Raw genomic sequence first — 129,613 nt, forward strand, 5'->3', positions numbered from 1 at the left:
GGAGGGGGAATACTCACCCCAAAGCGTGGCGTCGGCCGACTCGGACAAGAAGAGCTCCAGTAAGAGGAAGAGAGATGTCACAGGTGAGTCAGGGCTTCTTCGTCTTCAGAGTTGCTGCTGCTGCTTTGTAGGAAAAAAAAAAAAAAAGAAGAGCATCCAAAAACTCATCACAGGAGGCTTAGAAAAAGGAAGACACATATTAATAAAATGCACTTTTGGGAGCGTTAAAATCAAGAGTTGGACATTCCTCCTCTTTCCTACTGTACACTGGTGTATAGTGGTGGTGGAAATGTAGAGAAAAGATGGGGAGGAAACATGGAAACGGTCCAAAAGGAGTCAGCTCAACTCTTGATCTGGCAGCGTTTCCTAATTTACTTGGATCAGAAATGAAATCATCTGTTTCAACAATAGACCAGGGTTAAAAAACACAAAAAAAACAGAACGCCATACGGACATTGTTGCTCCTAAACACTAAAAGTCAAGGTTAAGCATTTTCTTCCGCGCCCCTATATCGCAGCTGGCATTGAGAAGAATTCCCCGTATTTCCATCTCAGGGCTGCACTCTCTCTCACCACGTCACTGTGCGAAAGGTGAGTAGGTGACGAGACTCTTGTGTTCGTCGACACACACTTTAAGTAGCAGTTGCATCCTCTTATTGTTCGGGGGGCCTTTCAAAAGGCTCAAGTGATTAACGAGGCATCTGAACGTTTCATTGCGCTCCTGTATCCGTTGGAAATAGACCATTGTTTTATAACAGCTACAGCCACGAGATGCTGGTAAAAAAAAAAAAAAAAATGACATCAGGGGTTATGAGGGGAAAAGCGTTAAAAGGCGTCGTCACAGGTGCTCCAGGCTGAATTTATTATTATTATTTAATAATTTATAAGTCTCAACAGTCAGTTGTTGAAATAAATGAAATCATAATCCCAGTGTAGCGGATGATAAAAGTGCAGCACAGTAAATTTAATAACTTTTAACCATAGAAAACAATAAAGATTGCGTAAAACTAGTTTTTCTGGTGTGTTGCTGCAAAACAATGAGCTGCATGTCCTTACCTATCCTCATGTATAATAAAACTAGTGTTTTTAGCGCTGTATGCACAATGCAATCAATGCCTCCTCTCACATTTCACACTTAAAACAGGAAAGAAAGAAGTAAGTGATATCTGTGACAGTCTGATTGTTCACAGGCTTCAACATATCAACATCAAGGGGGGAAAAAAATCATCAGAAGGCTATATAATCTAAATCCAAAGGTGTGAAAGTTGAAATGCACCATCCAACACCTCCTCTGAGCTGCACAGATGACGGTTCGTCCAATCAGATGTCAGATAAGAGACATTTTGCATCTATTCAGACAGAAAGACTGAAAACTTTTGCAAAAAACGCAATAAATTTGTAGCTTAGAGCAACAAAATCGCCTCTGGTAAAACTCTTATTTGGATAAATGTTAAATTAGATTTAATTATATGAAAATTAAAACTTAGTATTCACTAATAAATGTTGAGTTTAATCCAAAATTCAGATATTCTCTTGTCCAAACTTAACGAAGCACATGAGATAAGACAGAGAGAATATCTCCACGGCCAACAGACAGGATCCTAATTGAAGACGATGGTGGGGGGAGTGCAGACCCCCACCTTCACCCCCACCACCCCCCCCCCCTCCCTCGCCTCCTTACCTTATTGTAACCTCCACTCACTACACTGAAAACATGCCAGACCACGTCTGGTAAAATCACTTGCCTGTGAGCCCACTTTTTACATTCTTATCCATTGACATTTTCCTGTCGTTAAGCCGTAACACAATCTCCCACTGAGTGCATGCAACATGTCTGACCACTACATCAGCTCTTGGGTTTTTCAGAAAAAGAGCCATTCAGACTCGAGCTGGTAGAAAAAAGCATATATTAGGAAAATGTCCTGCAGGCATTTACATTACAGACGGAGCTGCTGCTACACACTCTGCTGCTGCTGCTGCTGCTGCTGCTGCTGCTATCTGTGTGTGCAGCGCTGCACTCACTCTGCTATCTGATATTGCCTTCAATCCAAAGTTTGGCCGGTAAATTTATGTCATACAGTTCAATATGTAACAGAGACGTTCATATAAACATTCAGCTATAAGCACTCTATCAAAAAAACATAATTAGCTTCAGTGTTATTATTACTATTTTATATTATCAGTTTTTATTACGTATGAATACTCTGATGAACTGACATGAAACATTAAAAACATTATAAAACTAAATATTAACACTTAAGTTTTCATGTCCCACTCATCTGTTAATAAACTTTATAAACAGTTATAACACATTGTGAACAAATATAAACACATTTTGATTTAAAGGCCAATGTATTTTTTAACCAATTATAACAAATCTGCTTAATCCTTACATTGTTATAAAGCATTTATTTACATTTTACACATGGTGGATTTAAAAGGATTTATAAATAAAGACGATATATTAAATTTAACTTGTTAAAATGTGTTCGTAAATATTCTGGTATCTGCTCAGACACGGGACAAAGTGTTACAGTCAGTTATAAACCGTTCATTAAGTGATTACTGTTTACAGACGGTAAATACAGGGTTTTAATAGTATCACTAATAAAACTTCCTAATTCATTGTGAAATCCCAGCTCCCACTTTTACACACATTATGTGATCAATCAAACGTGTAATTTTCGCCTGGGGTTTTCGCTCTAAAACAATCGTGACTTTACAGCAGCTTTTAATTCCGACCTGATTAAGATGAACGACCTTTAGCTACACCAAAAAAACAAAAAAAAAGGCACCAAATGCTGTTTGTCTGTGGGAGCCTGCTGGGTGCAGAAGCCTTCTCCCTGCAAGTTTACGGCCTCTGGCTGTGCAGGATATTTATTGGGGGCCTGTTTAGTGAGAGTGCATGTGTGTATGTGTGTATGTGTGTGTGTTTATGTGTGTGTGTGTGCCCCTGCCAGGTGTTCAGCCCTAAACTCAAACTGCCTGGCACGGCTCCAGACCCAGACCTGTTGGAGGGCTCAGGGCGGCGTGTGGCGAGTCACATTTAAACCGCAGCGACAGGGTTTTTCACTGCGGCGTGACACACGTTTAAAAAGCAGATACACATATACACACACACATACACATACACATATATACACACACACATACACATCATGTCCTGGTCTGCCCAGTCAGTCACATCTGGACCAGGTACCGCAGCAGCAGTCCATTTCACATTCTGGCTCGCTGCTCTGGCAAGCACCAAGAAAAACTTCTCACTTTGACAAATTAGAACCATTTTCTTGAGATTACATCAGCTGCTGGTGTCGCTACCAATGCACAATTATTAGAAAAAAAACAAAAAAAACTCCCTTAAATACACAGGGTTTTTCTTTTCTTTTTTTTTTTTTACTGAAACCCCGGTAAGTGAGGTTTAAAATCTCACCTCAGGCAGACAGAGGAATCTATAAGGAATCTATAAATCTCAACACATCACTTGGTTTTTTATGAAGTATTGACCCTGCTGCCACCTTCATAGAGATATCTCACGCTTTTTTTCTTTTCTGATGTATATGCTGTCATGCAGAGATGAGTTAATGTGAATCTCCCCTGAGTGCTCCAGTGGGAAATCGCTCTCACACTCATACACACTTACACACTTACACACTTAGACACACACACTTACACCCACGTAGCGCTCAGACCTGGACACATCCGCACCTTTGTTCTTTTGTTAGAGGCTTTAACGATGTTCCGCTGCATTCCTCCCCTAACTCAGTCCCTCTGTGGCTGGTTTGGTGGCCCCTGCCCTTCACCGGCACGTCCTCACACACACAGACACACACACACACACACACACACACACACACATATTTACAAATGCACCAATTTCTTAATATATTTTCATTTGCATAAACACAACACAAATTAAAAGCAAAATCCAGGCTAGAATAAAACAAACATAATGCACATATGTGCGTCCGTGATACAGGTGAACTGGGCTCGTAAGCTCAGGTCCGGGTGGTCTGTTTTTAAAGTGCTGGTTTTGGTGTTTACTATATGAGGGGCCTCCCACTAAAGAGTCTTTGAGGTTGCAGTTTGTTGGTTGGAAACGTCCTTAAGGTCCCTTTAATAGTCAGCTAGAGGCCGCTCACAAAATTACTAGACAGCTAATTCAGATCAGATCAGCTGTGATGAATCAAATGAAAATAGAGGTGTGAATGTGTGTGTGCCCACGTGTGAAGGAAGAATAAGATGCATTAGTTAACTTTTAGGTTTTAGTTTTGCATAAAGAAATGTGTGAAAAAGCAAAAGGAATACGCAAGAATATCTAACCGTCTGTGAAATAAAGTGTGTTTTCTTTGGAGGGAAGTATACGTAGACGGATCTCTCCGCTCACATACACGCATACGCATTTCCTCTCTTCCAGATATCCAGGAGTCCAGTTTTAAGGTGGACTCCAGCTGCAAGGCCCGGAAAGAGCGCACGGCGTTCACCAAGGAGCAGCTGAGAGAGCTGGAGGCCGAGTTCACCCACCACAACTACCTGACCAGGCTGCGCCGCTACGAGATCGCCGTCAACCTGGACCTCACAGAGAGACAGGTACGGGGAGTTTTCGATGCATTTTAAGACCAGAATCCACAAAATCTAGTGAAAAAAGTTTATGTTAAATAAACTGGAATATTTACGGGACAAACTGATCTCAGAATCAATCAGATACCGATATTGTTAGCAGCAAAACCCCTAATAAAACTTTTACCATCAACTTAAAGGAGCACCCGAATAAGAAAATAAAGCAGAATAAAATAAAACAAACCCTCAATAAAAGTATTCGATGGCGTGCGTTAGTTGGAAATGACTCTACAGCCACTATACGTATAATAATATGGCATAAACAGAGTTGCATGTAAATTACAATGAAGCATATTTTCCAGAATAGTTTTCATCCTGTGGTTGCAGCTGAATGACAAGCAGCTTTAATGAGTGGGCGGCAGCTCCAGACCTGATGAAATCGGGCGAACATGTGTCGATGCTGCTGGATAAAGCCCCAGTCTGTCTGTCAGGCCCAGTGTCCCAGCTCCTCCTAATGAGGCCATGGTGCCACAGTGACCACACATACTGCCGTCTGCTGCTGCTGCTGCTGCTGCTGCTGCTAAATCTATTTCACAGACCCCTGAAACACACATACACACACACTTGAACAGAGAGGCCGACACACACACACACACACACACACACACACATACACAGCCAGGTTCCATCTTCACTCACAGCTCCCACTGCAACTTGCCGATGGTTTTCCAACTCATCCTACGCGCTCTGGCCGTTTGCCGGCCTTTCAATCAGTCACGATGAGCAGAGCAACCCGGAGACGGAGAGGCTGCAGTATGTGGGAACTGATTCATCTGTGGAAGAAGAAGGGGGGGGAGGGGGGAGAGAGAGAGGAGGGGGGGGTTGCTCAGTGTGATGTACAGAGGTCACCCAACACCTCCCTGACCCTAAAGATCCAGCTGAAACTGTACACAGGTTAGACGGCCACAGGGAGCTGCTTCACTCACCTCTCGGAGCGAATCTGGAGACTTCTCGCACAGTTTTTTGTGTTAGTCAGTTCTTATATGGAAAAGAGTCTTTGTTTTATCGTCTTGAAGCATAAAGCTGGTGATATTTTATGCTTTTTTTTATTTTTTGCTTTTTTTCCCGACAACAAATTTCATAGAAGATCAAAATTTACATCCTAGGATCAATCTTTATTCCTCTGAGCCACAGAGCTCCACTAAAAAACACACACACACCAGCGAGAGCGACACAATAAACACACAATACCGTCCTGTCCTGCTGCTGTAAACACACACACACACACACACTGCAGACAGGGCACCACATGTGTATCAGTCAGCTGCTGAAAATAGTCCCCCCCCCAACCCCCCTCCTCCTCCTCTGCAACAGATGCACAGCTTCCATCAGTTTGAGTAATGACAGATAACAACGACAGTGCACGGCCTTGTACGGAATAAAAACTGAGCCTTTGGAAATAAATAAATAAACAAATAAAGTCGTATCCCCAGTAGGAATATGTGGCTTTGGCTCTGGGAACCAAAGAACCAAAGAATGTTGTCAAACCATAAATGACTATTGAATTGTCACCAAAATGAAATAAAATAATAAAAACTTGGTTTTTCAGTGGAGATTTAAAGCAGCTGATTTTCTGCACCTTCTCCCTTTTCATTTTCCTGCTTCTCAGGTCGTGTGTGTTTCTGTTTCTACACTTTAAGTATGATATTCTCATCTCCGTGCACTGACACCGATGTGCGCGATCCTCGTTGTGAGTAAACTCACATCCTGCGTAGGCTGACATCCTGATAGCCGACTCTCCTGAACCTGGCGTCCATGTGATACTCTCTCTCTCTCGCACAGCGCTGCACCAGCACCGGTCCTGAGCCAGACGCTGACAATTCATGCAACGTGCGAGTCCGACCGAACCGAGCCAGTTTATTTAGAGCGCTGCGAGATCTGTGGGGGATTATTTGTCTGTTTTTCTGCTGACTGTGTTGCAAAAGCAGAGAGTACAGTTACTGATCCTGTTACAGCTTCAAATCTGTGTTTTTGCTCTCACTGGTCAAAGTTTTTATGCAGACTAATATATAAGCTTTATTTCAGACACAAGTCCAAGTCGTACACTATAAATAGTTAAAATTGTTCAAAAAAAGATAGGAAAATACAAAAATACAAGAAAAGTGTGCATTTTATAAAATATACAGGCACCAATGCCACCTTAGCCTAGAAGTGAATCTGTAGCAACTTTTCAAGGGGCTGACTAAGGCTTCAATTATTAACTAACTGTAACTGTTAGTACTTTACTGTAGTAAAGCAGGAATTAATCGTCATAATTTATCTATTAAGATGATTATTTTTCTTAATAAATTGTTCAATGTGTGGGGTTTTTAATTTAGGAAACTACTGGAAAAACCACACTTAATATTCTTTCCATGCTTATTTTGACCAACAGTCCAAAACCTAAAGATGTTCAGTTTACTATCGTAGGAAGATCAACAAGTTTTCTTATCAAAGAAGCAGTGTATTTTTTATTGATCCCTACTTAATTTTAGTAATAGATTACTAAAGTAGTTGCAGATTAGTTTCACATCACCAAAGTTAAATTACTTGTAAAGTGGGAAATGTCTAAAGCCAATTTAGCTCAAATTATCTCCATATATGCTGATGACACCCTCATATGACAGATGAATGTAATCTCATGTTAAAGTGATGGTAATCTGACTGTATCATGTGTTAGTATGTGTTAATATAATCTCTATATGGCTATATGGATCTATAGGCTATATAGGCTATAAAGATATCTCTATAATCTCCTGTGTCTCTGTGTCTCAGGTCAAAGTCTGGTTCCAGAACCGGAGGATGAAGTGGAAGAGGGTGAAGGGAGGACAGTCGGCTTCCCCGAACGACCTGGAAAATGACGACATAGACTCGGCTGCCTCGCCCAGCTCTGAATGAACAAGCGAGGGCAGCGGCGTTGGCGTTGGCAGCGGCGGTGGCGGGACACTATGAAAAAGGAGATGCTGATCACCTGACAGTATAGGTCAGAGAGAGACTGGGGTCAACTGGACACTGATGCAGCACAATGCAACGTCTGCTCACTTCTCTGGAAAGCTGCAAGAATCCAACAGTCTGACTTTTTTTTGTTGTTTTTTATTATTATAACTCCCAGGATGAAATCACTGAGCATCTCCATTGTTGTTCTCTGTTGTAAATAGTCGATTGTTGTCCATAATGAACTGCATTTTGATACTTTGACACTATTGATAAGTACTAGATACTGTGTTCAGAGGCCACGTCTTGTTGCGCTCGTTGTAGGTCACTGACACAGTCCGACAGTGGCTTCAAGGTCAGTGACGACGAAGCAGTCCGTGATGTGATTGTGTTTGAGAGCATCTCCTTTGGTTCCAATATTGTAATCACGGCCTTTGACGCTTGACTACAACCACCTGGGAAAACTCAGACTGCACAAGTGTTGCCAAGCCATAAGTGCCTCCGAATCAGATGTTTTCTGTTTTGTTTTTTTTGTGTTGTTTCATTTTGTTAGTTTCTTCTCCTAGAATATAGTATTTTCTGTCAAGCATTTTTTACTATTCTTTTTTTTTTTTATACATTTTGAATATTATTGATAAAACACAGATGTTGCCTGTTTCTGCAAATAGAATAAATCATCTGCTGCAAAATGGGGAAAATATCATGATAATTTCTTCCACCCGTAACAGCCGCGTTGTGATTGGACGACGGTGGTTGATCTTGCTTCCTTGGCTGACGGTTTTGTCGTGTGTTGACTCATTGGGTCAGATATTATCTGACTGCACTTGCTAAGACTTGAAAGCGAAATAGTTTGCTTCCATTTGCTCTCAATGTTGGCCGCCCACATCAAACGTAATCAATCATGCGTGCGTGGTTTTGAACTGGCAATGTCTCTTCAAACATGCAACGCATTTTAGCCTAGTTCCAGAGATATGCCACCCATATGAGGGTTTTTTTTCACTAAGTGAGTCAAACGTGCCTGGTGCTCTACTCAATCATAGTTGGAAAAACTGCAAAAAAAAAAATCATGAGAGTTGTCACCATTTCCCTCAGTCCTACAGAGCATTTTAGCGTCTTCCGGCTAACAGCTTTAATTTTGTGACCTGCAGCTTTAATGTTTCAGTTCAATTTCACCACTCACTGCTTTTGCAGAATAAAACCCACTGTACCCATACTCCACCTGCCCAAGAAGCTGGTTAACGTGTGGTTCCTTTAGCATTTAGCTGCTAAAGGAACCAAACATTTCCCTCAGGAGTTGGTGAAGACCCCAAACAGAGTCAGAGGTGCAAACAGGAAACACTCACAATGTCAACGTTGTGTTCACGGCTTGTTTCGTCATCCCCCCGAGGGGCTAACTTCTGCTCGCATGTGCAACAGCAAGTTCTTGTGATGAGTGAAGGTGACACCGATTATGTCACATGAACCGTGACGTCAGATTGAATAATGAAGTGAAACAAAATGATCGTTATAGGTTTAAATCAGTCTGATGTTTATACCTGTTCATGCTCCTCCCGGGCAATGAAACAGTTTCACAGTTCAGTGAACACTCTAGGCGCGACAAATCTTATCAAGAGGAATTGTGGGTGTTCTTTGAGAGCTATACGAGCTTTACTGAAAAGCCTCTCCAATGATGGCATAATTATCTTCATTAATATCTCATATGCGGATCAGATTTCCCTGCAGGTCAGATGGGAATCAGCTCTCATCACCCACCGCCCACCTAGATCCTGTCTATAATCCTGATGGCGAGTGGTCTCCTGTAGACCCAGCACTGATCAGTCTGATTAGTCTGACATGACCTGACAAGCACTACTAACACAGCTCTGAGGAGCGTGTGTGTGCATGTGTGTGTGCGTGTGTTTGAATAGGAATTGTGCACACCATCACTGTCATTCCAGGCAGCTCACAAAGGGCCATTAACTTGACAAGGTGGAGTTGGGCTCCAAAAAAGCTAAAGTATTTGGCCCCCGCACACTATTTTCAACGGAAGCATCTGGATGGGGCCAATTTGATCTCAACCTGAGTGGAACCTAGACAAACCCACGCACGGGGCCCCCAGGACCAGAGGAAAAAAAAAAAGACAGACAGAAAAAAATCTTGCTGGCTGACCACTTGCGTATGATGGAAAAGGGAAATAATAGGTGGGTATGGGTGAAAAGACGGCTTCTCAAGTACAGGATGTTGTTGTAGCAGGTAGCCAGTCATCCAATTTCCTGCTTCCCAAAGAAAACAAGAGCTCGGAGCATAGGAGTCCCCAGACTTACAATGGTGGGCCTATGCTCAGACTCCGGCCAACCAAACAAAGCCTTCAGAGGTTACTGCCCTTTCTGCTGGTCTGCTGGGACTCTGGAGCTGGTGGGAGGGTGGGATGCTTGTTCCACACACACACAGACACACTCAAATGCGCACATGCAGACACACACACACACAGAGTTGGGGTCAAGTGTTACTGTACGTCTGACCCCTCTGGGCCCCCGCTGCAGCTGCTGGGGGTGGAACGACTCCAAGTCGATCCTGTGCCCGTTTTCCCCCTCGCTCAGCCTCTATTAGGGTCTATTATTGTATTAGTGGTAATAGTAGTCAAAATAAACCATGTCCAATTGTAATGATAGTATTAATATCAGCAGTGTAAACTAATGAAACTGGAATGTTGTTCTTTCACCATAGAGGTTCATTTTAAAGGCACAGGGGTGGCCAAATTTATGGATTAGATTTAATTTGGTGGTATTGTGATTGTGGGATGTGGGATGTGGCCAAAACACCAGAAAATGTAGGTTTCCCCCTCCACTTATCTGTAGGAAAGCAGCTCATCATCAGGGGAGTTCGAACATATTTTCTTACCTTGCCAACAGCCTTGTACACCTTGTTCTGTTTTTATTCGTTTAGTCTAAATTGGCTCGTGGTGGAGGTACAAGTTCAGGCAACACATTTCTAAGAATATCCTCTCTCCATTGCTTAGTCCCATTTGACAGTTGCGCTGAATTTAATGCCACTAAAAATAATGATGGACGCGGTCCCGGTAATATCTCCTCTGCTCTGATTATAAAAGCAGATTCAGCTGCAGAAAACATTCTTGAAATAACTCCTCGTCTTTGAATACAACCTTCTCTGTGGGCAAAGAGCAATAAGAAAACATTCGTCAGAGTTCGAAGCAGCCGGTGACTTCACCCGCAAGCCTTCGACAGGAATATTCTTTAAACAGGCTTTCAGCACGCGGAGGAGCGCACTGCCACTAAAAGCAAAAAAGATTTTTTACCAGAGAATTCAGCCAAACGCTCTCAAGTCGACCACGTCACCGGCTGCTAAGCTAAAAATGTTGCATCTGTGGATAAATGCAACCTGCGGTTACATGAGCAGCTGCACTGCACCGTTTCCATTTTCAAACATTTCCAGTGATGAATCATTCAGATGGATGGAAGGGTGTTATTGAAAACTGTGGAGAGCCCACAGTGAACTTCAATACATTGGATACAGTGGGTGATACCCCGCTCTATACGCAGGTAATGTATATATTAAAGCTCCATACAGTATAAAGGTAGATGTTTGTGTTAAAGCTCCATACAGTATAAAGGTAGATGTCCATGTGTAGTGTGATTATAAAGCAGCTCTAGGTTCTATATTAATACTGTGAAAGTATCAAAGCCTCAGTCCACAGAGAAATGCACACAGCCTGTATTCAGAAACTGAGCCTTAAAACCAGCCGTCAGGACTTCCTGTCACTTTGTGATGTCACAACAGAGCAGTCACCCAAAGCTCCGCCCCCTCACCACCTGGATGCACCATCCAACAAATTGTAGGATTTGGTTTCTCTGAGTGTTTTATTCTGTAATCTGCTGTTTTGTGTTTTTTATTGGATCAATCAGAAAACAATCAGCCAATCACAAGAGAGGCTCAGAGCCTCCTGTCTTTTGATTGGCTGACACCGACCAGTTGTTACTAGAGCTACAAAGAGGAGATGTAAAACACAGAGAACTTTAAAACTTCTGGATATAGATCAAGTTTTTAAATAAAAATACATGTGATCTTTAATCTGGTAGTGAGTTTTAAACACAATAAATAAATAATTAAATACATTGTTGCACTTTGAACCAATGTTTTTGCATTTGTATGCATTTGTATGCATGTAAATAGTGTGTTTTTGGTACTGTTCATATTTTAGAATAGTAATTATGAAATATATTTTCTAAACTCTGGCTTTAGTTGTCCTCAACATGCTCCACTTGATCTTTCAGCGTCTGCAGTCGTGCACCCTCACCTGCTCCACACAGGAAGACGTTTATTTTGAAAAGCTCCAGCTCTCCAGCAGCTTCTTGGCGGGAAAGGATCTTGATGGATCGCCGGAGGTGTGAAGGTCATCTCTACAAGAGGCGACCGTAGAAATTAAAGCATGTCCTTCTCCTACTGGGCTCCTCTGCCCTGCTCTAACCCGCTCTCTGCTCTCCACCAGCTCCATCTGCACAGAGAGGAGAGCAGCAGCAGCAGCAGCAGCAACTCGCCGCTCACATCAAAGCCTCCCTGACAGGCCTGATAGGGAAGGAGCCCGCTGCGAAGAAGGTGAGATTGTGAGACCTAAGACAACATCATAATGGGCTAATATCGCAGGGTGTGTGGCTGAGCGAGGAAGGGAGAGGGATGTGTGTGTGTGTGGGAATATTCTGTGGTGACTTCTAAAAATGAATCATGACATATTTAATAATAATAAGATTAAATCCTGGACGTTGTTGAGTTGGTGAGTGACAGACCCAAACAAGGCGACCTTGGGAACGCGCCGCAGAGAAGTCAGACAGACGTCTTTAGACTCTGCCTCTTGTTCATTTTCATCTTTTCAAAACCTGACAGCGAGACTCTGTCCCGGACATGTCTGTCTCACCTTGCTGAAAGGCTGCAGAAGAACCGCAGCTCGCTGGCTTTTGTCAAATGAAATGGACCCAGGAGAAAGTTAATGTAACAAGACTGTTCTCCTTTTCTTCCTGTGTCCCTCAGCTCGCGGCCCCTCCTCTCTCCGATCCTTCATCCTCCACTTCGATGCAAAGCGAAGACGCCGGCCGGGAGCTCACGTCCTCTCTTTCTTTTCATCCTCATTGTTGTTTTTAGCCCACCTGCAAATCTATTTCTCTGTTTAGGACGTCTGTTTTCAGCCTCTCACACACATGCAAGACAGAAACCGCCAAACAGCGAGTAAAGAAGGGGAAGGAGGGAGGAAGGAGGAAAAAAAAGAAAAAAAAGAAGCAACATCCTCCGCACATCCTCCCAAGACGGCCGTTGTGTTGAAGGAGGCGTGCGTTTGCATGTGTGTGTCATGTCAGGCCGAGCATGTTTGCATGTGTGTGAGCTTGCGTGTCAGCTCCGCGTATACCTGTGAGTAAGCCGAGCGGCGTGGCGAGCAGGCCCGCAGTCGGACACATCACTCGGCGATGGACACTCATGCAGCCTCCGCCTCTGCTCATCCTCCCCCATCACCACCACCCCCAAAGCCTCCCGTCTCCGGTGATTAGCGGCTCCTGCAGGAGTTATAAATCTTCAATTTCCATTGCACAATCAGTCAAGACGGGCCAAAGTTGAGGAGCTGCACAACATTAAATTATCTGAGACTTCCTGCAAAGCGCTCCTTTGGATGTTGCGTCTCAAGCGAAGTGGATACCAGAGCCTCGGGCCATGGGACCCCGGGTCTACGGCTCCCTCTGGTTGGTACTTGTGACCCGCTGCGTCCCGCCTGATGTGGAGCCAGGAAACCCAGCAGCAGTTTGACTCTGCAAATCATCACACAGAGGAGCACTCAATCACACTGTTTGGAGAGCAAAGTGAACATAGAGAAGGCCTTGTTCACCAGAAAGCACACGGCGAGTGCACACAGCATGAAAGAGGAGAAAGGAGAGAGGAGAGCGACTCTTCACCGTCTGGATCAGTGATATCAACAAAACCAATGAAAAACAATCACACCCCAGATTAGTTTCTGACCCGACTCAAACCATTAAAGAAAGATAAACTCAACAACAACTGGTTTCACACCCAGTCGTCCACCAATACCATCTGAACGCGAAACACAGTATTCAGACGTAAGAGGACACAAATTTAGCGTGGGCGGTGTGAGCTGAAAAAAAAAGAGAGAGAGAAAAAAAAGAAAGAAAGAAAGACACGTCCACATGAGATCAAATTGTTTTATCTAAAGTAAAAAAGCAGAGACTGGAGGAAGTGGACAGACTGGGAGCTGCCGAGTTCTCACAGAAACACACTCAAACACAGTCGGTGCAAATGCTGCATGCTAACAACGGCTAACGACGGCTAACGTCTGAACAGTGACCTGGTTAGAAGCCAATCTGACCATTTATTTGCACCGTACTTTATCATGAAGCATTATAACAGCTATATAGCCACTGTTGAACGTATGTATTTAAATGTTCAGTGCCTTATAAGCCCATGTGGGCTGGGCACAAAAGAAAATGTGCATGACACTTCAATAAAACAATCAATCAATCAAAAATAACAGTAGGGTATCACCAGTTCACTGTTTAGAGTCTAATAATGGTCACTATACATTTGGACAGCTCTACAAAATGGTAACCATAATACAAAGTGTCTAGTGCAGGGAGTTGTGGGAGATGTCAGACACAGCCAAATATTTTCTGGCTTCAGAGCGGAAGCTGTCTAGCTGGAGCGGCGGCCATGTTGGACGGAGTTGTTCCTCTCCAGCTGAGTTTGGTCCGACAGCACGAGAAGTCGGAGGCGCCAGGATGGCCTCGCATCCCAGAGCTCGTTCCTGCATGGGGCAAATAAACAAAAGAGAGCAACAACAGCATTAAAACAGGTAACGTGAGGAATTAGCATGATGACAGCGTGATGCTGCCTTTTCCATCACTATACCGGCGGGGGGAGAAGCAGCAGCCCATTAGTAGGAGGAGGAGGAGGAGGAGGGGAAAACATGAGTGCAGGTTGTTTTTTTAATGGGTTTGAACGAATGCCTGATGATGAGGTCATTGATGAGTCTCTTTTAGGATATACTGTCTCACTGACACACTCACATTACAGCCATTAGCTAGGTGCAACCGCGTCCAGGGGTTTTAAAGCCAGAGTTTGTCCTCTGCCAGTCATCGTCATTATTAAAGAGCTTTCAGCGGGGTACTTATCCTGCTGCAGGAGGAGGTGTCCGTCCATTTGAAATGTTCTCAGAATCAGTAGCATGTGGTGCTGCTGCCGATGGTGTTGGTGTGTATGTACTGGATGAGGGATTCAGGTTTCCCAGGACAAACCAGGTTCCCAGAATTTGGACTGTGTGTGGAGCAGGCCTCCCTTTTTTTTTTTTTTTTCCTTTTTTTTTGTGTGCGGGTTAAGTTTCAGAACATTTTAGACCTGCTGTCTGCATCAACGTGACAAAGAAGGATCATAAACCTGATCTCCAATTTGGTCTTATTTATGTCACTGCGATGCAACAAAGTCCATACCCGAGTGTTTATGTCAGGAAAAGTCACAGAATAACACTAAAACTTTATAAAGTGCATACCAGCTCCATAAAGGATACAGGCCCATAGAAAAACATATCAATCAAACACATCAACAAGCTTCTCGTTCGCTCTGTACAACAGTGGACTTTGTCTTCGTGGTAAACCAATCCTGCTCCAGAACTTCTAACCCTCTGCTGCAACCAGCGACTCTCTCCATCACACACAGAAGCTCATTCAGCCATTGTGACCAGGTCTCCATTCATCCATCCCCTGTCCAAACAGCCCCCGGCCCGGGGAAAACGTCGTCGGGGAAGAAGAAAAAAAAAAAAAACGGTCCAGCAGGCAATGGCATCGGGCAGCAGAGGAGCCATCCATCAACGCGAGGGCTCCCAGAGTGCACCGCGGATCAGACTGCTGTCATAAAGGTGTCATGGCAGCCAGACGGACAACAAAGGCAGCCATGTCTCTGCACCGTGAGGATCCAGGGTGAGTCTGGTTTCTGGAGTCTGGTTTCACAGAAAAGCATCTTAAGATTAAGACCAGCAGCAAATCCATATGTACGAATCCAGCAAGGCTCTTTTTTTTAAGGTGCTGTATATCACACAATCTCGCTTTAACACATAAAATATAAGAGTAAGAAAACTTTAAAGGTGCACCAGTCAGTAATTTTAGATATAGGACAGATCAAATGAAGCATCCGACTCTGCACTTCCCCTTTTAGCCTCTTTCAGTTCATTGTTTTGGTTCAGTTTGACAAACAGTGTAAGCTACCTGCACCAAACAGAGACCACGCTGGCAGCTAGCTGGTAAAGAAAAGTCGAAGAGACAAAAAAAAAAGAAAAGAAAAGAGGACAAAATATTGCATTTAGATTTGTTGGATGGAAATAAATTCAGCTTCTGTTTGGACTCTTTGCTCAGAATAACACAAAAATAAGACAGTGTGGTGTTTTCTGCCCAAAAAGATTAGACTAGATTATAATTACTATTGATTTATTTATGTTTTGAATTATCTGACCATAACAATAACCATAACCAGTCAGCCAATGGATGCCCCATTAAATGCAGCTTTATTGCCTCTTGTCTGAAGTAGTCATGAGAAAATATAAATACTGTTATCATGGTCTTAAAAACGGCAAAAAATCCTGTAAAATTTAGTCTGCAAATTTACTATGAAAAGGTGATCCCAATATCCCACTATGATGGGATACCGTTGTGTAAACGTGCACGCAGATCAACCAATAATAGGCCAATATTATCTACTAGTGTTGTATTATTGGGATGACATATGTGATTTTTACACATTGTCCACATATTACGTCATGTAAAGGATCTGATTTCTCCAAAGCCTTTTGGGTGAGCATGAAAGAGAAGAAGTTTAACACTCACAGCCTGATCAATAAATAGCAGGTTTACTGAGCATCAGCCGCACGTTTACTGCCCCCTGTAAATTCCAGGGATTTGGGTTTCCATACAAAGTTTTAGACGCAAGATGGCAGAGGTTTTCAAGTACAGGTGTTGTCATAAAAAAAAAACGATGACCGAGATCCAATAATGTGGAGCCAGAATGAGGTAAGGGCAGAGTCACGGTTTGTGTTCGAACAAGGTGTCACTCTGCTCCCGGGTTTCCATGTATAGTAAACACACTTCAGTCATGGGAACGAGTGGGAAAGAAAAAAGGAAACAGTTTCACACAAGATTACTTCCTAATGTACGACACTAAATTGACATTGCGGCCTGTTAAGTAAGTGACGGCGCAGTGAAATTTTAAAGAAGGTAAATAAAAGCTTCGGCGGGTATAAAGTCACAGGAAACATCTGTTAGGTTGACCACAGGTTTGTGCTAAATTCATTTTCAAATAGTGTAAAATTTCCCAGCCATCTGGTGGTTCTCAAGAAGGAGGAGGAGGACGACGGAGGAGATTAAAAAAAATCTACACAAATATTTGCAAATAGTATTTCATCCAGTCGTGCAGATGATTTCAATAAATGCAGATGCAGCCACACAATGAGCCCAGCCCCGTTTGAAAATACACAGACTCCCCAGCTCTGTCCTGTCTGTGTTTTAATGATCTGTGGGGGGACGGCGAGCCAACAGTGTGACTGCGTTCACCTGTGCCAGCGCAGCAGCAGCAGCAGCAGCAGCAGTCTGGCTTCCTGGCCCGGCTCCAAACCAGCTCTGAGCAGAACCAGAAGTGGGCTCAGCCATCGACGTGAACCACGACTCTTTTAAAGGGATAGTTCACCCAAAATTGAAATTTCACTCATTATCTACTCACCCTCATGTCGACTATAAGGGCTGGGAGAAGTTTCGGTTGCAAATGGATACCAACTGTCTTCGTAACAAAAAAGACACACCAAAAAACATCCAAATACCTCCATGCTGCCCGTATGTAATGTCCGTCTTGTATTGAAGCCCCGAAATGCGAAATTGTCCCGAAAAAAAATTAAATAAGTCTATATTTCAAGCTTGTTTGTAGCGGAAGCTCCTCTTCCTGGTTCGTCAAATTTGGACGAACTGGGAAGAGGACGGACCTTGGTTCGTCCAAATTTGACGAACCGAGAAGATGAGCTTCCGCTACAAACAAGCTTGAAATATAGACTTATTTAATTTTTTTCGGGACAATTTCGCATTTCGGGGCTTCAATACAAAACGGACATTATATACGGGCAGCATGGAGGTATTTGGATGTTTTTCAATTTTGGGTGAACTATCCCTTTAAATCTCCTCATCTGCTTCACTCCACCACTTACCCATCTATCCATCTATCTATCTATCTATCTACCCCGCCGCTGCCCATCTTTCCACCCACCTCCTCCGCACTCCAACTCCAACTCCCACCGGCCCTTAAGTCTGGGCTGTGTGAGTCTGTAGCGTGACAGTGCATTTATGTGTTTGTCTGCCTCGAGTGTGTGTACATGCATGGATATATGTCTGTGGTGTATGTGCGTCTGCTCTGCATCTCTACTGTGTGTATGTGTGTGTGTGTGTGTGTGTGTGTGCAGAGTGCAGTGTCTAGGAGCCTGGCGTTTGTTATTCTCTCTGCAGTCACACTGTCTTTCATCAGGGTCCGTCTTGCAGCCCACAGACTCTCAGTATACAGTTTCATAGTCTTGGGCCCCTGTCTGCTGCAGCACGTGGGTGGATGATTTCTAACACATGGGAACCTTGGGAGCCCACGCAACGCTGGAACAATAGAGGACCTGTCAGTATCAGGGCACTGGGAAGAGGACGAGACGGCAGGCGGTGATGATGTCAGAATCATTCACACCCTCCCACACTTCATCCGCCCTTCTTGGCTCGGTCGCACGGACGCATGCACGCATACAGAAGCTTCCACAAGTGCAAAAAAAAAAAGGTGAAAAATAATTAACTCTCTATGCAATGCTGCACACAAATCTCCCTTGGCTCATCATGCTGTGTGCATATATATACAGTACACACACACACACAAACTGGACACATGCATCCCATCTTATATCCCAACTGGAACAGAACATGGGTCTTATATTCTTAACCCCATGCACGTTAAGCCACATTCTTGGCCACATGGCTTCGGAGAGGGCAGCGTCGTCAGTCAGCGAGTCCACCACTGTGGTCCGGACTGAAATATCTCAGTCAGCATCTATTGGACGGATGGGCACAGACAGTTTGGTTTAGATATTCATGGTTCACTTCAGTCTGCAGCCACTCCACGAGCCTTTTGAGTGAAACGTCTCTTACACACTGATAAAAATGATTTCCACCACTATAAAGAATAAGACACAAGTTGTTACGAAGCCAGAAATTCGCTTTTTAAATCCTATTTTCTGGATTGTCTGGAGTCTGCCACAATGATTTGTGCATATGTCTGTATACAGGCCCTAAAAAGTGTAAGCGCTCATACAGTATGTGTGTGGGTATGTGTGTGCACCCTGTGTGTACAAAATCCCACTTAAACCCCTGAGGATTAGGCCTCTCAGAGCAGCCGTTCTCCAGCTGCAGACCTCTCGCACGCCCAGTGGATAGCAATCTGACTTCCCGTGACACCTTCGCCTCCCTGAAAGTGAGAACCAGCGCTGCAGCCAGCGCCATATGGGCAGTAGACTAGTCTGCATGTTAGCAAGCTGGCAGAATGGGCTGCTTTATATTGCGTATGGTTTTATCCTGCAGATCTTTTATTAAGTCTTTCTGGGCTGCATGTGTTTATGTGCAGAAAATGAGATTTTTTTTTATGCTGGACTAAAAGGCAAGACGATAGCCAGGGTCTATACACCTCTCTTGATACATATTTCTACTTCTTCCTCCACCTCGAATTGAACAGAAACCAAAAAAAGGACCGACATTGGCTCAGCTCCTCTTTATTGTCTGGACGCAGATTCAGAAGCAACAGCAGGATCTGTCCGAGGCTCGTCTGCCAGTGTCGGAAAAATAACAGGCAACACAATCTGGTAGAAAGGGGAATGGGAAGAAGAAGTAGGGGAAGCTGGGCAAGCCCGGGGTAATGAGTGGAGCTGCTGACTGGTTGGAGATTTTTTGGAGTCAGGGAAGAGGGAAAACAGGGCAGTTCCCAACGGTCGGCAGAAGTCCGGCGAGGCCACAGCACACGCCAAGCAGCGAGAGTGAAGAAAGCAATCCATCACTGGAGGTCCACGGGAGGAGGAGGGGGGAGGACGGGTGAGGGAGAGATGAGGTGGGGGGACTCAACACCGAGCCAAAGCATAACAATATGTGTGTGTGGCCATTGTTAGCGGGCCAGGGTCATTGTGTGTTGCTCGTAGCCTCCACACCCTCTGAATTCAGTGAGAGTCAATACCTTCAGACACTCCCAAGAGGGGGGCAACGACCGGCGACCTGTGGGAATGTACAGCAGAGGAATCTTTCCATGCACACACACACACATACACACAAATATGCCAAGCAACGGGAAAGCTCTATTTAAAGTCCAAGGGAAAATAATGCTGCGGCAGTGTTTGGCCGCTTCCGCTCTCAACTCAAAGTGAGAAATATGTGATTTATTTTATTTCTAATGTGAGTTGTTCTTTGCTTTCCAGATAATAATAATACATTTATTTGTATAGCACCTTTTACAGAAAGTGCTGCTTCTATCACCACTGGTGCTCTGTATTCTATAATTGATCAGTTTCCTTTATCTCTCTAAACAGATATCAGAACAGACATGCCCTCTGTGGGGAACCATCACACTATGTATTCTGTATTCTTTCTTTTTTTTCTCTTTTCTTTCTTGGATATGTGTGCCATTGTTACTACTGTAGTGTATGTATTGTGTGTGTATGTATTGCAATTACAAAGCAGCTGTTACGACGCCACTTGCCCAAGACAAATTTCCCTTCTGGTACAAATAAAGTTAATTTGATTTGATTTGATTTTGATGTAAATTCTGGAGTTCCTCAGGGCACTATCCTGGGCCCCTTAACGGTTCGTTTATAGTAGTTTTTCCACCTATTTCCCAGTATTTTGTCAAATATTCTGTTGACTTATATGTTCTTTTCATTTTTATTATACTATCTTATTGATTTCAGATGCTTTTCTTGTATGTTTTGTATTGAGCATATTTCATTTTCTAACTTTAAAGAAAAGCCGACTTTCTCTCATTTTTAAAGAGATCCTTAATACACAAAGATAATGTGGATTTACTAATCAATAAGCTGTAATATATCAGTATAAACCAGGTAAAGCTGCAGTAGTTCAGAAGCTGTGGTCAGGTCATGTGGGACTTGTCCTGGTAACTGACAGGTTGTTATGCCGGTCAGCGGGTTATCTGGGTTTAACCTAAACAACCGTGGGATCAGTTCAGCGTTTGTTTGAGTGTTTACTCTGGGGTTTGCCCCCCCAAACCCCCAACCCCACCCCACCCCCCTCTCCCCACTGACAGCAACACGAGCCATTGCCGCAGACCATCTGTGGACACGGGTCAGTGTTGACCTACCGCTCTCCAAACACCAGGCAGCTTCATCCAGAGGGAATCAGTCGGGGGCCAGAACAAACACAAATACAGTCAACAAGGAAATATGGGAATATGGTGCCTGTCTGTACGGTTTAGACATGAGCACCAGATCACACTGTGTGTAAAAATGACATAGCGATTTTTTATTTGATGAAAAAGTGAGCTACACTGCAAAAACTCAAATATCTTACCAAGAATATTTGTCTCATTTCTAGTCAAAACAAATCTCATTCTACTTAAAATAAGACTCATCTTGTGCTACTTGTGTTGTGTAACTACCACTGGCGAACCAAAGAAAGCACCAGTGGTAATAAAGGATGAACCCCCCCACCCGACCCCACCACCACCACCACCACCACCACCACTACCCCTCCCTCATTCAATAGTTGGATATTTACCTGAGACTAATCCGTTCATTTTTATATCATCGGAGCTGTGTGAGTACACTGCAAAAACTCAAAATCTTTCCAAGAATATCTGTCTTATTTCTTGTCAAAATGTCTCATTTCTAGTCTAAACTAATCTCTTTCCACTTAAAATAAGACTCATCACCTAAAAATGAACTTGTTTTTAGATCATTTTCACTTGTTTCAAACAAATTTTCACTTGAAATAAGTAGAAAAATCTGCCAGTGAAAGCAGGTTTTTTTGTGCTTGTAATAAGAAAAACTTGCTCCACTATCAGATTTTTCTACTTATTTCAAGTGAAAATATGCTTGAAAGAAGTAAAAAAGTGTCTAAAAACAAGCTACTTTTTAGGTGATGAGTCTTATTTTAAGTGGAAAGAGATTTTGACTAGAAATGAGACATTTTGACAAGAAATAAGACAAATATTCTTGGAAAGATTTTGAGTTTTTGCAGTGTACACTTTCTGAGAAATCTTGAGGATTTAAATTACACAAACTTCATCCTAAAAATGGTTTGAATAAGTTCAATTGAGATGCTTTGCACCAGATTATAGCATTTGCATGCAAGATACAGAACACACACTACAAATAAAGTCATATTTCATAGATTTACACCACCAACTTGCGTATAAAAATCACCTATGGAGTTGAGTTGATGCTGTTTTCAATCAGTCTAATCCTCCAGAGAGCAACCTGTCACTTTCAGGCAGTTTTAAAGTTGCATCTCTGGCTCCATCTGTACATTTAAAATAGCCTATTAAAAAAAAAGAAAACTCTTTAAAAGAATGACTCAGCCCTAAACTCGACTTGGTGTCAATACACATCACAGTGAGTGATCTCAAAGGGTCAGTAACTGAGTGTTCAGACTGAAAACAGCACTGTATTAAAAAAGAGGAAGGGGGCTGGTTTGGGTGGGGGAGCGATGTTTAATGTGCTGGTGAGACGATGAAACACGATCCGGGAAGTCGAGCAGTTTATAATTCTCTGAAGCAGTGTGGAAACTTATCACGGCAGCAATCAATTATCATTCGTCGCACTGATTGCCAGGTTAACGGTAATATGGCGTCTGTATTACAGTGTGATTGGAGAATGCAGCACGTTGCCAGATGATGAAGCACAGCGGCTAAAAGTTGAGCCAGGTTCAGGTTAACTGTGGGGTTACTTGGCGTTTAACCACAAGTCCAATTCAAACAAATGTATATTTTAACCCTGAGCGCTGCAGTCTCATTCTGGTCTGGAGGAAGTCATTGCTTCTGTTTCAGTGTGTTTCCACTTTCCATCTAGATCGGAAATCAGAGTTCAGAGCAGGGAATGACATTAAATATGAGTCGACCGTGCTTCAGTTATGAGTTTCTAACAAGGCGGAAAAGCAGCCATTTTGTTAGTTATTGTTGTTGTTAGCACTGTTAGCTGATAAAACACGCTACGTAATAGTTTTTGTGTCGCTACGACTCATTTAATGTCACTAAAACAAACCTAAACAGCTTTTTATTCACTGTTGATGCACAGAGCGGCCATCTTGGATTGTGAACTTTCCTGCAGTTCTTTCAAATTTCTGACTTCTGAACTCAGAAAATCCAATTTCAGAGTTACAATTAAACGCACCATAGGTAGAGGCCTGCTCTTAGCCTCCTGATCCACTTTTTTTTTTAGGATCTGCAGCTTTGTAGAAAATCTGCCGGGGAACTGGAAAAGGAAATGTATATGAGGAAGTCTTCCAGAGAATTATGTCGATTTTGTAGCTTTGGCTTGGAATTAATCTCTTTAGGTCTCAACACTTCCTACTGTCAGACTGCCCGATTATTATGGCCATTTAACACCACATCAAAAAAGCGGGTGGGCACAGAGAGAGAGAGAGACGGCGGCGAATACACGCACAAGTATCTGAGGGCACCAGCTGGTGTGAAACCAACAGCCTGTATCCTTTTCCTTAATCCTGTCCCACAGAGGACAGGAACTCTCACAGAGACCGTCGGCCACCCTCGCCTTTCAGCAAAACACCTGGTGGAGCCAGAAATGCCACCTCCCTCTTCTGCTTCTACATCATCATCATCCACCATCATCATCATCATCCACCAGGTTTCATAATAACCCGGACTCGTCGGTCTTCATCACTCCATCCTCCTCCACACTGCAAAAACTCAAAATCTTTCCAAGAATATTTGTCTTATTTCTTGTCAAAATGTCTCATTTATAGTCAAAACTAATCTCTTTCCACTTAAAATAAGACTCATTGACTAAAAATGAACTTGTTTTTAGATCATTTTCACTTGTTTCAAACTAATTTTCACTTGAAATAAGGTGAAAAGTCTGCCAGTGAAAGCAGGTTTTTTGTGCTTTAAGAAAGAAAAACTTGCTCCACTATCAATTTTTTCTACTTATTTCAAGTAAAAAAATGCTTGAAAGAAGTAAAAAGTGTCTAAAAACAAGCTGCTTTTTATGTGATGAGTCTTATTTTAAGTATAATGAGATTGTTTTGAGTAGAAATAAGAGTTTGAGTTTTTGCAGTGCATCATCCAGTTTCCACCGCTGCTACTCGCCGCAGGTCTGTGCACACAAACATTTGTAGACAGGAAAGCTACTCTTACAGCGATTACACCGGAGCTCGCCTCCGTCTGAGGGGGAAGTCTCAGCATCCACCAAGTGTCGGCCGCCTTTGGCTGTAAACCAATTCCTGCCGGGCTATCACTTTTCAGCCCCCCAGTCCCTGAGTTATTACAGCGCGGCTGTTCACAGCAGTGCCGGCCCAGCGTGGTCTGGTCTGGTCTGGTCCGGCCTGGCACTGAGCTCAGCCACCTTCACCCCCCTTCCCCCACCCCCCAGCTTCTTCTTCCCTCATCTCCAACCAAACAGGGCTTCCGCTGCTGCAGGTGTCAGAAACTTTGTTGTCCTCCTTCTGTCAGTCCTTCTCTCCTTTGACGAGAGCTTTCATTCCTCCTCCTCCTCCCTCCCTCCCACGCTCCTTCTCTCACTCTCTCCTTCTTCTTTCCCAGTTAGAGCTGAGCTCACACACTCAGTCCAGATTGTTCTCATTTAGTCTAGGACTCGCTATCTCAGAGCACTGCTCGCTGTCTGTCACACACACACACACACACACACACACACACACACACACACACACACACACACACACACACACACACACACACCTTTCTTCATCAATCCTTCTCTTGGTTTTACAGGTCTGAGCAGCTGGTTCAGCCTCTAAACCTCTGGGGATCTGGGATAGTTAAAAAGATAAAGTCTGACCAAGGTGACAGAGGGAAAAGTTCAAGGCTCAACATCTTGAACACCTTGGTTGCTCTAACGGTGTGTGTGTGTGTGTGTGTCTTATGTGTGTTAAAATGAGTGGTAAAAGTGTTGTAGTTAAGTGAGACCTCCTCTGTCCTTACTGACCTGTGTACACACCAATTATATTTTCATTTTCACATTAAAACTGTCTCTATTTACAGCATAACGCCTTAAAAACGTACGAACCTGAGCGATAACATACAATCAACAGGAGGCAGATTGTGTCTCTGTAGTTCATTAGTAGTTAGAATAAATCCTGTGAATCAACAGCAGCAGCAAAAACAGTTGTGAAGTTAAAACAGAGAATGTAACTTCTCAACAGCTGCAGCAAAGACAGTACAGACAGCAGTGATTCATCATCCTGGTTATTTTCACCACATAAGACAAAGTTTTCATGTTTTCACAATAACTCAGCCCCAGACTTGGTTGAGTTGTTGCACCAGTTTTACCAGAAATCTTCATTTTCAGTGCTTGAAAACACCAAAGTTGTGCAAAAAGATGCGTTTTAAAACATAAATGAAGCAGTTTGAACAAACTTTTCATACAGCTCACAATAAAACTTCTTCTTTACCCTTGTTTGAATCTGCATTTGAGCAGAAAACAACAACACCCACACTCCCTCCTTCATCTCAAAGAGACGACAGTATAGAAAAACACAACCAGGTGAAGCACAGTGTAAACACATGCACAATCAAATATGCACAAGAAAGAACACATGTTTTCTTGTACGTTGTAACACAAACAGTGTAATTCACTGTTTCCCCGGCCGATGTGGAGGATAAATGGTAAATGAACTGCACTTTCCTGCTCTTAGTAGTTGCCACATTCACCAATTCACTCACACACACACACACATGCATGTTCAGTGATGGAGCAGCCGTCAAGGCCAATTTGTGTTGAGGATAAAATGATGGTTGCCCTCGACTCCCCAGAGTTACAAGTGCTGTAAATCTGTAAATCGCTACCGACGCCTCCGCCGGTGCAGCCCAGTGCATTTGAAACACTTTAAACCAGTGACCCTCTGCTCAGTTTACTGTTTCAGTGCAGCTAAACTCATGGCTTCAGTTTCATTCCCATGCATTCACACTTGTTCAGAATAAAAAACAGTTGATAAACGCTACCTGCTGCACGTCGTTGATTATAAATAAACCTGCACAGACAGTTTGAAGAGAGGACTCTCTCCACTCCTCTGTGGACAAGTTTACGTCATTGATTTTCCACTTCTGTCTGATTCATCCTCACTGGACACACAGGTCTGCACACAGCTCTGTTTGCAGGTGAGAAAAATAAAAAGCTGACTGTGCACAGAGAGAGAGAGAAAGAGAAAGATGCATTCACAGTTTCAGCAGTTGATGATCCCACAGAGCGCAGTTCAGTTGCAGCATTGACGTTCAGAGCCAGAGCAGGGGTGGTGGCTGTGTTGCACATTTAATGTTAGTTATATAACATTAACACTGTTGCAGAAAAGAATCATTTAAAAATAATATAATGGTTTTTTTTTGAAGAAAAAGAGCATGGACTTCATTCCACAGCGGTGTCGTTTGCAGGATGCACCGTGTTTCAGAGACAGGTCGATAAAATATCTAAAAACTGTCAAATAATTTTTTATGTGTGTGCAGTTTCCTCTTTTTATTTCCTAAACACCAGCTGTGCCACTGCAAACAGCCATAAAGTCACTTAAGCTCTGTGTAATTTCCCTCGGACGCAGATCGACAGAAAGTGAGAAAGTGAGAAGCCGTCCAACACGGTAGCACCAGCTCGCCCTCAGCTGTCCCGCTGGGTGGGAGGCCATGTTGTTTGTGTTGTGTAACTACCACTGGTGAACCAAAGAAAGCACCAGTGGTAATAAAGGATGAACCCCCCCACCCCACCCCACCCCACCACCACCACTACCCCTCCCTCATTCAATAGTTGGATATTTACCTGAGACTAATCCGTTCATTTTTATATCATCGGAGCTGTGTGAGTACACTGCAAAAACTCAAAATCTTTCCAAGAATATCTGTCTTATTTCTTGTCAAAATGTCTCATTTCTAGTCTAAACTAATCTCTTTCCACTTAAAATAAGACTCATCACCTAAAAATGAACTTGTTTTTAGATCATTTTCACTTGTTTCAAACTAATTTTCACTTGAAATAAGTAGAAAAATCTGCCAGTGAAAGCAGGTTTTTTGTGCTTGTAATAAGGAAGAAAAACCTGCTCCACTATCAGATTTTTCTACCTATTTCAAGTGAAAATATCATTGAAAGAAGTAAGAAGTGTCTAAAAACAAGCTACTTTTTGATGTGATGAGTCTTATTTTAAGTACAATGAGATTTGTTTTGACTATAGAAATGACATTTTGACTAGAAATAAGACAAATATTCTTGGTAAGATATTTGAGTTTTTGCAGTGTATAGATGGAAGAAGACGTGTCTGCATAGGAGAAGGGGGCGGGAGGGGTGGGAGCTGGGGTGAGGAGGTGTGGGTGTGGGGGGGGAGCACCTCGTCTTGACCCTTTGAGAAAACCAGTCGACACTTTTGAGGAAACCTGATCAGCAACGAAAACAAGTATGAAGTCAGATCTTTATTTAAGGTAGTCAGCAGGAGCACAGATCTGTGATATCCAGAGTAGAGGAGACAAGAGGAGGGGGGAGGAGGGGGGGTGAAGGAGGTGTGGGAGGGAGGGAGGGAGGGGTGACCCCCCCCCCGCATCCCCTTCCCCAACCCCCTACCCCCTCCTCCCTCCTCCCTCCTCCATCCTTCTCTCTCTTCTGAGTTGTTTTCTGAATCCCTGCCAGGAAAGTTTAATGGCTGTGGAATTTGGACAGGAAAAAAGCGGCGCTGGAAGTTTCAGAGGAAGTGGGGATTTGTGCCTCACGAAGGCAGCACCTCTGTTTGTGTTCTCCCGGCCCGGCAAGAGAGAGAAAGAGAAAAAAGAGAGAGAGACAGACAGACAGACAGACAGAGGGAATGAAAGACAGAGGAAGAGCGTCAGAGAGCTTTTCCTATGAGCGGCCTCACAGGCAGACGGGCCGTGGTCATTTAACCTCACACATACATGACCATGCATGCAGAACAATGCACAGACACACTGCCAGACACTCACACACACACAGACCGAGACCGCTAAATATATACACATGAAAGTATTCAGGTGCACAAACATAATGCACAACCACACACACACACACACACACACACACACACATCCACTGTGTCTGCACCATCTCACACCATTTACATCTTTCTCCTGAGCTGCAACAAGATCTGCAGCTCAACACACACTCAGGTCGAACCTCGGCCCAGCTGCTTCTCACTGCCACCTCAGACAGTAGGAGACAGATGTTGCACTGGCAGATACTTCCAGTTTCAAAAGATATTCACGTTTACAAAGAGGAAGAGTCGAACATGATACTATTTTTGAAAATGAGATTCCCTGTTTTTTTTCAGGGACGGATGGTTGAAGTGTAAAAGATTCATTTCCCACAAATAACAGGTTTAAGCTGTGTCCATGTAATGCTTATCTCTGGGATGTTGAAACTTCCACATCTTGAGATTCCTGCCTCCATCCAAACACAAAAACAATGAAAATCACACAGTTTAGACTTGTGAACACATTTCATTTTCATAAACATGTGTTTGTTATTTGCAAATAGAGTGATTGTTTTAACTTGGAAAAGATGAATAAACTAAGTTTTGGACAGTTGTTTCTGATGCCATGTGCGTGTTTACACCTCTGGAAAGAATCACATGGACTTTGAAAATCAATCAACAATAGTTGTTTCATAAAGTTTGGAGACGATTCATAGATCATATCAATAACAATGTTTGATCTTATTTGTTGACCTGAAGTGGACTGACCGCTCTCTGTGGAGTATTAGTCATATAATCTACAAATCTTGATTATTTTTTTAACATTCAGACTCAATTAGACTTTACTGAAAACAGGTTTTGTCGTGTTGAAACTCAATAAACATATAAGTAACATATAAAGCTCTGGGAAAAAAATAAGAGACCACTTTCACAAATGTTTCTTAAAAGCATCTCTACATGTATGACAGTCATTCTTTTCTTTTCTTTTTTAAACACCAACACAAACACAACTCATTCTACTTAATGAGACACTGATGAGGTCATCACCTGAACCACATCTTATTTTATATAAAAACCACTGCTGGGATTAAACATTGACATTATCCCACAAAAACTGATTTATAAACTCTTCCTGAGTTAAAATATTCTTGCTGTGTTGTTTAGGAATAAATATGAACATGTTTTCTGTGCATTGTTATTATTCAAGGTCTGAAAAGACTTGATATTTTTTGTTATTTAGACTAGTTTAGTCATTTTCAGCCAATAAAAGCTCTAAATTACAATATTTTTATTTCAAGTTTGGGAGAAATGTTGTCGGTAGTTGATAGAATAAAACAAAAATTTAATTTAATTTTACCTATAAATAGTAAAACCAGAGAAACGATTCTCTTAATTTTTTCCAGAGCTGTATATAAAAGAAGCACATAAACATAAATGTGGATTATTTCTCCTCTAAACCTCTGTGTCCTGCAGCTTTACTCTCAGTCTGTGTGATCTGTGCTTCTGTCTTCCCACAGACTCTCAGACCATGAGACTCTCACCCTTGTCACCACTTAATGGCTGCACATCTGCCCGGCTCCCCATCCCTCAGCCCACACCTCGCAGAGCCGAGCCCAGAGACAGATGGGTAGACATGGGGACAGACAGCTCAGGCGCCCCCCTGCCCCCCTGCCCCCCCCACCCCCCCTCAGCCAGCCACCCAACCTGCCACTCAGTCAGTCAGTCAGTCAGTCATGGAAGAAGGAGAAGGAGAAGGAGAAGAGGAAGGTGGTGATGCTGGAACCACTGTATCCATTACACACACACACATGCATGTATGAAAAAAAAAAACACTGGTGGGTTTCCTTGATCCCACAGCATGGCATCAGCTACACACACACACACACACACACACACGCTCACACATGTGCATCCATTACAGCCGTGAAGCAGCATGAGACCTGACGGAGGCTCATCCACCTCTCAGCACTCGGAGACGCCGCCGCCGCACAGAGACTTTTTCTTTTTTTTTTTATCAGTGGATAAACCGAAGTGAAGAAGGAGAGCCAGCGAGGAGCTTTAATGACCTCGATGAAAGGCGGCGAGGTGCCGATCCAGGAACAGTGAACGACGTTTAAAGGGCCGTTTCACCGATTTGCACACATGAACTTGCGTTTGGCCTTGAGGAAACAGTTGCACAATATCTTCTGAGTTATAAAGTCTAAAGGAATAACTAACTCCTCACGGTGTCACGACGAGGCCAGACACAGAAAGTTTCATCGTGGGAAATGCACGACTGAGAATCAAGATATCTTGGGCTCCGTATTGAAAACTCCTCTTTTAATGTGTCTCTGGCAAGAAAAAATCACTTTAAGATAATCCTTTAACAAATGTCTCCAGTCTGATTCTCTCAGTTCTGGCCCGTCGTCTCCTTTAGCAACAAAAACATGGTGCACGCCAGATAACAGCTAAAGAGGTCAGGGCTAAAGAGACGTGTAACAGACAAACACAGGCAGCTGAACTTATTAACAATGAGAAAATAAAGGTAAAACAAACAAAAAAAAAGTCAAACTTCCCGGTTCAGTTCTTTCTGCTCTGTTTTGCACGTTCACATCAGGAGTCGGAGAATCCTGAGAGCTGAGGAGGAAGTTAACTTTCAAATTAAGACTTTTCAGGACACTACGAACAAAAGGAGTAGGTATGACAAATTTCCTAGAATACAACGGCCGGATGCATCGGTCAGATGTCTGCACCAATGACCACAGACACTTAATCTCGTGTCCACATATCGCAAAGTAGAAGAAACCTCCGATACCAGTGCATTATGATAATAAAACCAATACAGTAAAGTGGTGGTGTCTCGTTTTGTACCTCGTCCAACAGCGTCTCACCTCCTGCTGTTTCTTCCACCTTCCATCTGTAGCTTCTATTTTACGTTATTGTTTATTTACATTATTGTTGCAGCTTCGACTTGCAACTAAAAATGACGAGACTCTGGACTTCAAATCCGACGTCTTTTAGTGGAGAAAAAAGAAAGCACACTGACGTCATGATGTCACATTCACCTTTTTACTCTGAGAGCATCATGGGTCCCTTTTTAATACTATTTAAAGGGATAGTTCAACATTTTGGCAAATTGGCCCATTGCCATAATAGTATAGTATAGTATAGTATAGTTTTAGGAGTAGATTCGTTACCTTTAATTGTTGGTGCAAGCTATTTTTAGAGCGGCGGAGCAGAGCCGTGAGCTGCTCAGAGCTACGCTACAGAGGCTAATGGGATTTCTTGGTTTCCCTCATCAAACTCATCAAATACACAATCCAACAACTCCAAAACGCTCTGGTGGACAAGTTGTGACTTGCACATTCACCACGCTATGAGATAATAACGGAGGGAAACCAAGAAATCCCATGGGCCAATTTGCCAAAATGTTGAACTATCCCTTTAAACTCAAGACATTCTACATGAAAATTAACTTCTGTTGTCATTATTTTAAATCAGATTTTCAAATGAAATGCCATGTCTTATTTTTTAACTAAATACTGTTATTTATCATTTACTGTCTTTATATTAATGTTAATTTGTATTAACTTATTAATGATGCTTACAGTTCCTTCAAAACAAGGTCTCAACAGTCAGAAAACTTTGCTTTGGTAATTTAGCATCACTATAAAAAAGAAACTAGAAACCAGTGAAATGAAGGAAGTGGAAACAGACAAGACGTGGTGTTAGCAATGCTAGCTGGTTAGCATACGTACTAAAAACTACATGACTCCAGCTTTGACCTGCAAAAACTTTCTCCACAGTCTTATTTTCTTTAATATTCTCTCATTTTTCTCTGCTCTCCAAGAATCCATGTGGAGATCTCTGAACCCCAGCCGGTGCCAGCGAGAAGATCAACCACTCTCTCTCTCGTGCTGCCTTCGCTGCCATCACTGAGTGAGTGAGTGATTGTTACCAACAGTCTGGGACGTGCACATGTTTGGATTTACCTCCAGTAAAGTGGTTTTTTAAGATAATCTGGATAAACTGTTGGCCTGTTTGCAGCCGCTCTGATTGTCTGGCTGCTCGGGTTTCGTGCCTTCGTCTGACGTCTCTGTTGTTGGCGTCCCAGTCAGATCTCAGCGGCAGAGTTCAGATAGAAATGTCGGGTTAAAGAGGAACTATGCAGGATTTTTAGCTTAACTATGCTACATTTTTACCTTAATTAAACAGATCTGCCTTCCACCTAGCGTCTCTTGGCTGAAAACCAACCTTGTAAGATCGGCACCGCGATACAAACGCGCCCGTAACCCGTAATCTCTTGTTTATGACAGATAAGACTACACAAATATACACATGGTGACATTGTATATGATAAATAACGTTATGTACCGCTCCACTGATTGCTTTCTCGCGGGCTTCGTTGTAAACAAATGCACATGGAGGAGAGGAGGGTTAGCAACACAGAGGAAAAGAGACCAGACTTTGCGTAGTTCCCCTTTAAAACTCAAATTATTCTCTTGTAGCAGAAAGTTTCACCTCTGCTCCGACTGTTTGCTCAAATCCACGTAGTTAAGCAAACGCTGCAAAACAAAGAGCAATGATGGAGTTACACTAATTACAGAATTAGCCGCTGTCAAAAGGTGCAATAAAGTGTTTTCCCTGCAATACTATCAAGCTGCAGCAGCTTTGTGGGGGTGCGGGGTGTTATGTCCAACACTTCCCAACACAAACACACCCCCAAAAGAGGAAATGCCGATCGACAAATGGCCCCAAAAGTGAAGCGACCGCTATATAATAGTCCCGTCACCTGTGAAGCCGTGGACGGTGGTGGTTAGGGGGCGTTAAAAGCTGTTAAACCCAGCTCAGGGGGCTGTTAGTGGAGAAAGCCCCCCTGCTGGGCCTGGAACATAACATCTGACACCGCAGCCTGACATGAGAAACAAACTTTTGGCACCGAGGCCGCGTCCTCTAAACAAACTGCCTGGGAGCTGGGCTGCGGACGCACAGTGGAAGGCGAAAATCTGGAGATAGAAGCCGTTCACAAGTCAGGAGACATTTGTCATGATTACAGATTATGTTTGACAGGTGGTATTCCTCGGCGTGGAAAGTATTTTGTGTTCTTGTGTTCCTATGTGGTTCTGGGAGCTGTTTTAAATTCCATATGCTGCTGGCAATTATGTTGTTTTCTACCCACAAGTAATGCCTTTGTCGTCTAGGTATCTGTTTTGATTAGCCGTCCTGTCAGAGCGCAGGGATCAACAGATCAATCCTGCAACAAGCTGCCAAAAAGAAAATCTGTGCAAGAATCTGGTATTACTCATGTTGGATATATCAGCAAATAAGCAGACAATATTCATCCCCCAAAAATTCATATGGTTTATATAAACCTCCAGAAGAATCCTGTGACATTTATGCAATATTTTTTAAAGAGAAAAGTGCTCGTTATTTATGGTTATTAGTCGCAATTACAAAAATCCTTTGGTCCAGATAGGAAATCTATTTATGATTGTATTAAATTCAAGATGAAAAAAAAGAAAAGAAAGCATCTTTATGTAACTTTTCTCTCACATATTGAAATAATGATTTCTCATATTTGCTCACACGAGGCAGCGCAGCTTCATTTTATCACCTCGCTCATTACAATCATCGCATTCATCATGTTTTTTAATGATGTAACATGTTCTCAGCAGGTTTCAGGAGCCACAATCCTTCCTCGACGCATGCACTCAAAAACAGAGCATGTAAGAAAGTCATAAATCTGCAGCCGCAGCGTGGAAACTGCAGTCTCTCATGAACTGTTTGACCATAAGGAGCCAATGTGTGTGTGTATATGTGTGCGTATGTGTGTGTGCGTATGTGCCACACATGTTTAAGTTAAGGAGAGTGAGTATTAAGAGAGGTTTTCAGGATGTTTTTCCTTTCACCCACCGACTCCCACATTGCTTTTTGTTGGCCTTCTTGCGTCTCGGTATATATCTCCACTTTCAGCAGCCGAGGCCGTTTGCACTGAGAAGTTGTGACAGATCTCGTGAGTTGCTACCTGCAGTAAGGTTGAAGGGGTGAAGAGGGTGAAGGGGGGGGTGTTCCCCGCGTCGTCGGCCCACCTCAGGCCCGGGACCGTGGTGGCAGCGGGGTGGAACCGCGGCCCGGGCCTGTTTACTCAGCTGTGGGGGCTCCCCAGGTCCAAGGGAAAGAGAGGATGTGTTCAGGGCCTCATTAATCATGGCTGCTTCGGAAGAGATAAACAGGCAAGGCCCAGCAGGGATGCTGCGAGCTCCTGGCGCTGAGGGGGGGAAGGGGGAGGAGGAGGAGGAGGGGGAGGAGGAGGAGGAGGAGGAGGAGGAGGAGTGGTGAGGTGGAAGGAAAGGAGGGGAGGGGGGTGTGGTGTGGTGGGGTAGGTGGAAGGCCAGGAGGAGGGTGAGGAGAGGAGACAGTGGACTTGCACACCAGGGGATACACCATAACACTTGCTCTTTGGTTCCACATCTGCACGGCTGCGCAGGCTTGTAAATCTACATTCCTCGTCTGGCCGGATGCAAACAGAGCGCCCGGCCCGATGCAAGTGCACGAACCCAAGGCCACTTCTGTGTTTTTTTTTTCCTAACAGAAACACTGTGGTTGTATTGTTTGGGGCCTGGTATACGAGTAGAAACTCCACGCACACGGATCAGAGCAGCAGATTTTTAAAAAAATGCTGATTCACCTCAAACTTATTTTTTATTCATTTATTTATTTGAAAGGGACAATACACATTAATGAACATCTGTATGAGTATACAAATGTAAATGTGTCTGAGGTAGCAAGCCTGCTAATTTACATCCGCAGTCCCTTAAAAAGGGACAGACAGAGGAAGAAGAGGTAGAGTTAAGAAAAAATAATAAATACACACAGAGTTAAACAGTGATTAACATCATATAAACATTCATACGTGTACATAAAGTGCATGTCAGCATGAGTTCTACAAAGTGCTGGGTATAAAGTGCCAGTTTTTAAAGTGCAAGTGCAATTTTAAATAGAGAAAGTGCATGAATAAATGGATGGATCCAGATGTGATGGCCCTCTCCTGTTGCTTAGAGTGGACCAAGACATTGGAGACTTAGCAGCAGGTATGTAAGTCCCATTCTCACACACACACACACAAACATACAAAGACAATGTCCACAGTGCAATATAGAAAAATAAGGCAAGTGCAGTGCATGCATACATACGTATATACTGTATGTAGGCGTGCACTGCACAATAATAACAATAACTTGACACCTCACTTGCAGATATGAAGCTCAATGTGTTTCGCAGACTCACAACACAACACAACACAACACAACACAACACAACACAACACAACACAACACACAACAACAGGCGAAGGAGATCATACTCAGACAGTGATCCTGCTGGAGGACATTGAACACAACCTGGACCGGTTCTCCAGCAGCTACACAGTAGGATCATAAAAACACATAAAGCTCATTCAGCAGCTTCAGATTTGGCCCCGGGATGGACCAAGGCCGAGTTGGGGAGGTGGGGTTGGGGTGAGGAGGGGGTTGGGGGGGCCGGAGCCAGATGACCTCAGAGGACTGATAGCTTCATATTTTATAAGCAGGTCAGAGAGGCGCCGAGCAGCGAGGGCCGTCCAGGGCTTTACACACTGGAAGTAAACTCCTCTAATGAACTCCGAGACGAAGCGGGAGCCAGCGCCGAGGTTCTGACAGCAGGTGTGACGTGATCGCATTTATTCACTCTTGTAAAAACTCTGTCAGCAGCAGGTTGAGTTATTATTATTATTATTAATATTATTCTGCTTCTATACCTGTGGAAAAGAGGTCTCGTCGTACCGACAGCTGCAACTTCTGAAAACCAGTGGACATACAAAGAAAAAACACCAGGATGATGCTCTATGTATGTCTCCTTATGGGCCTATACTTATATAAGACTGACAGGTGTGTTGTTGCACAGCTGGATTTGGATTTGTTTGTTCATTTTATCGTTGAATATCTGAATTGAGACTCTAGAGATTAAATCCTGTCAGCGAAGAGATAATTTCTGCAGTTTAATAAGTTGATGTGGGATTTCTGGGACTGATACTAACCCATATTTCTCCTGTTCATATAAAGACTTTTTTTTTGCAGTATATAGTTCAAAGACTTGATGTGACACATCTGTAATGGAAGTTCAACATTTTACTGATAAATAACTCTGATTATTCCAGATGTTGCCAGTGCAGCGCTGCAATAACCTCATGGAAAATATAAGTAAGGTGTCCAACAGTGATGTGTCGATCAGACTTATAGAAATAAGATTAAAACCACAAACACTAACATTATTTTTCTCTAGTTGATCAACCAATGACAGGAGATCCTTTCTACATTAAACCAGACGGTTTGTTAGTTGTTCTGCAAAGTTTGAAAGCTGTTTTCTGTTGTAAACTGTTTTCTTGTCTGTAACAACATCTATTGCACGTCTGTCCGTCCTGGGTGAGGGATCCATCCCTCCTCTGTTGCTCACCCTGAGGTTTCTCCGATTTTTCCCTGTTAAAAGGGTTTTCCATGGAGTTTTTCCTCTGTCGATGTGAGGGTCTAAGGACAGAGGATGTTGTTGTGATGCCATGTAAAGCCCTTTGAGACAAACTGTTTTAAAAACGGGCTATACAAATAAAATTGCCTTGCTTTGCCTTGCCTTGCCTTCAAAAAGCTGTTTTTTATCAACCAACACAGACTCTGACTCTGAGAGAGACTCAGATCGGATGATAAATCAATCAGGCCTTAATGATAAGTTTCATGAAATTACATGTTCTGATCACAGACTTTATTAGGATGCGACCAGATTTCTCACAGTGTGTAATATTTTCCCTGCATCTGACACCGGATCCACATTATAATCTCAACGCTGTGGGAGGTTCTGGTCGGATAAATGCAGTGGTGCAGCAGCAGCAGCAGCAGCAGCAGCAGGGTAACCACGGGGGCACAGAGCGGTGATTTAAGAGCAGGTATCATCTCTTTGGTCAGTTTATATCCTCCAATCACAGATGCAGTTGATCATCATCATCACATGTCTGCTTAGCAGCGACTTCTGCAGCGCCCTAGCATTAAAGTCTGATTTATTTATTAATGGGGAAATTCTGGGCTCCAACGCTCTCGACCACAAATATCGGGCTTTAGATTTGATAAAAATAGAGTTTTCCCTCCAGCGTTCCCGTGTTAACTCGACTCCTCTGGCCCGAGTCCCACCAGATCTTTCCTCGTCCATATCCCTTTTCCTTCTCCCTCTCCTCCTCGGCTTCTCATTAAAAGGAAAGAATACTTGAGAGATTTGCATTCAACTGTAAGAAAAAGACAGAGTGAAATAGTGTTTCTGTCAATCTGTCAGGCGGATGAGATGCGGGGTCACAGCAGCAGCAGCAGCAGCAGCAGAGCCCGGTTATTCTACACCCACAGACTCTGGAAAGAAAGAAAAGAAAAGAAAAGAAAAGAAAAGAAAAGAAAAGAAAGAAAGAAGAAGATGGAGCCCACCATTATTACCTGCACCTCCTCTCTCTCTCTCTGTTATACTTCCTTTCTCAGACCTGTGTGTGTCAGAGCAAGGCAAGAACTCACTCATCTCCTGCACCATATTTCATCAGGCGGAAGAAAAAAGAAAAAGAAAAGAATCGTCTGAGAGAGGAGGAAAGAGACGGACCAATCAGTTTGAGAGAGCTGACAAATGCAATAAGCCAAAGGTTTATTTCACTGCTCCCTCTAAATGGGTTTTAAGATATTGTATTACTCTGTTTATGTAAGTCTATTTCTTAATTATAGCATGTGTGTGTGTGTGGTGTGTGAGTGCATGCATGTGTGTCTGTGTGTGTTTATGTGCGTCTGTCTGCGCCCGTGTGCACGTGTCCTTGTGTTGAACACTAATTGGTCTTGATAGGCTCGGAAAAGTGACATCATTACCAGATTGTGTGGATTTCCCCCAGAGGTCAAACAAGTGGGCAAAGTAAAAAAAAAAAGAAAAAAAGAAAAAACATCTCGTCTTCCAAGATAACTGCATCGTCTGCTGAGTGTAACTGGTTCAGACACCACGCAGAGGCCTCAGGGCCGTGTTGATGCATTTCAGTTGTTTTAATCCTGAACTTCTGTGTGTATGTGTGTGTGTGTGATGTATTTTTTTCACAGGGATAACTTCCTTCAGTCTCATTCAAAACTGGAAGTGTTATCGAAAACATCTGAGGCAAGTGAAACCTCCAGCTCCTGTTTGATCTGCAGCTCTGAGCTCAATCCGAGGACGTCGACAATGAAATTATATGAAATTATAAAACGTATCAGATGAATGAGTGACTCTACAGGCGGAGGGGGATTATTATAAATAAAAAATAAGAGAGAGAATCCCAGTAATGACACCGTATAGATTTATTATCCAGCAGCACTAGGGGGGGGGGGGGGGGGGGACCTGCACACAAGAGGATCACGTTACTGCAGGTCTCAGATCTGTGCTCCGGCTTCCTGTGTGTCACACAGTTGTTTTAAAATCCTACTGTTGGTTTATAAAAGCGCTGAAAATACTCTGTCTGATCTGCTGCTGCACCGTTGAACCTGAGTCCAGTCCCCAGAGTCCGGAGGTTTAATGCTCCACAGCTCTGCAGCAAAGTCCCAGAAAACTTTCCCCTTCCCTTTGCTACTTATTCATTTTCTGTTTTAGCTCTTAAATTGATTTTTTCTTATCAGACTTGTCCTTAAATGGCCTGAAGACAGAAGAACAGCACTGATGACCAGACCAGAGATGAACACTGGTTCAAAATCTTGTGTGAGAGTTTTATAGAAACTAAAAAACATATGTTATTATATGAGAAATAAGGGCTTAAATTTGCATATGAAAAACAAACGTACAACTAAAATATAAAGATTTTTAAACTTATAAACTGATTTACATCATTACATCACATTATATTAGTCCAAATGATCGTATTTTAGTTGTGATTAATAACCGGTCAGTGACACAAAAGTAACACAGGGTCAAAACAAAAAAGTATTGTTCATTATATTAATTTATTCATCAGCTGTTGTCCCATTATTTCTTATTGTCCTATTTGTTAGTGTGGAGAGACATTTGACTGAATCTGCTCATTTTCTGTTTCAGATTTTTAAGTTAGAGATTTAAAAAAAGCTAGATTTTTCTTTATATTTCTTTATTTGTCATGCTGAGTTGATGAAAACCTTTTAAATGTGACAATAAGACTTTGTAGGGTTCACAGTCTCCTTCTCCCCTCTGAGCTACATGATCAGTGTCTTTAGAGCCGGTTAGAAAAATATAATATAGTTCACTGGCGCCACCTGGTGTTCAGCCATGATACTTCAACCAACTGGATATTCACTACAAAAATACATTTACTTGTATTTTACTTGAGTATTTATTAATTTGTAGCATTTTAAATGTACTTTTCAGTAAAATATGTCACTTTTTTTAAAGCACTTTATTTATAGACTATTTTTCAGAACACAAAACAACTCATCAACCTCGCCCACCCACTCCCCACAAGGCCAACAAAGAAAATATATAGTATATAAATGAATAAATAAACATATAAAATATAAAAAAGAAAAAAAGCAATGTATATATCTTCATATAGATGTAAACTCACATATATAGTATATGTACTAAAGGAAAAAAACATTCCCGCCTGCACAATCGTAGTTACATCGACGTGCTCATACCCATGCAAATACAACCATACATGTACACACATACATATATCCATACTTATACATATACAAACACATATATGTACCATTATAAGTGCATACACATTTTCATCCACCTGAGAAAAAAACTACAATATTTCACTTTTTACTCTTTTATTTTTTTAATTTTACACTTTTTTTTATCAGCTTTGTGCAACTTTCACTTGTTGTGTTTGTTTTGTGCTTCAGGGCGATTTTCTTCCACGGTGTCGTCCTGGTTTGACCCATGTGCTGCTCAGTCTGTCTCTGTTTACCTGTGTCTGTGTCTTCAACCCTTCCAAACTTCCACACTACACATGACACACACCCACACACACTCGCTGACCTCTACATCCTGTTGTTGGCTGCACAGTCACAGAAGTGCAAACACAACCACTCACCAGCATCATGCAGACACCTTTGTATCTGAGTCACTGCTCTGCTGCTGAGTGACAGCTCTGCTCTCCACCTATGAGAAAACGTAATGTGCTGTTTTCCTCTGAATCTGCAGAAAGTGCGGATGTTACTCTGCAGAAAACAAACATCGCTCATTTTAATCTCTGCTGTGACCTTATTGACCTCTGCTCCACATGCATGACAAATACTGCTTACAGTAAAGGACAATTCCAGGCAAATTCAACGCGAGGCTAGTATTTTCCTATCATTTTAGGTCTAAAAGAAGGAATCTGAAGGTTTTCAGTTTAATTGCTCCTGTTTTGCGGCAGCGATGAATGGGAGTGGATGGAAGTTCCGCTGCTTAGGCTGTTTACATCCCTCAAATCCGCAATTTTTTTCCACACACCGAGAAGTTTATTTACTTCAAGCAAGCCGACATGTTTGTAAAACTAGATCTAATTCAAAGTCTTGCGTGAGACCCAAGTTGATGCGCTCTGTGTGTTCACATGCAGTCGGAAGCTCCCGTTTGTGTCATAAACACAGGAATATCAACTCTTGACTTGCTTGAAGTAAACAACCTTTTCGGTGCATGTTTGAGTAGCCATCTGACGCTGTCTGTGGAAAAAAATTACAGCTTTGAGGGATGTAAACAGTCTAAGCAGCGGAACTTCCATCCGCTCCCATTCGTGGCGATGCGGGGACAGACACAACTACCGCAAAACAGGAGCAATTAAACTGAAAATCTTCAGATTCCTTCTTTTAGACCTATAAAATGTTAGGAAAATACAGCCCCGAGCTGAATTTGCTCCGTAATTGTCCTTTAAATATCCAACAGGCCTGTGGAGAGACCGTGCACCACCACACACGTCCTCATGGTGGCAGCTGCGACTACAACATGAACCAGTGTTTGTCTGAATGGGATTTCAGGCCCATAAAACTGGCCCATTTCCTTCCAAGGGATCATTACTGGAAACAGTCAGCAAACAATAACCACATTAAAAACATCACAGAGCCACTGAACAGATAGCATCCGTGTTAGCGCTCCTCGCTCATTAACGCTGGCACTGAATAAGACAAACTGGTCGTGTGGTTGTTGCCACCGTCCGACCTCCAAAATATTTACTCAAACCAAACACACACACACACACACACACACTGTGTTGCCTGGGGACGTCACCATAAACCTTATCATCCTGCCTCAGTTCATCACCTCTGCCATCTGCTCTCACTCACATTCTGCAGCACCACACACACACACAGACACAGACACACACACACACACTCTCAGGTAGTCGCACACACATGGTCAGAGATTGGATTCAGGTAAATCACACTGTTGTTTGTGTTTGTGTTGGGACCTGCAGCAGCAGAAGAAGAAGAAGAAACTCAGACAGATAAACAACATGAAAACAAGATTGCACATGTTCACAGGAAGTATTTTATGAAAGAGACATTTCCTCACAGACACAGAGGGAAAAACCGCAATGATTTTCGCGGCTTGTAAATAAAGGTTTGAAATGAAAAAGAAAAATTTTAGGCAAGGAAACTTTTATTTCTTGAAATAAAACTTCTTTAAATTTGCATATTCACTTGATCAGACCAATGCCACTCTAATATCCGTTAAGTATGGAGCTCCAGCCTTAGAAAAACATCCTCTTGTCACTGTGAGTAATAGGATCCAGTTCAGTTAAAGGAAACAAGACTTAACATGTTAATTAATGAGTTAGGTGACGACAAGAGGATTTGTTTTCTTGTTTTTTTTCTTACCTGCATGTGGACAGAGCCAGACTTGCTGTTTGTTTCCACCTGTTTCCAGTGTTTATTCGCGGCTAATGAAGTTAGACAGCTGCTGGATCAGACTTCTTGTCTTCACTCCAAAAAAAAGCACAACAGTGTCATATACTGTATAATCACCATTTACTGTAAGTTGATATGATCAACTTAGTAGTAGTTGCTTATTTGCACTGACCTACAATGGCTTATTAAGGCCAGTTTTGAGTTTTAAGTCCAAAATTTAGGAACAAAAACTAAAACTTTACGTAAATGGATTAATAATACGCAAATTAAAAATATTATTCAGTAGCAACGTTAATTTAAGCATCTATTTTATCTCTCCATCAAGTCCTGAGGCCAATTTATCATAAAGATTTATTTATAGGATTATATATTCCATTGCACCGACATTTATTTCAGATTAATTTACATCACACAGACCACAAACTAACGATTGATAAAGCTTGTTCCAATCTATAAAAAATACATCAGGTCTGAGTTGTCTGTTGCATATATATGGAGCTTTCTGAATCAAGTCAATCAATCGTTCTATCTTTATCACACAATCAATTCCCATGTGTAACTGGACTCCAAGCCCGGATCAATCGGCATGACTGTCAAAACAGGTCCTCCACAGATCTTAAATAACAAGTGTGCCTGAATGACCTATTTAGAGACGCTGATGGTGATTATGCAATGGTATGTGTAACAGAATAGCAGAGGGAAAATGTTTTCACTGAACCAGACCCACCCGTATCAGATGTGCTCCGTGTCATAATACGGCATTATCATCAGCTTGGGTTTTTTCTCTTTGCATGCAGTCGGGAGCTAGGTCACCGAGAAAGGTCACGTAACACCTATCTGTAAAAAAAAAAAAAAAGAAGCTATCTGACAGTTACAATGGGAAACAAGCTTCTGTGTGTTTGAGTGACATCTAGTTTCTTCGTCATCTTTCAAAGGGTTGGTGTCTGATGATGCTGTGGGAAGAAAAGTGAAGGTTTTTAAATCAATCCTGATGGGAACGTGTTCGTTTGAAGAAGGTTTTGTACCAATTGTACCAGCTCAGCACAATAAATGTCAAATGTCAGGCTTTATATGATGATATAAAGGCTTTTGGGTTCATCATCTGAAAACAATGAGTATGTGTAAGAAATTTTCCAACAATTCATTCAATAGTTTTTGAGATATTTCACTTAAAACCTCAAATTATCCACTTATTGTAGCACATTAAATGTCAAAGGATCATCAAAATTCATTGAGATTCATCATCTGGGGACAATAAATACCTGCACAACATTCCCCAACATTTAATCCAGTAGTTTTTGAGGTCTTTTACTTGAAACCACAAGTAATCAACTTATATCAGCACATTAAATGTCAAAGGATCATCATAGTTGTTTGGGTTCATCATCTGGGGACAATGAATATCTGCAGACAATTTCATGACAATTCACCCTTTTGAGATATGTCACCTAAAACCGCAAATTATCAATTTATTGTAGCACATTAAATGTCAAAAGATCATCGAAATTCATTGGGATTCATCATCTGGGGACAATAAATACCTGCACAAAATTTCCCATCATTTAACCAAGTAGTTTTTGAGATATTCCACTTAAAACCTCAACTGATCAACTCTTACTAGGACACGAATGGTCAAAGGATCACCAAAGTTATTTGGATTCATCATCTGGGGACAATGAATATCTGGACAAACATCAATCCAATAGTTTTTGAGATTTTTCACTTAAAACCTCAAGTGATAGTAGCCTTAAATGTCAAAGGAGTATTGGGATTTAACACCTGCAGAAAACTTCCCAATAATTCATCCAACAGTTTTTGAGATATTTCACTTAAAACCTCGAATTGTCAACTCATTTTGGCACATTAAATGTCAAACGATCATCAAAATTTGTTGGGATTCATCTGCACAAACAATTCATCCAATAGTTTTTGAGATTTTTTTTAACTTAGAACCTCAAGTGATCAATAGTAGCATCAAATGTCAAAGGATCATTGGGATTCATCATTTGGGGACAATGAATATCTGCACAAAATTTCATCCAGTAGTTGTTGGTTATAGTAGTTATAGTTATAGTTATAGTTATAGTTATAGTTAGTTATAGTATGGTTTTGGTTCTGGACTTGACCGACCAGTGTTGCTCAAATGGCTAAAACAAAAAAAAACAGAACATACCCAGGAAATGGTTCTGGTAAAAAATGAACTTTACTGTCAGCGAGACCTTTGCTTCACCTCTGTTTGCACCTCCCATGTGAAACTAACCTATACGACACATGATACACCTGCTCTCAGGTCGTGTATAATAAGTATATGACAGGAATGTGTGGGAAACATGTCGCAACCCAAGCTGTAAACAATACCTGAACCACAGCAGTTGGTTATCTGCCAAGAACAAAACTGGTTTGAAACGGAAACATTATTGATTATATATCTGTACTGTATATATACAGCATGACTTCCAAGCTGATGAGCTATCACATCCCTTCCCTTACTGTAAAGGTTCAGCTCATGAACATTGTTGTAGTCTACTTCGCTCCGTGTGAGATCCTCGTGCATTCCTTCCCCAGTGTTGCCAGTAAGGTGATTACTGGGTATCATTTCCTCTGGCTGTGGAAACCCATTTTCTGGGTCAGTGGACCCCACCAAAGGACTGATTGAGTCTTAAAAAGGGGGCTCCCTCAAGCATACGTTTGCTCTCCTTGTACCAGAGACAATGGCGCCCCAACAAAAGCAACAACGCCCTTGCAACATCACTGGGAAACCCTGCAACAACACCAGGAGGAGGAGGAAGATCACAGCTAATGGAGGCTGTAATTCACGGAGGTGGTGGGACAACTGTAAAACAATCACAGCTCCTCGTGGTAGCAGCATGTTAATGTCTGTAGCCTTCTACAAACGTGTCAAATCAATTTACTGTCAGTTTATCTCAGGTTCAGGTTCAGGTTAGACAGATAAAGTGCAGATTGACTGAGCTCCAGTGTGTTTTTTTGAATCAATCGAGGCCCCGAAGGTGTTTTGGTGTCTTGCTGATTTTGTTTGTGTCTTTTTAACTTTCATTTCCGTTTCATCTGCTCATCATTTGTCCTCAGAATCGCTCATGCGTGGGCATCAGTGATGGTGGAGGAGGAAGGAGGAGGAGGAAGGAGGAGGAGGAGGAGTGAGGGATCTGTTGCTCCCTGTGTAACGAGATTCCCGGCTAATCAGTGACTTTCCTGCGTTATCTCTGCCATCAGGACACTCGGGAGGCCGAGTAACCCAGGACGAGCTGATGTCATGCCGAGATGGGTAGAGGGGGGGAGGTGTGTGTGTGTGTGTGTGTGTGTGTGTGTGTGTGTGTGTGTGTGTGTGTGTGTGTGTGTGTGTGTGTGTATGCATGTGTGTAGAGGGAAGTGTTCACCACAGTTTATGTTTGTGAGCAAGCTCCTGATTTGAGCATGTCAACGACTGTGTGCGTGTGTGTTATGTCTGTATATGTGTGTGTTTGATTTCCTCATAGATCCACAGATGAGGTTAAGTCACATGAGGATGACTAACTGTGCCCATGGACCATATGATGTAAGACAGACTGGTGAAACGTGTGTGTGTGTGGTGCTGTTTGTTTGTGTGCACCAATGTGAATATTTCTGGGGTTTCTTTTTATGTGTGTTCTCACAAATATAAATGTGGTTGTGTATTATTGTGCATCAGTGTCTAGTTGACTTACAGTATGTGTACACCCCCTGTTTGTTTGTGTGTGTATCTGTGTATTGTGTGGGTTTTGTGTTTTTGAGGAAAAGACACAGAACAAGACAAAACCAAACACTGTTCACCACTGAGTTTCTGAGGATCAGTAGAGACGCAGCATTGTGATATTTATCTGGACGAAAACATTGATCTTTTTTCTTTTTCTTTTGTTTCACCATTTTGCTTGTCTTTACTTTACTTTATTTGTTTATTTGGATGGGACAGTGCACATTAATGGATAAAAACATGTAGGCTAAATGTGCCGGATTATAGCAAGGTGCTAATTCCCGTCCGGAGTCCCATAAACATAAAAACAGTTCAATAACAGTACACATAATAATGTAGACAACACTTTAAAAGACAAAAAGGCAACTATGACATCGTTGTCTCATGCAACGAGGACACACATTCCTGTTGGTGTTTTCACACTGTTTCATCGACCTGCAGGTGCAGATAAGACACTGAGGAAAATATGGCTGCACCCCGAAGAAGGAGAAAACAGAAGACACCTGCTAGCTAAAAAGAAAACACCAGTCTTGAAAAGTGGGAGGAAATGCATAAAATACACTTGTGTTGAACACGATACTTTGGTGATAAAAGAGATCTCTCTGCAAACACCAGGAGGTATAGCTTAGCTTAGCTTAGCTTGGTATAAAGGGGAAACTGCAGGCTATTAGCTATTAGCACCTCAGTGATGAACGTGTTGTATTTTGTCCAGTTCATCTGTGCACAGACACAAATGAAGAAGAAACTATTTGTATTGTGCAATTAAAGCAAAATCCATCAACTGTACAATCCAGGATAACCCTGTAATTTACAGACCGTTAATTATGTGATAATGTCAAGGAACAGCCAAGAAACAATTAATTGCGTAGTAGCTAATAGAAGATACAAGAAATAGCCTGGAAATAACGGTCAGTTTCATAGTAATGTCGTGTTTTTCATAAAGGCTACACATGCTTTTCATGCTTTGAATTTTTTTTTGGAAAGGGCAGAATTTTTCTCCACCAAGTCTTTGCAATTGATTGATATTTCTGGGCCATTTCTATGCAATCAATCATTATTTCTTGGCTATATTTCTTGACACCATGAAATTGACTGTTATTTCTAGGCAATTAATGGCCTGTAAATTAAAGGCTTACCCAATCCTGTAGCTACATCACAGTTCTGGATCCATAATAAAGATCTAACGTGGCCAAAGATCATTAGAAAAAGAGTAAAAAGAAAAACCATTAGCAGCCTCAGTTGTGTTCATCATCTTTCTGGAGCGACGTGAGCTGGATCCACTGTCAGAGAGAGACAGACAGGCAGCTCGATAAGACAGACAGGCAGCAGCATTTTCCTGATTGCCACATGAGGTGTCCCTTACACTGCCCCACTCTGCACTCAATGGAAAAATGATCTCACTCCTTCAAACACCGCTGACTTCATCCCCTGATGTTTCGGCGGCCGGCCGGAGCGAGGGCTGACATCAGCGCAGGCTTTACCTGAGCAGAGCAAATATAGCATGACACAAGGAGGGAGTGTTCGCTCAGCGCTGCCCGCAAGTTTTCTCAATGGAATATTGTTTTTATTATGTCATGCTGCATGGCGCTATAACCCCACCAACCCCCTCGCCCCCATCCCCAAAACATGAGCATGAGCAATAGGAAAACAAGGTGGCATAACATGTTACACACCAAGAGCTATAGGCGACTTTATTAAAGGATAATTGTGAAGTTTATTTCCACTCGAGGTCTTTTTCTCTCTTGACTTTCGGCCATCGCTTGTGTTGGTTATGATAACATTGCACTCACCAAAAGTAATTGCTAAGATCCGGGAACGGAGGGGAAACATTGAAGGAGAAAGACGTCCAATGGGGCAAAAACAGTGAGGCTGCAAGGAAGTAATAGAAGCCAGAGAGAAACCACTTTATTTGGAGGTAGAGCTGGAAGTGACTGCACAAACACACACACACACACCACTGCCTGGTAATAATGGATTAATGTGCAGCAAGCAAGCACACACAGCTACAGGAACAGGAAGCTGGTTTTGCAAAGAATGAGAGGCGTTTGTTTCCATTTTTCTCTTGCAAATAACTTGTATTTTAATCAGCTATTTTTTACTGTAACTCTGCAGAAAGAACCCGTTTGTGCAGACGACCACACTTCAGAGCTGCATGTTGTGCACAAAGTCCGATCCAGTTGGGAAAACGCACGACATTGATTTCCGAGCTGGACAAACTGTTTAACTGCTCCTAAAGTGTGTTGTGTGCGAAGACCCAGTAAATGTTTTTTTGTTTAGCTGAAGCGAGCACAGCTTATTCCCATGTCCACCCCCACGGACAGTGCAGCCCCCTCCATCCAGTCCACGAGGGCTCAAGGCCTGTCCCACAGTGAAGTCAAGTCAACAAGTGCTCCGGGCGCTTTTTTTTTATACATGATTCATAGCTTCATTGTCTCGTTGTGAAGTTTAAAAACAGGCGTCACGAGGAAAGTTAGAAGAAGTTATTTTGAGTTGACACACGCTCACACAGAGGGCGATCAAACAACGTCACGTTAAATTATCTCCGCTCGCAGTACGTGATCGTATCAAGGTAGCAGCCTCCACTAAAAAGCAAACCATGCAATTACCATAAATGTGGTGCTAATATCACTGAGAGGCATCCAGCATCTGTCAAAGGACGCCATTCATTAGCGGCCACATTGCAGAAACCCACTGGTATTTCCACCCCACACACACACACACCAAGGACACAGCTTATGGTAACGGCCCCTTGCTGCTGAACCATCAGTCCCACCCCACCACATACAGTCAGGACATCAAGGGGGCGACCGTGCACATTCCTGGCTGGGCGGAGGCCAGATGGCACCGGGATGGCACCGGGTGTCAGTCTCACATACTTCGCCCTCGGTTTGCTTCACTTCAAAGACAAAAGAGGAGCGCCGGGCATTTTGTACATGTGGGGCAGTAAGCTGCTTCTTACAGGTGCCAAAGGTCAGCTTTCATCTTTTGATTGGCTGTTATCATTGAAGAGGAGCTTCTGTATGATGATGATGATGAGGATGATGACAGATTCATAAGCTAAGTTATGGACACTTAGCATTATAATAATAACATCCAGCAAGTTTTAGGAGTTGGTTTACATTGTCTCTGAGTTAGAACGCGTTGATGGACAAATAATTAAAAAAATAAAGACATAATGAAGGAAACAGGAGACTTTACTTCAGCTCCATGGTGGCTGTTTTAACAGGGAGTTCTCTAAGATCGTATAAAATGTCTCATGGAGATCATGGATGTTTTCTAGATGTTCATGGTCCCCTGAAGATGACCTCCAAATGGTTGGCAATTTCATTTCAGGAGAAATGTGTCTAAGATTCTTCTTTGAATCATCTTTTTTTAATTTTTTATTTGGCATTAACATATCATTTAAAATAGTATGAACAATTATTATGATTGGGATGTGTGAACGGGAGGTATGAAACCCAAAAGGGCTTAATATGAAAACCTCACCCATGAAGAACATAATCAAAAACCAATTGTGTTACAAATAAAGACAAGAAAATAAGGAATAATTAAATGATAACAAAAAATAAGTAGAAAAAAGTAACAATCAACTGAGTGATTATACAGTGAATATAGGAAAGAAAAGAAAAACACACACATGAATGAATAATGTAATACAATAATGAAGAAAAAACCATTACAATAAATAATAGATATCTAACATCCTAATGCTACTTCCAGAGCCACAACCAGGTGAAGAAATTCCAGTTATTCTGTCGTTTTCTTGACTTTTAACAGGTGTATTTCTGGTAAAAACAAAGACCTTGGTTCCTAATGACTTTGCGGTTGACGTGTGTGGCTCAGAGTAAAACATCTGAACCTAAGTCATCCCTGGAGTTTGTGTCTCATAAAGGTAAAGGTAAAGGTACTTTATTTGTCACATATACAGCTAGTACAGTGAAATTCTTTCTCTGCATTTAACCCATCCCTGAGGAGCAGTGGGCAGCCGCGGTGCAGCGCCCGGGGACCAACTCCAGATTATGAGCCAGTGCCTTTGGTCAGGGGCACTGACTGGAGGATCAGGCTAGCTGGCATGTTTTTAGTGGTGGGGGAAACCGGAGCACCCGGAGGAAACCCACGCAGACACGGGGGGGGGACATGCAAACTCCACACAGAAAGGACCTGGGCGGCCGGGGATTCGAACCCAGGACCTTCTCATCATCTAAAAGCCTTGATTGTACATTATGTTTAGTTCTAATTTGAGCTTCTGCAGCATTATACAGTAACATTACAGTACACCACCTGCATTTTCATATTTACTTGCCAGGAATCAAAAACAAACCTCAAGCTTTTATTCATCCTAAATTTCAGTTTATTTAATAAAGAGCATCACGGCCTCAGAGCTACAGGCGTCTCCAAAAGTCAAATCAAAACAACATGTCTTCATATAGAAACCCCTCAGTCACAATGTTCTGTTTAAGTGAGTATTTCCATGACCGTCAAATCGTATTAAATCTAGCATCACCCATGGAGGGACATCTGCGGTCAAGCTGGGTGACCTTGTGCTATTAGGTCTCCTAGTACCGGATAAACCCAAACTAAACACAACCGCCCACTTGTTCAGGCCTCCAAACAGACTTTGTGTGTTGTTTTGGTGGAAAGATCTGGAGGCATTGTTTACACCACAGAGTTTACAAGGATTGCGAGTCATTACAAGCAGGAATCCAACAAATTTAGATGGGCTCCCTCGTGAAAACAGTGCGATACGACTGAGATTGCGAAACCATGAAAAACCCGGGCAGCAGAAAATGTGGAGCTGAGCTCAGAGAAGCTAAAATAACTTATTATCAACTTGGCTTTTCTTTGATATCCAACCACACACTGAGAGCCCCTTTATATCCAATCTATAATGGATATCTTTATCATCAGTATGCCAAACAGACCACGATCTACATGCCATGCCTTTGATACAACAGAGGCAGTTTTGATGAGGGGGGAGGAGGAGGCCGTGCCCCCGGGGGAGGCCAGCCCCACTGGTTTTCCCCCTCGCAGGGCAAGATAAACCAGCTGCATCACTATAAATGTCATAACATGGGTTTTTTTTTCTTTTTCTCTCTCCCAAATTAGCATGGAAATGAAGTGGAAAATGGGATATAAATGGAAATGTGGGTGAAGAGGGGGCTGGTGGCAACAATAGGAGGGTTTACACAAAACCAGTGCTATGTGGGCAGCAAGCGAGCGAGTGAGGAGAGAGAGAGAGCGAGACGAGAGACACATCAACAAGGCTCTTCTGTGTGTCCTTAAAGCCATCCTGCTTTTAGAACAAAACACTGTCTCCCACAACACTCTTTGGTCTGCAGCACGTCTCGACACAGGGGCCGGTTTTATGGTGCAACACACATGAATGTGAATACGTGCTTATTAGCATGTGTCAGAAGAACAACGCTGAATGAATAATATGAAGCTGTAACAAGTGTTTTAAACTCCAAAAAGATTAAAGAAGGACTTGATACACTGCAAAAACTCAAATATCTTACCAAGAATATTTGTCTTATTTCTAGTCAAAATGTCATTTCTAGTCAAATCAAATCTCATTATACTTAAAATAAGACTCATCACATTAAAAAGTAGCTTGTTTTTAGACACTTTTTACTCCTTTCAAGCATATTTTCACTTGAAATACGTAGAAAAATCTGATAGTGGAGCAAGTTTTTCTTCCTTATTACAAGCACAAAAAACTTGCTTTCACTGGCAGATTTTTCTACTTATTTCAAGTGGAAATGTGTTTGAAACAAGTGAAAATGATCTAAAAACAAGTACATTTTTAGGTGATGAGTCTTATTTTAAGTGGAAAGAGATTAGTTTTGACTAGAAATGAGACATTTTGACAAGAAATAAGACAGATATTCTTGGAAAGATTTTGAGTTTTTGCAGTGTACTCATTTAATTTTCAACAAATAAAAACCTTTCAACCCATAAAAAAAGATGTAAACAATGAATTTTATCACACTAACGAGAGTGAGTCTGCGTCACATCTTATTCTCCTAGACCAAAATCACACTGTTGCATTTCCCATATTTGCTTTGCAGTACAATGAACATGAGCTCTGCAGTTTATATATATTACCATAAACACTCACTACTGCACCAGTGACCTTATTCACAGCTGAGAAATGTCCAACAAAAGCAGCATTCACTTAAGATCTAGTGAAATTCACATTACTCAGCTGTTTTAGGGAATTTTGTTCAAAAATGTAACTGGTTTTCAATATTCCCGTATTTGGTGGGAAGTAACAAACATTTGTATAAATTAATCTATTCAGAAAGGCAGCCTTTTGTTTCGTTGTTTGATTCTTGTACAACTTTGATGATGATGATGAATAGCTACATGATGAACTGACATTTACAGTAAGAAGTGCAGTGAGTGCCTGCCCACATAAAGTAGCTTTTACTGGGATAAAGGACTAAACATGAGTAAACACACTGAGAGTTGAATCAAATATCAAGATAAAGGCTAAAAACAAAAGATGAAAAAACTATTTAATAACGTAAAAAAGTCAATTTTAACTATGCAGACATTTGTACCTTTCTGAAACCATCTAATAGGCTTTTTTGCAGTGTGTGTGTGTGTGTGTGTGTGTGTGTGTGTGTGTGAGGCAGCTTTGTGTTTTAACTGGCAGCTCAGCTGGGCCGGTGCAGCTGCATGGCAGCCACTTCTCTACAGGGCTGCCAGTCAAAAACACCCCTATAAATGCTATTGTGCTCACCTGATTGATCTTTCACAGGCCAGACAGGCCGACTTTGGAGGGGAACGGCGAGGAATGGTCGGTGCAAAAACAAGCGAGCCAGTGTCTGCGGCGGAGGAGGTTGGGCCGCAGGTGGCTAGGAGGCACGCTTGGGTTGGCGCACTAGCTCCCGTCAGATGCCAACAGTGACATTTCCTGACTATGGCTATACACAAGCAGGCAGGCATCCCAGCAACGGTGCAGTGTCCTGGGGGGAATGAAGAACAGGCCTCGGGGAGGAGAGCAGAGATGCATGGGAGTCAGTGCACATACATGGACGCATGCATTAAACATGAAACACACACACACACACTTTGTCTCTCTCTGTCATAAACACACTAATAAAGATCTCTTTCTGTTTCTCTTTCTTCTCTCACACACACACTGCAAAAACTCAAAATCTTTCCAAGAATTTTTGTCTTATTTCTTGTCAAAATGTCTAATTTCTAGTCAAAACTAATCTCTTTCCACTTAAAATAAGACTCATCACCTAAAAATTAACTTGTTTTTAGATAATTTTCCCTTGTTCCAAACAAATTTTCACTTGAAATAAGTAGAAAATTCTGCCAGTGAAAGCAAGTTTTTTGTGCTTGTTGTTCCACTATCAGATTTTTCTACGTATTTCAAGTGAAAATATGCTTGAAATGAGTAAAAAGTGTCTAAAGACAAGCTACTTTTAATATGATGAGTCTTATTTTAAGTATAATGAGATTTGTTTTGACTAGAAATGACATTTTGACTAGAAATAAGACAAATATTCTTGGTAAGATTTGAGATTTGAGTTTTTGCAGTGCACACACACACACACACACACACCTCCACTGAAGCTCATCTGTTGCAGAGAGGGGAGGAGGGGGGGGGCTCGGCTCAGCTCAGGCGAGTGAAGCCTGTCTGGGGTGCTGACTGAACATCACTGCCAGGAATTCCACAGGGGTGGGTGGTGCACGGGCGGGAAATCACTCGACGTGTCTCTCTCTCCGGTGTGGAGCCCGGCAGGCGGTGACAATCCTCCCTGCACCAGCCTCAATAAGGAGCACGAGGCCGGGAGGTGCAAATCAAACGCTTGGAACCGTCTCCATTCACGTCAACAGAGGTGACTCACAATCAACTGAACTTCCTCATGTGCAACCACAGTTGAAATTCAGTTCACAGTCAGTGAGAGCCGTTCGTTATGCTTTAAAGCCCCAGTATGTAACTTATTTGGCTTTTTATTAGCAAAAATCAAATATTGCTTTCATAAATACATATTTCACTGAAGTCGAATCACACCCGCATACAAATGAAAGCTTTCTTGTACCTTAGAATGAGTTGTTACAAGTCGTTACAAATACATAAGTGCAGCGGCGTAGCCATCATTTTAAAAGTGAGGGGGACAAATTGTTCAAAGGTCTATTGAGTGATTTATCATCCTCTCGCATTCAATTGCGCCTCTCCTTAGCAGCTAAAGAACCACACAAACAAACAGAACAGCACCAGGAAACCGACTTTAGCTCTTTAAAAATTATATACAAAATCAAAATCTAAACTAAAGTTGCCAAACTCTGGTTGAGTTGACATAGAATGACCCTGAAGTGCGGGGGACATGTCCCCCGTGTACCCCGCGTCCGCTACGCCCATGCATAAGCTGGCGATGCACCGAACCGAGGCGGCCATGTTGCATCGCCATTTTTTATGTTCAGTGGCAGCGTGACCGTAGGTAACCACGGAAACTCAGCGGAGCTGTCGGCTCGGGGAGAAAGTTTCCCAGGTAGCGCCTGTTAAAACTGTCACCACTGTGTAGTGTGAGGAAGGACGGAGGCACTGGTGTTGCATTCAGGTGCAGTCAGGCAGACGGCCGTCAGCAAACCAACTGGATGTCGACGAGAGAAAGACAGTAAAACTTCGGTCAGGTAAACAATACCACATCACCATGACAACATATTGTCACACCTGTATTGTTTGTTTACATAGACACTTGTTTATCCTGTTGCATGCAGCGTCTGTTGTCTGTCTGACGTCCGCCCGATTTCACGTGAATGCAACATCAAGAATACGTTCAGATATGCAACCGCACCGCTAGATGGGGGGAATTCCTACATATTAGACCTTTAAAGGGGAACTATGCAAGTCTGGTCACTTTTCTGCTGTTTTGCTAACCCTCCTCTCCGCCATTACATGTGCATTTGTTTTCAACAACACCGGCGAGAAATCAATCAATAGAGCTGCAGTACATAACGTTATATATCATATACAATGTTACAACGTGTATATGTAGTCTTATCTGTCATAAACAAGAGATAACAGTTTACGGGGCGCATTTGTGTTGTGTTGCAGAGACGAGAGCTGGGACACCGGGGCAGCGGCAGTGATCTTGCAAAGTTGTTTTTCAGCCAAGAGACGCTATGTGGAAGGCAGAGAGCCTCCATTCTTCCTCGTAACAAGTTACATGTCATTTATTAAACCATCACAATTACTCCAAAGCTGTTTAATTAAGGTAAAAATGTAGCGTAGTTAAGCGAAAAATCCTGCATAGTTACTCTTTAACACGTTAAAATCTGACCTCAGGAGGCCAGGGCATTGGAAACAAACAAAAACATAACTGGCTCCAGAGTTATTTTCAGGTACGCATTGTTTGCTGCGGAAATTAACTCCTGGATGTAAATCAAGCATCTTCGATTTAGCACAGGCAGGACACAGGGAAGCCCTGGTGGGCGTCGGTGCTGCTGGTGGTGGTGGGGGGGGTCCAGATTTGGCAGCGTGGCATAGTGAGGATGTGAGATGATTAAGGAACTTACGTGGAGCTGATATTATTTTTGGTCACTCTGGAAAAAAAAAAAAAGGGTTTGTCTCTTGGTGCAAACACGCAAGCAAGTTACAAGGGCATGTGAAACAATAACACAAATACACACCCCACAGACTGCCCCCTCACCCACCCCCACCCCAGTTTCACACAATGAGTGTTTGCATTGGGAATCATTTTCCAGTTGGCGTGGCACGTGAGAGAAGCTGCTCTTCCTCTGACGCTCGTTCCACAGTCCAAACAAACCAGGGGAGGAGAGTCAGGGTGGGGGTGGGGGGTGTTTTCACGGTGCTGTGACCTGACGCCCGGCGACTAATGTCGCACACATCACGTGACAGTTTCCGGTTTTTATTTGTGGAGAAAATTTAAGTACAAACTCTCCAGAGTGTTTAATTTTAGGGCGGGTACATGTGGTTGTTTTATATAAAGAATGGATCACATGATTGTTTTGCTCGTGACACAAGGTCACTCAGATAATTATCACCAGTGGCAGCCATGATTTCGTGTGTCGCTACTTCACTGACAGAAATTACATTTACATACAAGACACTACACCTCGTCTGTGGGCCTTGTTTTGTCTTTCAGCTCGTTGTTTTGGTCTCGTTTTCTATCAGTTTGATGCAGCTCACTGAACTTTCTATTGATCTAAAGCAGAGATAAAAATAAAAAATAAAAATAAACACCAAACACAGCCACGCGTTCATTGAGCAATTGCACCAGCAAAGAATGAACCAAGACAAACAAACAAACAACATAAGTTGGCACAAATGGACCGAACCCACATGGTTTGGTTTTGGTTTTGGCCTCGTTTGCATTTGGCATAGCGGATAAAATGCTTGTTATGGGAACGGCTGTGGCTGAGGTGAAGATGGTGCACGTCTATGAAAGCAGCAGAGAGTCGATTAGCATCAGAGACTAACACACACACACACACACACACACACACACACACACATTGTTTTCATAGACAAAAACTCGCTTCATCGGTCTCATAGAGAGCGGAACACAACTTCCCAAATCTACAGTGAAATAACTGAAACTATCAGTTTGTATGTGATTTAATCTTTGGTTTATATCTTATATTTTATCATTTGTTTCTTTTCATGTCAGCTTAAACATGGACGACGAGGTTAATGCTCAGAAAACAGTGGAAATTGAAGCATCTGCAACTCAAAGACGGATAAAGATCATGTGATATGATCGAAAGTAGACCATATGGTGAACTTGTTTTGTTGATTTCCTTATTATTTCCTGTGTATACAAACAGGAATGTGACTTACATTGTGTGAAGGTCACATCACAACATATGTTAATATACTTTTTTTTTTTTTAACAGTTAAAATTGTGTCAGCTTCGAGTTTAGTGGAAAAAAACACACACATAAGTGGGTTATAATTGGATTTTTTTTGCTTCCAGTAAGTAAATCCTGGTGTGATGTCCTTGGCGTTATCAGAGGAATCTTCATTTGTTTATCAGTCACCATCGGCCTTTATCAGGAGCGAGGGAGGAGAAGGAGAGAGGAGAGAGGAGAGAGGAGGAAGGCAAGGCTCCAGAGAGAGGAAGAGAGGAAAGACAGGGAAGTGTTGACGCCTCTGCCTCTGTCTCCTTCTGTCTCCTTCTGTCTTTTCTCTCTTTTCCATAATTTTCCTCCTTCACTCACTTTCATGCTTTACTTCCACAGTTCTATATCTTCCTTTGTTTCTCTCTTTCCTCTCCTCTCTTACTGTACATTTATCCTCCTCCATCTCACTCTTGTCTCTTCCATAACTGGAGCAGCTGAGCCGAGGCTATAATAACATTTCAGCCATCCATCAAGCACAGCCAGCTTTGATCAATAAGCACTTTGACTCCACTCCACTGAACTTAAAATGTCTCCCCTCTGTCTCTGTCAGTACTTATCTCTCTGCTGACAAAGCTATATTAGACACATGGGTGGATGACTATTACAATAGATTTCACAATGCATTTCACTGCTGTGTTGTGTGTGTGTGTGTGTGCCTGTGTATGTGTGCACTGTGAATGAAATACATGTTGAGGTGATCTATGGCTGCACTGTATGTTCTTTACTATTGCAATTCATCGTAAAGGATCTGAAGAAGTCGTAAATCCTGTGCAGCACCGCATCAGCACTCTAGTGGATGTAGGTGTATCAATACATGTAGGTATTTAACACAGGCTGGTTCTGCACCTACCCCACCCCCACCCCCTCCCTTCACCTCCCACACCTCTTTTCATTTAAAGATGTGAATTAAAAACACATGTGCTCCTTGAAAAACACGTGCCGCGTTTTTAAAAAAAGTCCACTTTTTCTTCCACGTTGGATTCTTGTGTGAGATCACATGTGACAGCGGCGAAGGACGTAAAAAGTTTTGACTCATGGCAGAAAAGTGATCAAGGAGCAGAAGGAGGAAGAGGAGGAGGAGGAGGAGGAGGGGAGCGGTTTCCTTCCACATGAGGAACTCTCTTTTATTGACTTGAAATCATATCAATATTTTTCACATGTGAGAAGTTAATTTCGCGTAAAGAGAGAGAGAGCAAGAGAGTGTGTGTGTGTGTGTGTGTGTGTGTGTGTGTGTGTGTCTGTGTGTGAGAGAGAGAGAGGGATGATTCACAAGCAAAAAAAAAAAAGCATTTTAAATGGAAAACAGTAAATTTCGCCCAAAAAAAGCTGATGACGTGTGTCCCGTGTCACATGTGGGTTAGCAACGTGCAAACAAAATGTGCCAACACTGTGTGGTAACAATGCGATAGTGTTGAGTCATGCATTAATATCTGGGACAAAATTAGGCAGCGGAAATGAAATACAGAGGGAATCTGACCATCAGCAGAAACTCCTGAGATTATTTTTCCTACAAAATAAAAAAAAAAGAGCTTTAAATAAGGACAGGTTTTCTTGTTGTTGACTGTATTTGAAGTTTTTTGGGGAACTGAATACTTCCTCTTTTTCACCTATTAGCTAAAACTAAACCAAAGATATCTACATTATTCAACTTAGATGTTTATTTAGATAAATAAACATTTAAACAGTTTGTAGCCTCTATCTGGTTTAACTTTGGGATAAATGCTAATGTGCTAAAGAGTGCAGAAAGCTCTATGTTTGCCACATGCACAGTGTAAGTTTTGCATGTTTTCATACTAAACAGCTGAAACTGATGCAGATTTGATGTAAAACACAAATCTGACCATGAGAACAACTTCTTTCCTGTTGAGTCCAGTGGTTTGGAGAGTGGAGGTCGACTTTTTCCCCTCTGATTGTTCCATTTCAATAATTTACAGATGACTGAAGAGATAAAACTAGTCTCTCTCTATGTTCACAGAGTGTGTAGCTATAGTCCACCGACCCCAGCTCCTCCCCTGAGACCCTATGGTGTCCCCCAGGCCACATGATGAGATACTGTATAATCTCTCCAGTGTGTCCGGGGTCTCCAGCCCCCAGGAAGGACACATCCTGATCAGATGCCTGAACCACCTCGACTGGTTCCTCTTAACTCTGACGGAGCATCATCTCGCTCCGGATGTTGGAGCTCCTTAAGCTCCATCTGAGGCTGCGCCCTGTGTCCATACTGAGTGAATATAGTGCCTTAAATTTAATGAAACAACTACTAAACAGTCATAATGATCTACTTTTGTAATATCCTCGAGCCAAGCGGCCGGCTGATGTATTATTTATAGCCTGTTGTGTACATCTAAATGTGCATCTAAATATCATTAAGCAGGAAATAACATGTGCAGCATCACCTGTTATGGAGATTGGATTAGATACGATGAGGAGAGAGGGAGAGGGAGGAAGAGGAGGCTCTGAAACTCCTGATTGTCTCTCTGTCTCTGAATCTCAATCATCAGGCCACAGAGACAAAACTCAGATCCCATCACAGCTTCGTTTCCTGTCTCGGCTCCTCGTGGCCGCACACAGACAGTTTCACTTCTGGCCTTTCACTGTGCTCTCTTGCTTGTTGTGTACAAAGTTTTGTGGAGAACTTTCTTTTTTTTTTTTTTGGCAAAGACTTAAAAACCACAAGAATGTGAGCGAGAATATTCCTGAGCAGATTTTTTTTTTTTGACGTCAGTTTTGATGTTGCAGGTCTCCTGCAGAGGCTGGGCCACTGTTTCCTGCCTGGCTCATGGGACCAGACATGAAGTGAGGTAAACAAAGTTTGAGGTTCTTTGAGTTTGTCCGGGCAGGAAAAGAAAAACATGTCAGGACTTTTCGTGCCAGGGCAGGTTTTTATGAATGGAAGTTTTTTTTTTCTTTCTCCCTCCCTCTCTCTCTCTCTCTCTCTTTCTTTTTTTCTTTCTTTTTTTTTGTAACTTTCTCTCTCTCTCTTTTTTGTGAATGAAAAACAACTGGAAAATCCTGTATAAAAGCCCCACAGTCTGCGAGGGAGATGATTGGCTGCTGCGGGGCAAGCTCCGCCCCACGGTTGCTATAGGAGCCCGACTACCGGACTTCTGATTGGTTCGCGGAGGGAACCGAGACTTCATTCATAAGTCAGTGTATTCATGCGGACAATGGTAAGAAATTCGAGCCCTTGAAAGAGGAAATCGACCAATCGGGAGGCTCCTCTGGCCCGAGCTAGAAAAGCAACTCTCCCTCTTCTCCCCCAAATCATGTCTGCTCGAGAAATGACAGCACAGCTGGCGCTCACAGCTAAACTCACTATACACTCCTGCAGAAACATCCAAACTCTGTCCGAGCTGCAACTGTCACTGATCTTTTTTTCTATTCTTCTTCCTCTTCTTCTTATTCTCTTTCTTTAAATCCAGTTAGAGTTCGGGTTTTGTTGCTGTGACTCGACTTAAAAAACGCAACATCTGTTTCCCCTCACAGTTTCAGAAGAGCTGGACTGTTTCCTAAAGAAAGTGGAGCCTGGCAGTGTGCATGGGCAGACGTGGCAAAAAGCCCGAGAAACAGAACAGGCCACTAAATAACACTCATTATTCATCGGCCTCGTGCGTTATGACATGATGTTGCTTTATTTTTTTATTTTTTTAAACACACGCACACAAATAAACCCAACGAGTCTGTGTTATTCTTTAAAGTGGGGGAAATATAAGGTGCAAAACTCGCTTCACCTGAAAGTTGTAGGTAAATGACGAGCTGTCTATCACACACTCACACATACACACACACACACACAAAGGAGATTTGTAAAGAGCTGAGCAGCCCGCTGGGTAATCACTTGCCATCACTTCCCCTCGGCATTTTTTGTGAATGGAGCTCATTATGCATGCAGCCTCCTCCACGCAGCTCCATTCACAAGCAGCGCTCCCTCCTCTCCGTGCATGCAGGCTGCCGTGGATCGCACTCACTTCAGCCTCAATGACCACAAACGGTTAACGGATGGATTATAAGATGGATGGATATTTGGACCAGCAAGTGCCTTACACTTTAGCAAATGTACGTATGGATGAACTGTTGTGTTACTACTTGATTTGTCATGAAAAATAAGATGTGCGAGTGCTTTTTTTTTTCTTTTTTAATGACTCTGCTACCGGGCTTTATCGCTCTCTCTGTGTGTTTCTCTCCGCCGTCTCGCGTCTAGCTGCCTGCACGAGTTTCTTCTTTTTTGCTAAAGCAGCTGTGTGTATCTATGTGAAAAGCGATTTCCTTAACAAACCAGCAACCAAAAAAACAAAAAAAACAACCTTTAATCTAAAGTGAAGTGAAGCAGAGCAAGTGCTGTTGTTTGATAATGTCCGTGCAGCGAGCGGCGCGTCACTCCGGTGCCAAATGGTCACTTTACTTTCCTCAGACACAAACAGCGCGTTTGTTTTTGCCACGATTTCTCCTCCACAACGGAGAAATGTGTTGTTTTTGTTGTTGTTAACGTGTTCACCTATATATGCTGTAGACTCCCAGTACAAATCCACGTTATTTGACCTGAATTAGACGTGTCCAAAAGTGGTTCACTCACTCACTCACTCGCATCACTTCAAGTTAGTTAGTCTGGTTAGGCTGATGTCTACTCTGCTCCTGGCCACAGTTTAAAACATGGTAGCAGTCCATTATTATCTGTGTTGGACACTATAATGTCCTGCCGGAGTCTTGTTTCTCACTTCTCCTCTTGTTAACATGTATGGGTTTTGCAGAAGTCGCAAGGAAATGGGCCCCTAAATAGACTGTTGATGGCAGCGAAAAGGAAATACATGGACACAGAATTACCCCCTCAGGAATCTGAAGGTAAAGTAAAGTGGAAGTTTCACAGATTGTGGCCTCTGACTGCTGTCTTTTACATGACGCATGGTTAGTTTATGAACCTGCAGGCAAAAAAAGTCAGTGTCTGTGTTTAAGCATGATGATGATGTTGTTGTTGGGGGGTTTAAGGAGACTCATATTAGACAGCAATAAGTCTTGTGAGCTGTCAGCTTGTCAGTCTGCAGTGTATTGATTGTGTTTCTCTGTCTCCTCAGACCTCTTCCAGGATTTAAGCCAACTCCAGGAGACATGGCTCACAGAAGGTGAGAAATGCCTGCAGGCTGAATTTTTTTTCCTTCTCTCTATCTTTCTGTTGCTGAATTAGTGTTTTTTTTATGTGATGATGTCCATCATTTATGACAGTAGTGATGGTGGTGGTGGTGGTGGTTGTTGCTGCGTTGGTGATCGGTGAACAACAGGAACCTGTTTGGTTTCCTGTCAAACCAACAAAGTTTCATTATTATTAATTTTTTTTTATTGACGTTGTTTGGCTGTTGCTTGTGTGTTGCTGTGTGTTGTTTGGGAAGCCCAAACTTTCTGATGCAACACACATGCTCATAAACCATACAACACTGCAAAAGGAAAAAAAAAAAAAGAAGAAAAAAAGAAGTGGGGGCCAGAGAGAACACAGACGGGACATTATTAGCTTTGAGCATGTCCTATTTTGGCCATGTTGGCATGCAGTGTGCTTGCCAGCCAGCGGCCAATGCAAACAAACAGGCTATTTGGCTTGTGTCACTCAAAGGCACATAGCGATGAAATGAGGCCCAGTCAGAGGCAATTGTCAGCTTGTAGACTTAATAAGTGCAATGATGACATGAGCCCTAATAGAGTAATTATACTGTATGTCTGGATTGGGGTGGTGGTGGCGTGCAGGGAGGGAGGGGATGGAGGGATGGAGGGATGGAGGGATGGAGGGATGGAGGGGGGGGTAAACAACACAAGCCGTGAGTCATTAATGTGGCTGTTTTTGGTGCTAACCTGCAGGCCAACAGTGGCAGGACAGTTGGGTCTAAAATGAGAATTGCACCAGGAGGTGTGAATTTTGTTGTGTCGGTTGCTTTGATGTGCTTTGATGTGGAGCTTTAAAGGGAAGCGCCACTCATTTTTGACATTTATATTCTAGCGTAAACCTCCTCACACCCCCCCACACACCATGAATCCTGTTTTAAAGCCTCCTTCTCCTCCACACACATTAAAAAATATAGCATTTTTGCTTATTGCTGCTTGACTTGATGTTGGATGTTTGACCTTCGCTGTGCAGAATGATGATGCACGTCCACAGCTACGAGGCTGCTCTCACATTTCATCTGCTGAATGAAGAAAGAAAGAAAGAACCGTTTGTCTGTGCTCACCTTAAATCTCAGTTTAAAGACGGCATGTAAAAGCAATTTTGTGACATCATGACTATTTTGGAGCCAGTTGTGGTCCAATATGCAACTTACACATACTGAGAGTGGACTTTAGAGCGAAGTAGGAGACGATCTGTGTCTTAAAGTTGAAGTTTTGAAATGAAAAACACAAGGGAAGAAGGAGTAGAGAGTCTCCAAGGCAGAGTGCTTTGTAAATGTGTTACATGAAGTGTATGGGTGGTGCTCTCTCTCTCTGATGCAGCAAATTTCATAATATTTCTAATAATTAGAGATTGCCCATGTCTCTGTGTTGAGTTGACTTTGAGTCATGCACCGTGGTGCACTACAGGTCAGGCTGAGAGGGGAAGTGAGGCGGATGCAATCGGTGACGCGGTCGCATCTGTCTCAAGAAGACCAGACAGAGACGTTTTAAACAAGAGGCCACAGCCACGACCTGTTTACGACAAACAGCAGCAGCTTCGCCCCCTCTCTCTCCCCTTTTCACATGCAGCGTCAAAAACCAGCAAGTTCACTTCACACCACTGTCTTCAACACAGACAAAGACTAAAAGAGCCAGAGCCAATAAAACTGTAACAATGGGTGTCAAGGAGCCTATTTGTATTCACAGATTTTAAAGTTTTAGTTCACCAAAGACAAAAAAAAAACAACAACTTCTCACTTACTTTTAGTTGAATCTTGTCTTTTCCAGAGTTTTGGGTTCATCCAAACAAGCCATGAGAGTTCAGAGAGACTGCAAAAGACAAACAAAAAAATTTGTCTTTTCTGGTTATTCTGACTCATCCACAGATTTCACTGAGTTTAGTTTTAACTGGAGCTATTTTCTACCAAAGAAATAGTCCCTGTGAACTCAGGGCACCCAGAGGAGCGGTGAGTACAAGGTGTGGGAGAGGTCGTTTTAAAATGTGATTTATCACAGTTCATTGTGTTGAGGTGGCAGCAGGAAGAGTGTCTGAAACCCTGGGCAAATAAAATCAAAACGTATTAAAAACATAGAGCTCAGAAAGAAGAAGGTTTGATGAGGCGGCTCCTTTGAAGAGAAACGTCCTGTAGCCACTGACTGTTACAAATTGGGTGGTATATACTCATTGTCGACTCACGGCAAAGTGGAAAAAAAAAAAAAAAGAAAAGAAGGAGGGATGGAAGAAAGATGGAAGTGTAACTTTATCAAAGTGTTACTTAACCCTAAGTACTGGCTTGTTTTCAGCTTCCCCAGCTAAGACCTCTCCTTTCCTGTTGCATTAATTAAAGACCTTATCATGACTGATTGCAGTTGTGAGGGATTCACCCAAGATTGTAAAAGCTGGTTAGCTGGAGGGAGTTTTTTCCCTTCTTCTTCTTCTGTGTGTGTGTGTGTGTGTGTGTGTGTGTGTGTGTGTGTGTGTGTGTGTGTGTGTTAAAGGAGAGCGGAAGCTAAAGGGAGACAGAGAGGGTGAAGAGCTGAATGGCAGGAGTTCAGGAGCTTGTCACATCTTGTCTCATTTTGGCCTTTAGGTTTATATGACTGAAAGCTGCTTTAGCTCCTCCCAGGATCTCCCACTGTGAGTGCAAGAAAAAAAAAAAAAAAAAGTCATTCAAGGTGCCTGGAAGCATCGGGGAGAACATGCGTCTGTGCTCGTATAAACACACTTTCCTTCTTGTGCTGACTTGCATCTCAAAGCCCCTGACGAGGTGTTCCTGGAAACAAATCAGATACACATGCACACACAGCGCTCGTGCACACACACACAGGAAAGCGCACAGACGCAAACAACACACACACATACACAATGGGAGGTTGTGGCGATGTTGTCTGACGGTCCACCATCATCTGTGTTTCTTTTCTTCTGCGTCTTCTTTCATTTTTTTTACGAGGTCCAGTGTGTTCCACTCTGGACATGTTGAAACCAGTGGAAGTGATTGATTGTCGGTTCTTCTGCACAACAACATATCGGCCTCCTGCTTTGTCTCATGCAGCAGTTTAATTTCTCTGCCTTCCCCCCCTCCAGGGCTTAAAGAGCGAAAAGTTAAAAGGCAGTAATGATATTATGCTATAGTAGGCCACAGGATGCAGCGTTATATAAGAAAATCAATGTCATTTATCTTGAACATGCTCCAAAAAACGCCGCCGCCGTCGTCCGGTTTCCTCTGCACAGGAAGGAGGAGTGTGACGACAAGAAAGTGGATTTGAATTTCTTATTTCCTCTTTTTTTTTTGTCCTCTGCGTCTGTTGCTCTCCCTCCCTGTGTCTCCGAGTTTTGGTTTCTGTCTTCTTGTGTGTCATTGTCTGGAAACCACAGCAGCAGGGGATGAAGTGAGACAGGAGAGGCCCAGGGAGGATGAAGGATGAAGGATGAAGGAAGGCTGGGTCATAGGGGGTGATTGACATCTACTTTGATATAGTATTCCTAACAAGAAGTTGTAGTTATGTACTGTATGTATTTCTTTAAAACAATGTTTGCAGTGGTGGACAGTAACGGAGTAAATTTACTTGAGTACTGTACTTAAGTACATATCCAGAGGATTTGTACTTTACTTGAGTCTTAGATTTCTTTGGTACTTATTACTCATACTTGAATACATTTCCAAGACAAATATTTTTACTTTTACTCGAGGTAATTTCTAGGAAGGCTGAAAAGTACTTGTTACTTTCAGGTCTGCTCTTCTTTTTTTTTTCTAAAATACTATTGAACACAAGCTGTGTTTGTCAAAGAAGGAAACCCTGACCCCTAAAAGCAGCACATCAGTGCAGGTGGTTTCAGAGAGTTCATTCTCAGAAACAAGAGTTAAAAGCTCCTTAAAGTCATTTAGAAAAATTTATAGTAATTCATTGATGTGAAAAATAAGAAATTTACTCTCACTTTACTCACTTCACTTAAAGTAAATTTAAAAGCATGTACTTTTGGATACTTAAGTACCTTTAAAAGCAAGTACTTTTTTACTCTTACTCGAGTAACATGTCGACTGAGCTACTTTTACTTGTAACAGAGTAAATTTTGACCAGTAGTATTTGTACTCTTACTTAAGTACTGGGGTCGAGTACTCTGTCCATCTCTGAATGTTTGTGGAGTTGCTAAAGCGAGGGAATGAAGCTGGAATACCCCTGCAATGTGGTGCCATTTTGTTTCGAAAGCCCATTACGGCCCCTGATTGCGTTCATGCTATTTAATGATAGCCATCAACTTTTCCCTTCCACTTAGCTTGCACCATGACGCAAGTGTGACTCCTGAAAACAATGGAAACACTTAAAAAAAAAAAACCTTAAAAACCTGTGGAGTTGGAGGAGAGCCAGGTTGAAAGGTTTGTTAGCTCTGATTTTAAACTCATAAACTCAAAAAAAAAAAAAAAAGGTAGCGCATGTTATATCAGCGAGCTCATTCCTCAGCGGGTGACGGTGACCTCCTCACCCCTGCTAGGGTGTTGGCAGTCAAATGATTTGGGCTTTTCTAACTTTATTTGTGTGACTCAGAGTCCAAAGCTCCAACGGGACAATTGTGAATGGGTTTGGATTCCTAAAAAAAAAAGAGGCATACAATAGTGTCTGTCTAGCTCTGCTGCACCTGGGCTTGGCATCACTGACTCTGCTTTTTCAGTTAGATCCTCGATGAGTTTCAGAATGAGAAAGAGACTGAAACTGTGCAATACCACAAGTGACTATTGAGCAAACCAAGAAATGTTGTATGTTCTTTAAATCAGGGCTCATGTCATCATTGCACATTTTACTTTCTATTATATTAAAGCTCCATACAGTATAAAGGTAGATGTTTGTATTAAAGCTCCAGTATAAAGGTAGATGTTTGTATTAAGGCTCCAGTATAAAGGTAGATGTTTGTATTAAAGCTCCATACAGTATAAAGGTAGATGTTTGTATTAAAGCTCCATACAGTATAAAGGTAGATGTTTGTGTTAAAGCTCCATACAGTATAAAGGTAGATGTTTGTGTTAAAGCTCCATACAGTATAAAGGTAGACGTCCATGTGTAGTGTGATTATAAAGCAGCTCTAGGTTCTATATAAATACTGTGAAAGTATCAAAGCCTCAGTCCATAGAGAAATGCACACAGCCTGTATTCAGAAACTGAGCCTTAAAACCAGCCGTCAGGACTTCCTGTCACTTTGTGATGTCACAACAACTAAGCAGTCTACCTGAACCCACCATCCAACACTTGCAGGATTTGCTTTTTCTGTGTTTTTTTTTACTTGAATTCTGCTCTATATTTATTTGATCACGTAGAAAACAGTCGGCCAATCAGAAGAGAGGCTCAGAGAAAACCACACTGATGTTTTTTTGGGGGGGTATTCTTATTCTTTTTATGGATCAACGTCTTAAATAAAACACGGGACAAGTGTAAAATATGGGGCTTTAACTCCAAGTGTGACGCAGGTTGATATATGACCAGTCCTGACGTCTGAACAGGAACCGCCGTGTTATCAAATCTTGGTTTGCTCCATAGAAAACACATTAATTCACAGCTGATAGGAGCCGTTTGACAAGAAGTGATTTAACCTCACAGTGCTTCAGTCTCTCACTCTGCCGCCACCGCTGCTGCTGCTTCTCCTCCTGCTTTTAGTCCAGCTTCCTGGTTCTCTATCTGCTTTCAGTTTGACTCAGAGCCGTGATCCCTCACCCATGCTGCAGATGAAATCCAGACTGCTTTTACACTGTTAGACAATCCAATCCCCCCCCCCCCTCCTCCTCCCGTACATCTCACAAAGGAGCTGCTAGTTCGTCACAGATTTCCTCACGTGTTTAAAGCTCTCTGACCGTTAGCGCGTCAATGTTTAATAAAGTTTGGATGGACACAAAGCTATAGCTGCAACTCATTCGTCTATATGACTAAGAAGAAACATTACAGCCACATGAAAAGCAGGAAAAAAGGCTGACAGGTCAACAACATGTGTGGGCTCCACGTTCTGGTGTATTGATCTATGGAGAAGCAAAGTGCCTGCAATGCATGCTGCTGACCAAAAAAAATGAAAAAATAAATGATGAAGTGAAGTGAAGGTCGCCTGGATGAGGCCGGGCCAGGCTCTGGCTCTGGCTCTGGGGCTCTGGCTCCGATTTCAAGGAGCAGAATAAAAAGAGTGTGGGAGGAAAGTGAAGACAGGGAAAGGTCAATTTTTTTTCTAAAATATAATAATAATAACAATAATTTCAAAATGTGTGACCTTGCTTTTTCTCATCTTCTCATTTCAGCTCAGGTTCCTGACAGCGATGAGCAATTTGTTCCTGATTTCCATTCTGAGAACTGTAAGTACTTTCTATGTGTCCTCTCTGTGACTGAATGTGAAAGTATGAGTGTCTCTTATCTGGTCCCATACTGATCGATGTAGTATTGGGAAGCAGAGGGCCGGCTGGAAGTATGCATGTCATGAGAAAAAAGTGGGAATGAAAGCGGCGGTGAAATTTTTTGGCTGTGAAACGCCGAGAGAGGCTTACGTGGGGATACTGTAACCCGCTGATGTTACAGTAATCTCCCTGGCAGACAGAGCTCTGCAGAAAACAGAAGGCCTAATGAGCCGGTCATGACGTGAATTTGGATGCCGGCGTTATGTGCTGCTGTCATCCATTTGCATGCCTTTGAAAAAGCTGAATGGGTACGGCCCTGCAGGAAACCAGTAAAAAAAAAAAAAAAAAAAAACAAGAAGGAGAAAATGATTCAGGGCCCAGGTACAAAGTTGGCCCCTTTGTGCACATCGGAAGGTGTAAAATGGAAAAGCAAATTCCTGGGCGGCACAACTGAGCTGAACTGTTTGAATGAGTTTCCCTTTTTTGTTTTTTGTGCGTCTTAACAATGGCGATTCAGGATCTGGGTGGGAGTTTGTGCGTCGGTCGCTCCACAAACAGCTTTTCTCCACTCGTCTTTAGCAGCAAGCGACACTGACGGACAGTGAGGGCGATGGGCGTGGATCCGGGTCGCACCTTTAAAGAGAGAATAACTCCAGAATTAATCTCCTCTACCAAAGTAAAAGTGACAGCGTTCAGGCCGAGTCAAAGCCACTTCCTGTCCCTGAAAACACCCCCATGTGTCCTTTGTGTGTAAACATCGTGTGCTTTAACCGGCTCCGAGTCACAGCCCCTCCGTGACACGGGGCCCTGTGCGACATTGTCACCGCGTGTCGGACCAACAATGCCGAGGAGGAAGCGCAGATGAACCCCGGGGCCACGCAGAGGTCATGTCTACTTAACCTCCCTCTGGCCCTGTCAGCCAATCAGCTGTCAGGGCTCTGCTAACGGTTGACCCGGGTATGATTTGCAAGGGGTCAGGGGGGCACTCGGTTTGACGGGCAGCTCACTTATACACGGCGTTGACAGACGGTGTCCCTGCCGGTCACAGTCAATAGACACACACACACACACACACACAGTCCAGTTGGAGCATCTCTATTCACATTTGACTGACGGGAAATTGAAGCTGACAAGCGACTCTATATATATATATATATATATTCTTCTTCCTTTGTGGTCTACTAAAGGCATAAAAGACTTATCATCTCCCATTATGAATGAGCCGAGAGGCATTCACACCGTCTGGATGTTCTTTTAAAAACAGGTGACTCACCTGTTTTGGAAACTCAAGCACATAAAAAAAAAAAAAAATCATAAAGCAAAGCTCTAATCCCAGGTGACCGTATATAATTGAGGCTTCCATTGAAAAACGGCGCCCTGGTAAAAAAAAACAAAAAAAACAAAACAAGAAAGAAAATTAAACATTGTTGTTTACTGAGTCAGGTTGTTACCTGCATGGGCGCGGTGTTGTTGACAGAGAACGGAGAGAAAGAGCGAGCCGGCGAAAAAGAGGAGACGTGAAAGCAAAGCAGTGGGACATGTAGGAATGTTAGATTAGGAGGAGGAGGAGGAGGAGGAGGAGGAGGAGGAGGAGGAGGCGGTGGGGTGAGAGGGTGAGGGGGTGAGGGGTGGTGGTGGAGGAGGAACGGGGGAGGAGGGGAGTGGGGGGGCAAAGTTGTGCAATACCTGCACATCTGGTAAATCTATCTCATCTGGTCCATTCTGTCTTATAGTTCACAGCTAACAAGCATGCTCTGTCTGCAGGCTGCCATTCAGGGAGGGTTACGCAAACATGCAACTTTTATGTACTTGCTGACCTGCCTGTGAGTGTGTGTGTGTGTGTGTGTGTGTGTGTATGAGTGTGTGTGTATTTAAAGGTAATTGAGCCATTGGTGATAACAGTGCACCACTTTTTTTTGTTTTACCCCCCACTCAACTGTTGTGATTGGTCTTGTCGGTCAGAAGAAGTCTTGTCTGGTTGTTGTGCGCTGCTGAGCTGACGGCACCTTCCTCCATTCCCTTTGTCTGTTTACCGCCTGTGCACTGCAAAAACTCCAAATCTTTCCAAGAATATCTGTCTTATTTCTTGTCAAAATGTCTAATTTCTAGTCAAAACTAATCTCTTTCCACTTAAAATAAGACTCATCACCTAAAAATGTACTTGTTTTTAGATAATTTTTACTTCTTTCAAGCATATTTTCACTTGAAATAAGTAGAAAAATCTGACAGTGGAGCAAGTTTTTCATTCTTATTACAAGCACAAAAAACTTGCTTTCACTGGCAGATTTTTCTATTTATTTCAATTGAAAAACAAGTGAGAATTATCTAAAAACAAGTTAATTTTTAGGTAATGAGTCTTATTTTAAGTGGAAAGAGATTAGTTTTAGTTTTTGCAGTGTAAAAGTAAAGTAAGTAAAAGCAACTTTTTTGTGCTTGTAATAAGGAAGAAAAACTTGCTCCACTATCATTTTTCTACTTATTTCAAGTGAAAATATCCTTGAAAGAAGTAAAAAGTGTTGAAAAACAAGCTACTTTTTATGTGATGAGTCTTACTTTAAGTATAATAAGATTTGTTTTGCCAAGAAATGACATTTTGACTAGAAATAAGACAAATACTCTTGGTAAGATATTTGAGTTTTTGCAGTGTGGTGCATGGAAGAAACACATGGAGGTGTCCGTCAAATTTATAACGCAGAGAGTTAATTAAAATCGTCTGAACGTGTCACTACTTTTGTGTGTCTGTGTGTGTGTGTGTGTGTGTGTGTGTGTGTGTGTGTGTGTGTGTGTGTGTGTGTGGAGCTGGGAGCTGCCTCCTGCGCTAAGAGCTCGTTCTTCTTTGTTCAAGTATGTTGTTTACACTTGGAGCAGCTCGAGAGATGTGACCCATTCATAAATTTTCTTCCCTGCGTGCGTAAGAGGAAGTGTGCCTCTCCCTCCCCCTCTCCCTCTCTCCCTCTCTCCTTCTCTCCTTCTCTCTCTCTCCAAGTCCTCGGCTGCTCTCTCCCTCAGTCTTCATTCATAAAAAAGCCCTACAGTACTACAGACCCCCTCCTCCCTCCTCTTCTCTCTCTCTCTCTCCTGTTCAAGTGGATACTCCAAACCCCTCCCTCCCTTCCTGTGTCTGTACAAACTAAGTTGAATTTAAAAATCTGGACTCCCCCTCCCCCCTCTCTCTTTCTCTCTCTATCTCTCTCTCCCTCCCTTTTCTCTCCCTCGCTCTCTCTGCTCACACACACATTGAGTGCTCCAAGATGTGAACTAATCCAGCGATTTTCGGGGCTTGTGTGGGACGATTGTTTAGTTTTGGGCCTTGCAGTAATTATATAGGAAGTTGTGGCTATAGAATGCCGTTACAGTGCTTTTCACCAGAGCAAGTAAAGCAAAGGAGAGAGGGAAGAAAGATTTTTAAAGAAAGAGAGAGAGATAGAAAGGGAGTAGGGTGGGGGGGGGGGTCAGGGGTGTAGAGGAAGTAGAGAAGGAAAAAAAACAAAGATATGAACACATGCTCCTTCGAAATCTGCCTCCTCTGTTTGATTTTTTTTTATTCAATCTTAATTAGATCTGATTTGTCTTTTTCATGCAAAGTTTTGTTTCTTGGTGAAAGATGAAGCGACACTTTCACATCCTTGTTTGTTTGATATATATAATATTCAAAGGTGAAAAGCAGAAATAATTGGACAGTTAATTTGTCTGTTTGATTGATTGATTGATTAGAGAAGAAAGGCAGAGAGAAATAAGGATAAAGGAGATGAAAACAAAGAAAGAAAGAAGGGAGAAGTTCCAGCGAACCCTCCCCGCTGCAGTGTGAGTTCTGCTTTGTCATGAATTCACAGCCTTCCTCTTGTTTGGGTTGTTTTTCTGGATCAGAACTGGTCCAATCAGACCCTATTTGGAGCATGGGCCGATGGGTGGATTGAGCTCTCTCTCTCTGCCCCCCCCCCCCTCCCTCCTGACTCCCCCACCCCCGCCTCCACCTCCTCCTCCCCAACCTCCTTCAAACATGCAACTCTGCGCTCTCCACTTTCCAAAATACAGCTGCTATGCAACAAAGTGCGCAAAAACAAGCCAGGTGCCTGCCAGATCTGCGCGGATGCAGCTCGGTTACTCGCTCCCGGGTGGTGGGGGGGTGGGGAATGGAGGGGGGGGGGGGAGTAACGCTTCCTCAATGAGCTGTGTGTTTGTTGCCGTGTTGTTTTGTTTTGCTTATGAGTAAAACGGTTGATTTCTCTGACTCCCAACAGATGATTCCTTTTGACAGCCTCTCATCCACTTACACATAAACACACTTGGCTTGATCCACACTTACTCACACACACACACACACACACACACACACACACACATACACACACACACATGCAAACTTCAGCCCTGCAGTTTTATGAATGGGTCGGTTGTGAAAGTCTGGCTGAGGCAGCACATTGAGTTGAGGGGAGTGAACGTTCATTCATGACATTTGGGGCCTTTATTCCAGCACTAACAACACCTAGGAGAGGTGCAGGCCTGTTTTTCTGTCAGTTTGAATATCACTTTTGTTTTTTTTTAAGTGCATGAAACAGTTTCATTCACACTTTTTTTTTTTTATTAACATCTCTTTAACTTTTAATGTCTAGAAAAGGCGACACACTCATCCACAAGTTGTCGCTTGTTTCCAGGATTATTCAGTCATCTTAAGTCAATCAAATCCAATTTAAAAAGTGGCTGTGTAAAGGGCAGGCATGTAGCGTAATAGGCGTTTAACAGCTTCCAGTCGGGAAGTAAAAAGCTGAACTCCTCCGTCGTGTTGATTCAGAGCAGCCCTGTCAAAGCCAGGGGGGGTGGGGGGTGGGGGGGCCGCGGGGATTTGAGCCAGGCAGCGCAGCGCCGAGTGTCAGCAGCAGCAGCAGAGCTTTGTGAATGGACGGCACTGTGTGTTTTATTACAGGAGAGTGAAGGGGAGGTGTGTGTGTGTGTGCATGAAGGGAAAGAGAGGTTTGAGTGCGCTGCAGTGCATCCCTGAGATGCTCATGTGCATTTCTGTGTCGGCAGTCGTGTGTTTACTCGGCTGAGCTTTCTGCAGCTGGAATGTTTTCCTCTCTTTCGAAAGCGAAGAGAGGAACAGATGCTGCGAAAAAAGAAGAAAAAAGAAGGGGCGAGGCCTTAGAAATAACAGTAGTTAATGACTAATAAGAAGATACTCTGAGTCCATCAAGAGAATGTGTGTTTTTTTATGTGTGTGAACATTTCTCCATGTGAAAGCAGCAAAAAAGAAAAAAAAAAGTTGGGTTTTTCAGTTTCTGCTCTGGCCGTCGTTCCTGTGGGAAATAACAGGACCGTACAAAACCCAAAGTGTTTTGGTGAGATGTGGAAACACAGCGACTGCTGCTGCTGCTGCAGACGGGTCAAGGAGAAACACAAGCAGGCGGACGGTTACACTGGTTTTACACAAATCCCAGAGCCGGCCACAGGTATTTAGAAAAGAGACCGAAGTCGATCAGTGGAGTTATTAAACAAACTGCCAGTTGTAAACATCCATCACATGTTAGACAGATCGCCCTGTTCAGTTTGGACTCCACTGTACACGTGCACGCCGTTTCCTCGTGGAGTTTGGATTTGACCATTTTTATAACAATTATTTGTTTCTGAGACAAACAATTTTAAAAGCATTTCCATTTTCCTGCAGGATCTAGACTTGTTGTTTACACGACTCCTCCAGTTTTCTCATGCACATCTGATCATAATCAGTAACTTTGTCTGAAATCACACCTTTGGCCTTAAAGGAATAGTTCACCAAAAAATGAAATTCAGACTCACCCTCATTCTGATAGTTTTTTATTCCTCAAAGTGCATCTGGAGACCCGGGAGGCCGGTTCGTAGTCCGACGAAAACTTTATATGAGAGTCAATAGGGCCCAACACAAAAACATCCATAAAACTACACAAAAACCATTTAATATTCCTCCACACTGCTCGTCCACTGCAATCCAAGTGTCCTGAAGGGATATAGTCCAGAGTTTACTCCAAATTACGTCATTTAGGACATTTTTACAGCCTAAACAGTATTCAATACAGTAACTATTGAATTTTCCTGGTGCACGCTCTCACGTTCACTTGGACACTTGGATTGCAGTGGACAAGCAGGAATATTAAATGGTTTTTGTGTAGTTTTATGGGCGTTTTTGTGTCCGACGCTATTACTCTCATATAAAGTTGTCGTTGGACTACGAGCCGGCCTCCCGGGTCTCTAGATGCAGGAATAAAAAACTACTCCGGAGTATTCATCAGCATGAGAGTGAGTCAATAATGACTGAATTTCATTTTTTTTGGTGAACTATTCCTTTAAACCTTCCTGCTCCTCAGTCTGACTCTGCTGCAGCTTTGTCAGCATGTTCCCACATCATGAGGAGTTACTTTGGCGAGTGCGATGTTGTTGTAACTGTAAAATAAAATGGCGGCCAAAAGCTATGAAAATTAAACCCAAGATGTAACAAAACAGACGATCTCTTTGAGGACTGTTTTTGCCATCACTGCTTTCAGCGCTCGGACTCAGACTCGGATCTCACTCTGCTGCACGCACTTGCACGTGAGTGGAGGCGGTGGCTGCAGGGGCGGACCTATACTACGATAACCTGCTGACACAGGACAGTAGTAGGTGTGCGGCGGGTTGAGCTGAGCAGCGTACGGTCGTATCGATTCCTCGCTGATCCACAGGAGAAGAGGAGGAGGAGGAGGAGGAGGAGGAGGAGGAGGGGGCTGATAGATGACTTGATAAAGATAAAGCACAGATAAATCAACATGAAGGTGGAGAGGGGAAGGAAAGGGGTAAGAGCGGGTCAAACGTGAAGCCGCGTGAAGCATTACAGTCCAGATCCTGAAGGAGGAGGAGGAGGAGGAGGAGGAGGAGGAGGAGGAGGAGGAGGAGGAGGAGGAGGAGGAGGAGGAGGAAGAGGAAGAGGAGGAGGAGGAGGGTGGGGTTTTTGCAAGAAGAGACCTGTGGATGTGGCGTGTTGCTGCTGATAATTCCAGGCAAGGTGTCTCATCCTTTCTGTGTCTTATCTCCTCCTGATAAGGCAGATTTCACCCACCCAATGGAAACACACACACACTGCACACACACACATGCATTCCTCCATACTGCACACACACACACATACAGGATCCTCCCTAGTGGGCAGTGGGAGCTCATTATATAATTTCAGTTTCAGCGTTGGGGTGGGGGCGCGGATCGATGGCCACATTAAACATTAAGAGGGGACAGCTATATTGGGGGCTGAGGGGCAGAGAGTGAAGAGTCAATATTGTGTCAGATTAATTACATCCATCCCTCGCCTTCCAACGTCGGAGCGTCTCCCCCCCCACATGTCCCGGGACAGGGATGTATTCTATCAGGTCCACTAAACAGCAGCGGGACGGTGAGATTTACGACTGGTCAATGGGCCGTTTATAAAAAGCCAACGCGGCACAATTGAAAGTGAAGTGGACAATAGGGAAAACGTGAGCCGTCAGAACATTTGCCAATTAAAACTGAGGATCCGTCATGCTACCAAAGACCGTGGAAACATCAAGTTTCTGATTATATTTGACGGTTTTACTTCTCTTATGAGTTATTTTCCTCCTAGACTTTGCGGTATTTGGATTATTGCACATTTCTTACGCCGATTCGAAGGCCTATACGTTGGAGATACATCGCTCTTATAGTACTTAAAGTTTACGGCTTCAAAAGCGAGCGTTGATTCGGAGTTGCCATTGAGACCGGGTGGATAAGTAAAAGAGGTGATGATGCACATGAAGGAAAATCTATCGCAGAGAGAGATGTCAAGAGGTGTAGGTGGTTTTTGCCAAAGCCAACAGCTGGGTATAGAGTCTAATAGAGCAGGTGCACGCAGGAAAACTAGAAAATGGAAAATAATCCCAGAAGACTGAAGGAGCACAAGTGGAAAAAAAAAAAAAAAAAAGAAAACCTCTTTATGACTCAAGAATACTGTCCAGGATGTAGGCGGACATGTTTACTTTCTTCAAGAGACAACTTCATGAGCAGAAACCTCGGAGGGTTCGTCACAAGGACGGAGGACGAGGTTGCAAAAAAACATGCAGAGAAATCCAAACATCTAATACAAGTGGTGGTTCTGTTGCTGTTGTGACCTGAGCAGGTTTGGAAGGAGAGTTGTGCGAGCTCAGCTGCTTCATCCAAATGCATCAAAACTCATCGGACGACATCTCATCAATCAGCCGACCTAAAGAGCTTCTCAGAGGTAGAAAAACCCTCGAGTGGGCGAGTCGATCACCTGATGACAGTCGGACTGAGCTGGAGATCACACCAATTATTTACAGGCCTCTTAACAAGAGTAAATAAGGAGTGGCTGACTGATATCCCAGGATACTAACGCCGATTGATCCGGGGTTCATTGAGAAGATTTGAGGCCAGAAGGTTAGCTTAGATCATTCTGAGGTAAAAAAAAAAAAAAAAAAAAAGAAGCTGAGCGCTGGTACTTGTTAAAACCAGACCCTTCCCAGCACTTAGAACAAACACTCTGATCTATTTCCACTCAACAGAAAAAAGGGGAAGTGAAACTTGGGTGTTTGCAAAATTTCACTGCTCCACTGCCTTTCCCATGATGGGTGTCATTCACATCGACATCCTGTTAGCCAACACGATATGATGCACAAAGAAAAAAGAAGAAAGAAAGAAAACGTTTTAACGGCCAACAAAGAAATCCATTTGTGAAGAGAGAAGCCGACCAATCATCTGTCTCACTGATACCACTGTACTCTCCATCAATCTCGTTAGGCTTGTTTGGCAGGTATCTGACAACCATTCTTTAAATATTCAAGGAGCCTGAAGCATTATCAGATGAGAGAGGACGACCTGTAAATCAGATAGAGCAAGACACTAATGGATCCAACACTCCCGATGCTCCCTGAGCAGACAGATACTGAAGCCACTCTGCTGCTGTTGGGCCTGTTGTTGGCTCTCAGCAATGACGATGAGTTTGTCAGCCCACTCTTTCCCTCTCTCTTGCTCTCTCTCTTCCTGATTGTGCAGTGACCTGAGAAGCAAAACACACATGTACAGCACATGTTTCCATGCACCAGTGGAATGACTGGACGGACTCTGCAGTCGTAACGGTCTGGATCGTATTGTATCGCCTCGCTTCCCTTCCTCCTCCTCCTCCTCTTTCCTCCTTCTTCTTCCTCGTGTCATTCTCTCACTCTTTAAGTTTAAAGGACAAAACTAAATAGCTGTAAATTCATATCTGTCCAAACAGAGTGAAGGCTGTTTTGACATTTGATTTACCGTGTAAACAACGGTATCAGTATCTTTTCCTCTTTTCAGACTGAATGAGAGAGTCATGCTTGCACAACAATGAATCATTCGTTGGTCTCAAGTTACCTCGAAGAAAGTTAAGAACAATGAATTAGATCATTGTAGTCACTCTGGTAAATGTATTCACAGCACTGGTTTAGTGTTGAGGATCCTACAGATAATATTACACTTAATTGTCTTATATCCTTTAAACACATGTTAAAATATCATGGTTCCAAGTTTCCTGGAAATTTTTTTTGTTTTTTTTTGCAAACATCTTTTAAAATAACACTTAAATTCAGACTTATCTATTTAGGAAAATATTAGTACAGTCTCCAAATCAAAAGTCAAACTGACAGAACGAGATGACCTCAAAAGCCAAACTAGCAACATCCTGAAAAACCAGTTTCTGTTCAACATAGATAAAGTATAAATAACAGATCATTAAAGTTAAACTTGCCAGCGGCTAAAAGATCAGGGAAGCCAAGTCTAGTCGGTTTTATTTATATAGCGCCATTTCACTTAAAGGTTCAGGTCCATTTCAGCTTCAAGTGTTTTCTCAGCTTCAGTTTCATGCTCTTATTGTGAAGGGCAAAAAAAAAAAAAAAATTGGATCCTTAGTCTGCCGTCAGCTCTTTATTTTCATCCAAATGTGTCATTGCCATAAAAATAAAAAAAACAGAGCTTAGAAGAAGAAACTTAGAAATAGCACCTAGAACTTGCTCGGAGAAGGGAAAACATACCGCTGCGTGCAAAACGTTAAAATTACCGTTAAAGTATAGGCTTGCGTCTGACTTATATTGTATGTGTTGACAGTCAAATACTTTTAAATTATACAGTTGCTTTTGCCTATTACGCCTCCTTCTCACCACAATGGAGCCGTGCATTCAGCTGAGAAACTAATGTCATTTGCAGCCCAGTGCAGCGAATCAATATCTCTTCCTTTTTAACCTTTAAAAACTGCTGTGGCACGATTGGTATCCTTGTTTTTATTGATTGCCACCACCACCACAAGAGATCAAATTGGCAAGAAAAGTGCAGGGAGAACCAGCAGGTGTATAGCTACAGCCCATCGCACTACACATCTGCACAACACAGCAGCAACCAGAGGCCACGTGCACAACCGCACATGCACAACACGTATCATCATGTGAGATAAGAACCAGATCTCCAGATCCCACGGAGATGTGGAGTTCCTCCAGGAGGACTGTAGGTACCAGTACGGTTCGGTCCCCATTAAGTGCGTATTTATGTTACGCTCACATGTTCCTCGCTTTAGCAGGATCCAGTCACCCTGTTTGACACCAGTTGGGGAGATGGAGGGAGGGGGGGAGGAGAGTTGATGTTCAATGAGTTATTGTGAGCGAGGCTGTCGTGTGCTACAGACTTCCAGAGGCTTAAGACTTGGCCAAGTCGCACATAAACATCCAAGGTAAAACTCTCCAGATCCACTCCTCCTGTCTTCAGATTGGATTTCCCTACACCAGGCCCTTTAATGGTAGGAAATACTCTGTCTAAAATAAGATGGGGGGGGGGGTTCAGAGTGAGGTCTCAAACCGGCTCATTCATAAGTGAGATTAAATGTTAAACTCCTGATTTTGTCTCTTCTAATTGAAAAAAAATGTAAATTTTCACATAACGTTAAAGCAGAAGTAAGCGATCCGGTTGTTTTGGCTAACTTCCTGTCAGCCGATGGAGTTAGCAGTCCCCGCCCTCGTCCCTACGTCACCACATTCACGCGCATCCCTTGGCTGCACACACAGAGAGGACTGCCCCTTTATGCCGTTCTCTCTCCTCATTGGATAAAGGTTGTAGGATACAAGGAAAGTTTTCTCCTCGGCTTACAGCAGAGCAGAGTGGCTGACAGACCCGTGTTTCAGACCAAACACTCTATATAAGTGATTGCTGTCGGAAGATATAACTATTTAAGACTTATATTAACACAAATATTCCACTTACTTCTGCTTTAATAAATACTGAATTCTTCATTTACAACGCATGAATACTCATTAGTATGTAGTTTATAAATAAAGTTAGTGCTTAAAACATGTTTAACTGTGTTTATAAACTACATACTAATGAGTATTCATGTGTTATTAATGATGAATTCAGTATTAATTCATGCTTAACCAATAATTTATAAGCTTAATAGTGTGTACTTATTATAAAGTGCTACCGATGATTCTTGGTCATCCCTTTTTATGCACAAACCAAATCTTTTCTGCTGTTTGTGTTTTTAGGAATTCAATAGTTTGTGTTTCTACCTCTGCATGGCTCAGCTCAGGGGCCCACAGTGTGTGTGTGTGTGTGTGTATAGTGTGTGTTAATGTGTGTGTAGGGGGTGCCATCCCTGCTCCTGCAGATTTGTTTGCGGTGGGTGTCTACTGAATGGGACCCCCCCACCCTCCCTTTCTCCTTGTCCTCCTCCTCTATGTAATGATCCCTCTACTTCCTAAAGCACTCAACCATGACCATCACCTTTCACCCTGCATCCTCCGCTTCTAAGAGCCAACATTTACATATGTAAAAGTCCCATCTCCACCCTGGCCTTAGCCGCGGAGGTGTGTGGGGCGTTGGGGAGGGGGGGTCATCTCCATACGTGGAGCTCAGAATAGGGTGTGAATGGGAGACGGTAGAAGAATGGCCCCTCCGAAATAAGGAAGGAGGAGATAAGACAAGTTAAGTTTGTGAGGAGTGAGGAGGAACCCTTTGACCTTATCAGTTTGTAGGAGGCGCTGGGAATCTGCTGCTGCTGCTGCTGCTGCTGCTGAGGGGGGGTAGTGGGGGGGTTCACGCATTCACCAACGTATATAACTTCACTCTGCATGCACGCTTCTGCATTCGCTCAAAAACTGTCGGCTTTAAGAGACGACGGCTACTGTGTACTGTATCTGTCATTTCACTTCTAAACACCTTGCGGGTTTCTCCGTAAGTTCATGAACCAAACGCCTCCTCCTCTGCTGCTATGAAACATGAGGATCTGTGTGAAAGGGTGATGTAACATTTAACAAAGCAGTTAAGAGGAGCAGGTCATATTGCCCCCCCTCCAAATAAAAGCAGGAAGAGAAGGGAACGTGAAGAACATAACTCTCTCTGGATCCGTTTACAAGACTTGCCACTACCTTATAAACTTTAGCAGAAAATTTGACATCATTTGGACAGAGAGATTTACAGGAATATGCCAGAGAGTTTGTTATAGTTGGTGGAGGAGACCGGGGGTTTGTTTTAATCCGAGGACTATTCCTGGAGCTGGATGTTATATTGAGTCCAAATTCGTGCGTTTTTGGCGACGCTGGTTCACACCGAGGTGTCTCAGCAAGAAAACTGCACTGCAAAAACTCAAATCTTTCCAAGAATATTTGTCTCATTTCAACTAATCTCTTTCCACTTAAAATAAGACTCATCACCTTAAAAATTAACTTGTTTTTAGATAATTTTCTTGTTTCAAACAAATTTTCACTTGAAATAAGCAGAAAAATCTGCCAGTGAAAGCATGTTTTTTGTGCTTGTAATGAGAAAGAAAACTTGCTATCAGATTTTTCTACTTATTTTAAGTGAAAATATGTTTTAGAGAAGTAAAAACTGTCTAAAAACAAGCTACTTTTTATGTGATGAGTCTTATTTTAAGTATATTTAACTTTGTTTTGACTAAAAATGTTGAGTTTTTGCAGTGTGAAACTGAATTTAAAGGTTAAAGTTATAACTTGACCAATAATTTGACCCATTAACTGCAAAATGCAAAGATTATTCAGGACAAACTTCTCCGTTATCAAATGCTACTTTGGTTTCTGACCGAATATACTAACTGCTAAAGAAACAACGTGCACAACAGCCTCAGTCTTTCTCTTTGAGTTGAAGTCGGTGTTTTTCATTGTTGGAGCGTTCGTTGCCCAGAACATCAACATCATCAGCTCTGTCTAATTGGAAACGCACGCAACAGCAATCGCAATCACAGGCCAACAACACAAACACAAAAAGCCGCCTGATGCTCATTTACCAGATTAATTAATATGCCGGAAAGGTCACACACACACACACACACACACACAAACACACACATCCGTATACAGCCGACACTGTTCCCAGGCCTTTGAAATGGAACATCCTCATAAACCCGGAGCTGCTACATCAAGGGCACAAACTCCTGCCGTTGGACTTGTGTACACTCTCTGAGGATTGTCCTCCACCACAGCGACAGAGAAAGGGGGGGAAATGTCAATAGACAAACACTCTGGTATTATTAGAGAGCGGCAGTCATGTGCCGCCCTGTGTGTGTGTGTGTGTGTGTGTTGGCAGACGAGCTGTCGGAGACTTAGAGGAGGCAGGAATCTCATCCCCGTCTGTTTGGGAAATCTGGGTAAATGCTCTCTAATCCTGTTGATCCTCTGCTAAAGCCAACACTTCCTCACCTGCCTGCCTGCCATGGGAGAGTGAGTACAACCCAAAAATAGGAAGGTTATGATGATGATGATGATGATGAGGAGGAGGAGGTGGATGATGATGATGATGAGGATGAGGATGAGGATGAGGGGCCAGGCTCAGTTTATCGTGTCCAACGTGTTTCAAATTCTCGGGGCTCGAGTCAAATAAACAAGAGTTTTTTATCGTCAGGAAGGAATTTCAGCTTTTAAAAACAGAAATACACGAATAGTCTATAAACAATGGTGCGTTTTTTTTAGCCCATGAGATCACGTAGGTGTTCATGAGTCACAGCCCAACTAGTTTAATAAAACACTCTTACTAATCAAACTGGTTTTATTTAGACACTGATTCAACTATTGTGAAAAACATCCTCATGTTTGTGAAGCAGGAATCAGGAATTATGGGAGTTTTGTTGATTCACTTTTTGATTAGTTGAAGAACTCAATAAAAAAAAAACCTCTTTAAGTCTTTAAACTCTCTACTCCCGAGACAGTTTTGAAGACAACTTTATCAATAGTCAGAGTTGAGGGAAAATCCCAAGAGCCTGTAACTAAGAGCAGAACCTCAAGGCTGTTTGTGGTTATGTCACTATAATCTTTTTTGTTCACTCTATTTTTTTACTCCTTCCCTTTTTTTCACTTTCTATCTCTCGCCTTCAGAGCAGCGGTTGGTCGGTCGTCTCGGCCTCAAACAGTCCTCGACCGGCCAGACTTTTTCTTTTTCCTTTTTTTTTTCTTTTCTTTCTTCCACCCCTCTCCGTCTTTTTTGTGAATGGACGACAGTATGTAATTACCTGGGCTGAGCTTTCAGTGTGGCCTGCTCCGTCAGCTCCACACCCACTGCACACACACACACACACACACATAGATATGCACTTAAAAGCAGTCGCACGCACACACGCACACATTGAAACGCGCACAAGTCGATACAGACTGGCTGAGATTACTAATACACACTCTTGCACACACATAAATACAGGCCTCCCCAGCTGGAAGTGCACAGCTGCTGCTGTTTACCCTGTCGGGACCAGAAAAACATCCTGTACAGTTCTCCGGGTGAAAACCTCCCCTCATATAATAAACACAAGCCCTCGGCGCAGTTTGAAGCTCCACTTTGGGTGGTTTCTGTGGCCGTGGAGGCAAAAGGTCCCCTCCAGCAGTCCGGCTTTGACAGACAGCCTGGACGCTGGACTGGATGCCTTCAGTGGTTGCTAAATATTTTGGACTTTGCGGGACTACGTGGCATTATCAGATTATCATACACTCCCCCCCTTTGTGTTGCCTTATAGCTATACAAGCAGCGCCGGCCGGCCGGCTGTTAACATCTGGATCCCGATAGGAAAGAATGCAGAGACGACGCACAATCAGTGTATACGCTGTCCTAACAGAGGTGTGACATTGGCTTTCATCAGCGCACCGACATCCCTCTGGCCCGTGGAGTTGTTTAGCTTCGAGCTCGGCTTTGACAGAGGAAGTTTTGGCTGCTGTTGTGTCTGGAGGAGTGAAGGGAAAAGTGGGCGAGGACACTTCCAAATGACTGCTGGAATGCAGTCGTGTGTGAGCGTGTGTGTTGTGTGTTGTTTTTGTGTGTGCCTGCTCCTCTCAGTGTGTGTCTGTGTGTTTATTCGTGTCTGTCTGTCTGCTGCCCTTTCGGTTTGTGCAGCTGACAATCACTTAAGCATTTTGGCTGGCACGTAAAGGAGATTCCTGCGCAGACAGAACTATTTGCTTTTGCCTCTGAGCCTAACGACAGTAGTATCGGGGCAGGGCTGAATGAGGAGAGAATACACAAAGCCAGTTGTGCGTGTGTGCGTGTCTGTGTGTGTGTGTATATGTGCCAACCCCAACCCTCACCTCTTGTTTACTGTCTCTTACAGCGGTGGCGTTTCACAGCCCTCCAGTCACTATCAAGAAGGAACCGCAGAGCCCGGGCTCCGACCCCAGCCAGTCCTGTAGCCACAAGCAGAGCTTCAGCTACCCCAGTGGAGAGCAGTGCCTTTATGCCAGGTAGCTACACCCCCCATTCCCTCCCCCTCTCCCCCCACCACCACTCCCCAACCCCTCCTTCCTCTCCAAGAAACACTTATCAACTTGGCCGTAGTCCCATCTCACCTTGTGCGACTCTATCAAAACACATTATGGAAATTTGCACGTACCAAAGCCCAGCGCAGCCTCTCTCTCCTTCTACTTTTAAACTCACTCACACAACATGTGGCCAGATGTTCTCAGAGGAGCTGTCTCTTCATGTTATTTCTTTCTTTGGCAGCTCAAATCAAGCTAAGAAAAGACTCTTAACGTCTCCTAACGTCTCTCTTCCTCCTTCTCTGCACCAGGCGTCGTTTCTTTTTTTAGCTTTTTATTTGGAAGATTTGTTCAAATTGAATCAAGGAGCTGGAGATGTTTAGTCTCTGTGTCTTTTTTACTGACGTCCATTGTTACTGAGGAGGACAAAGAGAGAGAGACATGAGACAATCATCTCTGTATTTTACAGCTATGCTTGTTAATGATGCAACACTACACTGGTCAGCTGTCATGAATAAGTCAGCGCTGCTAAAACACTGATCACATTATATTGACCACCACCCAACAACTCCCATTAGCTCTGTTTGTTGTATTGACTGAAAAAAACCCTTGTAAAACCAGTTGCAGCCGTGTTGTTGTGACATGTGCACGGATGTGAGTCCTAATGAGTGCGTTCATGTTTGTGTTTCTCTCTCAGTGCCTATGAGCAGAAAAGGGCTGCAGGAGGGGCCAAGAGCTCCTGCCCAGGGACCCCCATGTCCCCCATGCAGCAGCATTACTCCCCGAAACCTGCCACAGCCACAGCCACCACAGCCACCGCCGGACGGCCGGACGCTGGCTACATGAACCCTGCCGCCACCTCCCAGCCACTGCCCAGCAACAGTTACCCCATCAACACCAGGTGACACAGCACAAACCAAACACAATCGAACCGCATTAGCCAAAAAAACAACAACAAAAAAGGTCAAGTTTTATCAAATTTGGGAAAAATTGATTGAATTTATAACCCGACTCCAGCAGACTTTGTATGATCCCTGATGGAAATAACAATAAGCAAGTTCTCTCACTTTATTAGATGTCTTTTTAAGATTGTTAATATGTTGATGCAGAAACTGCAACTATGCAGGTTGTAAGCATGTGGGTTGAAGAGAGAGTTTAATGTGCTAAACCTTTCATATTCAGTGGAATATAATACAAGGACATGTTCTCAGGAAAGTGACAATGGATGCTCATGAAGGACTAGGAGATCTGTCCTTTACCACACAAACTGTGTCCTTCGTTGTCTCTTGTTGCTCACCCGTATGCAGATAGATAGATAGATAGATAGATAGATAGATAGATAGATAGATAGATAGATAGATAGATAGATAGATAGATAGATAGATAGATAGATAGATAGATAGATAGATAGATAGATAGATAGATAGATAGATAGATAGATAGATAGATAGATAGATAGATAGATAGATAGATAGATAGATAGATAGATCTTTATTCACCGCGAAGGAAATTCTTCAATGGTTCAAATGGTTGCATAAACAGGAAGAGGACTATGGAAAATACCAATTTGTATTTTTGTGCTGTTGATTCTGATGGAAAATGCCTTTTCCAAACAAAATTTAAAAAAAAGAATTGATCTAATCTGAGCTGCTGTGTCTCATTTCTCAGTTCCAGGTATCAGGGCCCCTCAGGAGACCCCATGTGCCCCCAGTTCCCCCCACCAGGCCAGGCTTTCCAGCGCATGCCGTCTGCACCGGCCGGACATGGCAGCAGTGGAGCTGGTGGAGGAGGAGGTGCAGGGCCAGGAGGGGGAGGAGGAGGAGGAGGAGGAGGCGGTGGTGGTACCGGGGGCAACGGGGGTTATCACCGGCAGCACTCGGACCCCTGCATGCCCTACCTGCAGCAGAGCTTTAAGCAGGAGTACCTGGACCCGCTGTACGAGCGGGCGGCCCAGATGGCCGGGCCGGGCCACGCCAGCGGCGGAGCGGCGGCACACGGCCACAGCCACGGTCACGGAGCCCACCCCCACCCCCACTCACACCCGCACCCCCATCCGCATCCACATCCACACCCACACCCACACCCGCACCAACATCCACACAGGTTCCCACCGGCCCACATGATGGTCAAGCAGGAGCCCACAGACTACACCTACGAACCTGGTGAGTCACATCGCACACAAACACTTCCTGCTATTTGATTTATTTTAAATAGAAAAGACAAAGAAAAGCTCAAATTATCACATTTATTCGATAACACTTTACAATAAGGGTCCCTTAATTAACGTTAGTTAGTACATTAAGCATTAATATATAATCTAATGGATTAATTAATGCTGAGTAATGCATACATAATGATAACTAGTTACATTATTCAACTTAATAATTCATGAACTAACTTTAAGTAGTAAACATTAATTAACTGCTTACTAATAGGCTACATTAATTATTGTTTCCTAATCCTAAGTAATACATAATAATGATTATTAATATATCTGTAAACAGTTAATTAATTCTTAATAATGTACTAACTAACGTTAATTAAGGGACCCTTATTGTAAAGTGTTACCATTTATTCTTCTCTAGATGGAAGCTGTTTTGGTTATAAACAAGACAAATAAAGAAATATCAAACTAGTTTATGGAATAGACTCAGACTTATGCACCTGTGAAACGGCGCTGTAGTAGTTTAATGGAGATTTGAATTGTACTCTGACTCAGAAAAGTCCCTTTAGAGACAAACCGTCCCTCGTGTGCACAACTTAGTCAAGAACAAAATGTCCAAATGGCAAAACAAACTTCTTCACTGTACGAAGACTCTCCTACCCGACTCCCTCCCCGCCTCCAAAACTCCTCCTTTCAACTCTCTGACACTTTGCGAAGAAAAAGGGGGAAAAAAGTATTTTTTTTTTCTGCTGCAGCTACACTCCTCCCTCCCTCGCTGCACTCCTCTCTGTGAGACAGAGGCAGAGGAATTTCATTGAGAAAATGGAGGGCACTGGAAAGACTAGAGTCCCCGGTGGAGTGCTCCAGGGTTTCAGGTTGCACCAGCGGCTTCCTTTTTCTGCAGGCAGATGAACTCATAATGGAAAAATGAGCGTGGCCGCAGTAACCCGAACCTCTCACTGGCTGGGCTTTGGGAGAGGAGGGTGAGGGAGGGAGGGGGGAGGGAGTGGAGTAGGAGTGGTGGGGTGATGGGTGCAGGGTGGGGTGGGGTGGCCAGCTCAGGGGCTTTAACAACAAGCTCAACAACTGGAGAGCACAGAAACCAGCTCCTCTGCTTTGCTCTATGAGTTTAAAAACGAGCAAGGAGCGAGAAATACAACACAACAACAACAACAACACACAAACGCACTGTGACCTCGTTCACCTGCAGCAGACTCACAGTGCAATGAGCTTCCATGCAAACAGCCTAATTCCTCTTACCCACAATGTTTTCATACTCTCACCTTTGATAGAAGGGGTGGGGGAGGTGGGGGCGGAGAGCACTGACAAAGAATCAAACAACCTTGAGGAAGGCAGAGGGAAAGTACAAAAGGATGTTTTTTCTGTGGATAACTGCTAGGAGGAGGAGGAGAAAGTAGCGTTTGGCGGGGTTTCCTGTGTCTCTGATACGAGTTTGACCGACTGCAGTGCAGACGCAGATCACACGTGAAAGATTACAGAGTTCATCGCCGTGTTGTTGCAGAGCTCGACACGTCTGCGAAGGCGTCACGCCCTACACAAGGAAGACAGATACAGAATATGAGTCTGTTTCACCGAAACCTCCCTTTTATGATGTCTGAGAGCAAATAATAATAGTAATACATTAATTTGTTGAAGGGATTAGTCATGGGATGCCAGGTAGCCTTTAAAAAAAAATCTAATGACAAGCATCAGCTGCAAATGAGAAACCTTAATCTAACTCCATATAAATGGAATAATGTCATTTTAATTAACAGGCCCAGTGAAAAATACAGTTTCTTTCAGGCAGTTAATTGGATAATTTGTGTTAAAGAGCTTTTCGATGAATGCTCTCTGCTAAAATAAATCATAGGCATTTAAATGGTTTATAAAAAGCAACGCCGCCACGTCGGCTCTTGTGACTGTTGTTTATTTGCTGCTGATTTATTATGTCATTCATTCATGGTCATTGAATTTGAAAGGAAAAAAAAACAAAAACCCAACCCGCCTAAATTGTAAGGTGAATGGCGACATGGTAATGGAGCGTACAAAAGAGGTGTATTGAAGTAAACAGCTTGTAAAAAGAGAGACAGAACAACACCAGTGAATCCTGTTTAAAAAAAAAGCCGGCTAAAGAAAGAGTACGCCTAGTTTCACATATGAAATCCTATTCAGATAGTAATCACTGCTATTGTGTCGCATGAAAGACACAAAATGGTCATGCCACTCAGTGCACAATTAACCCCCGGTGCTCTCACACCCAATCTGCCCCATCACTCCCCTGCCATTTCTGGCAGACATATTATTTACAGTATGATCGAGTGCCGCTGCCCCGGAACGGAGGGTTTGATTTTCCCCCACTGGCATCTTATCAGAGTCGCAGCGCTGCAGCTGCATTCCCCACCAGTGACTCACAGCCAGAGCCAGAGGCAGAGAGCTGCACCTTTACACTTTTTATTCTCTCGCTTGTCTCGTTCATAACAGTTGACAGACAAAAACGGACAAACACCAGAGCAGTCGGTGACACGCCTGTTTTTTCTTTCTTTTTTGTGCACACACACACATAAAGGTGAAGTCACAGGAAGCCGAGCACAATGCTGTCGCTGCAGAGATTAAATGTGAGTGTGTTGTGTTGTGATACAAGCGTCCCAGCTTGCACAGATTTTCGCCTGAAGGTTTATAGGGCGGAATATAAAAAATCTATTTTCGTGAATGCGTGCTATTGGAGACAGTGGCTGGCTGCTGCTGCTGCTGCTGCTGCTGCTGCTGCTGTCGCCACCAGACAAAGTGCAGACACTGTATACTGTACCAGTGTTCTGCTCTGGTGAAGGTGCTCTCGTCTCGTTCACGGGGGCCTAAAAATATCAGCAGAGACAAAGAGAAGTGATATGATGAATGCTGCGTTCGTCCTTGCAGCGCTCACACAGTATATCTGTAGCCTACAACACACACACACACACACAGATGGTGGATGAGTGAGCGACTTCCTTTGTTTAATGTTTCATCACTTTTGTGCAGTTTTTGCTCTGTTTCTTTAACTTAAACATAAAAAACATCATATTTTCTGAACTAAATCCATGTGTTGTTGTGTTTCTGTCTCAGATGTGCCTGGTTGCCCCTCCATGTACCACCACAACGAGGGCTACCCAACCCCCCAGCACAGCAATGAAGGTAATCTAGATCCAAATTCTCACACCACCACCAGCTCCAAAACTGTGCCCAACCTCCAACCTCTTCATCCCCTTTATCTGCACCGAGCCCTCAGCTGGTTAAATCTCTGTGGTCATTGGCTAACCAGCGGAGAGTTGTCCGTGTTTCCATTGGCTAACCAGCCCGAGTGCCTATGTTTCCATTGGCAGAGGCTCCCGGCTCACCCCTGCCTCAAGAATCCCTGAATAAACATAACTCCTGGAAAGAAAGCACATTTATTTCCCCGGCGCAAAAAAAACAACAAAAAAAAAGGAAAAGGGAAAACAATCCTTCCTCTTACTTCCATTGTTTGTCGCAACATTTTGGGGTCATGCAAATTCTTATTCGCCAATTGTGTTCAGGACATCTGAGCGGCTCTGAAGATGTTACAAGGAAGTTAATTGGCCCTGAAACTGGGAAGCAAAGATCCAAGACCCCTTTAAATGCCCCCCCACCCCCTGTTACTGAAGTGCCCCGGGCCCACTTCTGTAAAAAAGAAAAGAAGAGTACACACTTATTGGCTTAATGTTATTCATGCGTGAATAGGTCCTTGTATTTTTGTTGGGCTGGTATTCAAACCTTTGGCACCGATCCCAAGTGAACAACCGAGTCGCGCCGGGATCAAGGCCCCTCCAAGCCTAACACAATTCCTCCTCTTGTCTTTCAGGCTATCTGTTTGAAAACGACTCTCGTGTGGTTCCAGAGAAGTTCGAAGGTAAGGGCTGGCCCGTCTACCCATAATCCCCTTGCACACACAACACAATTTCATTTGCACACCCAATGACGGCAGAAACACTATCCGTACAGTGGACCCACTCTAATCTCTATACCTGCAACCAGCAGATCGTCTTCTATACGGACGTCAGAGCGCCTTGTGTAAGAGCTACACGGCCCTTTGTGTTCTCACAAACTTAGTTAGTGGGTTTGGTTTCTCCGTGCGCACAACGCAGGGCTCTCCCCTGTCACGCTGGGAACAGTCCCACTCCTCCTCCCCACCGTGGTGGTGGTGTTGGCGGTGATTGACACTAAAGCAGATTGAGTGGAGAGCCCAAGGGTGTCAGCACTGGTTGAACCAGTGAAGTGTGCAAGTTGCTGTGGGAGACAACAGCAGTAACTTAGCACAGCCTCTCATGTTCCCACACTTGTGTACAACATATCCAATGACCGGTAAACAACCGAGCACCAAACACGAATCAGTGTCCATTTACACACACACACATACACAGTGTTGTGTTGTTTTTTTTATTTCAAATGAAGTGTGCATCCACTTTGGGCTTTTAATTTTATTTCTCACTCCTCTCTGTTTCCTTCTCAACTCAACACTGCTAGTGATAAGCTGTTGTTAGTGAGCAGCTCGTTCAGTTTACGTCAGTTTGCAAACACGAAACATCAGATTAGATGACCTGCTGATGCACCACCGGCCGCTGCACCGTTCAGATGCTTTGCAGCTGTTACAAACTTTTCCTTGTTTTCACATGTAACCCGAGAACTGCGCGCTAGGCTTTAATTTAATGATTAAAGCCTAATGGTCTGATGTAGATTAATGCTGCCGCAGATATCAAATACCAAATAAACAGTGCATTTCACAACAGAGAGAAAACACTTTTAGCTGACCTCCAGTCTGTTTTCTCCTTGGACCAGGTGAGGTGAAGCAGGAGGGGGGCAGTGTTTTCCGTGAGGGAACGCCTTACCAACGCCGCGGCTCTTTGCAGCTCTGGCAGTTCCTGGTGGCCCTGCTGGACGACCCGGGCAATGCCCACTTCATCGCCTGGACCGGCCGCGGCATGGAGTTCAAACTCATTGAACCTGAAGAGGTTTGTTGTCTGAAGTGGTTTTTTTTTTAAAGAGAGCTTTTTACAGCCAGAGCGGAGGCGGTGTTGTACAGGAATTAACGGAATAATTACAGTCATTTCAACACAGTGATTAGTCATTTTATTGAAGTAGACTCTGTGAAGTGTTCAGTCTGTTTAGAGCAGATTGTTTCTATTGAAATCAGAACATTTCACATGTTGTTAAAGGGATAGTTCAACATTTTGTCAAACTGGCCCATTGCCATAATCTCTATAGTTTTAGGAGTAGGTTCGTTACCTTTAATTGTCGGTGTAAGCTATTTTCAGAACGGCGGAGCAGAGCCGTGAGCTGCTCAGAGCTACGCTACGGAGGCTCATGGGATTTCTTGGTTTCCCATCAAATACACAATCCAACAAGTCCAAAACACTCTGGTGGACAAGTTGTGACACATTCACCACGCTATGAGATAATAACAGAACGTTACCAGACAGAGTTGTTTTCTGGGAAGACTGGGAAGAGACTGCTTGCTGAAACACTGTCCCTGAAGGCAACGCGCATCAGTGGTTTTGCACGAATTTACCTAGAAAACGGCTCCGTCTCGTAACGTTACGTTATCTCATAGCGTGTTGAATGTACCAAGAAATCCCATTAGCCTCCGTAGCGTAGCTCTGAGCAGCTCATGGCTCTGCTCCGCTGTTCTAAAAATAGCTTACACCGACAATTAAAGGTAACGAACCTACTAATATGTCTATAGCGATTATGGCAATGGGCCAATTTGCCAAAATGTTGAACTGTCCCTTTAACTTAGATTTTGAGAGAGGATCTGTGACTATTTGAGCTGGATTCAGTCCAGTAGACCTCCAGAAAGATGAACCAGCTAAAATATACTAGAATATCTTTGATAACTGTGCAAAAAGCATCAAATATCTAAGTAAAGACAATCCATTTAAAACGAATCAACATTATTTTTGGTCTGAATTACTGTACGGGCTCATTAAGGGACAGTGGAGAAGTGTTGATAGAGATCATGACGTTAATATGAATCTGATAAGGGGCCGGCGGCGGAGGAGTTATTCTCGGAATGGATTTATGTTAGCGGGGTTTTAAGGCGCTACCTAGATTAGAGCGATCAGAAGTGAGATCTGGCCACTTTCCCCTCGCAGCTCTATTCTCTGATCCATCTTCCATTAGTTCCCCATTCATTATTCAACACATGAAACGCTGGATTGATAAATGAAGGACAAGCGCTATCGCTGAATCACCCAACACCCCCGATTCCTCTCTCACCTCCTCACATTTCTCCAGTCGAGACATTTTTTTGCGATGTTTAAGTCTGCACTTTGATTGGACCTATCTAGACGGAGCCGTCCATTTAGCCGGGGTCCTAATATAATATAACGGGGGGGCGGGAGCTGCTGCTGCTGCGTTGTGTGTTTTCCATTATCTTTTTACTGTACATTAATAATGAATGGGGGGTAAGAGTTTTTACAAGAGCAATTAGAGCTGAGAGCACACTCAGAGATCAAACAGGGCTGCAGGCTGGACGGCCACTGTGGGATACAACCTGTCTCTTCATGAGTCATGAATCTCAGTGTCCCCTCCTCCCCCCACACCCCCCACAGCTTTACACTTTCCTATGTTTGTCAACATCAACATCGTCTTCCTTTTTGTGCAATGACTTGATTTACCTCCCCACCGTATCGTATCTTGTGTTAGATGCTAATTCTTTGTATCCGAGTTAGTGGTCCCTCAAGTCAGCCCCAGAGTTCAATTTTGGGTTGGGTTGGCTGTGTTTCATGGTCTGCCTCTGACAACCAGCCATGACTCTTATTTCACTGCGAACACTGTGGGACTCTGGTTGCATTCAAGTGGTAATGGGTTACATAAAAAGGAAGTGAATCCACATGTGGGGACTCGCCCTGGTCCTGGCGTTGTTGACGCTGCTCAGTTAAAAAGAACAGGGATGAGGACTTGTTTGACTTGTCACCGAGGACCCCTAGTGGCCACCGCGTTGAATTACAAACAACTGTGTCTGATTATGATTTATTTTTTTGAGAGGGGGGGGGTATGAACTTCAGGAAAATGAAAAAAAGAAAAGAAAAAGCTGACGTAAACATTTCTCAGCTGTTGACGTGTCATTTGAGAGCAGCTAGATTCTTCTTCAAAAGCGTAGAAATAACCCACACTCACCTTTAAATGAACCTCAGTAAAGCTGAACTCTGCTTTAAGAGTAACCACAACCATTTCCTCTCTGCTGTCCTCTCCCCTCCTCGGCCTCTCCTCTCCTCTCCTCTCCTCAGGTCGCCAGGCTGTGGGGGATGCAAAAGAACCGTCCAGCCATGAACTACGACAAGCTCAGTCGCTCTCTGCGCTATTATTACGAGAAGGGAATCATGCAGAAGGTACAAAAACACACCCTTTTTATAAAACAAGCCACTATTATAATTATCCAGATGTAAGATATTCTCAATTTTTGCAATTTATGTGCACAAAATGTTTCCTAAAGTTATAAAATTGACAACTTAATCACTTTATATCATAGTAAAAGTTGTAATTAATGGATGTAAAAATGGTTAATAAGTCAAGACCGTATCCCAATTGGCTGCCGTTCCTCCTGCCATGTGACACTCCCAGTACTCATGGGTTTGTTAGCTTTTAGGAGGCCATCAGGTCTGCAGCTTTTACTGTTAGAAAGAAACCCGAGCATAAAAGGTTTTTACAGCAGCCAATCAAGTGTGCAGTTGTAAACAAGCCGCAAAAAAAAAACGGACTGCGATCCAGATGCTTTGTGCAACTTTTCCAGAGAGTGAGTGGTTGTATGGTTCGTTGGAGGGGTCTCTCTCTCTCTCTCTTGAAATGCAAAGCCAAAAAAAAAAAAAAAAAAGAAACAAGAAAGAAAATGCAAATTATGTTTGAGGAGGATAAACACCAGCCGAACTGGCAACCCTCAGAAGTTGTCCTTATAAGTGAGTACTAAAGCATTTGAAATGGCTCATTAAGCATTAAAAAGGAAATAATTCGAATTTATAATCTCTCTCTAACTAATAAAGTAGGAAGCACAATATAAAATTATATGAGTGGAACTGTTCTTGTTTTTCTTCTCTGAAAACATATGGAAGGAAACAGAAGGTTTTAAAAATACCACAACATCTAGAAAAAATTAGAAACTTTAAAAGAGAAATTTCTTGTAGGAATCAAAAAAGATGCTCTACTTTAATTTGCTCACCAACATCTATCTTATATCAGCTGAGGTCACACTAACTCCTGCTTGCAGCATCAAAACACACTGAATAATGTGTTTTTATAGAGTGAAGTCATTTAGAAAAAGGTCTCAGTGTTCATACTTGTGTATTTGTGTAATGTCGAACAGCATGTGAGTCGAATTAAACGCTGATTAATCTCCCGAAAATCACCATCAATCACAGCCGAGTGGCGTTTGTTCAGTAATAACTGGGTCAGAGCGTTTTCTGTGACGCAGATCTGATCCTCTACTAAATATAGACGGAGACACGAAGATTGGTTTTATGCACCTATGCAACTTAACCCTCCTGTTCTGTCCTCTGGGTCAAATTGACCCAATCTGTTCCCTTCCTCCATCCTTCCTTCTTCCCTTCCTTTTTTCCACAATCCTTTTCCCTTCCTTCATTCCTTCCTTACTTCTTTTGATCCAATTGACCCAAACTGTTCCCTTCCTCCAGCCTTCCTTCTTTCCACAATCCTTTTCCCTCCCTTCCTTCCTTCCTTCCGTCCGTCCGTCCGTCCTTCCTTCCTTCCTTCCTTCCTCTTTCGATCCAATTGACCTGATCTGTTCCCTATCCCTCCATCTTTCTTTCCTTCCCTTTTCCCTTCCTTCTTTCCACAATCCTTTTTAACCTCCTTCCTTCCTTCCTTTTTCCCTTCTTTCTCTCCACAATCCTTTTTCCCTTCCTCCCTTCCTTCCTTCGTCCTTACTTCTTCCTTCCTTTTACCCTTCCTTCTTTCCACAATCCCTTTTCCCTCCCTTCCTTCCTTCGTCCTTACTTCTTCCTTCCCTTTTCCCTCCCTTCTTTTCACAATCCTTTTTCCCTCCCTCCCTCCCTTCCTTCCTTCCTTCCTTCCTTCCTTCCTTCCTTCCTTCCTTCCTTCGTCCTTACTTCTTCCTTCCTTTTTGACCCAATCTGTTCCCTCCCTCCTTCTATCTTTCCTTCCCTTTCCCCTTTTCCCTTCCTTCTTTCCACAATCCTTTTCCCCTCCGCCCCCCCCCCCTCCCTCCCTTCCCTTTGTCCTTACTTCTTCCTTACTTTTTGACCCAATCTGTTCCCTCCCTCCCTCCCTCCATCTTTCTTTCCTTCCCTTTCCCCCTTTCCCTTCCTTCTTTCCACAATCCTTTTTCCCTCCCTCCCTTCCTTCCTTCCTTCCTTCCCTTCGTCCTTACTTCTTCTGTTCCCTCCCTCCTTCTATCTTCCCTTCCTTCTTTCCTCCCATCTTTCCCTTAGTCCTTCATTCCTTACTTCTTTCCCTTCGTCCTTCCTTCCTTTCTTCCTTGACCCAGGAGGACAACAGGAGGGGTAAAGAGTATGTTTTACATGCCTTCCTGTATGACTCACTCCCCCCCTCTCTCTCTCTCCCCCCTCCTCCCCCTCTCTCTCTCTGCAGGTGGCAGGCGAGCGCTATGTTTACAAGTTTGTTTGTGAGCCCGAGGCCCTCATCTCGCTGGCCTTCCCCGACAATCAGCGGCCCAGCCTGAAGGCCGAGTTCGAGCGCTACGTCAACGAGGAGGACACGGTGCCCCTGTCCCACCTGGACGAGGGCGTGCCCTACACCACGGAACAAGCCCCCCAAAACATGGGCCCCCAGCCCTACTCCAAAGGCTACATGTACTAAAGCCAGCCCCCCTCCCTCTCTCCCCCTCTCCCTCTCTCCCTCCTTCCTCCCCCCCTCTCCTTCAGAAATCCTCCTGTTGTACCGACCCATCATCATCATCATACACACCCCGATGCCCCATGCACCTCTTGCACATGCCCACCCCATCCACTTGTATATAAGGCTATGGTGTTTTTGTTTTAAATTAATCTCATTAGGGATTTTTTTTTTTTTCGTTTTGTTTTGTTTTTAAGAGCTGCATTCCTCTCACATCTGAGGCCTATTCAATCCATAAACACGACTGTGCGGTTGAAGAGATTGCTTAATAAATACCCATAATAATACCCAAACCCAAGTCCAGACTTTTCTTGTTCTGTGTGTTTGTTCTGCCTTTTTCTTTCATTTGTTCATCTTTTTACGAATGAGGAGAATTAACGTGTTCTTATAATATTCATTTGCTATGATAGAAATGGGCTTATTTGCTTTCTTGTTTAGTGTTAGATAAGAAAAAATACACTCTCATCTGTGTATGGTTAATATTAAAGGGATACTTCACCCAAAATCGATAATTCACCAATTGTCTACTCACCGTCATGCCAAGGAAGGGTTTTGGAACGCTTTTGGAGTTCCAGGGTGGGTCCGGCTGGCAACGGATTTTCATATAATGGCGGTGGACAGAGTTCACTTTTGAATCGTCCAAAACACACACTATATAGTTTTGGGTGAAGTAACCCTTTAAGTCACCACCAGCAGCCAGTTAGCCTAGCTTAGCCAAGACAGGAAACAGGGCTACACAGTTAGCATGACTCATTTTTACACTATAATATTTTATTTTGCGAGCTATAAACGTCCTAGTAGGATGTTATAAAGCGCTTTCCTGTCTTTGTATATTTGCCATTTATTCACGCAAATAAGAGAGTGGATAACTAAGAGGCAGCGGCAGATAAAAGTGCATCCAGTGTTTATCCGAAATGATGAAAAAACCAACATCAGTGATTGCAAATTCACCTGTATATTAAATATTTCATAGAAAATACAGTATAGGGAATGTTAACCAGTTCAGGTGTTAGTAATACCCAACAACGGTAAACACATCAGTAACATGTTGTAAGACTGAACTGTGTAAATAAGGTAAAAATAATAAAACATTCCTTTCCAATTAGACGATTAATGAAGGTTTAATCCTCATGTGTTTGGTCGAAGGTTTCGTTTTGGTTCAAATATGAAACCGTAGTGTCTTTTTTTCTCAGCCGTTATCTGGTTCAGTTTGTTCTACACAGTGCGTCGTCCACCTGCTGTAAACCTGACGCGTCCTCAGCGGCGTCTGAAGGCGCGGGAGATCCTCCAGGCGTTGGGCTCCTCGTAGCGGTTGTACAGCGGCTCCAGTCTCTGCTGCCTCTTCTGCCGGCTGAGGCGCGTGGGGTCGGCCACCCTGAAGAACGCCGGGGCGAACTCCACCAGCCAGCGAGGGTCGATGGTGGTCACCTCCCGCATGTACTCCTTGGTGGTCAACACCAGCTCATGGTAGACGAGCCTGAAGAGGGAATAACGAGGACAGACGGAGAGTTAATGATGATTAGAGTTGAAATGAATAATTACTAACATGATTAATAAATAATAACTACTTTAATAAACTACTTCAGTCTGGTAGGAGAGTGGTTACAAAGTACGTCCCACATAGATCTCTGGTTTGACACCCATTCTCTCTCCCCATTTCCTGTCACACCTCCACTGTCCTATCCCATAAAAGGCAAAAATGCCAGAAAAAACAACTTACAGTAAATAAATCTCAGTCCATTTTCATGCAAAAAGACTTTTTAAATGTGACGATTTGAGGCTTTTGTGATTGGAATTTTTGAGCTCTAAAAAGAAAACATTTTCTTTCCCTTATTTCTCAATTTTCTTCAATAAACAAAACAGTTAATTCATTAGATAAGAAAATATCATCCATCAGATTAATCAAAAATGAATACAATCGTTTACTATAGCCATTTATGGATTTTCTTTCAGTTTTATCTATTCATCGGACAATAATAAAACATAAAAGCTCAAAGATATTATAGCGGTAGTGGTGTAAAACAAAGAATGACGAGCTAATAATCACAATTTGCATGAGAAACTCATACAAGTTTCAGGAGGACTCCACCACCACAGCAGCTCAACCTGAGGTCCGGTCAGTGTTTATTCTGGGACTCACCACTCCGGCTGGCGGTTGAACAGCGTGCTGGACGGGTGCAGGTACACCACCTGCTGGTCGATCAGGGTACGGTACCCGTCCTGCGGGTGCTTCCTGGCTGCGTTCCTGAAGTAACCGCTGCAGATGGCTTTCTGGACCCGCACCGTGCTCTTCCCACAAGACACCACGTCCAGCTTGTGTCTAAGAAAGATTCAGTCTTATTTTATATTTGTGTAGTGTACTGCACCCAAGACTGGGTAATCTGTATCAAAATCATATGTTTATAAGACATATGGTTGATTTATGCCAATAAATACTGAATGATAGTTTCACTCTACACAGATTTATACTGGTATATGTTGTTGCATCTCATTGTACAATGGAAAATCTGGTCTTTTCAATCATATCAGCATCTATTCATTTTTTTAAAGTACAACAAATGCAAAGGGGAATTTAAACTAATGGTTAAAGCACAGTTGAATGTCATATGCAGATTACCTGTCCATGATGCTCAGCATCTGTTTGCGGATGTCCTGAGCTCTCTTTAAGGAGCGAGCCTGAATGAAGTTCTCAAAACACCAGGGGTTGGAGAACTTGTTGTTCTTCCAGGAGTTGTAGACGGCCAGCAGTGTAAGGTGGTCTCCCTCAGGCTGGAAAAACTTGGTCTTCCTCTGGTCGGCCAGGGCCTGCTTGTCCTGCGAGTGGAGGGATTGAATTTAGATTTTTGGTCTTGGGTTATTTTACAGAACATCATGTTTTCTCACTAAAGTGAGGTGGATTGTCATGAATGCTGAAGCTGCAAACCTTCGGCCTGTAGAAGATGTTCTGCACAGACAACATGGAGACGATGGTGAGCATCTCCTCGCTGCAGCCCAGATGGACGGACATGATCAGCATCTTACACAGCATGGGCTCCAGAGGGAACTCGGCCATCTGCACCACAGAAACAGACGGGAGTGAGCGCTCGATTTTTTAAAGGTGCAATAAAACAGTACATATCAAGTTAAATTCACAGACGGCGGAGCAGATGACGAAAGGGGTAAAATTCCTGTTCCTCTCACCCTTCGACCCAGCCGTGTGAGCAGGCCTTCGTCGTCCAGAGCTCCCAGAGTGTAGAGCTGCTCCATGGCGATGATCAGAGTCTCCATGGGAGGAGCGTCCATGAAGTCGAACGCCAGCAGGTCATTAATACCCATGGCCTGTGGAGGAGGGAACGCAGATAAATCTAAATTCCTTACAACAGATTTTGCAAGGAGCTCTGAGACCGGGGGGGCTACCTTCAGAGACAGCACGGTGCTGGCCAGGTTAGTTCTCTGGATCTCCGGCACGTTGGTGGTCAGCATCTCGTCTCTGTAGGCTCTCTCCGTGTAGAGCCTGTAACACTTCCCCGGGCCCGTTCTGCCAGCTCGGCCCGACCTCTGCTTGGCCTGAGCCTGAAAAAACCCCCGAAGATATCAGTACTTTTTTAAAACATTAAATAAAAAACACTCAGGCTACCATGACAGACAATTATGAATCATTAATTTCCTAATGATGATGTTTGTGTGCGACCACTAACTGGACTTGGGGCGACTTGACTGATTTGTTGTGCTGTTTCGATGCTGTATCATTGTCTTGTCCTGTCTGAATACTGTGTTCTATATTTTATTTGCTGTTTGGCCTTTCCTGTCTGTGTAGTGTATCGCCATTTGTATTTATTTTATTGTATTGTTTTTATTCCTTGTGGTGTACTGTTAGTTGTATTTTTTTTTTATTCATTCATCTATTTATTAATTAGGGACTACGGATGTAAACTAGCGGCTCGGCTACAATCCGGCATATTTACTACAGTATTTTATACCAGTGTTCATTAATATGCACTGTCCCTACTCAAATAAAGTATTTATGATTATTATTATTAATGACCTGTGATATGGGAGTCACCACGAGCTGGTCAATGCCGGTCTTGGAGTTGTACACGATTTGTTTGACGAACCCAGGATCCACTACATAGTAGATCCCATCGATAGTCAGAGACGTCTCAGCGATGTTTGTGGCAATGATGACCTGGTGGAGAGAGAAGGAAGTGAGTGGATGCAGGAATTACCTTTATCCTCTGTTTTGCACTCTACTTTATCAGACTTTATTCATCAGAGAAGTGTAATTTTAAAACTTTAACCAGTAAACCCAGTCCTGTCTCTGTCATGGTCATCACCTTTCTGCTGCCTGGAGGAGCAGGGTCAAAGATCCTGGTCTGCATCTCACTGGGCAGGGCAGAATAAACCGGCAGAATGATGAGTTCAGGGACATCGGGCCCCAGAGACTTCATCCTCTCGTACAGGATCTCACAGGCCGTGTCGATCTCCTCCTGACCCGTCAAAAACACCAGGATGTCACCTGGAGAAAAAAAAGATGAACGATGACGAGGTTTTTTTACAACAACAAAACTGTATAAAAGTATAAAACAATGCTGTTTCTATAACCACACCTGGAGGCTCGGTCAAATGGATCTGCATGACAGTGATGAGGCCGGCGTCCAGGTAGTCCGTCTCGGGTTCTTTGGTGTAGAGAACCTCCACTGGGAACGTCCTGCCTGGGATGGTGAAGATGGGAGCTTCAAAGAAATACTGGGAGAACTTGACGGCGTCCAGCGTGGCCGAGGACACGATCAGCTTCATGTCTTTGCGCTTCTGTATCGTCTAGAGGAGACAGAGGACGTTACTGTGTGTGTTTGTCGGGATTTTTTTTTGGTTACTCTATTCTTAAAGGTCCAGGGTAAATGTAAATATAATTCAGCTTTGAAGGATGTCTTTCTTTGTTGGTAGGTCGGTGGGTTTCCATTCACTTGATTTTATGCACATTTTCAATTTTTGTAGTGGAAAATCTGAAAATTTACATTGGGAATTGGTCTTATATTTGGCTGAAATTGAAAAACTGGGACTACGAATGAATGTAGAAACTACAAATGTGACTTAGCTAATACATTTTGATGTACATAATGCCATTTTTACACTTTTTACACGTTTTATTTCATGTTTTGTCATCCATAACAAGATATATCCGTGGTTTTAAAGGTTCAGTGTGTAATATTTGGCAAGGTTTATTGGTAAAATCTGAATATAGTGCCCATGAATATATTTGAATAAGTGTATAATCACTATAAAATAAAATTTGTTTGGTTTTCGTAGCCTTATGGTTTGAAGGAAGTACCATACCTTCTTGAGCAGGCCGAACAGCACGTCGGTGTGGATCGTCCTCTCGTGGGCCTCATCGAGCATAATGAGGGAATACTGTCCCATGTCGGGGTCGATCAGACACTCCCTCTGCAGCATGCCGTGGGTCATGTACTTGATTACTGTCTCCGTGCTGGTGCAGTCCTCAAAACGAATGGTGTAACCCACCTACGAGTAAAAAAAAAAAGGGACATCTTAGAAAACCTGCAGCTGACTTCTAAAAGGACAAACGAGCCACAGATAAACTGACCTCTTGACCTAGACGGCAGCCGTACTCCTCTGAGACTCTCTTGGCCACCGACATGGCGGCGACACGACGAGGCTGCGTACAGCCGATCTTCCCCCGGGAGGTGTAGCCCGCCTCCGCCAGGTACTGAGTGATCTGCGTGGTCTTACCGGAGCCGGTTTCTCCGACTACGATCAAGATCTGATTATCATGGACGGCCTGAGAGAGAGAGAGAGAGAGAGAGAGAGTAAAAGAATAAGTAACTAATGTTGTTTCAGGTCTAATTTAGCAGTAGGGCTGCAACTAATGATTATTTTCATTATCGATTAATCTGTCAATTATGTAAATGATTAAAGGGATAGTTCAACATTTTGGCAAATTGGCCCATTGCCAGCTATTTTTAGAACGGCGGAACAGAACCGCGAACTGCTGAGAGCTACGCTACGGAGGCTCATGGGATTTCTTGGTTTCCCTCATCAAACTCATCAAATACACAATCCAACAACTCCAAAACGCTCTGGTGGACAAGTTGTGACCTGCACATTCACCACGCTATGAGATAATAACAGAACGTTACCAGACAGAGTTGTTTTAGAAGTAAATTCATGCAAAACTGCTGGTGCGCGTTGCCTTCAGGGACAGTTTTTCAGCAAGCAGTCTCTGTATTTACCTCTAAAACAACTCTGTCTCGTAACGTTCTGTTATTATCTCATAGCGTGGTTGAAAAAAGTGTTTCTTAAACCATAAGATGACTTGTCTTGTTTTGTCCACAAACCAAAGAGAGACTCAGTTTATCGTCATAAAGGAACAAAGAAACCAGAAATATTCACATTTAAGAAGCTGAAATCAGAGAATTTTGACTTTTTTTCTTAATTAAACTACCCAAACTGATTATTCGAATATCAAAATAGTTGATTAATCGATTAATCTATTCGGCAGCTTCTGGACGTAATGCACTTGCTCACACCTGAACGAGCTGCTCCTTCAGCTTATAAATGGGCAGGCTCTCTCTCTGCTGCAGGATGGACATCTCCGTCTTCTTGCCGTAAGACACCTGGTTCCCTCCGAAGGCGTATCTCTTCCACGCCGGGACGTCAGCGGGCATCGCGCCGATACCTCTCATGTTGGCAGCGATCTGCCTTCCCTCATCTAAAACCAGAGGACGAAAGGAAGGCTGTGAGACGCTCGGCTCCGGATGGATCCATCCCAACCGCCGACAAATCTACTGTTTTGTTTAATATAGATTAACTGCAACGATAATGAACTTCCCAACTTGATCTTTTTTGTATTAAGTCTGTGAGGTAGTGACCGGCTGGAAGGAACTACTTGTAAAGCCTCCGTTGTTCCTTCAGGCTACGGAAAACAGAGACACAGCGCGTGGTGTCTGTGAGCGTGCACCAGAATAAACTCATAGTGAAGCTAGATAATCATCTCCATCTGTGACATGGTAGCAGCGTAAGAGGCCTGGCACAGGACAGATGAGTTTCATTTTCCAAATTTAAAAATCACTGACACTTGTATTAGTTTCCGATTGAGGTTTTAAGATTTATATTTGTTCTCCTGATGCTTTGAAATTTACTGCAGGAAACCACTTCTATGCATTTAAAGCTGCAGCTGGATCATTAAAAACATGAAGTCCAGGTCCTTACAGTCGGGCATGGGGTCGATCCAGTTCTTGTTGAGACCAGTGGGGATGCAGTCCATCTCCGCTGCTCGAGCCGCCTGCTTCAGCTCCCGCCGCTCCTTAGACAGAGCGCTCTGCATCATGGCCGCCTGGGAGAGGGATCCGTCTGGGTTCTGATGGAGAACAGGAGAACAATTTTAGGTACTACGAACGTAGAGAGGAAACCAGGTCTCAGGTCTACTATATTTTAGATAGATAGATAGATAGATAGATAGATAGATAGATAGATAGATAGATAGATAGATAGATAGATAGATAGATAGATAGATAGATAGATAGATAGATAGATAGATAGATAGATAGATAGATAGATAGATAGATAGATAGATAGATAGATAGATAGATAGATAGACTTTATTGATCCCAAGCTGGGAAATTACAGTGCAGCAGCAGCATTACACAGACACACAGTGACGATACAGTGACGATAACAACATATAGTATAAGAATATAAAGAATAAGAATATAACAAACTATACATAATAAAATAGCAAAATATAAATAAAACTATTGCCTAAAAATATAAAGAACAAACTATACATAATAAAATAGCCAAATAGCAATAGCAAATAAAATAAAATGTAATGTACAAAAGTATATACAACAAAATGGCAGTGTTGATTTAGTGCAAAGTAAAAAAAATGTGTGATGTGTGTAACTGTGTGTAGAAAAATAAAGTGCGCAGTGACTGTAAGTCAGAGCAGAGTTTTTTAAGCTGTTATTATACAGTAATAAATGAATAAATGAGGATAAATGAAGAAGAAGAAGAAGAAGAAGAAGAAGAAGAAGAAGAAGAAGAAGAAGAAGAAGAAGAAGAAGAAGAAGAAGAAGAAGAAGAAGAAGAAGAAGAAGAGCTGCACACAGATGTGTAGCAACAAAAATAATGGTACTGGTAGATTTAAGAATAGATCCACTGACATTGGCTGCGACAACTGTAGGTTTCTTTGTTTTTTTCTTTTTTTATAGCTGCTATTTATTTGTGATGCGTTTGTGTTTTTTAAGATTTTATATGAAGGTAATGGGAAGAATTAAGAAGTAAGAATTACCCTCTGGTCCCCTCTGACCTGGTTCAGGTTTTAGTGGCCCTCATTTATGAAACTTGCGTACACCAATAAAATGGGTGTACACCAAATTCACCGCAAGGATCGGCATTTATTAATCTGAGCGTGAGCGTACGGTACGCACAAATCTCACGCCAGCTCTGACCAGGTGTACGCACATTTGGAACCAGCGTAGAACATGCAGGAAGGAGTGCTGCTGTGTCAGAATGATTATTAAACCATAGTCTAATAACGCAGCCATGTGGACCACATGTTGTTGTTGTTTATATTGATAAAAAGATAAAAAGTAGCCAAAAAAAAAAAGAAACGCTACAACCAAGTCCGTGTTGAAAATTTAACTCGACTTTTATTTTGAGCAACTGAGATGAATTAAAAACCAGGACGTGACAGATGCTCGTTAATCAGCTGTGTCAACAGAAACAGTCAATGATAGACAGACTGTTATTGTAGATCACACACACAAACTTCCAACATCTGCAGCACCAGAGCATGACCGGACGGCTCCTCAGTCTCTCTCTCTGCCGGACACCGGAGCCGGCGGGGGAGGGGGGCGCTACCTGTCCAGGTGCAGCTGATCTCCGCGGCGGAGTGTTTTTTTTTTTTTTCCCCAGTCACCGGGACCTGTCAGCGGGAGATCGGGCCGGTGTTTCACATCCCTCCATCAGCCGAACCATGCCAGCGGTGCTGATGGTCATAAAGTCGCGTTCGCAGCAGTAATATGCCTATGATTTCTCCTCAGTCACTTGTGTTTAGTAAACTGCAGGAGCATTTCATGAGATCACTGGGTTTCCTGACGTGGTCGGTGACACGTGCGTCTGCAGCCTCCATCCACCGGGATGACGCTTATCAATCACTAAAACTATCAATCTATCAATGTCCAGATATTTAATGTTGCCGCCCTCTACCTGTTCAACGCGGTAATGTCAGTAAAGTCCGGCCCAATTCCAATCCGACCCCTCACGGACTCACTGACTTAGAGGCGCGTTCACGGGAAGTCCGTGAGTGTGTGAGGGCTGTTCCGTTGTCAGATCATCAAGTCAGTGAGTCAGTGAATGAGCCCTTACTGCCCCCTTACCGTAAGTCAGCACCGATGCTGACTTTGGGTAGGGGAATTACCCACAGTTCATAGCGGTGTGAAGTCAAACCATAACACATGGGATGCCGTCGGAATGCAAGTGTTAAAAAAAAAAAGAAATTAACACACGTGGACAGAGAGAGCTCCGCCAGTCTCTTTATTGTTAATGGACAGGAGCCAAAAAAAAGGAATAAATAAAAAGAAAAGAAGAAGTTTACTGTCAGTATTAACGTGCAGTTTGTGATTATTGATGATGATTTGATCAGATCTGATCCAGGAACATTTTGTTTTGAGTCCGCCTCCCTCTCACACCTTGTGCGTATTGAAAGTACAGTAAATTTATCGGTCCAAGGGCGGAGTTAAAAACATTTTGTTGTCAAGGTAACGTGTCGTGAGAGTGGGTAAGTGCTGTTCCATTCATGTTTACAGCATCTGGACCCTCACAGACTCTCACACTCTGTCACTTATAGAGCTGACGTCACTTCAGTCAGTGAGGGTTCAGGGCCTGAGTCTTTAGGGGGCGGATTGGAATTGGGGGTCCCTCTTCTTGGCCGTCTTCCGTGTCTCCATGTCGTAAAAGGGGCAGGGCGACGCCTCTAAAGCAGGAATATATCGGGGCGTGACATTTAAATGACGCTCGTTTTCAGCCGCCGGATTTATCACCACCACGCCGGTTCTACGCCGAAATCAGCAGCGTACACACTTTTAGTAAATCACACGTGACACTTGTCGTACACTGATATTTACACCAGAATCTACACCAGATCCTGCGCAAGTTTGATAAATGAGGGCCAATGTGTCTATATTTAGGATTACAGATGTTTTTGCACTTCACATTTATTTGATCTATACAGTTTTAACATCTCCCTAAAATCATGGTTTTGCTGACCTCTGGTGGTTTAACTTGTGAATTCGACTTCACATGTGTGTTAATATCCACTGTGGGTCGACTGTGGCACAATTCATTATCTGACTCTATCATGTGGTTTGTGTGATTTTATCCTCTGGTTGGCAGTTTGCGCCCTCTGGTGTTAAAACTGTAGCAGCTCCCTGGAGTCTGGATACACACCTTCACTATTTTGACTGGGCTCATGTTCTGGGTCCATTTAGTCTGTCCCCTAAGGAACGGTGGCTCGTCTTCAACCAGATCGATCTCGAGGTCTTCATCTGTGGAGAGGGTCGAACTCATGATGCAACTTTTATTTTGAAAAAACTGTACAATTTTTTTTTTTTTTAATTTCAGAATTTTACCTTCATCATCATCGATCTTGGGAAGGATTCCTGTCTCCTCGTCAAATTCTGGCAATTCCTCTTTCGTAATAACATTGGCTGCAATCATCTGGATGGGAAAGAAGCTTTTTTAAACATATGACAAATGATAAAAACAACAATGAAGAAGTACTGTGAGTGTGTTTGGTGAATACCTGGTTTATTTCCCACTTCTCAAGATCGGTTATCTTAGCGAGACGTTTGTGTTCTGTTGGGTTTTCCTCTATTTCCAGGATGCTGGCTTCGACGGGCCGGTCTGGGTTCCTCAGAATTTCAACGTCTCCGACTCCAGCGCCCAGGTTCCTCCTTCGGTTGGGGTTCAAGTCCTCCCCAGTCTCCTGGTCTACATCCTAACCGCAGAAACCACAGTTTATTATTTTGTTATTTTTGGCAAATTGCCATTGCCATAATCGCTATAGTCATATTAGTAGGTTTGTTACCTTTAATTGTCGGTGCAAGCTATTTTTAGAACGGCGGAGCAGAGCCGTGAGCTGCTCAGAGCTACGCTACGGAGGCTCATGGGATTTCTTGGTTTCCCTCATCAAACTCATCAAATACACAATCCAACAACTCCACAACGCTCTGGTGGACAAGTTGTGACCTGCACATTTACCACGCTACGAGATAATAACAGAACGAGACAGAGTTGTTTTCGAGGTAAACAACTCTGTCTCATAACGTTTCTTCATTATCACACAGCGTGGTGAATGTGCAGGTCACAACTTGTCCACCAGAGCGTTTTGGAGTTGTTGGATTGGATTGGGTTGTGAGCTCATGGTTCTGCTCCGCCGTTCTAAAAATAGCTTGCACCGACAATTAAAGGTAATGAACCTACTCCTAAAACTATAGGGATCATAACAATGGGCCAATTTGCCAAAATGTTGAACTATCCCTTTAACAGATGATTTGGTTTGATTTCCTGTCACTGTTTGTTTTTTTAAAATCCAAATATTGAAGCTGTCTCACCTTCATGCTGAGGCTGGCTTTGGTTCCAGTGAACGACAGCACTTTGATCTTCACCCTCTGGCCTTTAGCGACCACATCCGCCACATTCGCTATCCGTCCTTCTTTGCGCAGCTCTGAGATGTGCACCAGACCCTCCCACCGTTTTCTACAGACGAAGACAGTGACACACATGTTACGGGTGAGAAACAGGATGCAAACACCAAAATAAACATTGTGGTAACAGGAAACATCCCTCTCTTTCTTACAAACCTGAGTCCCTCGAGCTGCACAAAACAACCAAACTGCATGATGCTGCTGATCTTCCCGTTGTAGATGTCACCCACGACGGGCTCGTCTGGCGGGGGTCGATCCACATGTCTGTCCCGCCAGCGATTCTCTGCCTCCTCCTTCTCCTCCTCTTTCTTGTTGTTGTCATCATTGCCTCTGTCCGGGCTCGGCGGGCGGTCGCTCCAGCGAGATACTCGTTTCCTCCTTCGTTTGGGTATCGTTTCTCCGTCACGATCTCTTGATCTGGAGCGACTTCTCTTCCGTCCGCTCTCTCTGTCTGCACCTCGACCTCTGTCTGACCTGAGGAGCACAAAAGATAAAGAAAGATGGATCAACTTTTGACTCCAAAGAGAAATATGCATCTATTTTTTTTGTAATATCTACATCCACTTATTTTATTTTACCAAATGGGAGGGATTTGAAAATGAATTTAAATGACCTGTTATCAGAGCTGGTCCCGCAAACATTCGGCATAAGCATCTCAAGCTCCTTCATGGCTGCTGCTGCCACCTCTTCATCATCTTTATTTGTGTGAGGAGGAATCTGACAGAAAAATAACAATTAGAGTTTACACAAATGTGACAAATTCATCAATATGGCACAGCTAATATTCCAAATACTGACTACTTATATTTCAGTTTAAATATTTACCAGAAGACATAAAGGTTTTAAATGAAAATTGCTGAACATTTGAGCCTTACCACCCACACAGGATCATCTGGTTTACATAGAGCAGGGTATTTCTCTTTCAGCTTGTCCTTCTCACTCTTTGGTTTCACCTCGGACTGAATGCCTGGTTTAACAGAAAGAAGAAATTATGTAACAGGAGCTCAGCCACAGCCTCTAAACATGAGCTATGAGTCAAAATAAAGCATGAAAAGCACTTGTACCTTTACTTGTAGACGGCGAAGCCCGCATAGTGTGAATAAGTCTAAGTAAATTGCCAGTGAGGGTATCCTGAAAGCAAAAATAATGTAGGTTTAGTGACACTACACACATGAATGTTGGCAGCAACAACCAGTGAAAATGAAGCTGTTTGGAAACACTTACAGTGAAATCAGCTCCATTTTTTACTAAAGCTGCTTTAAATTCTTCAAATGTTGGGTGTTTATCGGCGAGGTCGATGATAAATTCAGCTGAAAAACAACAACAGTTGACAGTTTGCTTGTTTCTGAACTGAGCAATAGCAGCATGGTAGTTAGTTTGCAAAGTAGCTGAGAAAACACTGTTGTCATGTGTCGTGTCGTTACCTAAATCCTTTTCGCTTATCCCGAGATGATTCTCCAGCTCCGTGCAAACCTTGGACACCAGAGATAAATACTCCAGACGTTTTATTTCGTCTAAAGCTGAAGCAGCCATTTTTCTCTACTTTTTGTTTTGACCAGAACAGGAAACTTCTTCTTCTCTTCCTGTTTGTTTGCGCTCCAGCAGCGACACGTTTCAGCGCTGCTGCCCCCTGCAGCTCAACAGGGGCATTACACTGTATTACATTTAACACAGCACTGTGTGGGTACTGCACTTTTTAGAACAATTTGAGGTATTTAAATTTGACTGTATTGATATTTTAAAGTCACATTATACTATGCACTACATTTTATATGCATTGAAACATACATACATATTTTGAAAATGTATGACAACCCCATTAAATACATCTCTATAGAGTGAACTACCCTCAGATTTTTCTGCACAACCCTCTTTAGTTTTGATCTTTTATCTAGTGCTACTGCTAGTAATAATATACGGAAATGAAAGATTTAATAGTCTTATAATTAAAATAATACTATACTACAATATTGTATTGCAACTTTTACTTTAAGGACCATTGATAAAGGCAAAATCCAAGTGCAAATAAGTGTATGATGTTGCAGTTTTGGATTTGATTTCACCGTAATCTGGTTGGTCTATTTTTACTCTTCTGTGTTGACATTTTTTAAACAAAATAAGTAAAACATATATTGCTTTCTACGTGAAACTGTGGCATAACATGGTGCTTTTTTTGTCTTATGTAACCAGTATTGATCATCAATCTTTTTATCTACATAAAGTTCAGACCAATTAGTTCCACATTCAACATATAGATTTATTATTTTTCTGTTACTTAAATAATTTCCACATTGCCATTATTTTAACATAAATAAGTCAGTAAAATATCTCTACTCCCACATGCAGAAAAGATCACACCAAAATTCAACACTTTGATAAAAATGTATTTTATTGTGGACGTTTTCACAGCTTCACCAGTACGTATAGCAAAGAACAGTCTCGGATACACAGACAAGCGAGTGAACGTTGTCCCAGTTATAGTACAAAATCTATCAAACATAAAAGTTCCATCTTTATGGTCTGATCCCAAAGTAGTGAAGCATACAGGGACCGTTAAGATCGATTCAGGTCCCGATTTCAGTGTTACATGCTATTACAATGAACAGTCCAATTGTTTTGCAGCATCTCCTCACAGAAGATTAACCTTAAGAGTTTTTCCTTTTCCCTCTGGCTTTGAGCTATAAAAAAAAAAGTACATATCTCCATGTTTTCGAAAATTAAGACACTAAAATTCCCGCTAAACCCAGGCAGACGGTTAATTTAGGAACTACTGGGGGGAAATGTACAAAGTGTGCACCTGTAATAGATGGAGTGAATACACTGCTTGAGGTTGATTTGTCACGATCACACGCCCAGTGCTGGAAAAAAAGGCCGATACACAGATCTTTAACATCAACGCCGTCTGAAGGCGCGGGAGATTCTCCAGGCGTTGGGCTCCTCGTAGCGGTTGTACAGAGGCTCGAGCCGCTGCTGTTTCTTCTGCTTGCTGAGGCGCGTGGGGTCGGACACTTTGAAGAAGGCCGGAGAAAACTCCACCAGCCAGCGAGGGTCGATGGTGGTCACCTCTCGCATGTACTCCTTGGTGGTCAACACCAGCTCGTGGTAGACGACCCTGTGGAGAGGAGAGGACGAAAGTCAGAGGACTATTTTCACTGTGTCTTATTATATAAAGCAGTGTTTTTCAACCTTGGGGTCGGGACCCCACGTAGGGCCGCCTGGAAATAAAATGGGGTCGCCTGAAATCTCTAGTAATTGATAAAAATTATATATATTTGCATCCGAGGCTACGAGTGTGCTACATCCCTTTTTTTCCCTCTCTATATTTTTTTTTTAACCAAGTACTATTCTTTTTAAATTATGATTAAACACACCACACCCAGTCTTAAAAAAACTTGTATTCTATACTTTCACTTTCTTGAATATAAATCGAGTTCAAATAAAATGTAAAAATATCTGAGCTGGCGCATCTTGATTGGGGTCGCCAGAAATTTGTGATGTCAAAATGGGGTCACAAGCCAAAAAAGGTTGGGAACCACTGATATAAAGCTTATTATTTGTTAACGGAGGTGCTGTCGTACCACTCAGGCTGGCGGTTGAACAGAGCGCTGGAGGGGTGAATGTACACGACTTGCTGGTCTATTAGCGTCCTGTAGCCTTCTTGAGGATCCTTTTTGGCTGCGTTCCTGAAGAAACCACTGCAGATGGCCTTCTGGACGCGCACCGTGGCTTTTCCACAAGACACCACGTCGAGTTTGTGTCTAAAGAGAAGAGGAAGTTCATGAGAAACCTACAAGATCTGGATGAAATGTCACATTTTCTTGTCATTGCGACGTCCATCGTACCTGTCCATGATACCCAGCATCTGCTTGCGGATGTCCTGGGCTCGGCGCAGAGAGCGGGCCTGGATGAAGTTCTCGTAACACCAGGGGTTTGAGAACTTGTTGTTCTTCCAGGAGTTGTAGACGGCCAGCAGGGTCAGGTGATCGCCCTCAGGTTGGTGGAACTTGGCCTTCTTCTGGTCAGCCAAGGCCTGCTTGTCCTATTTTTTAAAAGAGGGGTCAAAACGAAAATGAATGAGCAAAGGTTTTGAACAAATCAACACATTGTATGATCTGATGTTTCCAGTGGAAAAACTGAGATGAAATGTTGTTGGACAAATTGTCTCCAAAGGACCAATAAACTGGTTCGTAGAATTACTGCGTAACAGCAGTAAAAGCACATTGAACAGTCTGCTCTGTGTCTGCGAGTGTGTAAAACCTGCACAACTTCAGAGACTAAAATTTCAACTTAATGATTCATTAAGACACAAGGAGCAGTTTCCATAAATATGTGTTTGGCTGTTTGTGAATCAACTTCAGACAAGATGTTTATAGGAGCAAATCAAAATCAAATCAAAGTTACAAGAATAATTCTGTGTACATGTAGAGAAAATAATGAAGAAATAAACGCTAAAAACTCTATATCCAGTGTTATTTAATACAAACGTCACTGTTTGTAGTCTCTCCATTGACAAGGAGCAAATGTAAAGCAAATATGTCATATATACTGCAATGAACATACCTTAGGCCTGTAGAAGACGTTCTGCACCGACAACATGGAGACGATGGTGAGCATCTCCTCGCTGCAGCCCAGATGGACGGACATGATCAACATCTTACACAGCATGGGCTCCAGAGGGAACTCGGCCATCTAGAACACAAATACACAGTAACATGTATCACACAGAGAAGAAGAGACAAGTGAAAGACAGAGTAGAGGAGATAAAGCAATGATTGATTCATTCAAATTGGATAAATGGGATCCTGTATAGATTTATCCAGCTGGTGTTTGCTGCAAAGTGAAAGAGTCCCTCACCCTTCGACCCAGCCGTGTGAGCAGACCTTCGTCGTCCAGAGCTCCCAGAGTGTAGAGCTGCTCCATGGCTGTGATCAGAGTCTCCATGGGAGGAGCGTCCATGAAGTCGAAGGACAGGAGGTCGTTGATGCCCATGGCCTGATGGGGGCAACACAAACACAGTCAGAGAGGAGAGAACGATGCTTTGTTAATGGGTTGAAACTCTTTGCTGCATTTTTCAACTGCATAAACTTTCTATTTTTATTTTTCCTTTAAACACTCACGCATGCACTTCGTTGATGAACCAATTACTTCTTATGGCCAAATTAAGTCATCACGGCCGGCCATAATCCTAAAACTATGATTAGTCTGACAAATAATTGGTTTGGTGAAACTTAATCATGATGCTTTAATTTAGTAATAAAGTAGCTCTGTAGCAGGAACATAAAATCTGACCTGTGACTTCATTTAAATGCACTCGGTGTCTCGTGCAGAATCACAGGGTCAATTATGGGACAGAAGGAGATATGTGTTGTTTTTTTTTTTAACAGTTCCTGTCTGAGTGGTGATAGAAGGTCCTCTGTGGCCTCTGAATACATAATTGTCCCCTTTTTTCCTATAAAATCTAATCTACATTCACAGCAGACAACGAGGTTCTGTGTGGGATAATGAGCTGCTCTCGGTGACGCTGTACCTTCAGAGACAGCACGGTGCTGGCCAGGTTAGTTCTCTGGATCTCAGGCACGTTGGTGGTCAGCATCTCGTCTCTGTAGGCTCTCTCCGTGTAGAGCCTGTAACACTTCCCCGGGCCCGTTCTGCCGGCTCGACCTGCCCTCTGCTTGGCCTGAGCCTGACGTTGGACAGAGGAAACAAAACAGGAGTCACTGAATTGCCGTCATTGGTTCAGATCTTAGTTTTACGATGCCAGAAAGAAAACAGGTATTGTAATGTGGGTGTTGTTGTACCTGTGAGATGGGAGTGACCACAAGTTGGTCGATACCGGTCTTAGAGTTGTAAACCTTCTGCTTGACAAAGCCGGGGTCCACCACATAGTAAATACCATCGATTGTTAGAGACGTCTCTGCGATGTTCGTAGCAATGACCACCTGAAGGAAATAAAAAGAGGGAACAAAGGTCATTCTACATTAGATCTGAAGCCAAACAAAAATATACAGTTTGATTATTTCATGCTAAAATCATATACAGTTTGATTATTTCATGCTAAAATCATTGCCTATCATTGTATGTTTCATAGTGTGACTTTTGTAAGAAATTAGACGCTTCTTATCCTCAAAAATTAAATCCAATACAAAAAGCTGAGCTGAAGCTTGATGGGATGAAATGCACAAACCACCAAAACACAATAAAGTGAATATTTAAAGGGGTAGTTCATAATTTTGGCAAATTGGTCCATTGCCATAATCCCTATAGTTTTAGCAGTAGGTTCGTTACCTTTAATTGTCGGTGCAAGCTATTTTTAGAACGGCGGAGCCGAGCCGCGAGCTGCTCAGAGCTACGCTACGGAGGCTAATGGGATTTCTTGGTTTCCCTCATCAAACTCATCAAATACACAATCCAACAACTCCAAAACGCTCTGGTGGACAAGTTGTGACCTGCACATTCACCACGCTATGAGATAATAACAGAACGTTACGAGACAGAGTTGTTTTGGAGGTAAAAGCAGAGACTGCTTGCTGAAAAACTGCCCGTGACGGGAGCGTGCATCAGCGATTTTGCATGATTTTTTTATATTTTCAATGTGTTGAACTAGGTGTAGGCACCTTTCTGCTGCCTGGAGGTGCAGGGTCAAAGATCCTGGTCTGCATCTCACTGGGCAGGGCAGAATAAACCGGCAGAATGATGAGTTCAGGAACATCGGGCCCCAGAGACTTCATCCTCTCGTACAGGATCTCACAGGCCGTGTCGATCTCCTCCTGACCCGTCAAAAACACCAGGATGTCACCTGCACAGAGACGAAGGAGACACAGAACGTTGTCGTCATGGACCGATGCAAGAGTCTGGCAGAGAATCTAGATTTAGATTTTATAATAAAAGTCACACCTGGAGGCTCGGTTAAATGGATCTGCATGACGGTGATGAGGCTGGCGTCCAGGTAGTCCGTCTCAGGCTCCTTGGTGTAGAGAACCTCCACTGGATACGTTCTGCCTGGGATGGTGAAGATGGGAGCTTCGTAGAAATACTGAGAGAACTTCACGGCGTCCAGCGTGGCCGACGTGACGATGAGCTTCATGTCCGTGCGTTTCTGTACGGTCTGAAAAACAGCAACCATAGTTAGTATCTTCTTAAACCTTTCCTCTCCACAGAAGGTGAATGTGTGAGTCTGCGCTCGTCTCTCTCACCTTCTTGAGCAGACCGAAGAGAACGTCAGTGTGGATCGTCCTCTCGTGGGCTTCGTCCAACATGATGATGGCGTACTGTCCCAGCTCAGAGTCGATCAGACACTCTCTCAGCAGCATACCGTCCGTCATGTACTTGATGACCGTCTCGGGGCTCGTGCAGTCCTCAAATCGGATGGTGTAACCCACCTGGAAACAACGAAAACAACAACGCGATTTAACACAGATGCCTAAATGCCTTCTTAAAAGGATACTTCACCCAAAATCAATAATTCACCAATCATCTACTTACCGTCATGCCAAGGAAGGGTCTGGAGAACTTTCAGAGTCATTAAAACGCTTTTGGAGTTCCAGGGGGGGTCCGGCTGGCAACGGATTTTCATATAATGGAGGCGGATAGAGTTCACTTTTGAATCGTCCAAAACACACACTATGAAACATCCAGACACCTCCATACTGCTCATCTGTACTGACCCAAGTGTCCTGAAGCCGCCACATGAAAAAGTTGTTCGGAAAAAATTAATTTGATCTCTGTTTTTAGCCTTGTTGTAGTAGTAGCTCCGAGATTTGCTGAGATTTGCTGAGATTTTCTCGCACAGCCACTGGGAGCTACTGCTACAACAAGGCTAAAATCAGAGATCAAATAATTTTTTTCTGAACAACTTTTTCATCTCGCAGCTTCAGGACACTTGGGTCAGTACAGACGAGCAGTATGGAGGTATCTGGATGTTTCATAGTGTGTGTTTTGGACGATTCAAAAGTGAACTCTATCCGCCACCATTATAAGAAAATCCGTTGCCAGCCTGACCCCCCCCTGGAACTCCAAAAGCGTTTCGATAATCCAAAAGTTCTCCAGACCCCTCCTTGGCATGACGGTGAGTAGACAATTGGTGAATTCTTGATTTTGGGTGTAGTATCCCTTTAAAACACCACGTAGCTGTGATTCAACAGCACATATGGAGGGGGAAAAAAAACAAAAAACAAGATGTGATGCAACCAGATCTCAGGCAGGTGAATCACTGACCTCCTGTCCTAGACAGCAACCGTACTCCTCTGAGACTCTCTTGGCCACCGACATGGCGGCGACACGACGGGGCTGCGTACAGCCGATCTTCCCCCGGGTGGTGTAGCCCGCCTCCGCCAGGTACTGAGTGATCTGCGTGGTCTTACCGGAGCCGGTTTCTCCGATCACAATCAGGATCTGGTTGTCGTGAACAGCCTGTGACGGGATCAATAAGAAGACAGAGAAAGTTACAAGCAGGCATTTTGACTTTTGCGTTTGTGTACATTAGGGCTGCAGCTATCGATTCTTTTTGTAATCGATTAATCTAGCACTTTATTGATCGATTAATCGGATTTTTTTTTTGCGTTTTTAATCAACCAAAACAAAAAAAATGATGTGGCTTTGAATGATCAAGCATTTGGCTCCAAAAAGCCCATTTATTGCAAGTGCCAACAGTTAACTTACTGTAAGTTTAAACATACAACATTACAGCTGAGGACTGCACATTTGCTCCTTGAGTATAATGATCCCAAACTTTAGATGATCTCTCTGCCGTTCACGGACATCCCGACTCTCCGCCATTGCGGCGAGTTTATCACGTGCTAGTGGTATGTTTCCTTAACAACGGCCCGTTTGGAACAATATCCCTGAGCGTCATATAACGAGGCTTCGAGCCAGAGTTTTTGCCTCGAGCTATTTTTGTAATCGAGTTAATCGAGTAACTCGATGAATCGTTTCAGCCGTAGTGTACATGAGAAACAAAACTGAGCTGCGCTGCTGCGGGGACTGTCTGACATCACATTTCATCAGCAGCAGAGGAAAACACACTCCACAAAGACGAGGACTGGAGCTAAAAATCTGGTCATTTACATCTGGCAGCTGTTTTCATTAGATGCTTGAATGTACTTAAGCATCAACATCTGCGTGTTAGAGGATAATCACATTTACAGCGCAGCCTAATCAGAGTCAGTTAAAAAGTCCCGTGTGAAGCATCTGAGTAAATGTCTGTTTGAGTTTCTGAACCGTGACGGACCTGAATGAGCTGCTCCTTCAGCTTGTAGATGGGCAGGCTCTCCCTCTGCTCCAGGATGGAGAGCTGGGTCTTCTTTCCGTAAGAGGCCTTGTTGCCCCCAAAGGCGTGTTTCTTCCACTCTGGGATGTCGTTGGGCATCATGCCAATGCCTCTCATATTGGCTGCAATCTGTCTGCCGTCAGCTGTGGAGGAGAACCAACGTGGTAATGAACAAAAAAGCTAAAAAAAAAAAAGAAAATCTCACCGCCACAGATCTGCATTGTTGTGGCAGGATAATGCCCACCCTTGGAAACTGTTTGACCACCTTGGGGCTATAGAGGGCATGCAGACACACAATGAACCATGGGAAATGACTCCATCCGACCAGATCGAGGACTGCAGGAAGCCAGATAAGCATCTCTAGTGCTGGCAGCCCTGAGGGGCACTGTCTACTCTCCTGTCATGGAGGAAGTATCATGCCTGACTGAGACTTGGCTGTGGTTTATGTGAAGGAGGCCTCACACACAGACTGTGTTTCAACATCGACTCCCAATATCTAAAGCTCAAGTGCCAAAAGGAAAGATAAAACTAAAAAAATACATTAAACAAACTCTGGAGGCCGATATGAGATATTAAATATGTTTGTTTCGAGCCAGCAGATGTTTTTAGGGCTATAAACTGATCTGATGAATCACGCTTTAGCATCAACATCTGTGACTTATACATGACTTCATTTGCACAGCTAATGGGTTTCTTACCGTCTGGCAGAGGGTCGACCCAGTGTTTATTCAGCCCCATGGGGATGGAGTCCATCTCCGCCTCACGTGCAGCCTGCTTCAGCTCTCGTCTCTCTTTGGCCAGAGCGCTCTGCATCATGGCCGCCTGGGACAGAGAGCCATCTGGATTCTACGGACAGAAGAGGGAGAAACACAGGAGACACTGAGAGTGTGTATTTTAAATGGGATTATACATGGTTTTTATGTTCATGTGTGTTGGTGCAGCATCCAAAAATAATGTTTTTTCCGTTCCCATTTATTCCACAAAAGGAACACTGAAATTTAACACACTGAATTGCTCAATAAATGATTTATTTACAGTATATAATGATGTATGTTGAGGTGTAATGTACCTTAACAATCTTGACAGGGCTCATGTCCATGCTTTGTTTGGTGTGTCCCCTCAGGAAGGGAGGTTCCTCTTCCACCAGCTCAATTTCCAAGTCTTCATCTAAATGAGAATAATAACAATAATAATTTTATTTATAGAGCACCTTTCAAAACAAAGTTACAAAGTGCTTAACAATAAAATGGTTAGTACAATTTAAAATTCATGACAGTATAACATTAAAATATAGGAATACAGAATAAAAAACTAGAAAGAATCAGTTTAAGAAGGCCAGACAATAAAAGTGAGTTTTAAGAAGTTATTTAAAACAGCAGTGTTTCCCATTAATTAACTGATATTTAACTGGTTGTGTGATTGGAGGATGAACGAATCTCTTACCCTCCTCATCATCAACTTTAGGAAGGATTCCCGTCTCGTCGTCAAAGTCAGGGAACTCTTCTTTGGACAGCACGTTGGCAGCGATCATCTGTGAGGAGACAAGTCAGGGTGAGTTTTGGCCCGAGGATAAAATAAACTTTGTGAAGATAAAGTAATCCATACGACATGAGCTCACCTGTTTGATCTCCCACTTCTCTGGGTCGGAGATCTTGGTGAGCCTCTTGCGCTCCAGCGTGTCGTCCTGCTCCAGCTCGGGGGCGTGGCCCAGGTTCAGGTTGCTGGGCCGGTCGGGGTTCCTCATGGTGATCTCCTCCCCTCCGTCTGGACCCACGTTCCTCCTCCTGTTGGGGTTCAGGTCTTCTCCCGTCTCCTGGTCCACGTCCTGGTAAAATACAGGAGTGAGGAATCAGAAAACTGTCATGCATCCAGTGGAAGGAATAGGTGAACAAACAGCCAACCGGTGAATGTTGTCTTACCTTCATACTGAGGCTGGTCTTGGAGCCGGTGAACGACAGAACCTTGATTTTGACTCTCTGGCCTTTGCTGACGACATCCGCCACGTTGGCCACTCGTCCTTCTCTACGCAGCTCTGAGATGTGAACCAGACCCTCCCATCGCTTCCTACATGAGGAGAACAACAACACAGACTACGTTTACATGCAGTCAATAACCCGGTTGCGCATGGCCATGTAAACACCAATAACCCTTCTGAAAAACCTGAATATGACCCATGGGTTACTCCTTTTCTAACGCGAATATTTGGTCATGTTTACTATCGGGATATCCCCATCGAAAGGAACATTAAAGCAGAAGTAAGCTGAATATTTGTGTTAATATAAGTCTTAAATAGTTATATCTTCTGACGGCAATCACTTATATAGAGTGTTTGGTCTGAAACACGGGTCTGTCAGTCACTCTGCTGTAAGCCGAGGAGAAACGTCTTGTATACTTCCTTGTATCCTACAACCTTTATCCAATGAGGAGAGAGAACGGCATGAAGGACTGTGTGTGCAGCCAAGGGATGCGCGTGAATGTGGTGACGTAGGGACGAGGACCAATAGATCCATGACGAGGGCGGGGACTGCTAACTAACGAAGTTAGCCAAAATGACCAGATCGCTTCCTTCTGCTTTAATTTGTGTTCTGCGCATGTTTTATTTACAAGGAATCGTGGTCTTTTGAGCACAGGAACTACTTGTTGTAAATTATACAAATGATATTATATTGAAGACAGGCGTACAGGTGTTTAATCAGCACCTTTTAAACTTGTAATAAATAAATTTGTGCTCCGGCCACAGACTGTAGGCTCTAGCTCTTTCCTTCGGTCAGATGGGCCGGACTGAATAACCTGACCGAACGTGCAACTACATTTTAACAACAAGCCCAGAAACCTGCAAGCTGCAACATATTTACAGAAAAACAAGCCCAAAGTTGCTTATAATAAGCATACTTGTCCATACGCCGCTGTTTTGATCGGGATATCCCAATTGATTACAATTACCAGTATACACCTTAACCCAAATATTGACTGCATGTAAACATAGTCACAGTTGACTTAAAGTTGGGTTAAAGCCCTTTGGTGACTCTGTACTGACCTCAAACCCTCCAGCTGAACAAAACATCCAAACTGCATGATGCTGGTGACTTTGCCGTTGTAGATGTCTCCAACAGACGGCTCCTCCGGTGGAGGCCGGTCCACGTGTTTGTCCTTCCAGCGGTCAGAGTCTCTGTCTTGGTCTTTTCTGGGGCTCGGGGAACGCTCTGACCAGCGGGATGACTTGTCTCTTCTTTTGCCGCGGTCTCCGTCTCTGTCTTTATCTTTTTCTCTGTGACGATCGCGGTCTCTGGAGCGAGACCTGGACCTGGAGCGTGATCGAGAACGATGTCTTCGCTTTCTGTCTCTGTCTCTATCTCGGTGTCTGTCCCGGTCACGATCCCTGTCCCTGTCTCTGTGTCGGTCTCTGTCTCTGCTTCTGCTGCGACTTCGACTGTGGCGTCTGCTCTTCTCAGACCTTAATGAATAATTGGGAAAATTAAACATCTGAAGCTGTTAACATGTAGCAAAGCAGTCCAATTCACAAAATAAACTTCATAGCAGGGTGCTTAATATACCAAACTTTATTTTCAAGAAGGAAAATAAAATGATGACTTGTGTCTTCAGTCATCTTACCTGCTCTTGCTGCTCTTTGTGTCTGTCCCACTCACACTGGGCATAAACATCTCCAGCTCTTTCATGGCATCAGCTGCGACTTTCACATCGTCTTCATCTAGAAGCTTCTGAAGGAGACAAACACAAACAGCCTTTCCTTTAGCTTTCCTTCCCAAAGTGCATTCGCAAGAACATTAATTATATGTAGCCAACTCAGAGGCAAACAGTAGGTGAAATGGTACTTGAATGCCGCCCAAGCCAAGCGAGTACTCGAGTACTCGGATATCGGCTACAGCCCTAATGCAAATACATCAAAAGATGCATAGAGACAGGAAACAACATAAAGTGTCAAGACTAACTTCTCACATGAGAAAGCAATACATGTACACGAGGTGCAATGTAAAATATTCACAAATTCAAATCACAGTCCACACTTAAATATACAGCATCACACATTTGCCAGAAAGAGAAAGTAAAAAACATTATTACAAGCACAAATAGATATTATCTATAAAAAATGTTAATATTACATACCTTTGGTGCTGGATCATTTGCTCTACAAAGTGCTGGAAACAGCTCCTTCAGCTTCTCCTTTTCTGACTTCGGCTTGACCAAAGCCTCAGAGGCTGAGGGTGGGATGAATATTAATTTATAATCAGTTTTATTAATACTGTAAATAAGTATGCCAGCAGTGACTTCTGTGACGTACATACTGTCAAAGAAAGACCACCAGGACCAGTAACATGAACTTACCTTTGCTTGTAGATGCCTTGGATGGTGGCCGCATAGTCTGAATGAGCCTGAGCAAATTACCGATGAGTGAATCCTATAAATAAAAAACAAATCAAAGCGATCAGTTCAATTAGCCGAGGTAGCTAACTGCTAGCTCACATCACATCAACAACTCATCATGACTGTTAGTGCAGCAATAACATTTTACTTCCGACTTACAGTGAATTCGGCTCCATTTTGAAGCAAAAGCTCTTTGAATCCATCAATGGTCGGTTGTTTTTCTGCGAGGCTGATGACAAACTCAGCTACGATACGGAAGAATAAAACAGTTAACAGTGAGTGACACGTTAACCTCCAAAGTTTGACAATACGAAACAAGAAATGCTGTTATTGACGATAAGTTACCGCGAGAGTAAAACATCAATTCAACGTTACATAAAACAGTTAGGAAATACTTTAATCTGTTTAGAAAAGACGCAACTTTACGGTGATATTAGATTAAAAACTGTAGCTTGTCGGCTAACAACAGCTAGTTAGCAGCTAGCCGAGACGTGGTCGCTCTTCTCCGCCATTAAAAAAAAGATCACTCACCCAAATCCTTGTCACTTATTCCGAGATGGTTGTCGAGCTCGGTGCAGACCTTTGACACCAGCGACAAATATTCAAGCTGCGATAGCTCGTCAACTCCTCCAGCCTCTGCCATCCTCCACGAGTCTTGTTGTTTTTGTTCGGAGGAGCCAGTAACAGCTAAACGACGGCAGACATGTTGGATGTGGGCAACTTCCGCTTCCGTCTTTAATAACGGAAACACGTCACCACGGGGTTTCCTGGCCTGCCCCTGCTCTCCGCACGATGGCGCTAAAATTCCTAATAATGTGTAGTGCATGTCACCGCGCCGTTCATTTCTCTATGATTTCTCTAGCCCAGGGGTGTCAAACTCACTTTAGATACAGTCAGAGAATTTAGACTGGCTCTGATACAGTGCAATTTGTCTCAAGTGTGCCGGACCAGTAAAATAACAGCATAATAGCCTATAAATAACGAGAACTCCCATTTTCCCCCTTTGTTTTAATGCAATGAAATTAAGATATTCAGGCTACATAGGATAATGAACTATCCTCTGTAGCCTATTTGTAGCCTACATATCTTTATTAACATTATTGTGACGAACCAACCTGAAATTTCTTGAGAAAAATGTCTGCAATTTCAACAATAGCCCACTATTTTTTTGTGGCCCATAGGCCGTATATTTGACACATCTGCCCTGGTAGGCTACATGTGAGGTGTTTTACTGCGGAAACTTCAATTTGTCAGCTTGGTTTAGGTGACAGACAGTACAAATCTGTGATGATCCATCAAGTCAAAGGTGTCTAAGGGAGGGTTCACACTGAGCGGGTGCTGCAGTTATTTCATGTGGGTAGATACAGTGCATTAAAGTGTATAAAGGTACCAGGGGCAGGATATTTATGGTGCAACTGAGCAGAGTTGCATGTAGCACATTAAAGTACATGGTTTGCACACAGGGGGGGTTGAGAGGAAAGGGGTAAAGAGTTCATGCTGAATGGAGGTCTTAATTGGTGAGAGGTCACATCATCGCCATCAACCTCCTATTTATCTTCTCTGGTTTATTACATAAGCAGAAATGAAACAAAAGAAACTGCAGAAATACAAAAAAAAAATCAATATATCATTAGCCTACTGCATTAATTTGCCTACAAGAAATGATAAGCTGCAAGGGAGAGTGGAGAAGGAAAATTGTTTTCACACATGCATGATCAGTTTTAATGCAAAACAGGAGGAGATATGATTAATTAAGATAATTCTATTGTTGAGAAGCTGTAGGCTAAGTAAAAAACCCCACTTCACGTAGACAGATCAAACTCACAGCGTCTGAAAGATTTTCCACAAGTTGTTCCATATGTTTAAAAATAGGACTGAATGTACAGCCTCTATATTTTTCTCCATTTTAGGCTCTTGATCCTTGTTAAAAGAACTGTATATAGCCTGCCTCAATGTTTAAAGCACATTTGAGTGGGTCTGGCAGAGCTCAGCAACAGAGGTTATGCAATGGTTTATGTTTTATGTTCTCTGGGCCCATAGTAGAGATCCTGCTACGACCCTTGGGATGCATAGCAAGACCTACATTATGTCTGCACTGGCAGCGCTGCCTAAATAATTTGTTATAGTGCAATGAAGAATTTATTATCACTGATGGATTTAAGATATTTTAGAGACAAAAAACAACCATTTTTCTCATTGCATGTTTGACACGAGTGAAATTCACTAAATGGCCATATGTATGTGGACAGGAGGGTAATATCCCTAAATGCTCTCTTGGCTCATTCCCGGCAGCAGCTTCCAAAATCTGGGGGAAGATTTTGGAAGCTGGCTGTGCAGCATTTATCAAATTCTTAGTAGGAGTATGAGAAACAAGAATTATTTAAAGGCATAAGAAACTTTGGCTTCTTCAATGCTGCACTTTTCAGCAGTGACTCACTCTATACAATCTTCAACACTTAGCTAACGCTTTCGCCACCACTTTATCTATGTATTTTTTTATCTTTGCCAGTACACAGAGTGTCATCACATACAGTCTTGATTCATGGTGCTGCACTCACTAACAGGGTTTGACTCATAAGGTCTTCTTGAAAGTGTTTTACTGAGGTAGAAGTGGTGGACCAGTAAATCAAGACTGTATATTGTATCAGTTTGTATGAGCTGTCTCAGACATTGTAATGTATTGTCGAGAGTGTATGGTGTTTATGTTAGGAGTGTGTGCTGGTATGCAGGACATGGGAGATGTCCTTCCTCCCCTCGTCCTGGGATAACCCTCCATAAACCTCACGGCATATCCTCAGCTCCGTGACTTATAGTCCTGCAGACCCTCTCGCCATGTTTCCCTCTCCTGCATGGTGTTAGGTTGGCTCCTCCCTCTCAGACCTCCTGCCTCTAATCTCCTTAGCAAATTTAATCCTCATTACCCATCTACAAACAGACTAATTACTAAACAGATTCATTCCTGATCAAGAAAACCTTTCATGAGTTCTTGCACGATTGTTGTGCTCGCATAACCTCTGACATTTTGTCATTTTTAGAAAGAAGATTATGCCAGCACGAGTCTTTCTGTGTTTCACCAGTCAAGCACTGAGCCTCTGTGATCTCTGTTAATGATTTTCTTTTTTTCTTTTTTTTTTTTTGCTTGACTACACATTCATCATTTTCCCACTTGTGCTTCTTTAAAAGCATACATTTTACATTTTTATGTCTTCCTGAAGTATGTTGACTTAGGCAGTAATGGATTCTCTCCGAGAAGCTTCCATCCCAAGAGGTCACTTTCCTCAGAAGAACCACATGATCTTTTCCAAGTCACTGCATTTTGACATCCAAGTATTTCTCCCCACTCATACTGCTAAAAAATATGATCTTGGATTTATGTAGCCATTTGGCCTTTTGGTACATTCTTAAGTTAAGGAAAATACAGCTTTACGGCAATTGATGAAGTAAATAGAGTGTTCATAAACAACCCAAAATTTATGCAAATCTGTTTTTCCAAAAGTTTACAGCATAAACTACGTGGTTAAAGCTATGGGGACGCTTGAACATTTCACCCTCATATCTTCTCCAAAGACTGACTGCTTGGATTTTCTTCATTAATCAGGCCCGACACTGACGCTGGGTAAAGGTCTGGAGCTCAGATCCTCCTAAAGGTGTTCCCCGAGGATGAGGTGGAGGTGAGGGCTCTGTGCAGGCCAAGACAAGTTCTTCCAAACCAAACGGAGAAGAGAAAAAAAAAATCTTTATGGACTTGGCTTTGTCACGTTGAAAGAGAAAAACACTTTTCCAAGCTATAAAGACTGGAAGCAGTTTTATGGTTGAATGTGACTGTGATGCATGGAAAATAAAAAGCTTAAACATCTTGGGAAATGCATTTACTGTATTGAACTTCTTTCCTCATCTATGTGAAGTTACATGAAGCTAAGGCGACTATCTTAGCTTAGCATTTGGATTGAAAACAGGTGTTAACATCAAACAATGTGCTAAATTAAAAAATACACATAAGAAGCCAACAAATTCAAATGTATGTTGTTTGTTTAATCCTAACACCAAGTCAAATGTACACATGGATTCATGTTTTTATGGGAGAAGATATGTGTATTATGTGTCTGTGTAACAGACAGGTGCAATGGAGTTTTTGTTGACTTGTTGGATGTCAAATGGCCAATTATGACTGCATTTTACCAATCAAAATAGCTTTACCATTGTGGAAAACAATTATATTTAATTTATTTTCTCGTGTTTGTGAATTACATTAAGCTATGTTAAGACATTTAGCTTAGCATAGCATCATTTGGACTGAAAGCAGGTGGAGAAACCTACACAGTGTTAAAAAGAAATGCATCCCAGAAACTCTAAAGCTAACACAATAGTGTTTATTTAATGGTTTTATGGGGAGTTATAGTTTATTAGTGAACATACTGGTGCCGTGTCGTACAGGGTTGTTTGTCTTTGTTTTGTCTTTTCACATCTTTGGAGACACAGATGAAGAAGACTTTGACCAGATATAGAAAATAGACAACCTGTGAGCTTTATAGCTGCTGGTCAGCTTCATATTTGAATGTTACAGAGAGCCAGACTAGCCTGCTATTCCCCCCCTGATCTCTGTTTTTATGCTCAAGTATTAGCCTCCAGGCCCTGGCTCCTCCATATGTAGGCTAATGCATAGATATGAGAGTGGCATCGATCTTCTCATCTAATTTTTAGAGAGAAAGCGAAGAAGCAGAATCCCAAACTGTCCGACAACTCCATCGTGAATCCCCCCTTATAATTAGAAGTAAAGGGCCCGACCAACCTAAACCATGAAACACAGCCCCACAGACCAGAGACTGTAGGCTCCATAAAACTTTACACCATATAATTTATATAGAGGTAACCCTGGGTAATCATCAGCACAGACAGAAACAAGATGCTGAACCAGACGGCACCATACTCCTACTTCAGAGTGGGGCTTTTAAGATTCATACAGAATCTATTTATTTTCACTCCCTGTGCATTCAAGGATCCAGCCAATGTTTATAAAAAATATGCCTCAAATACCCCCTTTCTCTGCCTTTGACTCCCCTGCGTGGTGTGAGCTTCCAAGAAGATTTCGTATGTATTTTCAATGACAGGGTTGTATAGGGCCAGTTCTCTCGCTCTGCCGTCCTCACCTGACCTGATTTGAGAGGAAGCATGGAAATGCATGGGCAACAGGAAAGGGAGGGGAGAGGGGGAGTATGTGTGTGTGTGTGTGCTCACACTTACATAAGAGGCCTCTAATGTATACAGAACACATAGCTTCATGCTACATGCAATGTGTCCTTGATGTCCTTTCAAGAGTTTAGACATGATTTCGGCATCACAAAAGAGGGATCGATTGTGAGGATTAGACAGACTGAGAAATAGAGACGAGGAGAGAAAGAGAGAGAGAGAGAGAGAGGGAGAGCTACTCTTGGAGCAGATCCATGTAAGATTCTGTAGAAGGAGAGAGTGAGCGTACAAAAGAGTGAAAGAGACAGAGGGAGAGACGGAGGGGGAGGTATTACTAGGCCATGCTGTCTCCCTTGGGTCCCAATAGTTGGATTTGCATTCTTCTGCTCCACTGTCCTGGTACACAGTGTGCAGAGTGCACAAGTTCACGTTTGCATGAAGTTCTCTCCAGCCATTTATTTTTTATTTTTTTGCAAGCAAAGTTAAACCTAAAAGTAAAAGTGCAAACAGAAATGTCTTTTTTTCTTTTTTTTGTGGATGTGGTTGAGGTGCATGGATCACGCACAGGACGCCCATGTGTATGTGTGTGTGTGCTCTGTGTGGCTGTTGGTTGTGTGCGTTGTGTGCATGTGAACTGTGCACATGAGGAAAGCCAGGAAAAGCAGGCTGGATGAAAAAGAGTCTCTGCAGCATATACTGCAATTGACAGCACAGCTGGCTGCAATGTTCTCCTGCTGCTGAGTGGAAAATTCCTGCTATGACGGAGCATGGAGCATGAAGTGTGTGTATGGGAGAGAGAGAGAGTGAGAGTGTGCGTATGTATGTGTGTGTGTATGTGTGTGTGCGAGAGAGAGGGAAGGAGGAGGGTGATCCGAGAGGGCTGGGCTATCGTCCAAGTAGCCAGTCAGGGATTGGTTGGCGGAAAAGCTGCCTTTGTGAGATCACAGCCCCCACAACAGCTTCCACCCACACCACGGACTTCATGTGAAAAGATTCACTCTCTGCCTTCCACCAAATTAATAGCAAAAAATGTGCTCTGAGGGAAGTGTAGTCTTCCAGACAGTCAGTCACTCACATCACTTACTACACACTAACAGACCCAATTACACACTTTCCCAGTCAGTCAGACCTGACCTTTCACTGACCAACTACAACTACTATTGCTCCTATTCCACAGAGCAGCATGGATTATAGTTATTCCTTCAAAACACATGTTATTCAGCCTGGTTAGAGTGAAGCGTGCACAATGAGGAATCTCAGAGATTTTCAGGTCATATAACACTGACCTTGTTAAGTAGGGCGAGGAGACACAAAAAGATGTGACAAGAATGGTAACACACAAGTGTCATCCTGAAAAATGAACAGGTCAAGGGCAACAGCTGTCGGCTACTATCTTTAAAGTCATTATTTTCATATTAGGCAATGGTTCAGAGAAAACTAAATGCAAAATTCTTTGCCTTACACTTTACATGAAGGGACGTCATGATGTAGCTTTTCACACTCTGCTGATTTTCTTAAAGGTCCCATCTTCTGTAAAGGAAGATGTCCAATCAGGATTTTATTATAGATTAAATGTAATTATTTTAGATTAAAGATTGATATACAGTATAAAAGTAGACGTTTGTATAAAAGCTCCAGTATAAAGGTAGATGTTTGTGTTAAAGCTCCATACAGTATAAAGGTAGATGTTTGTGTTAAAGCTCCATACACTATAAAGGTAGATGTTTGTGTTAAAGCTCCATACAGTATAAAGGTAGATGTTTGTATTAAAGCTCCATACAGTATAAAGGTAGATGTCCATGTGTAGTGTGATTATAAAGCAGCTCTAGGTTCTATGTAAATACTGTGAAAGTATCAAAGCCTCAGTCCATAGAGAAATGCACACAGCCTGTATTCAGAAACTGAGCCTTAAAAACAGCCATCAGGACTTCCTGTCACTTTGTGATGTCACAACGAAGCAGTTGCCACGCCCCTCCCACCTGGTCCCACCATCCATCCAACACTTGCAGGATTTGGTTTCTCTGTGTGTTTTATTCTGAAATCTGCTCCATTTTTATCTGACTATTCAAAAAAAAGATGAATATTTTTCACAGGACAGCAACAAAACTTCGCGTTATCTTTCGACCACCAGATGGTGATACACTGTCACACTGGACATGTGACCTTCAAGTGACCGTCTATACACTAACATTTCCCCTACAGACCTTTACTCCACATTAGCGTTCCATCATTGTTTTCCTCTGTCACTGCTCAGCAACTACACATTTCTCTGCCTTACATACCATTTTACTTAGTGCATATATAGTTTTGCCTCACAAAGCTTAAGCCTCCAGAAAGATGTAGCTATAACTCCATATTGGTCCTGTCTTGAGTTAGAGGTGTCACAAGGGAGCTGATGACAGGCTTTCTACAATTTGCAGAGCTGCTAACCTAATCCAAATTGCCACAACTTGCAGCAAAAGGATGGATCATAAAGCCGTGACATGAGGATTTACAAGGTAGGTGTAATAATGTTGATTTTTCTTTTTCCAGCGTGTGAGTGAAACAGAGGAAACTGGAGTTCACTGAGGGGGCGATAACACATTATCAGCAGGGATCCAGTGAATTAAACAGCTTTTTTTTTTTTTGGGACTAAGCGTGCAGGCCAGCAGCTTTCCCATCTGTGATGCTGAAATCATTCTGGGGTGAAGAGTTAGCAGTTGCAGTCTGTGACCGGCTGTTTCTCACCAGGAAACCTCACAGCGCTGTGAGAGACATCTGATTTGATCTGTCAATAAGTCAGACAGGATGTGCTGTGACATGTGCTGATGAACTGAGCAGTGCTGTCAGCGCCCGTCTCTCCTCCCCGACACTGATTTGACCAGACAAACCTTGTTTACTCCTCATTTAGTCATTAGCTCAGCCCCACTGACTTTACATGCTTCTTCTGCATGCGAGTGTAAAAGAACACTGTTCTTCAATTATGCAAATATTTCCTCACCAAAGGGAGGTGCTCGCATACTGCAGGCAAACAGAGCTGTCCTCAATCTAAGTAGGATTAAATGCTCATCTTGGATTATGGTACACGGGAGGGGGGACATTTACATTTTCATCTATTATTGCTGAACCTGTGTCAGAAACTGCAGAGCATGTTTCAGTGAGGTTTTAAAGTGCTTTTAATGTTTCATGTAGGTCTTATGATCAACTCAGAACCACATGTTTTAAAATTGCTATGATGTAGGAATCAGGATTTTATATTAAAGCTCCATAGTCTAAAGGTAAATGTTTGTATTAAAGCTCCATACAGTATAAAGGTAGATGTTAAGCTCCTTCAGAATAAAGGTAGATGTTTGTATTAAAGCTCCTTCAAAATAAAGGTAGATGTTTGTATTAAAGCTCCTTCAAAATAAAGGTAGATGTTTATATTAAAGCTCCATACAGTATAAAGGTAGATGTTTGTGTTAAAGTTCCATGCAGTATAAAAGTAGATGTTTGTATTAAAGCTCTATACAGTATAAAAGTAGATGTTTCCCACCCTTTGACCTGGCAATGTCAGGACTTCCTGTAACTTTGTGATGTCACAACAAACCACTCACCATGCCCCGCCCACTAGGACCCACCATCCAACACTTGCAGGATTTGGTATCTG

At 43.0% G+C, this 129,613-nt stretch overlaps 4 protein-coding genes across 5 annotated transcripts in view; 2 read left to right on the forward strand and 2 right to left on the reverse strand.

Moving 5' to 3' along the window:
- The window catches only part of meox1 (mesenchyme homeobox 1), a 9,506-nt gene extending 1,279 nt beyond the window's left edge, over positions 1 to 8,227 (forward strand). For both annotated transcript variants that reach the window (XM_085762210.1, XM_085762211.1), the window contains 3 exons: positions 1 to 83; positions 4,414 to 4,586; positions 7,371 to 8,227. The exon at positions 1 to 83 is cut by the window's left edge. In XM_085762210.1, the coding sequence (XP_085618336.1) occupies positions 1 to 83; positions 4,414 to 4,586; positions 7,371 to 7,493 (379 nt within the window). In that variant the 3' untranslated portion in view covers positions 7,494 to 8,227. The remainder of the gene's footprint in view (positions 84 to 4,413; positions 4,587 to 7,370) is intronic.
- Positions 8,228 to 59,982: 51,755 nt separating this feature from the next.
- Positions 59,983 to 95,738, forward strand: etv4 (ETS variant transcription factor 4). The gene is made up of 12 exons (XM_085761843.1): positions 59,983 to 60,244; positions 60,937 to 61,027; positions 61,258 to 61,305; positions 67,588 to 67,641; positions 83,261 to 83,390; positions 84,103 to 84,306; positions 85,074 to 85,567; positions 88,669 to 88,737; positions 89,423 to 89,470; positions 90,397 to 90,569; positions 92,847 to 92,948; positions 95,182 to 95,738. The coding sequence occupies exons 1-12, from the start codon at positions 60,188 to 60,190 to the stop codon at positions 95,407 to 95,409; spliced, it is 1,698 nt and encodes a 565-aa protein (XP_085617969.1). The 5' UTR covers positions 59,983 to 60,187; the 3' UTR covers positions 95,410 to 95,738.
- Positions 95,739 to 96,639: 901 nt separating this feature from the next.
- On the reverse strand, positions 96,640 to 108,730 carry LOC146967236 (ATP-dependent RNA helicase DHX8-like). The gene is made up of 23 exons (XM_085761846.1): positions 108,575 to 108,730; positions 108,375 to 108,460; positions 108,215 to 108,281; positions 108,026 to 108,117; positions 107,764 to 107,867; positions 107,307 to 107,624; positions 107,058 to 107,202; positions 106,247 to 106,441; positions 106,074 to 106,161; positions 105,892 to 105,989; positions 102,652 to 102,799; positions 101,970 to 102,151; positions 101,027 to 101,221; positions 100,759 to 100,944; positions 100,032 to 100,242; positions 99,759 to 99,940; positions 99,470 to 99,610; positions 98,842 to 98,997; positions 98,626 to 98,763; positions 98,369 to 98,497; positions 98,063 to 98,259; positions 97,586 to 97,765; positions 96,640 to 96,922 (listed from the first exon to the last, which is right to left on the reverse strand). Exons 1-23 carry the CDS (start codon positions 108,681 to 108,683, stop codon positions 96,703 to 96,705), a joined length of 3,567 nt encoding a protein of 1,188 aa, XP_085617972.1. The 5' UTR covers positions 108,684 to 108,730; the 3' UTR covers positions 96,640 to 96,702.
- Positions 108,731 to 109,834: 1,104 nt separating this feature from the next.
- Positions 109,835 to 121,515, reverse strand: LOC146967237 (ATP-dependent RNA helicase DHX8). Its single transcript, XM_085761844.1, has 23 exons — positions 121,330 to 121,515; positions 120,958 to 121,043; positions 120,760 to 120,832; positions 120,541 to 120,632; positions 120,028 to 120,134; positions 119,453 to 119,869; positions 118,335 to 118,479; positions 118,034 to 118,240; positions 117,859 to 117,946; positions 117,485 to 117,582; positions 117,114 to 117,261; positions 116,377 to 116,558; positions 115,365 to 115,559; positions 114,344 to 114,529; positions 114,045 to 114,255; positions 113,765 to 113,946; positions 112,949 to 113,089; positions 112,678 to 112,833; positions 112,005 to 112,142; positions 111,711 to 111,839; positions 110,993 to 111,189; positions 110,729 to 110,908; positions 109,835 to 110,262 (listed from the first exon to the last, which is right to left on the reverse strand). Exons 1-23 carry the CDS (start codon positions 121,439 to 121,441, stop codon positions 110,043 to 110,045), a joined length of 3,690 nt encoding a protein of 1,229 aa, XP_085617970.1. The 5' UTR covers positions 121,442 to 121,515; the 3' UTR covers positions 109,835 to 110,042.
- Positions 121,516 to 129,613: the final 8,098 nt, after the last annotated feature.

Source organism: Trachurus japonicus, chromosome 19 (assembly GCF_045865225.1).
Source record: "Trachurus japonicus isolate A0001 chromosome 19, Traja_1.0".
In the NCBI taxonomy this organism is placed as follows: Eukaryota; Metazoa; Chordata; class Actinopteri; order Carangiformes; family Carangidae; genus Trachurus; species Trachurus japonicus.

Coding starts and splice junctions, on each gene's coding strand:
- etv4 (XM_085761843.1), top strand. CDS start 60,188: ATGGATTATAAGATGGATGGATATTTGGACCAGCAAGTGCCTTACACT. Junction 84,307..85,073: donor AGTTACCCCATCAACACCAG/GTGACACAGCAC, acceptor CTCATTTCTCAG/TTCCAGGTATCAGGGCCCCT. Junction 85,568..88,668: donor AGACTACACCTACGAACCTG/GTGAGTCACATC, acceptor TTTCTGTCTCAG/ATGTGCCTGGTTGCCCCTCC.
- LOC146967236 (XM_085761846.1), bottom strand. CDS start 108,683: ATGGCTGCTTCAGCTTTAGACGAAATAAAACGTCTGGAGTATTTATCT. Junction 108,282..108,374: donor AAAATGGAGCTGATTTCACT/GTAAGTGTTTCC, acceptor TTTTGCTTTCAG/GATACCCTCACTGGCAATTT. Junction 100,945..101,026: donor GCTGCCGTCTAGGTCAAGAG/GTCAGTTTATCT, acceptor TTTTACTCGTAG/GTGGGTTACACCATTCGTTT.
- LOC146967237 (XM_085761844.1), bottom strand. CDS start 121,441: ATGGCAGAGGCTGGAGGAGTTGACGAGCTATCGCAGCTTGAATATTTG. Junction 118,241..118,334: donor AGACCAGCCTCAGTATGAAG/GTAAGACAACAT, acceptor GTATTTTACCAG/GACGTGGACCAGGAGACGGG. Junction 116,559..117,113: donor GGTCGACCCTCTGCCAGACG/GTAAGAAACCCA, acceptor TCTCCTCCACAG/CTGACGGCAGACAGATTGCA.